The 144,179-nt window shown below is 43.2% G+C and overlaps 1 protein-coding gene across 1 annotated transcript; it reads left to right on the forward strand.

Annotated features, from left to right (window-relative positions):
• Positions 1–7,981: 7,981 nt before the first annotated feature.
• On the forward strand, positions 7,982–81,820 carry TECRL (trans-2,3-enoyl-CoA reductase like). Its single transcript, XM_086612047.1, has 12 exons — positions 7,982–8,215; positions 25,224–25,275; positions 48,720–48,764; positions 51,241–51,344; positions 67,466–67,581; positions 69,803–69,908; positions 71,690–71,762; positions 73,791–73,834; positions 78,073–78,130; positions 79,458–79,543; positions 80,079–80,124; positions 81,693–81,820. Exons 1-12 carry the CDS (start codon positions 7,982–7,984, stop codon positions 81,818–81,820), a joined length of 1,092 nt encoding a protein of 363 aa, XP_086468173.1.
• The last annotated feature ends 62,359 nt before the right edge of the window (positions 81,821–144,179 follow it).

Raw genomic sequence — 144,179 nt, forward strand, 5'->3', positions numbered from 1 at the left:
TTTTTTTTTTTTTAGCTCAAGAATAATTTCAGGCTGAGCCTGAATATTAAAAACATCATATCAAATGGCAACTTTTCTGAAAACTTGAAAGTTTGTGAAAGAAGGAGGTTATGCTGACAGACGTTTCAGAAACCTAATTAATGAAGCCCTGAAATGAAAAAGACTGAGAACAATTTGGCTTCTTGTATGAGAAGAAATAACACATAACGTTTCAAAAGTAATAAAAGACCAATCACCCCAAGAACTTGAGATAAAAAAGAAGGGTTGTAAAACAGGGGTTGGGTTTGGTTTTGTCATTGTAAACATTTTAAATATATCTCTGGATAGAACTGTCTGAAAGACCACGATTATATTTTTTGTGATAATTATCGAGGTTTCAGGATTTTTGTGCATTCTACATTAGCAAACAAAACCTTCTGAAAGTTTTTGTGTTTAAAGAGCTCCTTTAGGAACCTGTACGTGTTCTAGTCAAAGTTATTCTTCTCTCCTACTGGTCAGAAATTATTAGAGAGACCAGATTGTTCTGAACCTCAAAATCTTTTTATCTAAACGAGTAAACCTTTTTAAGCGCGTGCTTGAGTGTGAATGAAAACTGCATATTTGAACAACAATTTGTTTCCCTGAAACTATTCCAAGTGACTCCAGCTTCATCTTGCACGTAATAGTTTTGCACAAAAGAAAGATGCATTTAATCTCAGCTGTAAGGGCATGGATTTGCCAGTTCTGTACTGCTGCCGTTTGTGAAAAATGGCTTTGCCTTACTGTATTTCTTTTAATCGTCCTTACTTAGTGGCTGATCAGCTTCTGATAATGCAGTTACTCCATCTTACCCTGGAAAATTACAATCCATTATCTCATCAGGATACGTTCTAGGAGAGGGATTGTAAAAAATGCTGTGAGTAATACATATACTCTGTTGAAATCAAGTGAGGACATGAAGTAAGCTTACACCACCGCAAAGTACAGGGTATCAGCACCTGATTCGTTAATCTGCTCAGTGGTCTCTCCTTACACTGTGAAGTGGCATGATGATACCATGCAGCCACAACGAAATACGTGGAAACTTTCTGTCTGTCCATGCTTTGAGGACTCTCATCCACCTAGATGCTGCCTTGGTGCTTGCTTTGCTGCTGGGCATGGGTATGGGTGCTGAGATTGACAGGGAGCTCATCACAGTGGCTTTCCTCAAGTAAGCAATGGCACGTTAGAGGGCACAAAGCCTACTGTGAAAAGCTGAAACGAAGCAAGTTTCTAATATTTGTCAACTGAGGTGTCATTTTATTAGCCACAGTTGGTGATGCAGCAAAGGGAAATCACACCATGTTAAGGCTGAGGTATGGAAACACTCGTTGGCATTGAAAGGCAAAGGGTGTTTAAAGAGATGATAAAGAGTGAGTGTAATGCTGTAGGGAAAATTCTGCAGGTAAATGTCAGTGGAATTTTCCGTAAAAGTAGTTCTTGGGCAAGTTTGGGACACATTTCTTTGTTTGCTTTCTAATACTGACTTCTAATCTTTGCCTCAAAGAAACAGCGGGGTACAAAGCGTATTGTCTGTGTAAGGACTTAAACATAAACAGTGTTGATCTCCTTGTCTGACTGCAAAATGTCAAGACTGGCTTGAAAATAATTTCTTGTTTTGGAAAAAAAAAAAAAGGTATCTTTGTTTCTAGACCTTTTGAGGTCAAGTTTTCAGACATTCCTGTATGTTTCGAAGGGCTATACATTTACCTAAGTGAAAAAGAATAACAAAATATACAAGTCAAAAAAAAAAAAAAGACATTTCACATAAAATTTCAGATAGTCATCTACTTCCAAATGCCATGTATTTAGGGGAAAGGACTACCACACGCCTCAAATGATAAGAGTTAATAACATCAGGAATAGCAGAATTTGCACTGATTTAATTTAAACCAGAACTGGAAATGCTCTGCTGCATATCTGCAAATATACTATTTATTGCCAATAACATTCAAAGATTGATCTAGCAGGTCACCCACAAGGATTCCTTTGGGCCTCTTCATCACCAGGAGCATCTCCTCAGGCTTCCTCTCTGCTGCAGCCCAACAGCTGTCTTTCACAATATATCCTGCCTGTCATCGGAGTCGAGCTCTGTGTCACGCTGTGCTTATTTTGGTGGAGAGGTAGGGGTGTGTTTGCAGCAGCAAACTGGGGGTAGAGGTTTCATAGATTTCATAGATTTCATAGATTTCTAGGTTGGAAAAGACCTTAGAGATCATCGAGTCCAACCATCCCTAATCCCCATTAAACCATATCCTCAAGTAGATCATCCACCCTATTCTTAAACACATCCAGGGATGGGGACTCAACCACCTCCCTGGGCAGCCTATTCCAGTGGCTGACAACCCTTTCAGAGAAGAAATGCTTCCAAAGGTTTCCTTTTGTGCTTCTTGCAGATAGAATTACTGTGCCCGTCTGTTGGCTTTGCTGATTTCTCTCACATCTCTTGTGGGTATCTGTGGGGGATAACAGAAGTGCCAGCGTTGGATTTGATTTGCACTGTGAATTTGCTCCTAATTGGCACCACCCACGCCAAAGTTTAAAGTCAACGTTTTCAGTTTTCAAAGCCAGAAGGATGAAGCCAGGCTACTAGAGCTGGCAAAGCTCCATCTCTGTGCTAGTCGGTGGGAAAAATGTCTCCTGCAGGAACAAGGTGGGCACTGCAGAGCTTGCAAGCTATTCCCTGGATTCCTCCTTCTCGCAGCTTCTTGTGGCTCTTGGTGGTGTGATGTTTCCACCGCACAGCTCGCAGGGTCAGCAAGGCTGCCGTGCTTTGCTGAGGAGCCCTGCCAGTACAGCTGAAGGGGAGGCACATGGGTGAACATCACTTCTGCCCTGCCCCTTAGCACTGATGAGGTCTAGTTCTGACCTCAGCATTATTTAAAACAGCTTTAGGATGGCTTTGTGTTACAGAGTGAGCGCAGCCTCCTTCTGTGCCTTTCCGTCCTGTCTGTTATTTATTTGAGATTTATTGATCCCTTATTAAGAGATTCAGTTTCAAGAGAGAAGATTAAAGTACAAAGTAGTTTTAGTAGTAGCAATGCAGAGCTTCTTCTGAGTGACTTTTTAGTGTGCATGCACATGTAGATAGAATGTTTTAAATGGTTTTTGAGGCTGCTAAGGTAGGCAAGTGCAGGCAAAGAAACCCCAGAGGTTCACCCAGGTTTATTTTTTGTGTGTGTGTGTGTGTTTTTGTTTGTTTGTTTGTTTTGTTTTACCATGCAGCCTTTGTAAACAATATTTGGGAATAATGGTACCAAATTTCACATACTATACACTGCAATCTTAGATCTACCTTCTTCATTTGTAACAGCTGGGCTCACATGCTTAAATTTCTCCTACGCTTCAGGAATGCATTCAAGTTGTTACTAAGATGATACGGATAATAGAATCAAACCAAATATTTAAAAGCATTAGCCCTCAAAAATCTGGTAAACCTATTCCTAAAATCTCAGCCAGATGAAGCCATGAGCAAGAGAAACAAATCATTGTTAGTGTTTTTCCAAATGAGTACGTTGTATGAGGTTCTTAAATCTTTTCTTGGACAACTGAGCAAGAAGAGACTGAAAGCACAGCTACGCTCCTGCCTGGCTCTGAAAACATTAAATGCAAGATGGAAATGGGGAGATGTGGAGCAGCACTGATTAGATCAAGCACAGTACCAGACTTATGGGCTGTACAGCTACTAAACAAGGGTGATGAGGCCATGGGACACAGGACATCCATGTGGACGTGTTGGTTCAGCCTTCCTTTAGCAAGGGGATCTCACTGTTTGTCTGCAACACAGTTGAGCACTTGCTCCCAGTGTCTCCTTTCCTGGCAAAATGAAGGGCAGAATCTCCAAAACTGAGACACTGAAGTGGTTATGTGTGACCTTGGGAATCCGCTTTGCTTTAGGCTGCATGACCTGCAGTTCCAAACCCTGCATACTTTGGGCTCTGGAGTCTTGTTTCTTGGGGACATGGTTCAGTTCTCTGGCATCACAAAGCCGGTGGGAAAGGAATAACCCTGCTTCCACGAAGCGTTTGAAGCACGTGTGATAAAAAAGTGATGTGTGAGGGGCTGCTGACAAGCATCTGGACTGGCAGAGGTGACCCTCTGCTGTTGACTTAACAGGCGACATTCTGCAGACTGACAGGAGGTGACTTGTTCTCCAGGGGAGTACAAAACACCACCGAAGATGAAAAGCAACTTCAGAAGCACCTTGGGGCCCCAGCTGAGATCTCGTGACATCTGTTTGTGCCAGGCTGTCTGCAAAATGCACAGGGCAAGAGCCTCACGCAGAGAAGGCACGTGGAAAGGGAAAGGAAAAAAGGAAAAGCAGCGGTTCCCTCACACCTCGCAGGAAATCAGGGTCATAAGCAGAATCTGAATGTGAGGTCTCAGTCCCTGCCCAGTGCTTTGTTACATGTTCTGTCACGACCTGCACGGGTCGGTGCTTGTTTCAAGACCCAGTATTAGAAGGGTGCAAAAAATCCACTGCAGGTGTTGCTTTCATGGTGAAAATATCAGCAGTTCGGTCAACCAGAAATGATGGCCCTGCTGCATGCTTTGGGGGCAGGTGTTCCCTCCCTCCTGGAAAAAGTGCCTTTCGGAAGGATGGCTCAACAAAACGCCTGCCCGTCTGCAGGATGGCTCATGTCAGCCAAGTGCCAAGCGAGGAGAGGAGGTAGAGCCACGGTTGGAGCAGAGTTATGCCCATCCTCGTGGCCTCTCAAAAATACCAGCCCCTTATATGGCAGGAAATTCAGTGCGAGTTAAAGCTGTCAGAGATGATTTAATTCTTGCTGAGTGCTCTCTGACTCCTCGCAGAGTCCCGGAACGAAGCTGAGGTCAGGGATTCAGTGACTGCTGGCTACTAGCCCTGCCACAGCTCCAGGAACAGCAGCTTGTACCCATGTAATGGGGATCAACGCACCTCACCGTAGGACTGGTGGCTTGTCCCCATGTGCTGGGACTCCCCATCTTCAATGTCGGGGGCTGAGATTCATAGATTCATAGATTGCTAGGTTGGAAAAGACCTTAGAGATCATCGAGTCCAACCATCCCTAATCCCCATTAAACCATATCCCTAAGTAGATCATCCACCCTATTCTTAAACACATCCAGGGATGGGGACTCAACCACCTCCCTGGGCAGCCTGTTCCAGTGGCTGACAACCCTTTCAGAGAAGAAATACTTCCTAACATCCAACCTGAATCTCCCCTGACTAAGTTTATACCCATTTCCTCTTGTTCTATCACCCATCACTAATGTAAAGAGCCCTTCCCCTACCTCCCCACCATCCCTTCTCAAGTATTTGTAGGCTGTAATCAGGTCTCCCCTCAGCCTCCTCTTCTCCAGGCTAAACAGCCCCAACTCCCTGAGCCGCTCCTCATAAGTTTTATTTTCCATCCCCTTGACCAGTGCCAGATGAGGCACATATAACTGCATGGAAGGGGATGATGTGCCTTTTGTCCAATGTTTCCCTTCTATGTGCACTTCTACGTAGAATGGGCTGAATTAACTTCACATGGAGTGAGAACACCCAAACCCATTGATGACCTTTCAAGTGCAGCACTTGTCACATTAATGGCAAAATATTCCCTGCTTTTATGCATCTCCCTTTTAGAGCTTAGGTTATCAGTGGTAACTCTATCCCTGATTATTTTTGGTAGAGTAGCTCTCACTCACCTTATATGCAAGTAATATGTTTGCTGTAGACATGGTGCTGCAGTCTAATCCTAGACCCATGATTTAATTCACTGAGGGAAGGGCCAGTCATCTTCATGGAAGCCCTCCTAGTTAATGTCAGCAAAGTATCTGGCTCTGTAAAAATTGTTGTTTATCAAAACATTGAAATTGCATATGATTCGTTTAGATTGAAAAAAATAAAAATGTATTTTTGTAAGCATTTTCCTGGAATTGGTTCAGATACTCAAGGGCTCATTGGTCAGTAATAAAATTCTGATCATTTAAATGTCTGCAGTAAATCAAAAGCTTTTTTTCAGAAGCAGCAGCTCAGATGTTATCATTTTAAATAACGTTATAAATATACCCACAGTAATGACTGCAACACCAGTTCCTTATATACACAGAAATTAGCCATGATGATCAATATTATTCTTCATTGCTTTTGAAATGAAATAAATTTAGAAATCTGCTAATATATGCTATGACAGCTCACTGATTCATAGATTTTGCGGCTAAAAGGGGAAATTATATCAGTTTGTCTCATCTCTTGTACAGCTTTTTATACAGTTTCCTTATAGTAGTCTGTTCACATAAGTGTATTTCACACTTGGAATTTAGGACCTGTACGTTCCGTGGTCTTCACCTGGCTGTTTTTAGCAAGCCCCTTACAGTTACCCAGTAATTTGTCACTCTCCATGTTCTGTCTAGCTTATACCAAATTTTCTGCTTGCTATATTGACTTCATCAAGGTGGTGGTTCCATGCACACCTTTCACCTAGGCTCACAGAGAAGTGTACTTCTTTGATCACAATATAATCTTGTTCCAAGTCTAACTTTTTTTTTCTTTTCTTTAGATGCTGGCTTGTTTTGCATCAACGGCAAGACACTAATTGATTTCAGTAGAGCTAAAATATAATCCTTATTTGTATTAGGTGACCACTATTGTTGTACATCTGCATTCCCACAGGCAGGGCTTTCTACTAACCAAGCCAGTGAAGGCATTGAAAGGCTGCATGACTGGACCAAGAAGTAACAGAGGCTTTTCTCCCAGACCATAGGCACACAAAAGTTTCTCATGTCATATGGGCATAATGGATCTTAGTTATGAATTGGGATTAGCCTCTTCAGTCAGAGCAACTGGCTCAAGAATCGTAAATAAATTAGACTAGCTCTTGGTATTGCAAGTATTTGTCATTGCAGATGTCCAGTCCTGTTACTGCTGAGTTCAGACCTGGCCACGAGTTCAGCCCCTGCTAATTCACTGTTTCCTTCTCCCACGTCTTTTCCATACGTCTGTAAGCAGGACATGTTTCCTGTCTCTACTGGGAAGAGCTGCCTGTGGTGCCCTTCTAACACTGTAATCCTAGGCAGCCCAGGGAAGTTTAGGGAGAATATCAGGATGGAAAAGTGCTGCTAGTTCTATTAAATTCAATAAAAAGTCATACAAGGAAAAATGAAGTTTAAACAAGCCCTTTTAGAGAAGAATTGCTGGTTTAAGTAATCCTTATTTTTACCATTAAGGCTACTTTCGTTTTGCTGCAGACTTGTATTGTGAAAATTGTTAGGAAAGAATAAGAAAATAGTACGATAAAATGATCCAATCCATGAATTAGTGCCTTTATGGCTATAATTTCCTTTATTTCAGTTTAGTTTCCCTAGCAGAGCTGCAAGGAAAGCTCTCCCCCATTAAATACAGAGTCCATAGCACTAACTACAAGCAGGCACAACATCCTCCCTATGTTTGCAAGCAACCCCTACATTTTGCTGAGGAATTCCTGGCATTTTGTTAGTAAATGTTTCTAGAATACATGACATCTGACATAATTTTGTAGATACATACTAAGGGTGCATTTGTACACACACACACATACAACATATATATACACACACCACCTATACACATGTGGACACTTTGAAACATCTGTCTCAGTAGATAACAGTGGAATTCGCTGCATTCATTCCTGATTCCTTTAGGGCTCTGGAATTTTAGGATCTGACGTCTTCTAATAGGGAATCTCTAGATGTGTTGTTTCAAAGGCTGGTTCAAATCAAAAGAATAAAAAAGCAGCAGCAACACCAGCACATCACAGCAGCAGGTTAAATATAGGCACGGATTACAGAGCCATTGTTTTCACGCCTACTAAATAAGACAGTCGTCTTAAAATGGAACACCACTTGACCTTTGGTGTCTCATCAGTCTGTGGTTGTATTTAACTGATGCAGGGAGGAAACATTTTCCTGCTGGAACTGTCCCCTGTTGATATGACGATCACTACTGCTGGGTCACACCATGCACAGGCGGCAGAAACCCAGGGCTTCAGAACACAAGAGGGATTTTGCAGCTCATGGAGGAGCAATGTCCATGTCCCACAATGACACACGCTCGTTTTTCAACTTCTCGCAGCTTGTGCTCTCTGCTGGCCATCTCAAACCAGCGCCGGTGCTCAAACATTCAAAAATCACTTACTTCGAAGTGGAAATTCTTGACGTGCAAAGCAAGAAGCAGATCTGCATTGTGGACAAGGTGAGTGTGTTACTCTGGCACGCCGGGGATGTGCCTGGTTCACACGGTGCCAGCTCAGGGACTCTGTTTTCACTCTGTTGTGGTCTTATTCCGTAATAGAAATACTTTCATTTTTTTTCTCTGGGAGATACTCGGAACTTCTCCTTAGTCACAATCCCTGGCTGTTTTCCCCAGGATTTTTACAAATAATGAAACTCTGTTTTCTTTTGGACTCCTGGCTGCTCTGTGGGCTCAGGATAAGTCCTTAGTCTGTCTCTTGATGCTTAAATTGCAGTTTTTTTCAGAGCGTGATACTTTAATGTCTACTGCAGAATGGATAGTCAGTTCCAACACATTTATAAAGCTTAGCATCTCTGCAATGTCGTGGGTTCTTGTTGGTATCTAAACATACTCAGCTGCGCTTTACTTATCAGATTGGGCAGGAACCTGGCAATTCTGATTTTTTTTTTTTTTTTGAACAAAAGGATCTTAGCTGAAAGAGCTGTGCTGTTTGGTTGTTTTTTTTTTTTTTTAATAATGTGAATCGAAAAATCTAACAAAATTATACAAGTAGGATGAGAGGACTGGATAGGAAGGATGTTTACAACACAGTAAACAACAGCTGAAAAAATGCTTCATAAGTATTTTCATCACAGTTTTTGTGATTCGTTGTCCCTCAGCAGAAGAGCTGGTCTCTTGTGTGTCATGAAAACAGGAATCCTAATCTATTTAGACTACAGGATTTTTCAGTAACATAGTAGACTTTTGAGACTTACTGTTTTCCTAGAAGAAAAAAATAAAAATAAAAAATTCCCTTATCCTCACTGGCAACAGCTGGAACTGGTGGATAAGTTTACTTCAAACATTTAATTTAATGCCTTTGAAATATGTAGGGTGGAATACTACGAGATTTCTAGTGTTCTTGAATGTTTAAAGGGTGTTTTTGCAATTTGTATGCCTGGTTAAAGGTAAATGTGTCCTTTATTTATTCTTAATGGGGCGAAATATTTTTTGAGATTTTTTTAATCCAGCCAAGGGATAAACACATACAAAATAGTCAAGCAAATATGGCAACTATCAATACCAGTTCTAATTATAGTATTTGCATTATTTAATTTACTGAGTGATATTTGTGCAGTTAGCAAAATGTTTATCTAAATACTATACTGAATAAGATTTCGATCACAAAAAAAAAGACTGAGTCCATTTCTTATCCTAAGCTTTCCTATAGTGCCATTTAAAAAAAATATCTTTCAGAAGCAGAATTAGGCCAAGAGCCACGTTTCAGAAATCCTTCCATGATGCATGGAAGAACTGCAGTCTTCTGGGACAATAGGAGACCTGCGTTTTCAAATTTATTCTGAATTTTCACGAGCCCTGAACATCTTTTACACCTTTTCCAAACCATGGACTCTGCCCCTATAGCAGTGGAAAGAGAGTTACAAATGTTTACTGCGAAGTACTCTTTATAGAGAAGTAAAATACACACAGAGGAGCAATAGCAGCTGTGGAATGAAAACATCTGCTCAGGACTCCCTGTTCAATTTACACGGCCGTGGCCAGTAGCATGGACCTTTCTCTTTTTTTTCCCTTTGGCCAGTACCGAGGGATTAGTGCAAATCTAGTGCAAGGCTGAGATTTCCAAGACTGCCAAAGAATTTGGATTTTGAATGCATTCACCTGGCTAAATCCCTTAATTTGCTGTGTTAATCCCTTCCTAAGGCAACCCTGAAAGTACAGAAGTTGAGTTCCTTACTTCCACGAACACTTGTTAGTATTGGCGAACTTCATTTCAGCTGGTTATTAGAGCAAACAAGAGACCAATTTACTGGATTATGCATAATCTTCTGCTTAATTAAATATAACATTGATACAGCCACAACATGACACTTCTAATGCCTGTTTTCTGTTTGTAAGATAATTATGATTAGCTTCATTTCTCAGAGTTGCCTGTAATTATTACTTGTCAGAATTTCTAATAGGAGAGAATAGGAACCATAGGTTTTAAAATTTATGAATTTACACTCTTATAGCATATTGTTAGTAGTTCAGACTATTGTGATTTAGCAAATACATGTGCAATATTTTCAGATTAATAAATCTGAAGCCACAAAGTATATTATAATGGCAGAGAGAAGACCCTTTTCTTTCTCCACGTAACAGAAACTCAGGCAGAGTGATTAGATGATCAACACTAAGTGGTTAAACACCAGTCACTGCTTCCAGAGGGTTAGCTTCTGTGAGACTCTTGCATATGCATATGAATTCTATTCAGACTAGTGGGAGCTCTGTAGAGTCTGCAAAATTATGATACATCTAACTAGTTTTGGTATGTAGAAAGAAAAGGACTTGGGGGTGCTGGTGGATGAGAAGCTCAACGTGAGCCGGCACCGTGCGCTGGCAGCCCAGAAAGCCAACTGTGTCCTGGGCTGCATCCAGAGCAGCGTGGGCAGCAGGTCGAGGGAGGGAATTCTGCCCCTCTACTCTGCTCTCCTGAGACCCCACCTGGAATACTGCGTTCAGCTCTGGGGTCCCCAACACAAGAAGGACATGGAGCTGCTGGAGTGGGGCCAGAGGAGGCCACAAAGATGATCCGAGGGCTGGAGCACCTCTGCTATGGAGACAGGCTAAGAGAGTTGGGGCTGTTCAGCCTGGAGAAGAGAAGGCTCCGGGGTGATCTTATTGCAGCCTTCCAGTACCTAAAGGGGCCACAGGAAAGCTGGAGAGGGGCTTTTTACAAGGGCGTGTAGTGACAGGACAAGGGGCAATGGCTTTAAACTGAAAGAGGGGAGATTTAGATTAGATACAAGAAATTTTTCACTGTGAGTGTGGTGAGGCACTGGAACAGGTTGCCCAGAGAAGTTGTGGCTGCCCCATCCCTGAAAGTGTTCCAGGCCAGGTTGGATGGGGCTTTGGGCAACCTGGTGTAGTGGAGGGTTTCCCTGCCCATGGCAGGGGGGTTGGAACTAGATGATCTTTGAGGTCTCTTCCAACTCTAACCATTCTATGATTCTATGTTTCTATGAAAAGATGTCTTGTGCTCAATGCAGTGCCAGGGATTTAGAAGAGGTGTGTTTGGCTGTGAGATCTCAAGCAATCTGTTGACATCAATAGGCTTTGGATTCAGCAAAAGTAACTGTGAATTATTTCTCCATCTGTAAAATGAAAATAACATTGTTTCCTTTGGCTTTCTTACCCACCTTACACTTTGGGGAAGGATCAGTCACTGATAGGAAGTAAACTGAGTGGTTACTATAAGGTCTTTGTTGTCTTTAAGATTGGCTTAAAGGAGCAGAATAAATACATATTTGCCTAGTTTTTAAGCCTGTAAGATACAGTCATGTTGTACTGCATGGTTTTGCACAGTCAGGAAAGGCAAAAAAAAAAAAAAAAGGTATTGAAATAACATAGAAAAAGAGGAAAATCCTGGACATTTTGTCCCATAATCATCCCCTCCAGGAGCTAGGTCTTGAACAAAAATACCTAGTGTTGCAAAACTTGAAGTAAATTCACAAGAGTCAGCAACACTGGCAGTTCATTTTGCACATGCACACTTTGAACATAAAATTCTTTATAGGAGTATCATTTCTTTTATTTAATATTGTCAACCTGCTCTGAGGACTTTCTCTGCTAAGGATATAAAATTATGCAAGTAGTTTGGTGCACACGAGTGTTTCCTGTGAGTCACTTAAAGAATTTAAAAGAGAAATAATAACAGCGTGAGATCTTTTCCCCCAGATTTGCTTTTGGTACCAAAATTAATTCTGAGTTGAGACGTCATGGAGAAGATGATTCAATTCTTTACATTGAGGGTGGTGAGGCACTGGCACAGGTTGCCCAGAGAAGCTGTGGCTGCCCCATCCCTGGAAGTGTTCAAGGCCAGGTTGGATGAGGCTTTGGGCAACCTGGTGTAGTGGAGGGTGTCCCTGCCCATGGCAGGGGGGTTGGAACTGGATGATCCTTGAGGTCCCTTCCAACCCAAACCATTCTATGATTCTATGAAGTGTCCAGCAAGGAATAAATCTCTTCTTCGGCCAGCATAAAACAGCAGGTGAGCCCAGATGATCCCAAGTCCCTTTTTTCCTCACCATTTATTGATTTCTAGGGATGAAGTTCCTGCCTGTCTGTAAAGAGGAGAGGATGCGTGATTAGTAATTTCTTGTTAGAAATGTTTTCAATGACAAAGAGTCCCAAAATGTCCAAGGATTCTGGCTCCCATGTTACTCCCAAAAAGCTATAGAAAAGAATAGACCATGCAAAATTCACCAAGTTTTAAAAATGAAAGAAAATAATTCCTTTTTGTATTTTTAAATAAATAATCCACATTTTTATCGTCGGCCACAACTTATGAAAAATACATAGCTACTCAAAAACTGTTTTACTTGTACATTATTCCAAAAGCCTGATGTAGGTTAAAGTTATCGATGTGCACTGATTTGATTTATAAATGATGTTAAGGCAACTCATAACTGTTTCTGGCATAGCATTCATTGTATAATATTTTTTTTCCTTCAAATTAACTTGTAGTAAAATGTATTTCCCCACAAACATCGTGCAATGTAATTAATTTTGCATGAGCTGCTTTTAAGGCAGAAAGTGTTACACAATACAGTTTTTACAGAATAAATCACCTTTGGGGAAACCAGCAGAGAAAGTTTTTTTCCCATCAGAAGCCTCAGAGCTCAGTGGTTTTGTGTTACACAATTTTGCAAGTTAAGCTACAAGCAGAGGTGGCAACTCCAGTTTTGCCTGCTCCGCAGCAGCCCTCCTTCCCAGAAAACTTCTTAAGGCCTGCAGAAGAGACCTTGCTTCCCGAAGCTACTTTCCTACTGTTCCTTAAACCAGCCCTCCACACACCCAATGCCCTCTCCCACTGAAATCTCTCTGGAAAACTCAGTTACTGGCAGTTAAATGCTTGTGGTTAACGACATGAACTGTAGGAACATTTAACTATATGTCTGTGAGTGTAGACATGCCTACAGTGCAATGCCTGCAGTGAAAGTCATGTGAACAGTGTTATTTTTCTCAAGTTAGAGGACTCTGAGTGCCTGTCTTTTTGCTACACATTTCTGGCATGCCCAACATAGAATCATAGAATCACAGAATTGTTTGAGTTGGAAGGGACCTCAAGGATCATCTAGTTCCAACCCCCTGCCATGGGCAGGGACACCCTCCACTACACCAGGTTGCCCAAAGCCTCATCCAACCTGGCCTTGAACACTGCCAGGGATGGGGCATCTACAACTTCTTTGGGCAACCTGTGCCAGTGCCTCATCACCCTCACAGTGAAAAATTTCTTCCTTAGATCTAATCTAAATCTGCCCTCTTTAAGTTTAAAGCCATTGCCCCTTGTCCTATCACTACATGTCCTTGTAAAAAGTCCCTCTCCAGCTTTCCTGTAGGCCCCCTTTAGGCACTGGAAGGCTGCAATAAGATCACCTCGGAGCCTTCTCTTCTCCAGGCTGAACAGCCCCAACTCTCTCAGCCTGTCTCCATAGCAGAGGTGCTCCAGCCCTCGGATCATCTCCGTGGCCTCCTCTGGACCCGCTCCAGCAGCTCCATGTCCTTCTTGTGTTGGGGACTCCAGAGCTGAACACAGTATTCCAGGTGGGGTCTCAGGAGAGCAGAGCAGAGGGGCAGAATCCCCTCCCTTGACCTGCTGCCCACGCTGCTTTGGATGCAGCCCAGGACACAGTTGGCTTTCTGGGCTGCCAGCGCACGGTGCCGGCTCATGGTGAGCTTCTCATCAACCAGCACTCCCGAGTCCTTTTCCTCAGGGCTGCTCTCGATCCATTCTCCACCCAGCCTGTACTTGTGCTTGGGATTGCCCCGACTCACATAACACAAGTTGATGCATCAATCCAGTCACTTATACTCACAACTCTTCTTGCTGTTAAATATTACATAGCATATGTGTCACTGCATCTTTTGCAAAAGATCAATGAGGGCTTGTTCTGACTACTTTGAAAGGCTTATCTGTCCCTGAAGGAGTTTACAAGCGTTTTTATTTGCAAAGTACCTGAACCAATAGTGTCCTTGTATCTGCACATTACGGCTTAACAATACAATGGATTTACACTGGCATGGCAGCAAAATCAGACAGATGCAGAAATGGTATCTCCAGTACCAGAAATCTATTACTCTCCCCTGTGGGTTGCACCTCTGCCACAGAAAGTGAGCAGCTGAGAACAGTCATCACCAGCTCTCTTTTGCACAGTCATCTCTAGCAAATAAAAATAACTTCTCACATCACAACTCGGAGGTTGGACATGCTGCATTCATTTTAGGTGAGCAAATGCAATCATTCAAGTAGGCAATGAAACCCTGCAAAGGAACTATTTGCAGTACCAAGACATTGCCTTTTACACCAGACCTTCCTCATTTGCTTCGTTCTAGAGAAGTAAAGTGAAGAAGTCCTTTCCAATGGAAAGAGATTAATATTTTTCATTGCCTTGTATAGTCTTTCTTTCCCCCAACCCAAATCCTGCAATTACAATATTTATCTTCCCAGGGCTCTATATTCTTCCTTGTGGAGAATGAGCAAAACCTGTGCACTTCCACAGCAGCCTCATTTCATGAATAGGATTTTTAAGATACCATCTTTCTCATTCAAGCAATCTATCATTAGAGATCTCCTGCCTCTGACACCAAAGATGCATAAAGGGACTGAATAACCAGCTATGTCAAAGGAGGGGGCTTCCACGGCAAGACCACCCGTGGATGCTGAGTCCCACAAACTAGGGATTCCCACAGCAGTATGGGTGAAGGAACACAGATGCAAAACAAGCTGGAAGGAGGCTCATTGCTGTGGAAGTCCTCTTTTTTAATCCCTTTTGGAAGAAGGATTTCATGGTGTCTTGTGTCTTTTACTGCATGTTTTCACAGTATCCAGCACAACTCCCTGCTGGGAGGTACTGCAAGAAAATACATTACATTTACAAACATGCTATAAAGTCTGTGCATTTTCTTGTCCATAAGAATTGAATCTTATGCCTACCCCTAAGTGCTGGAGGTGATGACAGCAGTATTTTCTTCCTCAGTTATCAGTTACACTTGGTAAAGTAAATAAAGATATTCAAATTCAGTGCATTACACTCATTTCTTCCTGCTCTATCAGAAATTCACATCATTTTAATGTCAATATAGCTACAGATAGTTTCAGATGAAAGGAGGCAACTAGACATATTAATTTCTGCTTGCTCTTTGCTGTCACCATTCTTGTTTCAATATGGCTTTTTAAATAGAATACCTGGAGAAATGGCCTTTGATTTATCTAAAAGAGAGAGATCAGGGAGGGGAGGAGCTGGTAAATTTAGGGCATTTAGCATTTGTAAAGAGATAATTTAAAGAATTACAGAAGCTACTACAGAAGACTGATGCTTCAGCTGATAGCAACTTTCAAAGCTTAGAAGTGTGTTTAAACGACAGGTTTTATACATCTCTTATTTTAGATAGAAAAGTCTAAGCTTGGGGGGAAGAAAGAAAGAGTGAAATATAATAAATGATCCAAAAAAATTACAGCTTGATTCAAAGCTCAGTGAAAACATGAGAATGATCTCTTGAGACACCAGTGGTGCTCCAGCTCCTCACGAGCATAAGCCATTCTGGCCAACAGTAAAAGCCAGCTATGCTACCAGAGCAGGGAATATTGCCAAAAGTGTATCTGTAGAGGCAGGTTCCCAGCCAGTGTGAAAACGTCCTCTTTCCCAACAAAGTTATGACATTTTACCCCAGCTGCACGTTTGCCTTATTGCATCAAATATAATTCACAGATTATTGCAAATTATGAATGTAGTGGAGCAAGATAAGACCATAGGGAGCCATAGGTGTTTTATTAGTCTAATAGTTAATCAGCACAACCCATGATGGAAATTTGGGTGTATAATGGCATCTCATATAGGCATTATTATAGCATTAAAATACTCCTGCCCATGATTTATTGGTCCATCAGAACACGCTTCAGGTTCTTTCTGAAATCAGACCTGTGATTCTTCACAAAATACCTGAGCCATGAAGTAATGGATCTATAAATATCTAGCAGTATATATTAATGCTATCATTATAGCATATCTGCCTACGTTTAAACAATTTTGGATTTTAAAAAGTCCTTATAATGCAAGCTTTCCTTTTTAAAATATATGCACCTTTTGTGTTATAGAGAACAAATTGTGGCAGTCAGAAAATCCCTACCCAAAGTACAGCAAAGCATCTCTTCATTGCACTTGGTACTGCAAAACGTACTTAGAGGTCTGACTGACCCGATGATGCCTAACGGTTCTCACACATCACCCTCGTTTCCCGTTCCTTTCTGCTTCTCAGCTTCATACTTCCCCTCATGGATCACAGCGGGTCTGCTGGCTGAAGACAGAGGTCTTTCCCCGCCTGCTCTCCCCAACACAACTTTGGACCTACTGGCCACATTTAAGTACTTAAAATCATAGAATCATAGAATGGTTTGGGTTGGAAGGGACCTCAAAGATCATCTAGTTCCAACCCCCCTGCCATGGGCAGGGAAACCCTCCACTACACCAGGTTGCCCAAAGCCTCATCCAACCTGGCCTTCAACACTTCCAGGGATGGGGCATCTACAGCTTCTCTGGGCAACCTGTGACAGTGCCTCACCCTCTAAGTGAAAAATTTATTCTTTATATCCAATGTAAATCTCCCCTCTTTCAGTTTAAAGCCATTGCCCCTTGTCCTGTCACTACACGCCCTTGTAAAAAGCCCCTCTCCAGCTTTCCTGTAGCCCCTTTAGGTACTGGAAGGCTGCAATAAGATCCCCCGGAGCCTTCTCTTCTCCAGGCTGAACAGCCCCAACTCTCTCAGCCTGTCTCCAGAGCAGAGGTGCTCCAGCCCTCGGAGCATCTTTGTGGCCTCCTCTGGCCCCGCTCCAGCAGCTCCATGTCCTTCTTGTGCTGGGGACTCCAGAGCTGAACACAGTATTCCAGGTGGGGTCTCAGGAGAGCAGAGCAGAGGGGCAGAATCCCCTCCCTTGACCTGCTGCCCACGCTGCTTTGGATGCAGCCCAGGACACGGTTGGCTTTCTGGGCTGCCAGCGCACATCACTGGCTCATGTTGAGCTTCTCATCCACCAGCACTCCCAAGTCCTTTTCCTCAGGGCTGCTCTCAATCCATTCTCCGCCCAGCCTGTACTTGTGCTTGGGATTGCCCCGACCCACGTGCAGAACCTTGCACTTGGCCTTGTTGAATTTCATGAGGTTCCCACAGGCCCACCTCTCCAGCCTGTCAAGGTCCCTCTGGATGGCATCCCTTCCCTCCAGCGTGTCCACAACACCACACAGCTTGGTGTCATCTGCAAACTTGCTGAGGGCGCACTTGATCCCACTGTCCATGTCTCCAACAAGGATGTTAAATAGCACCGGCCCCAGTATTGACCCCTGTGGAACACCACTCGTCACCGACCTCCACTTGGACATTGAACCGTTGACCACAACTCTTTGAGTGAGACCATCCAGCCAATGATCACATCTGAAAGAGGGAAAAAAAAGGCTCAACAGATTACTTAGTTCCTGCATGTCTGATGGAAGCTGGTGGCTGGGTAGCACAGCGTTTTGGAGCTGGGAGCACGGGCAGCGTGCAGCCCTCACTCCTGCTGTAAGCCCGTAGCCAGCTCTCAGCTCAACATGCATGTTCTGACTGGGCAACTGGCAGCAAAACAGCCTCAGTTTCTTGCCCAGTGGAAACGTCACAGGAGACAGGGAAGGGATGTGGGCAGCTGGAACAGGCTTTAGTGTCCTTTATTAGTAGAAAAGTAAGACTTTATTAGCCCTGCTATTCGTAGAACCACTTGTTTTGCCAACACGTGCTCTCCTGTGAATTTTCTTTTGATTTGATCAAAAGTCTTGCTTTTTGTTTTCATGCAGCCCCCCAAATAGTTTGCGACCATCCTCTCCCGAGTATGGGTTGAGTTTCTTGGGTGCACGGCTTGATTTCAAATGTTAGCAGCCTGCATAGGTATGAAAAAGCAAACATAAACCTCTACAGCCATTTGATAGAACAGAGAAGACAAATTCAGAGAGATTTCACAACTAAGCTATACTCTTAATCTGTGCTAAGACTGGCAAACAAAATCCAAGCAAGGCCCTAAACCTCACTCTTTTCCTGGGAAGAATTGGTCAAAATTACAATTTATTCATTTATTTATTAATTAATTAAAGTGAATACCTCAAATACTGTTTTCTTTCCAAATTACAGTGAAAAAAAAACAAGTCTTGAATTTTTGATGGGGCAGAATTTGGGAAAGATTGTATTACAAAGTAGTTTTGGAATATTTCAATTTGTTAGGGCACAATAAATATTTCATTTCAAGTGCAATTTATTTTACAATTTAATAGTGCATATATTCGAATATAATTTCCTATTGGGTTATTTTCCATGACACGAGAGCCATGTTTTATATTAGTTTACACTATCATGATTGATGTGTCATAAAATAATGCAAAAGTAATGAAAGTTCCAAACAGATGAGAAATAGAAAGAAATGAAATAACACAACAAAATGAATTTTCAGCATGTTCCTGAAGCAGGATTTAAAAAAAAACCCAAACCAACACATTTTCTATTTCATTTTTTAAATTTGAAGTCAAGACAAATTTACACATCCAGAGTTTTGCCAGAACAATTCCATTTCCCTGGTAGAAAAGTGTTGGGACAGAGGCTTCCTGACTGGTTCTGCTGTTAAGCTCTCAGGGTGAATAGAGCAGCCTTTACTCAGTTCTCCTTAACAAAAGTCACAAGGCACGCAGGCGTACCACTTCTGGACAGATTTGCTCAGAAATAGGTGAACTTGGTGAATTCTGTAAACTGAGGGATGTCCTGACGCCTGCTGTCTGCTAATGGATCGCATTCTCTTTGCTTCCACCCTCGTCTTTAGCAGAGGAGTAAAAGCTCTCTCTGGTGTCTGACACTTTCTCAGAAAGTTTCTTGCAAAGGGAGAGGATTTTCTTAGTGTAAGTACCCAGCTAACAGTCCAAATTCATAGATTCATAGATTCATAGATTTCTAGGTTGGAAAAGACCTCAGAGATCATCGAGTCCAACCGTCCCTAATCCCCATTAAACCATATCCCTAAGTACATCATCCACCCTATTCTTAAACACATCCAGGGATGGGGACTCAACCACCTCCCTGGGCAGCCTATTCCAGTGGCTGACAACCCTTTCAGAGAAGAAATACTTCCTAACATCCAACCTGAATCTCCCCTGACTAAGCTTATACCCATTTCCTCTTGTTCTATCACCCATCGCTAATGTAAAGAGCCCTTCCCCCACCTCCCCACCATCCCTTCTCAAGTATTTGTAGGCTGTAATCAGGTCTCCCCTCAGCCTCCTCTTCTGCAGGCTAAACAGCCCCAACTCCCTCAGCTGCTCCCCATAAGTTTTATTTTCCAGCCCCTTGACCAGTTTAGTCAAGTTAGCAGAGTTTAGCAGAGGAGTAAAAGTCAAGTTTAGCAGAGGAGTAAAAGATCTCTCTGGTGTCTGACACTTTCTCAGAAAGTTTCTTGCAAAGGGAGAGGATTTTCTTAGTGTAAGTACCCAGCTAACAGTCCAAAACCACTACAACAGCTTTAGAGACAAACTTGACTAGTGTAAATCAACATGACTGCACCCAGTAAGCATGTGGTTATGTGTATTCTTAGATAATTTGACCCATAGTCACCGGAAATATTAGCCAGTTGGATTATGTCATATGCCAAAGTTCATGTGACCACATACTAACGTAGGAGATTGCTAAGCAATACAGCCTTCTACTCACATATACTGGAACTGACTGGAGCTAAAAGCCTAGTTCTGAATATCTCCAGTTTCTGGAAAGACTGGCTTGAAATCAGAGCTAGCTGTTTAGCAGGCAGTTTACTGCGCAGTAAAATGTTAAATTCCATATAAAGCCTTTGTGTAGCTGCTGACAAGACTTGTCTATATGTAGTTACTTCTATGTCATTTCCATGGTGAGCTCATCTATTTATATCTCCCTGGACATGGCCAGCGCTCTGGGTCACCAGGATAACAAGAGAGCAGTGCAGAACACACTGAGGGAGGTTACGGTAAAACAGTACCCAATTTTTAATACTGTCTTGGAAAATTAACAATAAGAAAAAGTAATCTGATGTGGAAGCCAAATTCACAAAACACAGAGATCAATCAGGTGTTTTCCTGATCAACTTTCTGTGAAGTGCTGCTCATTTTTAATAACACAGCATGGTCCCAAAGCAAGGACAGGGTGCAAAAGCAACAACGGTGAAGTATTTGTGGAGTGCTGGATTTGGAAATTACCTGGCTTTCCCATTAGCTGGTTATCTGTTTTGGGGTCAGATCATCAGCTGCAATAAGCTGATGTCACCCTTTGGAACAAATTCACCTCGGCTGAAGATGAGGCCCTCTGTGGTTAATGAGCAGCTGGAGTGGCAGAATTTCTGAATTTCTGCAATTATGGAAAATGACTGCCTGTTGGAAAGTAGGTGACTCAGGAGTGCAGTGGTAGTGACATGTCGCAACGAGAAAAAAAATATTCAAAGGGAAATGCTGAACAAAAGATCACTTCTTTGCTAGAATTGTATTATTCAAATTCTTATTGATATTCTGCTAACCTCTAACCCCTAAAATAATTCTTCAGTGCGAGAACTGTGTGATGCAATTACATACAGATCACCAGATTTGTTATAATTCCTTGACTTCTAAATGTGAAAGAGGTATGAAAGTGGATAACTATCTGATTAGCTTGCACTCACAAAAGGCAGTATTAAGTTCCCATAATTTCTTCCACTTAGGCCTCTTCCTTGAGTCATGGCCTAAGTTACTAATATGGCATTTTAAATCTTAAAAAGAAAAGCGATGCTTTGTGCATTGCTGCATAAAGGAAGGATAGAACTGGAATGGATGACCCAGAAGGTCCTTTCATTCTTGAATTCCTAAAAAATGAAAAGTTGCCTCGAATGGAAAAGTAAAAGTGTTTTTGCTATGAAGGCATGTAAAAAACAGGATTTGAGGCTTTTAAATCGTCCTTTTCTGAATGAAAAGTGTAACAAATGCAACGCACATCTATAAAATCTGCACTTCTTCATCATACTATTTTGTGAAGAAAAAGTAGTCTTGAACCTTACATATGACAGCAGCTTACTAGAAAGTTGGCTATATTTAAAATCTGGTGTTAGACTACGAGTTAAGAAGTTGGAGGGAAAACTGGCTTGACCATCAGACATAGAAGATATGTGTCAAGTAAGAAGTGTTTTTACAACGAAATCCATCTTGTTTTAAATAAATTAAGGGTGGTCTTTCACTCTGTTTTCCCCTTGCGTATTTGAAAAGTGCTGAAATTGAGGAAAAAGAAGGCTGTAACGCTTTCAGAAATAATTCAAAAGAATAAAAGGAGAGTAAGACTAATAATTACAGTGAAATGTTCCAGGGTGTTTTATTCAGTTAGCACAAAGGGTAATAAGAGCAGATGCTGTTCCCGTCCTTACAATTCTTTAGCTTGTATTGATGTACAATGAAAAGAACAAAAGATAATTAATGGTCTACGAAGAGGACACTCTTAGTAGTAAGCTGATGTCTCAGCATCTGTCTTCACACTGATCAATATTAGAATCTATAACTTCACCGCTTGTTTTATGGGGTCTTTAAAAAAAAGGACACAGAATTATCAAGATCATAAAAAAATGTATTTCATTCTTTTGTGGTTATAGCCTCATTATTCTGCCTGGAAAAGGACACTGTGATTCCTCTATGTCATAGCCCATTTGGAAGAGGAAGGTATTTCTGTTATTTTTCAACTTGCCATCTGTGTAGTTTGTCTCAAGTGGAAGGGTCCATCCTGAAGCCAACTGTCCCATAAAACAAACATCTTCCTTTCCTCCTGGCTGGATGTGTGTGCTCCAGGCCTTCCCCGGGCACACGCAGCCCGTGTCGTACAGAGCACGGTCCCTCAGCTGCACCTGCGTGGCTCAGGCACCAGCTTCAGACGTAGGGGAGGTGGTGTGGGATGGTTCACATCACACCATGCGCCTACGCTCGCTGGTTCTTCTGCTGCAGCAGATCCTGGCAGGCACTTTGTAACTTTCAAACACCTAAGGCACATGAATGGTTCTATAGGTAGACCTAAAACACAAGCTTAGACAAGCTTAGACTAATTTTTTGATAGATAAAGTTGGATGATATGAATCCTGTGGCAGGCGTAGCAGGATTTGGAGGGGAGAAAGCCTCAGATTGAAAAATGGGAGAGGAATGTAAAGGCGGAGTTGCTAAGAAGAGCCAGACTAGAAATTTTGCACTGATGGAAAGCAGCGCTGCCCTGAAGTCGACACACGCTCAGGAGTGCAGGAGGTAGCGACCGTGGGCTCTGTTTGGAGCCAGCACTGCTCTGTGAGCGTGCTCAGCTTAACAGTTTTTCAGCTTCCCTGGACTTAACCAGACGACCAGCTCTCCAGAGCATGGGTTGGCCCTGGCTACTCTTCCCCAGAACCCAGTGTGGTGAGATGCTGACCTCCTGTAGGGATGCGGGCCCTGAAGTAATGTGGCTTATACTGTGTTTAGAAAGCCAGATGATCCTCCATCAGTTGGGAAAGACAATGATGACAATGCCAGCTCTGAAAACCTGCACAGCTGCCCTGTGCTAGGACACACGACAGATTTGGTCTGCAGTCTTGTGTGCTGTGAGGTCATTGCCAGCTAACAGCGCTGGCATCTGTATCTGATGGATTCTGGGCTCCAGACATCACAGGTGTGAGATTATAAAGTGTGAGAAAGCAGTTTAAGGTTTTTTTTTTTTTAAATTTGAAAACATAACCCCCTCCTCCACCTCCTATATTCAACTCCACAGCAGTTGTACACATTACAAGAAAAGGCACAGGTAGACAATGGGAGATGGGTTGTTCTACTGGATGTTGCGTAGAATGACTTCAGTGCAAGGAATACAGATAAGATGTTTTCTTTCCTTTTTGAATTGAGAAAGATACGATGGCTTCTTTTATTCTTCCCTGCAGCTGGGAAGCAAAGGGACTCAACTGGCTTCAGGAACTCCAAGGACAATGTCTCTCTCCTAGCCCAATACTCTTCAGCATGGTTTGGGTACGACATAGACCTTGGTGATGTCGAGGATGGGGAAGGGTATGTCCTCAGTTTCAAGGAGTCCAGCCCTGGATTTGGGTGGAATTGGCATTGCTTAGCAGGTGCATCAGAGAGACAAGTCAGGGTTTAAGTAGAGGTTCACTTAGAGCAGTTTCTGCAAATAAGGACTTTTGCAGTGCCCAGTAAAACTCTCTGTAACTGTGGAAAAGGAAGCGTTCTCATCTAAACCCAAAGAAAGACAGGAAAAATCTCAGCTTTACTTACCATTTAGCTCAGGCATCATTTTAGAGCTTTGGAGCATTGAAATCTCTATTGAGTTCTCTGCCTGTTCATATTATTACTCGAGACAAGTTGGCTTACTCCTAAGCACTAATGGCACATGTATATTTGCATGGGATGTCAAACTGTGTAAGAGCAAAACTTTTCTTTTTGTACTGATTTGTTGCTTTTGAGTCAGCAATTTTATTTTCTCACATGAGAATTTCTCCAGACTCAGTCTTTTCAGCAAAGTAACCTATGTTAAGGTGCCAAATGATCTCTACCAGCAGAATTTCTTATGTTCTTCTCTATTTTTTATGCATGGTTATTGTCACAGTTCACTAATATCACTAATAAGTGAAATAGATAGATAAATATCACTGATTACATCTGGAAGAAACGGGGCTAAAATGGTGCCAAGATCCAAGCAAGGCTCAGTAAGTTGATTAATGGTTAAGCTTACGAGTTCTAACTAATGCGATGAAAGAGGAATTGGATTGTCCAGGAAACCTTATAGAAATCTTTAGGTGGGGAGAAACAAACAAGCTTCTGCAGAGCAGAACTGGTGAGTTCCTGGGTAACTGCCAAGGAGGCTATGCCAGGAAACTGCCACATTCTGGTTAGATTGAGATGGGGTGAACCAGGTGATGAGTGCCCAGACAGGGAAAATGGTGCCATGGCTGTTTCTCTATCTCAGCCCAAAGAAATTCTGCTGCTCCTCAAGATTTTGCTATATGTCGCCACCCCTTCATACTGGTAGTAGTCTATGGTGCACAGGTGCCTCCAGTCTTCAGGTGAGGTGGTTTTCTGCAGGGAAACTGCAGGGATGAGGTCTCTCCCTAGAGCCAAAGCAGATCCCCGTGGTTAAGACACCGTTCAATTTGCTTCCCATCTCTGTACTTAAATGCACAATATAGACTATTAAATCAGTGTCAACTGCAAAGTTATGGTCTGGTTAAGATCAGATCCTTGCCTCTTGCCATCTCGATCTCAAACTCAACTTACTAACTTCCTGGAGTGTCCCATTACCTTTCCTTGTAAATGCAAGGTACTTCTAAGTCTTTCGCTCTAGTAAATTCTGTGTTTCTCAGATACTTAGTACAAAGTGAAGTATTAAGAAATCATTATATTATGAAAGTATTAAGAAATCAATATACATAATAAAATAGAGCCAGAAAGGCCTCCAGACTGCCATCTAACACTGTGACACCTGAATCTCTCCAGTGCACATGAACAACTGCACGCAGAAGTGATCTCATTTCGGGCAGAAAGGACAGAACCTGCCACCTTTGCCACTGGCCCCTCAGGAAAACCCTTCCACGTCTCTAAGGGCCAGGCCCCAGCATGCTTGAATCTAACTTTAAAGCCAACCCTTTCAAGTTGCCCCACTTGCTCGATCTTGGGGGTGGTTATTGCCCAAGCAGGGCTAGCAGCTTTCCCTCTTGACTCTCGGGATTTCACCCTTCCATTGGCCAAGCAGAGGTGGCCCAGGTAACGCGTAAATCAAAGGTGGACAATCCTTAATAATGTATCGACATGTGAGAGAAAATTGGCTCATTTGTTTCATTATTGCCTAAGGAACTTGCAGACAAATTAAATAATCTCTTCATTAGAGGAGAGGAAAAAGGGATCCCAGAGTGAAGAAGGCAGAAAAATTAATCTGCATGCATTTTTCTTTTCTTTTCCAGGTACCTCCATCATCCACCCTTCTTGACGTGAAACACAAATTTCACAAAGCATGTGAGTACTACGGCTATCAGGCTGGAGGCATGGTTAGAGGCCTTTCAGCTTGGAGAAACTGTCAAATTTATTTTTCATGACATCTTGCACGAAAGCTGAGACTGGCTTGACAGCTCCAGTGCTTAATAAGAGCAGTGTTTGGACTGAGGTTCTACTGTAGCTATCACAGATGTGAGAGGCTGGAAGGAGAGGACTGCATAATTTATCACTGCCAGCCCACGAGGGGCAATGCTTTTCTATCCTCTTTTGAACATTGCACAATGTTCATTCAGGACCACAGCTGCATTTGCCCTCCCAGCGTTATATTAGAGAAGCTTCAATAACATTAGACTGCTTCAAGCTGGCCATAAACAGACCATGTAGAGCAAATAACTACTGTAGCGGGGAACTTGAGCACAGAGTGAATAAATTACTTATCTGGGATGGAGCAGGCAATCTGATGGACTTCTCAACTGACCTAGCCATGTCCAGTTCCTTAATGGTCAGGGCAACCTCCCTTTCTCCTAGTACTGCTTTTTTGGTTGTTTTTCATATTCACGAGGAGGGGAGAAAATAGTGGGGGAGAGGGTAATTTTTGCACGTACAGACTGCAGATATGGACCTGGTACATGAAAAGAGATGAGAGCAATCATACTTGAAAATCCTTGTTTTCTTCCAGCCAGGGAATAGAGCAGTTTTGCTGGCTGCTTCCTTTCTGCCTCCTCCTAGCCACATGCCTCCAGCTCTTACTAGAGGGAGGTGGTTGGAAAGGTGGGAGGAAGAGCAATGGAAGCCGCCAAGAGCCAAAGTTTGATGGCATTTACTGTTATTCACTGAATTGCTGGTCAGGATTTTGGGGAGTGGGGCCAAATGTAGCTGAAACCTACAGGATGTATATGTGTGTATAGCATGCCTTGACTCCTGAAACACTAAAATACTGCTGCATCTTTAGTGCAATCTTACAGTTTGTAAAGATCCTAACTGCACCATCCTTGCTCCCAGAGTGAGAAATGTTTCTCTCACTCCTGCCTGTGGGAAGCAAAGTGCTACTTGTGATGAGGACTGGTAACCGTGAGTGTCACGCACGTTTGAGATGCACAGGTCTGTGCAAGGTCTATTACCTTGAACTGGACTTCTAAGAACTGCAAAGGTGTTGAGCAGAAAAAGATGCAACAAGAATTGAAGGTCGGAAGCGAAGGCCAGAGAAACTCAAATTAGGGGGGAGGTATTTGATTCCAACAGGCAGGATGGTTTTCTGTTGGAGTAAACAGCCTTTAGCTGAATACACCCTTTTTTGTAAAAATGATGACAGCCCATAGAATCATAGAATCATAGAATGGTTAGGGCTGGAAGGGACCTTCAAAGGTCATCTAGTCCAACCCCCCTGCAAGGAACAGGGATATCTCCAACTAGATCAGGTTGGACGAGGCCCTGAGCAACCTGATCTAGTTGGAGATATCCCTGTTCCTTGCAGGGGGTTTGGACTAGATGACCTTTGAAGGTCCCTTCCAGCCCTAACCATTCTATGATTCTATGATTCTATGATTCTATGATTCTATGGGCTGTCACCATTTTTACAAAAAAGGGTGTATTCAGCTAAAGGCTAGGTGCCTTTTGCAAAAAAAAAAAAAGAAAAAAAACTTTAGTCAGATATTGAGTTCAGAGTAGCGTAAGTAGAAGAAATATTATGCTTCTCCTCTGTCTTTAGAATTTTATGAAACACTAAAGCTGAAGGTTTCTGTGGTTGCACAAAGCTTCAGTTGATGAAGCAAAAGGCTGCTGACCTGACTGCTCCAAAACTACCTGTTTTCGCTCCCTGTAAGTGCTTGCAAAATGCAAAAAGGTAAAAGTTCAAAAATCCCACCACTGAATATGAAAAGACTGAGTGAATAGCTTTAATATTTCAATAAGAGTAGATCCTCCCATCAGTTTGTGAAACGTAGTGCATTTCTGCCTAGACTCTCTTAAATCAATTGAAACTGGATTTATACTGATGCAGCTTAAATCAGTGGCAGATCACTGGCACAGAGGTTTATGCCAATTTAACTGAAACAAGGTTTTTAACAGATTTGGGCTAAAATGGTACAAGTCTGTGTATAAGCCATTTTAATGGCACCTGTTTTCATATATAGAGGTACCTTACTCCTCAAATACTCCCAGTGATGTAAGGAGAGCTGAGAAGACACTACACAATACAGCAAAGCACGATATGAATCTGGAACTGAAACTCTGATACAGTGTTTTACAGCACATGGAAGTGCTGGCATGTGCCCTCAATGTTTTTTCAGTTTTCAATTTTTTAGTTCAATTCCCACCATTCCCAGGAGCGCACCGTGTCACTGCCCTGTGTCCTTTCTTCCCATTCCAGCTCATGACTTTGATCTCTCTTTTTCCAGTTCAGCCTTGATGCTTTTGTCTCATGAGGATCCCCCCTCGTCCTCCTTTCCCACTTGCAAAGAACAAGCCTTCCCTTTTTTTTTTTCCTCTTCATACACTTTGCAGGATGACAGCTTACAGAATGCAGTTCTTTTAGGCAAGAGCTGAGAAGGGGCTGAAGCTGATCTGTGGATGCCTTTGGCTAGCATGCTATTTCATACTAGCTCATGCATTCCTTTCTGTCATTTAGTGTGTGCCAGACTCACGTGTTCCCCTCCAATCTCTTGCTAAAACACACTCCTACGCACACCCCCTTACAGTCTCACTGGCTTCGTACATTCTCCTTTGATAACCCATGTAATTAAGCTTTCTCCTCAGCTAGTATCTTGTCAGCCCTTCAGCAAGAAGAAGCCCTGTGCAGCAATTTCACAAGCATCATCTCTGTCACTGATCAGTTTTCGCTGCCGGAGTCAAGAAAGGAGGAAAAAGACTGAATTATGAATTGCAGCACAGGAAGCTGTTAATCATTAAAAGAGAAGAAATGGGATGCAAGTGACACAGAACATGTTACTGCTCAGTAGTGTCCAAGTCAGTCAAACGTTAGCTTGGATCTGTGTTTATATGAAAGGCAGAATAGGGACTTTGAAGTCCAGGAACAATTACTGAAATACTCCTCAGCCCTTACTTCAGCAAAAGTGTCTCTGTTGAAACAACCCCGGCCAAGCCCAGCCCTGTGCCTTCTGTGGCACTGAGCTCAGGGGGGCAATCCCAGTTTCAGCACTGGAGATTCAGGGATCTATCAGCTCTTAGTGACGAAGAACCATTTAAGACAAACTGCCATTTCCATGGGAACTCAAAGGCTTTCTCCAAACTGAAGACTGCTGTTTTGAACCAGCCCCTGGTCGCTGCAGCCACTGCCCCTGCCAGGGACCGGTGGCACCAACCAGGGTCAGCACAGAACAGCAGTTTCCCTGTTGCAGCCTTCCAGCCACCAGCTCCGCAGGGGCTTTCCGTAACAGATGGTAGATCCAGGCTGTCACGCTTAATAGCAAACATCACACCTGCCCACCATGAATCTGTCTAATCCTTTTTAAACCTACTTACAGTTCTGACCTCAGCGAAATCCTCTGAGAAGGAGTTCCACAACGCAAGTGTGCTGTGGACAAAAGTACATCTTCCGTAGTGGCGTCATACAAATGTCTACACTTCTACTGCTTGGCATTTTCTGCCTGAAATTGAGTGGCAGCTGAGTGCCTGGGTGTTACTGGCCATCACACTGTATTATCTAAGTCAAAGAAGCCTCAATCAAATCGGTGCTGTGCACTAGGTGACTTTACTACCATTTTCCTCATTCCTTTGGCTAGGTGGCAGAAGTGAAACCAAGCCAAAACCTAAGTGTATAAGAAGGAAGCCTTTTGTCCCATTTTCTCGGTGGCTTATACTGAGTTAGGTACCTGGTGTCTTCTTTATCTATAAATACTATATTTTCAACGGGGAAAGAAATACCTTGTAGGCTAAACTTCACAGGCTCTTGTCCTTGGCCATAACTCTTCACCTTTAATTTATTTTTATCTTTGCAAAATGTACTGGGCTGGTGGGGGAGGACACCTACAGATAGAAAATGAAAAGCTGTAATAATAATGCTAATTCAAGTATCACATAGCTAAAATAAAATACCTCTAGAAGAGGTAATATAGTGGAGTCATTGATCATGAAATATTTTCAAGGTTACTGCACAAAAGTTGCTGGAAAATCTCTTGAAAGAAGAGGAAGAACAGAAAGGAGAGGGGGAAATAAGATCTCAACAATACTGTTAACAAACTTATGAACGCAACCTTCCGCACAGGAGGTAGAACAGCTAGGGCTACTCTTTGAAGTCAGAGGATTGACCTTAGGGAAGCCAGAAATTGCCCTCTAGGTGGAAGGAGCAGGCAGAGAAGGAAGGGCAGATGGGAGGAAGCCTGGCGATGGGTGGAAGGAAAAAGGGAAGTTGAAGAGAGACCTGAAAACATCATGTGCAGAATATCACAGTCTGCAGAGGGAGATGAGGTGCTCAAGGAATATGGAACATTACAAGCTACCAGCTGTCTCAATAAAATATACACTCCTAATCCTTCAACTCCAAAATTGCAGGCCCCCCATCTAAGATAACAGATGTTACATAGGGTATTTAAAATAAGTAATGTCAATAAAAGTAAATCATTAGGAAACAAATTGTCAGTAGATGGCACTCAAGAATAAATAGCATCATTTCTGGACACTTAAACTTTAGAAGTCTGCTATACCATCTTCAGCTGCTTCTTACAGGCATTTCTATAGCCATCTTGAGAGCTGTGTTCCCTGGAAAACCACTGAGATGTTTTCTGTTGCTTTTCTCTAGAGAGAGGACAGGGAGAAAGAGTGCAATTCCTTCTTCATGGTGGATCCCAGTCTGTCTTTTCGCCTCCTTCTTACAGGCTGTAAGGCAGTGTGTTAGAATGCATTCATCTGCCAGCTTTCACCTACTGCTTTCATCCTGCATGTTCCCCAGAAGCCACAGCAGGACAGGCAGCCTCTTAGATGTCATCGCCCTCCAGACCATCTGGTCAGAGGGTAGCCCGTCTGGCTCACTCTGCACAAAAGCAAGATCAGAGGCTCCTGTGCAGGCCCTTCCAACATGCCATTTCACCAAGTCTGTCAAACACTCCCATGGACTTCCAAGTACTTTGGGTAAGATCTTTGCTGCCTAATGCAAGGAGATAGCGTACCAAGCAGAAGTACCATATCACACAGTTCTTTTCCAGCTGCACAGGAGGCCTCTGCATATTCTCCTTCCTTCTCTTCTCAAAATGACCTGTGACTGCCTCCAGCCCACTTCTCCCTCAAGTCACCCGTCAGCAGTGCTGAGCTCAGTCAGTGCCGAGCAGCTGGAAGGAGAGCAGCATTTCAAAACCAGCAGGTTATTGTTCACCCAAAACCCTGAAGCAGACCTTCAAAACACAGAACAGTGAAAGCCAAGCTGGCCTGGTGAAGGGCAAAGAGCAAGGAGAAGAATTGCTCATTGCTTAGAAATCACAAGGCAAGCCACGTGAGAGGAGCTTAAGGCACATGAGGTACTAAAACTAACCCTTTAGCAGAGGAGGTTCTCTTTCTTTTCCCCTTTCCAAAAAGTCTACTAACGCTTTTCACACTCTGAATCTGCAACTTTCCTGGTTTTAACGACATCTGAGAGCTAGTAGCATGATTCCAAGAGCAAGGGCTTAAGGAATAACTCCATATTTTGCTGTGTCTGTGCTAAAACGCAAGAGCTGGATGCAGAGCTGTTGCTGGAAAGGTTGACTGTTCGTACTGTATCATGTAATTCCCTTCCAGAGGCTGGCTGAGATGTTAAACTGCAAGGCTCAGAGAGGTGAGAAAGGATGCTGTGGGGATTAGTCATTAAGAGCAGCACCAGGGAGAACGGTGACTGCTAAGCCAGCGCCTCGTCTACCAGCTCTGTATAATCAGGACTGTCTGATAACACAGTCTTGCTGAGAACCTGCAGTTCCTCTGATTTCTCCACACTATTATAGCTGGATTCTCAGGTTGAAGAAAGTTAATGAAATCTGTCAATTTTGATGCCTGGAGAGACTCATGTGCCCAATGAATACACCTGCTGGGGACTCAGAGAAGCTGAATTATGCTATTTATGGCTCTCCCAAGCTGATTTCATAGTCTTGGCCTGTCAATCAACCAGGAGCCCTTCATGTGTCTCACAAACTGAAGAGACCCAAATAAGTTATATCTAGGGCATAGAGCCTTCCAGAGAGATCTTTCTCCTGCTCTATATTAGGAGATAAGGCTTTGAAAAAGCCAATGCTTTGGAAAGAGGATGACAACCTGATCCTGCCATGAGTTGCCCTGAGCTGGAGGCACTCCCTGAGCAGAAAGGCAGCTGCAAAGTCTACGTCTTTCAACAAATCTTAAACTCCTTCTTCCTCGATTTAATCCTAAGCAGTTGATGCTAGCCCAGAGTCACAGCTCGAATCCACACACGAACGAGGTTCCGAAGGAACAGGCGGTATCCCGCTGCACAGGATGTCTGGCCGCAGAGCTCACGGGCCCAGCCTTGTGTCCCCGGCCCAGACTCGCAGAGCGCGTTGGGTTGGCATCACATCCAGCTGTTGTCTTCAGTGATTTTTCCCCTCTCCGCACTCATAACGACTCAATTGGAAATCAACAATGAAGGGGAACCACTAGGGATGGGCAGCTATTGCAAACGGGCACTAAGAAGTGCAGGGATTTCATCTGGGTAAACTGCTCCTTCATCTGTGTTGACTTTGTAAATGAAAATGACTAGATTAGGAGGAAACAGACTGGGTGGAGAATGGATCAAGAGCAGCCCTGAGGAGAAGGACTTGGGAGTACTGGTGGACGAGAAGCTCAATATGAGCCGGCAATGTGCTCTTGCGGCCCAGAAGGCCAACCGCATCCTGGGCTGCATCAAGAGGAGTGTGGCCAGCAGGTCGAGAGAGGTGATTCTCCCCCTCTACTCTGCCCTCGTGAGACCTCACTTGGAGTATTGCGTCCAGTTCTGGAGTCCCCAACATAAGAAGGACATGGACCAGCTGGAGAGGGTCCAGAGGAGGGCCACGAAGATGATAAGAGGGCTGGAGCACCTTTCCTATGAGGACAGGCTGAAAGAGTTGGGGCTGTTCAGCCTGGAGAAGAGGAGGCTCCGGGGTGACCTTATAGCGGTCTTCCAGTACCTCAAGGGGGCCTACAAGAAAGATGGGGAGAGGCTGTTCAAGAGGGCCAGTTGTGATAGGACAAGGGGTAATGGTTTTAAAATAGAGGGAGGTAGATTCAGGTTGGATATTAGGAAAAAATTTTTTACCATGAGAGTTGTAGAACACTGGAACAGGTTGCCCAGAGAGGTGGTGGATGCTCCATCCCTGGAGACGTTCAAGGCCAGGTTGGATGAGGCCCTGAGCAACCTGATCTAGTTGGAGATATCCCTGTTCCTTGCAGGCGGGTTGGACTAGATGACCTTTGAAGGTCCCTTCCAGCCCTAACCATTCTATGATTCTATGATTCTATGAAACACGATGGTATTTATTTCATCTTATAGAATATTGTTCCTTTGTCTTAGTCACACAGCAGATAGCAATAGAAGACTCGTTTACGATGAATTTCAGCATCCCACAAATGACACAACGTCAAACTCTTTTTACTTCTCTACGCCTGTCAACACAACTCAGAATACTAGAAGCTCCTTGAATTTCTTGTTACTGCCACACTTGTGTATACTTAAAATTTTCATTGTTTGTTTTGCGAGTCTAAGCACAAAGTAAGCAACAGCTCCTGCCACAACCAGTCGCTACCATCTTCCTCCCCAGCTCACAATAAGAGATCTAATCCCTGAGTAAATTGCTTCCTGCCTCTGCAGCACACGCATGTCAGAACAGAGACATAAATTCTTGCCTTGGGATGTTGCTTCAGCCCCAAGGCCAGGAGGCTTCATTCCTGATCTGCGCAGGAAGAACCACAGAATCATGGAATGGTTTGGGTTGGAAGGGACCTCAAAGATCATCTAGTTCCAACCCCCCTGCCATGGGCAGGGAAACCCTCCACTACACCAGCCTCATCCAACCTGGCCTTGAACACTTCCAGGGATGGGGCAGCCACAGCTTCTCTGGGCAACCTGTTCCACTGCCTCACCACCCTCAATGTAAAAAAATTTCTTCCTTATAACCATCAGGAGGATGACCTCCTCTCAACTTGTTTGTGGCATATCTGTGCAAATCTCTCTGTACAAAATACAAGAGTTGGTCTGCTCGTACAGATTTGCATAACTTGAACTTATGGCTTAGCTGTCAAAATAATTGAAGCACACCTGTGAAAGCAGGAAATACTTTCACTTCTTTTGTAATAGCAGTCAGGAAATTAGAATGGCATCATTGATCTAACACAGTTAAAAGAAAGAAGCAGCCAAACTGAGTTAGCCTCATGATTAGCCACATGATTACAAGGGTGTGTAGTGACAGGACAAGGGACAATGGCTTTAAACTGAAAGAGGGCAGATTTAGATTAGATATAAGGAAGAAATTTTACACTCAGAGGGTGGTGAGGCACTGGCACAGGTTGCCCAGAGAAGCTGTGGCTGCCCCATCCCTGGAAGTGTTCAAGGCCAGGTTGGATGAGGCTTTGGGCAACCTGGTGTAGTGGAGGGTGTCCCTGCCCATGGCAGGGGGTTTGGAACTAGATGATCTTTGAGGTCCCTTCCAACCCAAACCATTCTATGATTCTATGATTCTATGATTCTATGATTCTATGATTTTCGTCTTCAAAGTAACTAAAAATTTACCTTAGACCCTAAAATCTCTCTCCCCCCACACACACACATTCTATGTTGAAATTACAGAAAACCAATTCTGGTCAATTTTCAAAAGGGACAAACAATGCATGGAGCTACAATCGCAGTTGTGTAGCCATCGGGTAGCCCTCCAGAAGGTGATGTGCACTTCACAGACACTATTTTGCATCCTGAGCTGTGGTCATAACCCTCCCATTCTAGCCCTGAGTCGTGTCTCTTGTTGACACTGCTAAAGCCCAGATACTTGCATTTGGACACTTCTAGCTGGAGTGCTGACATCTGACTTCTTGTTCTCAACTACTGGACTTAATGAGAGCAAACGCCAGACCAGGCACCTGCAGTTCACTTTTGCTGAGCATCTGAATCTCCTCATAAGTTGTGGAGAAAGAAATATCAAATCAGTCTGAAAAGCACTTGATCAGATATCCCTGGAGTTTTGCTCTCTGAAAGTGGGTACAAAGAATATTTTCATTAAGCACTGAACTAGGGTTGAGGTTTGGCTTACCCAGCTGGTTTAGAAGCAGTGCACTTAGTAACATAGGACCTCAAGCAAGAGTTTTGGGGTCAGATTTTTAAAGCATTTCTACAGACAACAATAAAAGCCAGAGGGCCAACTGGGATATCTGAAGTCTCCTGATTCACGCTGCAATGAATATGGTGTTTTAGACTTAGGTCTTTAAGACTTGATTCAAAATCAGTGGGAGTCACGCTATTGACTGGGTGAGTTGCTGCTAGATGCTTTCTCCTTTTTGAGGATCATTTTCTCCTCTGTAAAGTAAGAATAATTAACCTACCTTTCATCCACCTAGGTTTTTTTGTCTGTTTTGGCTGTGATCCTGTAAGAAACACTTGGGACAAAGAACGACTTAAATATATGCCTAACGACCTATTGAACTGGAGGTATCTAAAACACAAAAGCCAGGCTATCCATTAAATGCTCATAGAAAATTAAATGCTTCAGAAAAACCAGCAATATTTAAACCAGCAAAAGAAAAAGTGAAGATCAACTCAAAAACTTTAATGGAAACTCACATTATTTCTCTTTTTTGGCAGCTGCTGCATCTGATGTTATTGCATTTCATTAGCAGGATTACAGATATCATTTCAGATGAGTAATGTAATAAAAGGCAGCGAATCTATTGAGATGTAGCTCGAAGCAGAACTGGCCTTCTCTGCTTTCTGGGATATTGTTCCCAGCTGAGATTTACAGGGCTCTAACAATGCATCACAAATGACACCCTATGTAAACAAGCGGAGAACAAATGTGAGATGTTATTTAAATGCCTCATTAAGAAAAGGGAATTTCATAGCTAGATTCTTTGCTTTTCTTGCCTTTGCAGGAGATTTAATTGACAGATCTAGATGAGAAACAACAACAGTTGTTTATCAGAATTGCCTATTATTATTTACAATGTGTTTTATATTAGTGCCTGTGGCTCAACTGAGAAAAGGCCAGCACAAGACCCTATAGAAATAATCCAAGCCCTAGAGAATATCTAGTTCCAGGTAAAATGAAGAATGAAAGCCTACTCTACTGGTAATAGAAGATGCCAAAGTAGTTTTGGTTTTTAAACAGCTGCTACATTAATTTAAACTTGCGTGTCTGAAGAATAGATAGACTTGCAGCTTTAACTTGGTGCTCACCACCAGATTCATGTGTGCTTAATGTTCATTCAAGGAGTCATCCAATGATAGGACACGGGGAAATGGATATAAGCTGGAACACAGGAGGCTCTGCTTAAACATGAGGAAGAACTTCTTCCCAGTAAGGGGAACAGAACACTGGAACAGGCTGCCCAGAGAGGCTGTGGAGTCTCCTTCTCTGGAGATGTTCCAAACCCGCCTGGACGTGTTCTTGTGTGATCTGATCTAGGAGGTCCTGCTCCAGCAGGGGGATTGGACTAGATGATCCTTTGAGGTCCCTTCCAATCCCTGACATTCTGGGATTCTCTGATTCTGTGAGTTCCAGATACTACAAGCCACTGTGGGCCTTCATGACTGTGAAAAGAATCTCACATCCATTAATAAGACACATGTCTGTTGATTATGGCAGGGTCAAGATCACTTCAGGCCTTCAAATGTGCTATGCATCTACATCAGGTTTTTCATAGGAGTCCCTGTGCTTTTGGACACCAGAGTTGGGCAGATGGCTTTACAGAAAGACCCAACAGTTTATCTTACCAAGGAGCTGCATGGAATAGGTCTGCATGAAATGTCCCACGGACTTCTTGTGAAACAAAGCCAACAGACACTGGGTAACAGAGGAGGAAGTGAACTTCCCATGTCAGAATGAGAGCAATCTACTTCCTTCTTGGAAAACTCTGGGAAAGCACGAGAGTAAAAATGACAAGGCCCATGGTGTCGCCTCCACTAGACAGGTTAGAGACGAGGCAGCAGCTTCAGCTGCTGAGTTCAGACTTTCCCCCATGTCTTCTCTGCCTCATGGCTTAGCTGGCTGTGCTTCCACAGCCCACGGCTTCCACAGGGAAGGTGTGACAAAACAAGTAGCTGCAATTCTGGGGTAGGGTCAGGGAAGCAGACAAGAGCAAGGGAGGCTGTTCAGACCTGAATGTGAAGGATGTCACCCGAAAATGGTGACTTGTTTCGCATTTGTTTATGTGTGGGCTCTTTCTCTCTCTCATATGTTTGTAGCTGTTTATTTTCCTGTTTGGGAATGGGGGGAAGGAACCCTAAGAACAACCAAAGTCAGAAGTCTTTCAAACAGAACTTGGTATTTGCCATTGTTTCAAGTTAATGAAAGCAATGCGTCAAAGACAAGAAGCTGAACAAATGATTCACAATAAAAAATACGTAGTAGAGGAGCGTTCTGCCTCTTTCTAAATTGTCCCCAAATTGCAATGATATTGAATATATTTGCTGTTGGAAATGATTCACCACTGAAATAATCGGTGTGCGAGTTATACTGGATCTGCAGCTCGTTCACAAGCTGTGCTAATGTAAAATGTGGGCTGCCCTTGCCCACTGGCTGGCTCCCATTGCTACTAACGGATGTTAGGTGCCTTCATGCATCTCCCTCTGAATTCCAGTCTTGCATTTAGTTATTTCCAGTTATTTCCAACCACGCTCTACCAACTGACATTAAACTGAAACTAATTTATATCCCTATCAATTAGTCTTCAAGTTTTCAATGAAGGATCCCATCACTTCATCTCATATCTGGGGAAACAGAGGCACAGGCACCTGTGGATCCCTCAAAAAACTCTGGAAAGAGAAGCCCGTCTCTGAGGCTATGTGATGTTTCACCTACTACCTTCCTTTTTAAATTACTTTCCTCTATTTTGAATGTTTGAAAACAAGCAAACACATACACAAATAGATGGGGCCTCTGAAAGTGTGCAAAGCGTAGCGTCTAACTAAGAGTGGGTGGGGACTTCTCTGGAACATGCTCATCTTTAGGAGAGTAATCGAGTTTTTCTTGGAGATAACCCCAGTATCCATTAGGTAAGAATGGTGGTGGTTGTATTCCCACGTAGAAAGTTGAAAAGGCACTGTTTAGCTTGACCATTTCCAAGGACTGCCTTAACTTACACTGACTGTGTGGCAGCACCTTTGCCGAAGGAACATTTCTGATCCCTAAAAAATGACACTGTTCTTGAGGTTTTGAAGATCCCTCATAGACTTTCCATTCCAAACTGAGCAGCTGTGTGAGTCCAAACGCTCTGGGTTCCGTACTGGCTAGATGCCTTGGTATGAGGCAAGCTTTGAACGTGGCAAAGTGTAGCCCCATTTATGTACGATCCGGGCAAGATTTATCACATAAAGTACAGGCATTTGAGCCCAGGGTAAAGGTGGATGTTTCTGTGCACACTTTGCTCCATTTTGATTTTAGATAAACTTCTAAATTGTTTAGCATCCACCTTGGAAAGTCTTAACTTTTCCTTCACCTCTTTTGTCGTTGCTGTTGCGATGACATCTATTGGATGTGAGTTTAAGACTGCAATCGAGACACTAGGCTGTTTTCAACACACACTTACATTTGGACTTGTTTTTTTGGGTAATATGGCTCATCCTTTTGATTTCCCACCAAAATGAATCTAGGCGGTACCATGTTTTCCAACCAAGATTTCCAGCTCAGAAAGCTAAGTCATGCCTAACATCAGTTAACGAGACTGGATTTTCTCCTTAAGGCAGGCAAACTTAACTTCAGAGTCTGCCAACCAGAAGCTACCAAAACTTTACACAAAGAAAAAGTTCATAGTCTAAATCATTCCATAAATGTTGTTAGAAAGAGAATCTGGAAGGAGAAAAAGTAAAAAGAGAACTGTACATGGAAAATCAGAGGCTGGAAAAGAACCAGTAAGCCAGTCACTGAACACAAGACTAGAGGTCTTTCTCCAACCTCACTTTCTCCATAAACAACTCTGAATTCTGAAACAAAAGCTGTGTTTCTACAGCACCAAAAATATTAAAAAAAAAAAAAATCAGCTATTTCTGTCTGCAAATAAGAAAGCCAGCTCCAAAAATTGGTACCAAATGGCACAGAAATAGAACAAACAGAAGGTTATGCCAGTGATTTGTTTGCTTTCAACAACGTATGTTGCTCTGGTTTAAATACATACGAATGGGAAGGCAATTTTATTTTTTTTATATTCTGCCATTACAACGCAGGTTCAGAGTTCACAAACAGTCTAGATGAGTTGTGGCTATAGCATTTACAGAGGAAACTCAGTAGCAGTGTTCAAAGGCCATTAAGTGTTTGCTGTGCAGATTGGGATGAAATGTCATCCCTCAAGCATGAGAATGAACATACTCTCCAAGCAATATCACCATAATCAAGCCCCTTAGGGGCTGTGTCTGTATAACTGTGGAAAAGCAGTTTGCTGATCAGTTTTAAGCACATTACACTTCTTTCTACATGGCTGCCTCATGGTTGATGTGCAGACAGCCTGCCTGGACTCTTTTCCTGCTGGGAGTGCTTGGGACGATGGGTCCTGTGCTCTCCATCTGGGCTAGAGCATCACTCACAGCGTGCACAGGAGGCAACCTGGAATGAACCACGTTTGCTGTTTACCTTCACAACATCTATATTCGCTAGAAAGGTACTATAGCCCTGTTTCACAGCAGGGAAACTACTGTGTGCAGAGGGAAAGCGATTTGTCCTCTGTTGTGGAGCTGAGATGGGAAGAACAGTTTCCCAAGCCTCCAGGCAGTGCTTCTGAGGCATTGAAGCCTCTGCTCAACCTAATTAAGGCAGTGGGATGGGGGAATTAAACCAGCCCAAATGAACTTCTCCCAGGAAGAACATAGAAACATGACTGAGCCGCTGGCTCACGTGCTAGTGTTTGATCTGCTGCCAAAGCAGGGCAGATAGAATCATAGAATCATAGAATGGTTAGGGCTGGAAGGGACCTTCAAAGGTCATCTAGTCCAACCCCCCTGCAAGGAACAGGGATATCTCCAACTAGATCAGGTTGCTCAGGGCCTCGTCCAACCTGGCCTTGAACGTCTCCAGGGATGGAGCATCCACCACCTCTCTGGGCAACCTGTTCCAGTGTTCTACAACTCTCATGGTAAAAAATTTTTTCCTAATATCCAACCTGAATCTACCTCCCTCTATTTTAAAATCATTACCCCTTGTCCTATCACAACAGGCCCTCCTGAACAGCCTCTCCCCATCTTTCTTGTAGGCCCCCTTGAGGTACTGGAAGACCGCTATAAGGTCACCCCGGAGCCTCCTCTGTGCACAAGATCTGTGCAGCCTTTTCCTCACCGCTCATGGAGAAACAACGATTTAGCCCTCTTATTAGTAGGGATTAATTTTCAGCGTGGTGAATTTACCAATGAATTTATGAGAAGTTAAATTTGCACTAAGGAAGAAAGCATGTCAGTTCAAACGTGTTCAGCTAATTGTTGATGGCATTGGTGTGGCCATTAGATACACAAAACCGTGTTGCTATTAGGGGTTAGTGAGGGAATGCATCCTGATTAGATTAGGGACTGGAGAGAGTGCTATCCCCTGGACAGTCAAATATTGAAATAAAATTACACTTCATTAGCATATTTTATTAGCTAATTGACTAAGGAATGTTTTTAAAGAAACATAGCTAGAGCCTGGGTTAGGACTCCCCTCTGCCCAGTACATCTGAGGTGGAGGCACAAATGAGTTTTTGAGCCATCTTTGCTCTACCAGCTATGATTGCTGGACCACCAGGTACTTGCTGATACTGGAAGGTAAATCAGCAGAGCCCCAAGCCTGCTGTAACGTGTGCCGGCACCCTACCACATTCCAACAGCATGCAAGCAGTGTGGGGTAACACAGCGACCTCGCCAGCTCTCTCCTCTCTGCCCTCCATGCAGCTCTGTGGAGAGCTGCTACCTAAATGTGCCCAGCAGTCGTGCTGGTTGTGGCAGTATCCAAATTAGAGCTTTCTGGACCGAGGAGGCCATGACCTGTGCTAGCAGCATCCTGAAACGCAGCGTATCTGGGACCCTGCAAGGCACAGCACTGCGTGTCCTCTCAGAATCCAGCACAGGCTGAACATGAACAAAGGTTTTGAAAGAAACACCGTATTAGAAAAGGCCTTTGTATCTTATTGCTTATGTTTTCTGAGTCCAAGAGGATGGTCAGGCACCTCTGTTTAAATGCTCAGTTTGTGGAACCGCTGGCCAGATGAGCTACTGCCACACCAGTAAAGGATTTGAGTAGTGAAGGATTCAGATAGACAGCAACTGATTTCATAAACCACCAAGCATTAACTACCTTTTTAAAAAATCCAGTGTTACAATATGGACAGGCAGATAGAGAAGGAAGGATATTTTTAGTCCCTGAACACATATTCAGTTTGGCAAATGTATGTTCCTTAACGTGCAGCTCCTCACGTTTGGGTCACGCTTTGTATGGAAGCTTCACTGACACAGTTTATATTTAGGAAGAAAATCCTGCTCGAGTTCTCACATCCCCCTGATTCCTTGACAACTATCTTTGTTACCCTTTCTGAACTTGTAGAGACAGGGGAATCAAACACAAAGAAATACAGATCCTCAGCTGGCATAAATGATTAATCTCTTTTAATCGGGGTTGGCATTTCGGAGCCAGAACACAACTATTTGCAAGTACAAAGTGACCACTGCGCCCTTTGAGCACGTGGACCACAGGACACAGCTCTCCCTGGGGGTCCCTGGTCAGAAGACTCCTCGGAGCCATCAGGCAGAGTTTGGTTTTGCTGACCAACCTGCCCACCTCCACTGCCACCAATGTGTTGGGCACCTCCTCACCTCCTCCTGCTGATTGAGGGCAGTCCCTTATGGGAACGCTGCTTCCAGCTCCAGCCTTGCCAGACTATCTGTTTTCTTGTTTCTCTGTATTCTGCTTGGTGGTTGTTATTAATGAAATGAAAGGTGAGCATCATTCCTTTTCCCTTCCCTTGCCCACGCACATTAATTTAAATGCAAATCCACACAGAAAGATCAAAATTAATTTTGCTTTCTGCAGCGGGCTACGTGGAAAATTGAAATGCACAGGGCTGGCTTTTATTCTTCCTTTTCTCCTTTTTTTTTTTTTTAGGAAGTGGAAAGGAGAAATGATGCAGCAAAAATATTAAAATACACATCTAAATGTTGCATACTTGCTTTTAGTTTGTGATGGTTTTTGCTTGGCTAAATTTCCACAGTTGCTTTCAGTGTCAAGCTGTTTCAGAAGGAAAATTGAAAGCTTAATCTGCTAGTGACATAAATTGACCTCTAAATGACAAATAATATTCTGTTTACCACTAATAACAATCGATCTTCATTAAGAAAAACTATGCTGACTCTTAAGAAATTTGTCCATTATTGCCTGATCAGAATATAAGTAAAGTCTGGGATTTTTTTTTCCAGGAAAAAAAAAGGTGGAGGAGAGAGGAGTGTTCTGTTTCTCAATGAGTTCATTATATATATTTTTTGTATAAAAAATTATATAAATTTTTTCAATGAAAGTGCAGTCAGGTGAATTTGCGACCCAAGGTGCAGTGTAGAGCTCCACGGGCTGGAATTCCACATCTGGGCACAGTCACAGCAGATTAACTGATCCCAGGAACCAACATATGGACAGGGCTACCCTGTTTGCCAGATCCTGGGCAAGAAAATCAACATTCTGACAGTTTTTAAGGGGAATGGCTGGAGGCATTGTATGCAATATAGTACTCTTTGCTATGGAGACGTTAGGTATGCACTGAAAAAACCTTCTGGATTAGGCTCTGTGGGGCTTCAGTGGAGGTGCCAGGGTGACAATTACTTGACTTTACGTAGGAAAAGTGGATGCTCACAGATTTTAAGCATTTAAGGCTGATGGGAACAATCAAATGGACAGCTGAAAAGGAAGCATGTAGCCAGGCACTTCATCAGGCTGAGGCTTACTTGCTTAGTAGTCTGTGTGAAGAGCGTGTCGGTTCTGCCCCTTGGCCAGACCCTGTCCTTAGCACTGTTGGTCTTTGCCAATGTCTGGAGACATCAATTCAGGCAGCTCACTGCTTGCTCTCCCTATGCAAGCAGCATGGTTGCAGCCAGATGCATCCATGCATTACAAAACCCAGAAGAAAGAAATGGATGCTTATGACCAAATACCTCCTTTTTCATATTCCACATCATTAAGAAAGTGGTTATTTGTGTCCCCATAGCAACTAGAGGTCAAGGTGTCTTTGTAAAACACATGGCCCGAGATCTTCCCTGGAAAGCTTACAAATTAAATAAATCAGAGAAAATGCTCAGAGAAAACAAGCTAACAAAGAAAAGGGATTTATCCCTGGGTATGGGGCCATTGAAAATCACATCCATTTCAGTACCCTGCTGAGATTTTACTGAACAGGACACACTGGATCTGCTCTTTCCATTCACTTCCCATAAGAACATGGATCTAGCTCAAGATCTTGCTCCCACTCTTTAAATATTCCGATACACCATATCAAAGGTCTTTCTACACAAAAAACATAGCCTAGCTGAATGATCCTGAATCCAGCAAGTGCCTTCTCAAGGCCAGCCCTGTGCCAAAAAGACTTAGCAAGAGGTGGCAGCAGCGTACAGTTGGTAGCCCAGCCCCTATGAGCCCAGCTGAACCCAGTTGATTGTGCTGGCATTTAGTGGGTCAAAGCAGCAAAATATCTTTTGATCAGTGGCCAAAGAGGGCCTTTTGAGTGGGGCCATGTGAAGAGGCCCTGGGGCCTTGCTTGCCCCAGGCTTGCTGCTGAGAGCTGCAATTCTTCAAGGCTGGTTGTTCAGATTGCAGTACTCGGCCTCTGTCAGTTATTACAGTGAAGGTAAATATAATAAGCAATGTCTTCAGATGCTTTCTCCCTTGGTCTTGTGGCCCAGCTTAGTTTTACTGTGTTTTCTTTGGTGTGCTTTGCTTACTGCCATCATGCTCAGGAATCACTCGAGTGCAATGTTAGCACAGTAAATCCCACAGCCTTTTCTTCCAAATAAACACAGAAAGCAACAGCTTCAAGTCATTTCAGCATCCCACCTTCCTGCTGTCAGCTCACTGAAGCAAGGGTATGCAAACTTCAGTCCAGCAAAGGCTGCTGTTGTTGGCACGGTGATATCTGTGTCTATCCCTGATTTCTCAGAAGTGTCCCTGAGAACGCTCAAACACACCTGCTGCAACCAAGAGAAACAACTCTTGGAGCTGGAGTCCCCAACACAAGAAGGACATGGAGCTGCTGGAGCGGGGCCAGAGGAGGCCACAAAGATGATCCGAGGGCTGGAGCACCTCTGCTATGGAGACAGGCTGAGAGAGTCGGGGCTGTTCAGCCTGGAGAAGAGAAGGCTCCGGGGTGATCTTATTGCAGCCTTCCAGTACCTAAAGGGGCTACAGGAAAGCTGGAGAGGGACTTTTTACAAGGGCGTGTAGTGATAGAACAAGGGACAATGGCTTTAAACTGAAAGAGGGGAGATTAGATTAGATATAAGGAAGAAATTTTTCACTGTGAGTGTGGTGAGGCACTGGCACAGGTTGCCCAGAGACGCTGTGGCTGCCCCATCCCTGGAAGTGTTCAAGGCCAGGTTGGATGAGACTTTGGGCAACCTGATGTAGTGGAGGGTGTCCCTGTCCATAGCAGGGGGGTTGGAACTAGCTGATCTTTGAGGTCCCTTCCAACCCCAACCATTCTATGATTTTACGATTCTATAACTCTTACAACCATTGCTGTTTAAGGTCACGGACATGGAACAAGTGTATTTGTTCAGCATTTACTTGTTCAGGAAAGACCTGGGCAAGTTTTCAGGCAATCTGCATGTTGGTGTGTCTGTCTGTCTCTATATATTATGCACAAAACCATCAGCCCCACACACACTAATATGTGAATATTTCCTAGCAATCTCTTCTTGTTGCTGTATAGATATCAAGACTACCATCTGGTTGAGGTGGTGGAACGCATTTCTTCAGCCGTGCTCAGTTCACCTGAGCCAGTGCTGTTACATTTCTCAGCTGGCGTGTAACATTTTGTGATTGTATAAAGGATGTTGATGCCGCAGTGGTCCCCAGAATTTCTTGCATTTCTGCAAATTTAAACGACGTGCTGCTGTTGATTGATTATAGTAATTTTGTTGTTCATATCATCCTATTCATATCACAGCAGGTATTGCTTGTAATTATTAAGGCTATTTGTTATTAGAGATGCATGGGTGGTGAAATACAATGAGAAGCAAACAATTTAACTGATAATAAAATTAGCTGATCATGGAAAGTCAATCTGCTAATTATCTCCAAACCGTGTCCATCAGCCTTGATTTGCATTTCTTAGACCCCTCGCTCCCCAGAGGAATAGCTTTTGCAGGGCTCCATTCTAAGGAACACACCAAATTTCCCAGCAAGAGAAGACTTCATCATGTTACACTTCTGCTCTCATACAGGTTTCCACAACTTCATAAATACTTTGTGACAAATAGACATTTGATTGGGTAATTTACTACAGAGCAGGCAGCCCACTAAAGAATTTTTATGGAACGTTCTTTATGAAACTTAATAAAAATTAGACTGAGCCCTTCGATTTCATAACTGTTGGAAAGTACCTAGTACTTCGATCTCTCAGTTGTTAAATTTTCAAAACCTCTTGTGATATTTAAGTGGTGGAGCACACATTAAGGTCAATTTGAATCATGCAGATAGAGAGAACCTTTGGATGCTTTTAAAACTGCATGTAGGCTATTGAAACTGTCCTCGGTTCCTGTGATTGTCAGCTGATTTATTTACTGAAATTCTAGTACCAATGCAGTGAAAAAACAAACTGTGTGAGCAGTGGAACCAGCAGAACTTGGTTTTCTGTGCATCTTTGCATAGTGGTACTGGCAGCTGGGTATGGTGCTGAGGCTGTCATTTCAGCAAACATTTGTAATGAACTGTGTAATAGAACTACATCTGCTTTTTATACCCAAAATTAATAGGTGGTTTAATAGTTGACCATGGTCAAATTCAAGGTGGCTGTCGGTTTTTATATATTCTGTCAGTTTGCTTATATTTTAATTTCTTTTTTAAATACTGGCATGTACAACAAATAACCCACCCCAAATTAAATATTTCTCCTTAAAACAGATTATTAAAAGTAAACATCGAGTCACTTTTCAAGAAAATACCATGCTGTGTCAAAAAATTTTGATGTTTTAGAAGTAATAGCATTAAGAGATTTTAACAATTTTTAAATAAATGTATGGATTTTTTCCACAAAGTTGGAACAGATTCCTGACAGAGAAGATGGAATAAGGCAAAAGGCTTAAGACTCATCATGAATTGCTTATACTTCCAGACTAAAGGAAGCCTGTACACATGGAAGGAACATTGTCTGAATTATAACAGAGTGAATCATAGAATTGTAGAACAGTTTGGGTTGGAAGGGACGTTCAAAGATCATCTAGTCCGGCCGTGCTGACATAAGCAGGGACATCTTTCACTAGGTCAGGTTGCTCAGTGAAGAAAAATGATGTTGATGTCACTTAAAATCAAGGAGTTTGTGAAAAACTTTCAGCTGAAGCATGGATAAAGCTTTCAAGTGCCTATGTGCATGCAGTTGTGGGGAGACTGTACTACAGACTGAGACAAACATCCTTCAAGAGAAGGATAAGTCAGGAGGGTAGAAATAATCAAATAGGAGAAGGAAAATCAGGAAGATGTTTCAATAGCTGTCCAAACACACTGCAAAGAAAGGAGCCAAAGCTGTTCTACACAAATGCTAGAAATCTAAGAAATGTGATGGAGGAACAACAATACTGGCTAAATATCAGAGGATACAACATCGGCTAAATAGTCCTGGGGTTTGAACCATGATGGCTGTTCTTATTTTCTGGTCAGTCTATATCTGTTTTTTCAAGTCAAAACCTTTCTGGGATATAAGTGAGCTGAAATGCTATTTTTACAGCTTTGTTCCAAGCGTGAAATGCATAGTCAAAACCATAACCCTGCATAAGGGAGCTGAACAGCTCTGCTGATCACAAGGACTACACAGGGACTGTGACTCACCGAGTACCACGTGGCTAAGCTCTGATGCACCATCACAATGTCAGAAAGTAAATAATAATAATATATGCCTGATCTTAGATGCTACAGGAGTTACACGATAACCTTCAGTCACCCATGCTCTTGGATTGCCATTAATCTCTGCAAGAGGCACCAACGGAAAGTGTAAGAATAAACTGGGAAGTAAACCCTACTGAAAAAAAACAAAACCAAAACCAAACAACAATCCTGGAAAAGAGAAACCCTCCAGCCAGACCTCTGAGACCTCTGGAGAAGTGAAGTGGGGTCCCTCTTCTCTCCAGAAAGCAACGCTGGTTTTTGCAGGACCCTGGCGCAGTTAAGGCTTGGTAAAAGCCTTGCTCAAGTCTGCTGCCAGTAAAGATTGAAATTGGGCAACTTTCATGTTCAGATTAAACCCAACACTCTTTCAAATAGCGACGTGTTTTGAATTTGTCCCATACCCCATTTGCATAGCATTTCCACTTGACATTAGCTAGCGGCCCCCCATCAACAGTAAAAGGTGGGAAGGAATATCCCAACAGCTAATTCCAGGTCCCTCCAGCAAAATACACCCCAAGGATGGTGTGGAAACCAGAGAGACACAGTGGTGTGATAACAAGGACACTGCAGACAAGCAGCAGCAAAAGCACATTTCCATCTGTCTGAGTCGTTGAGTGTGTTTGAACGTAACGGTGTACTGAGGCTAAAGGACTGGAAATGTGGGATGACGTGCTTAAATGCACAACCTCTGCTTGCCCTTGTGAAGATTATGAGCCATATCTAAAAGCACATTGCCACAGGATCAGGTAAATTGGCTTTTATTGAAACATACTGTAATATGAGGTGGGGGGACTGGGGGGAAGATTCCAATTTAACACAAGTACATTGCATTTCAGGCTCCCAAATAACTATTGATATCTGCTGTCCTGGAGCAAATCATATCTTCCTTGACAAGTCAGACAGCTGCTCTTTCTCTATCTTCCTTTTGCTATCTTTAATAGCCATGGATTGTTGTGGTACCTTGAAAAAAAATATTTGTGATTTACTTGATGGATGTCTCACCTCCTGCTATTAGCCCTGGTTCATGGGTTCATCTAATAGCTGTTCTTGCCTACAAAACTCAGACCAAGTGCTTTTGAAATGAGAGTGTGCTGGGTGCCACTGCACAGTGGGTGCAGTGCACACTGTGTACAGTTCCCCTTCCCCTCCAGCTGGCAGCTGCTGGGGTCAACAAGCTCTCCTGATCATCCTGAAATACAGTTATGGTAGAAGCAACCTCTGGAGCTCATCTGGTCCAGGCTCCTGCTCAGAGCAGGGTCAACTTTCAAGTCCTATAAGATTGCTCAGGGTCTTCCTCAGCTGAGGCCTGACTGTCTCCAGGGAAGTAGATCCCACAGCTTCTCGGGACAAACGTTCCCACATTTGATCACGGTCACTGTGAAGAATTTGGTTTTTTAATTTGTTTAAGGTACAGGAATATTGGTATCTTAAATACGAGAATACTAACAATTGTAAGACAGGTCAAAAGAAAACCATGGCTATATTTGACCAATTTCACCCAGACTTTGAATTGAAGAGACAAAGCAAATCTCTTTCAGGCTATCAACTGTCCTAAGGTGTGTCAAAGGAAATAAAGACAAATGCAGTAGAAATGGCTGGGGGTGGTGATAGTGCAGCTGTTCCCCCCCTTTCCCCTGTCAGACTGTGCTGCCCAAATCTCAGCCAACACCATGGGCTGTGTAAGGTCTCCCCAGGCTGCTCATGGTCAGCCCTAAAACGTGCCAGGTTAGCCCTAAAACCAGATGCCTCTGCTTGTTGTGTCTCTATTTGCCTGATTAATCCATGATTAAGAACTAGTGCTAGCTGCACATCCCTAATCAGGTTTTATATTCCTAAATGGGAAAAAACAACCTCTTTGAGCCACACTGTAGAACAAGCATCGTTTTGGAGGGAGGGGCAAGACTGACACATTTAGTGTGGAGTTTTGGCAAATATAGTAATAAACAGGGTCTGCTTTATACTTCCCAGTGGTGCGCGCACGCACCCATTTTTCACGCACTGATGGAGCATTCAGCACTGAGACTGGCCCTTCCAACACTCAGCTGGGGAGAAGGGATTTCTGCTCTCATGTGTGCATTGTGTGCTCCTCCTAGCTCTCTTGTATTCTCCTTGCATAGCTGAGACTGAAAGAGAGGATTTTTTTTTTTTTTTTAATCTCACATTTGTAGCTATCAGCTAAAAAGAATACTAACAGAAAGAGAAATTCAGATCCTCCACCGTGAAATTAACAGCCATGCTTTGTGATTTGAACAGGTCCCCAGTGGTACCCTTCCCGTGTTGGCCTGCAACTGGAACGCAGTAAGTATTCATATGGTTGAACACAGCCACCTCACATATTACTAATCCTCTGGCAAGTTTTCCTCCTAACAGTATTGCTCTCTATGGTGTTACTGTGTGAATTGTCAGCACTTTTTCATTAATTGATACAAATGAATAACTTGTTAGGTTTCTCATTAACAAAGGGATCCAATAGTTTTCATAACCACTGAGTAAAAATGTTGCAGAACACAGTATGTGATCAAATAACAAAGACAAGGCAGTTTTAAAACCACTCACTCACTGCATTATAGAATCATAGAATCATAGAATCATAGAATGGTTAGGGCCGGAAGGGACCTTCAAAGGTCATCTAGTCCAACCCCCCTGCAAGGAACAGGGATATCTCCAACTAGATCAGGTTGCTCAGGGCCTCGTCCAACCTGGCCTTGAACATCTCCAGGGATGGAGCATCCACCACCTCTCTGGGCAACCTGTCCCAGTGTTCTACAACTCTCATGGTAAAAAATTTTTTCCTAATATCCAACCTGAATCTACCTCCCTCTATTTTAAAACCATTACCCCTTGTCCTATCACAACTGGCCCTCCTGAATAGCCTCTCCCCATCTTTCCTGTAGGCCCCCTTGAGGTACTGGAAGACCGCTATAAGGTCACCCCGGAGCCTCCTCTTCTATTTAATACTTGCTCACAGCCTCATCAGAGGATGCAAATGGCTGCAGGAGGCAGCCTCTTTTTTGTGCCAGTACACCAGTTCTTGGCAGACATGGCAGTGGGAGACGAAGCTGCCACAGGTGTGTGGCATTTGGTCTGTGGACACATAGCATTGCAGACCCCGAGAAAATGAGGGCTCAGCACCTGGTGGAATTTAGCACCCTTGTTGACTTAAACAGTGAACAAACATATATCGAAATGGAGGCACGATATGTAAAGTGGAAAAGAGAAAAGAAGTGTTGCAGCCATGGCAACAACCCACACCAGGGGTTATTGGGCTTTCCTAATATCCAGCTCACTGCCTCCACTGAAAAAAAAGAGAACAAGATTTTGCCATTTTATGTCTCTGCTTGAACACTCTCCTTATGAACTAAGGACTGGAAGCAGATCATAGAATCATAGAATGGTTTGAGTTGGAAGGGACCTCAAAGATCATCCAGTTCCAAACCCCCTGCCATGGGCAGGGACACCCTCCACTACACCAGGTTGCCCAAAGCCTCATCCAACCTGGCCTTGAACACTGCCAGGGATGGGGCATCTACAGCTTCTCTGGGCAACCTGTTCCAGTGCCTCACCACCCTCGGAGTGAAAAATTTCTTCCTTATATCCAATCTAAATCTGCCCTCTTTCAGTTTAAAGCCATTGCCCTGTGTCCTATCACTACATGCCCTTGGAAAAAGTTCCTCCCCAGCTTTCCTGTAGGCCCCTTTAAGTACTGGAAGGCTGCAATAAGATCACCCTGGAGCCTTCTCTTCTCTAGGCTGAACAGCCCCAACTCTCTCAGCCTGTCTTCATAGCAGAGGTGCTCCAGCCCTCGGATCATCTTCGTGGCCTCCTCTGGACCTGCTCCAGCAGCTCCATGTCCTTCTTGTGCTGGGGACTCCAGAGCTGAACACAGTATTCCAGGTGGGGTCTCAGGAGAGCAGAGCAGAGGGGCAGAATCCCCTCCCTCGCCCTGCTGCCCACGCTGCTTTGGATGCAGCCCAGGACACGGTTGGCTTTCTGGGCTGCCAGCACACATTGTCAGCTCATGTTGAGCTTCTCACCCACCAGCACTCCCAAGTCCTTTTCCTCAGCGCTGCTCTCAATCCATTCTCTGTCCAGCCTGTACTTGTGCTTCGGATTGCCCCAACCCATGTGCAGGACCTTGCACTTGGCCTTGTTGAACTTCATGAGGTTCTCACAGGCCCACCTCTCCAGCCTGTCAAGGTCCCTCTGGATGGCATGATGCTTCAGAGTACTGTGAAAAGTAATGTGCTACTGAGATACACTTGGTCTGCCTCGGTCAGAATCTTACAAAGACATCCTGGACTGTGGACCTCTGCCCAAGAAGTTGTGTTCATCATGATAGTGTCACCTATTGTAAAACAGCCTAAGAGCACAAACGCTTCAGCAAAAGATACCAGTGAGGGAGACACTGCATAGCATCGACTTCCCCATTAGTCTTGCAAGACAGCACAAAAAGTGCTCTATGAAATTGCCTGTGTGATTGCACGGCATGTCTCTAATGGTCTAGATTAACAGAGATAGCATCGTAACTATCGCTACGCATTGCCGCCCAGTGTCATGTCAGCCGAATGCTGTCGTTAAAACCAGAATAGAATCACTCTCAGAAAAATGCTCTAAGTTGCTAACCCAGAGAATAAGTACCGAGACACCAAAATAAATCAGAATACAAGTTGGGCCTGCACCTTGACCGTTAGCAGGGCAGCCTACACGTTATGCTGAGCTTCTGAGAGGATGCCTGTTCTTCATACCATCTCCTCTTACCTTTTTGTCATTACAGATGGGCCCTATTTGAAGGATTCCACCAACATTCAAAGCCTTGCTGTCTCCTCCATCATTACACTGTACTTTACAGACCTGGGTCAGCAGGTCGGTTGGACCACAGTAAGTGTGTCCTTGCAACAATCAACATGATATATCTTAACGTACAACGTGTTTTAGCATCAAATTACTGCAACCTCCTCAGCCTGTCCTTCCCTGTGTCAAATGGTTACTTTATCAGCACTCAAAATAGAATTAATTAGCGAGCCAAGTTATCAATGTGCTAACTCTGACATCCAATTAAGATTAGGAAGTGGACATAACAATATTGCCTGAGGGAAAAAAAATCAATTTTTAAAACCAGTTTTAGCCTATCTAGGATTTATATGCCTGTGTAGGACCTGTAGCCAAATACATTCATTTGCTGCAAGGCGCCTCAGCTTTGAAATTGGAAGGATATTAAAGAGAAAAAAACAGATTTCTGGCAATCCTGTGACTAATGCAGGAAAATTATTGCATGAGAATGTCTTACTTTTTGTTCACCCAAAGAACAGTTCTGAGAGAGTGCTGAGGCCAAAGATTCCAGGCAGCAGATGCCCAGCCAGGCTCAGGAGTCACAAAACTTTTGAATCGCTTTGTAAAACAAAGCCATGAGCAACAAAATCTGTATTATGCTGTAGGTAGAACCATGACCTGTTTTTACGTCTGTCTTAGTCTGACATCAGTCATTTTCCTGTAAGCAGCTGTTGGAAGGTCAGGGTGGTGGGAAAAAGACAACACGTTCCACCCAAATGGGGTTGTGGGGAACTCTAACCTTGCGGGCTCAGCTGTAAAAGGAAGAAGTGAACGATTCAATTCTTCGAAAGCCCAAAGACAGAAGACAGCAGAAGGGTTTGAAAGGACAGTGGAGGAATGGGAGATGAAGGGACATTTCCAATGTCCTGCAGAAGCGTAGGTGACCGAGCTGAAAGTAGTATCACTACTAGACTGACGTAGCTTTTGCTGTAGTTTGCATGTACTGCATTAACTGGAGTAACACACAACTGACATCTCTGTATTGAGTAACAAGATTCTCAATTTCTGCTGTGAAAAACATGAGTAAGGCAGGACTACAGCTTCTGCAAGCCATAAAAGCTATGATGAGACTATTCATAGCAATGGAATACAAACCACCAATTAATTGCAATTCCTTTAATAAAACAAGTGAGTTTTTACTAACTGGCATTGTGGCTGTAGGCCAAATTCTTAGATTCTTACCTCAGGCAGCCCACAGGTTCCACCCTTCTCACGTGGGGTGACCACAAGACCCACTGACAAGCCACTGTCCTTCCTTGCCTGTGCCTATATGGATGGTGCTTGTGACTGTTGGGTCTTTAAGCAGCTTGCAGACGATAGCACCAGCTCCTCTCTCTGGTAGGTCATTATGGGCTAGGAAGCATTGCTACAGGACACTTAGAATGGACACGCTATTTCACAGCTCCTTATCTGTTAAACAGTACACTGAAGGTGGATGTTGCTGCCAGAACTGACCTTGACTTTCAGAAGAGTCAGCTTCTGATTCAGCACCGTGAGGTCACATATCCATCTCACCTGCTCAAGCTCACGTGCATTTCTCCCTCTCCAGGGAGGCAGATAGCCCTTAGCACCACAAACCCTGGCCAGTTTTAGCCCCTATGAACAAGAACATGACCTATATCTATCCTTCCCAGTTCTAACAACAGGACCCAAACTCCCTGATGGTGACAAGTAGTTTACTCCAGTGGAGTTAGAGCAGTTCACACTGTGTGACCTACCCATTTCAGCAGAAGTCTGCGAGTTTACGAGGCTGAGGCTTTACCCCACTGATTCCAATACTGATTGATGTCCTACTGAGGCCATGCTGAATAATGCTACTCGGAGTCCTATTTTCCCCCTACCCATCCCACCACCTCTCAGCTGTGGAATTCCCTTGCAAAGCGAAATTGTGAGCTGTGCAGTCTCCTGTTTGCTTCAGCTAAGTAATCTGCAAGGACCTTATTTATTCTCTCCTTTCCTGGTGGTTTATGTAGCCTAAGACAGCAACATAACTAAAGCTTAATATCCCATTATAAATAGTGCAGTTATGACTAGGCATTGATACTGCAGGCAGCGGCGTTTTTTTTTATGATTTAATCTGTGTGTGCAGAAAGTTGACTCCATGAGTTTTTGAATATTCATCTTATCCCATCCTGTTCCATATTGTAAATTGGCTGCATTCTCAGTGGGAGAAATCTTCCTAGCCACGTCATTTTAAACAGTAAGGAGATTTTTATATTATAGCTAGTCGACAGCAATAGAGAAAAAGTTCAGAGAAGATTGTATTCTAATAGCAATTAAGAATGCATTTGTACACAGGATGTATAGTTTTACTGCCATTTTTACTGCGCGTAGAGCTCCGGTTCTCCCAGCCCCCTTGATGCTCAGATTTATGCACAAGTGGGGAATGCTTCTGATTTAAAGGGTTGACATTTAAACAAACAAGGCACAGAATAAAAATCTTCTTATCTCCTCAGCAAAATGATAGCTGAGATATAAAGGGCCACATTCAGGTCCGAACTCCAAAAAGAGACACGGAAGCACATGGAGACGTGTTGGTGCTCCACAGGTTGATGCACTGGGTATGAAACTGTCTAGGGGGAAACCAAGCAGAGGCGGGTCTTCTGGGGCTTTGTCATCTCATTGGAGATGACGCTTGAGATGCCCACTTGAGGATCAAGAACACTAAGACTCCCAATGCTATGGATTTACACCAAAACAATGACTTGTGTTTTTCCAAAGAGGAAAGTGGAATCCACTTCCACCTCCTGGGAGCAGTACCCTCTCTAGGCATGTTGTAAAATGAAAAATGATGCTGTTGCCCGTTCCAAAAAAAAAAACCAGTTTGGGTTTTTAAGTCTAAGAGCATATTTCTGAATCGAGAAACCTCAGCTTCCCTTCTGCAGCATGCACAGTCTCTGATTTACAGTCCTTGTCATACACCACCTTGGTGGCTCAAGAGTTTGCCGTTTCCTGTTGTCTACTTGGTCATTCTGTCAGAGGCTGCCACTTTGTAGGACGGATGTTTCCTTTGCATCCTCAGCCTTCTTAAAACATGGTTGCACAGTGACCAAAATATTTTTGGTATTTCGTGCTATGAAAGGCCACACACCCCTTGGGCTCAGGTTCCACCACAGCTCTGAGACTGGTTGACCAGATTTCAACAAGTTATAGAGGCTGGGTTTCTCTCAGGGAGAAGGGAGGACAAACTGAGGTGAGGCATTTGTAGTTCTCATCCACTAGAACAATTATTCATCAATCTCTTTTGAGAATCATAGAATGGTTAGAGTTGGAAGGGACCTTAAAGATCAACTAGTTTCAAAACCCCTGCCATGGGCAGAGACACCTTCCACCAGACTAGATTGCTCAAAGCCTCATTCAACCTGACCTTGAACACTTCCAGGGATGGGGCAGCCACAACTTCTCTGGGCAACCTGTGCCAGTGCCTCACCACCCTCAGAGGGAAGAATTTCTTCCTTAGATCTAATCTAAATCTGTCCTCTTTCAGTTTAAATCCATTGCCCCTTGTCCTGTCACTACACGTCCTTGTCAAAAGCCCCTCTCCAGCTTTCCTTTAGGCCCCCTTTAAGTACTGGAAGGCTGCAATAAGATCACCCCAGAGCCTTCTCTTCTCCAGGCTGAACAGCCCCAACTCTCTCAGCCTGTCTTCATAGCAGAGGTGCTCCAGCCCTTGGATCATCTTTGTGGCCCTCCTCTGGGCCCACTCCAGCAGCTCCATGTCCTTCTTGTGCTGGGGACCCCAGAGCTGAGTGCAGTATTCCAGGTGGGGTCTCAGGAGAGCAGAGCAGAGGGGCAGAATCCCCTCCCTCGCCCTGCTGCCCACGCTGCTTTGGATGCAGCCCAGGACACGGTTGGCTTTCTGGGCTGCCAGCGCACGGTGCCGGCTCATGTTGAGCTTCTCATCCACCAGCACTCCCAAGCCCTTTTCCTCAGAGCTGCTCTCAATCCATTTTTCGCTCAGCCTGTACTTGTGCTTGAAATTACTCCGACCCCTGTGCAAGACCTTGCACTTGGCCTTGTTGAACTTCATGAAGTTCATGCAGGCCCACCTCTGAAGCCTGTCAAGGTCCCTCTGGATGGCATCCCTTCCCTCCAGCGTGTCAACTACACCACACAGCTTGGTGTCATCTGCAAACTTGCTGAGGGTGCACTCGATCCCACTGTCCATGTTGCCGACAAAGATGTTAAACAGTGCTGGACCAATACTGATCCGTGAGGAATGGTACTTGTCATTGGTCTCCACTTGGACGTGGAGCGTTGACCACAACTCTTTGAGTGCGACCATCCAGCCAATTCCTTATATCCACCAAGTGGTCCATCCATCAAATCCATGTCTCTCCAATTTAGAGACAAGGACGTCGTGTGGGACGGTGTCAAATGCTTTGCACAAGTCCAGGTAGATGACATTAGTTGCTCCTCCCTTATCCACCAGCACTGCAACCTCATCGTAGAAGACCACCAGATTTGTCAGGTACGATTTGCCCTTAGCGAAGGCATGTTGGCTGTCACCAATCACTTCCTTATTTTCCATGTGCCTTAACATAGTTTCCAGGAGCATCTGCTCCATGATCTTGCCGGGCACAGAGGTGAGACTGACTGGCCTGTAGTTCCCTGAGTCTCCCTTTTTTACCTTTTTAAAAATAGGAGTTCTGTTTCCCCTTTTCCAGTCAGTGGGAACTTCACCAGACTGCTGTGACTTCTCAAATATGATGGATAATGGCTTAGCAACTTCACCCGTCAGTTCCCTCAGGATGTGCGGATGTCTGACTTTCTCTTTGTTGGGATGAACTGCTCCTGAGCTTGCAGGAGGTGATCCTTGAATATTAACCAGGTTTCTGGGGCCTCTCTTCCCTCCGTGGTACTCTACCAAGGAGATGCCTGAAGAGGACAAAGTTGGGCCCCCAATGAAGCTGACTTACTGGCTGGAGCGGCTGGAATTCCTTTGTGCTGCTCTTCAGGTGATCACATGCTGACCTGTGATCCTTCTCCAGGCTCTGGGCATCTATTGCTGGCATTGGCATCAAATCGGTAGGAGTGGGAATGGATTGAGGTTCCTCTCCCCTGGCAACTTTAGTTTAAAGCCCTCTTCACTGGCATGGTAAGTCTATGACTGAAGATGGCCTTCCCCTTCTCTGACAGATGGACCCCATCAGCCCCCAGTAGACCAGGTTTCTCAAAGCGAGTACCAAGGTCTAAGTAGCTGAACCTGCAGCTGTGGCACCAGTCCTGTTACCATTTGTTGATTTGCCAGATTCAACTGGTAGTCCCTCGGTGACATCCCTGGTAAGCAGCACATCTCTCTAGAGAGTGCATCAGGTCTGCACATGAGTGCCTCCACACCTCTCAGAAGAGAGTTGCCTACTAGTATCACCCGTCAGCTTTTCTTAGTCGTTCTGGTTGTTATACCGGGAGCAGACTGGGCTCTCTTACTCAGCTCCAGCACCTCTCCTGATGTGATGGGTCTTTCCTCGCCAGTCTGCAAAGTGGTGAAGTGGTTCTGCAAGGGAACCTCAGGCTTCTGGGCAAGCCTCTTCTTCCTGTTGGCCCTTGCCGTTTCGAGCTTCCATTCTTCTGCATTATGGGTGCCCCTCCCTTCTGCGTGTGCTGGCTGTTTGGCTGTGGGCTGCAGGTCCACTGCAGCTCAGCCACCTGCTGCAGGAGGTCTTCCACCTGGGCACACCTTTTGCAGGCAGGTCTGCTGCCTCTCCCTGCCCCAGGAGAAGGGTCCAGGCACTTCCTGCAGTCTGGGGTCTGTGCTGCAGCCTCTCCCTTCAGCAGCTCTGTCTGGGTGGAGGCATCCGCCACCAGTGGAGTAGATTCATAGATTCATAGATTCATAGATTCATAGATTTCTAGGTTGGAAAAGACCTTAGAGATCATCGAGTCCAACCATCCCTAATCCCCATTAAACCATATCCTCAAGTAGATCATCCACCCTATTCTTAAACACATCCAGGGATGGGGACTCAACCACCTCCCTGGGCAGCCTATTCCAGTGGCTGACAACCCTTTCAGAGAAGAAATACTTCTAACATCCAACCTGAATCTCCCCTGACTAAGCTTATGCCCATTTCCTCTTGTTGTATCACCCATCACTAATGTAAAGAGCCCTTCCCCCACCTCCCCACCATCTTTTCTCAAGTATTTATAGGCCGTAATCAGGTCTCCCCTCAGCCTCCTCTTCTCCAGGCTAAACAGCCCCAACTCCCTCAGCCTCTCTTCATAAGTTTTATTTTCCAGCCCCTTGACCAGATGGTGCAGACCCCACTGCAGCCCTTGTTCCCAGATGAGTGCCCACCGTTCTGCCCTGAGGGTCAGGTAGGACGAGTGCCCTTGACAAGATTTATCAACTCCTTTACCTTGCCTGGAGGGGACAGTTGAGGTTTGCTGCCTGATGCTGCAGAGATGCTAACGGGAGCTGAGTTTACAGATCTTTTCTATATGCCTCCTGCAAAGATTGCACCCCCAGGGGTGTTGGAAATTCCCACCGCTGGAGCAATGGGTTTTATTTTTAATCTCTATCCAATTTCGGGCCTAAATGTGTTTGACAGAGACCTCTTTTTACATACTGCAATGCGGCACGTGACTTTTTGAAAGATGGCTGGCATTTTAACACTCAGAACGCATACCACTGCTGTAGTCAAAAGGAAAAAGAAAACAATTCTTCCTGCTTAAATTCAAACTTCTGTTAAAGCTTTCCTCATTTGAGCAGTGATTGCAATTTCTGATTTATCAGCTTCTGTTGTCTAGCTGCTACCCGGGCAAGCTACCAGAGGATCAAAATAGAACTGAGAAAACAGTATAGAACTGTGAAAAACATATTTTACCTCCGAGTCTGTGAATTTCATAAGAATAACCCTGAAATAGAGTACTTCAATAAAATTTTTTTTGGTAACTGTGATTTAAAATTACGGATTGCTTAAATACTTTGACTCCTGAGAGTCTTAAAATACTGAGGCTGGCAGCTGAGCTGCTCGCTTTGCTTAGATTATATTTCCTTAGGTTGTATGTTTTTTTGCTTTTTGTTTGTATAGTTCCCCTCATCCCTCCATACCCTCCCTGCATGACTGATTCCACGCAGCTCTGCGGTACAAACAAATAATCGCACGGAGAAAACCGTTGATTCTATCTGATCTGAGTTACCACTTCCACAGACTTCTGCTGATGTACAACGGAGCTGGCTGAAAAATGGAACTGCATTTAATAGGTTTAAGATTATGTTACACATCATTTTTTTTCTGGAACAATTTCAAATTTTCCAATGAAAAAAAGATTCTGCTAGATTTAGACATGGAGAGACTAATAGCTATTTAAACCCGAGAACATCTTTGAAATCTGAGAATCCACGTTGTCACTAATCGGTCTGTTCCCTGCCATCTGGCAAGGAAAATTATCAGCGAGTTAGACATTGTGAAAAATGAAAAAGAAGCCAGGAGATCTATGTCTGAAGCTTTGTGGTGGTGCATAGCAGGTGTATAGAGTGGGGAAGTGCGTGCTGTACTGAATAATGAGGTGTGCCTGCTCTTCGGGAGGAAGGCAGCGTGTTGGTCAGTGTGGTTCTCTTCTCTTACTTGTACAATGCACATCCTGTGAGTCTGGGTGGGTGGTGAGTAGGGGAGGAGCAGTTTGCTCTGACTGTGGCTAGCAGAGCTCATTCTGATGGTCCTGTAAGTGTGGAACAACACCACGAGGTCTGTGGGATGAGTGTGATATGAAGCAATTTATGAATATTGACAGGTTTGAAAAAGAGGCAGCCAAACTGCTGCAGATTCATTTTCTCCACCTCCTCTATACTGAGGTCAGCTTTGGGCTTCCTATGGGGAACAATTTAAGATGTTTTCCCTAATTTGGGAACAGGAGAAGAGGCTTCGATAAAGGTTGATGACCTCTCAATGGGAGGTAGAAGTACAGACAATTATAATAGAAAAAAAAAGGACACGATTTGAGGAATTTGAGGGAGTGGAAGGACTGGGAGTCCCTGCAAACTAGTGGGCCACTGTGAAGAAGATAAATGTAGGAAAACTAATAGGATCATTGCTTAGGAAGGAATTTGAGATCAAGGTAAGAGAGAGAGATGAGGATCTGTAGGATATATCAGGGGAGAATGTCACTGAATGTATTTCTCAGCAGATACATTATCAGAGCTTGCCCATTTTGTGGCCAGTTCAAACACAGTTATGGGACAGGACCCTAAAAATTGAATAACACTTTCAGAGAATTGTGGGTACTTGGAAAACTTGGCAGCAGTGCCAAATAAACAGAATGTGTGATTCTGTGTAAATCTGTGGGTGGCTTAAGAACAACTACAACATAGTGCCAATGAGAGAGAAATCCCCAAACAGTTTTTCATTGCTAAACCTCTTGGGTCAATAGATAATTTGATCATGGAAGATGATCTCCAGGAAGAAAAAGAAGTCACTATTTCCTCTACTGCACCTTTTCCAAGTACAATTATCCGTAAGGCAAAGCACCTCCCTTTTACAGCTAATGGCTTGTACTTGGCAGAGGTTTCTCCTTGAGCACACAGTGAGTGTTGCTCTACCTTGGCACAGCTGGCCAAGCCTTGAGCTGATCCCAGTCAAACGCTATGAACTTTCAAAACATCATAACCTTTCACAAAGGCAAACCACACGCACAAGATGGGTCTTATTTTTCATTTAATTAAGTCCAATAATTTTCAACCTGCAGGGTTATCAGGAGAGAACAGCTTGCATTTGCCTCATTTCTTGCCACGGTTTTATATTGTTTGTGCCACGTACACTTTTGGCTCTTTGGTACTGCCCAGTGGCAGCATGAAGTCAACTGATAAGGGAAGAGGAGACCTCTGAAACTGCCCAGCTGGCTGATTGGGATTCCTCAGATGCTGCTTCTAAAAAGGCAAACAGTGTTACAATAATTTCTCTTGGTCTCAGCAACAAATGCCACAAGCTCGCGATGAACCGTGCCAGCGTGTCAATTTTTCAGGCGCCAAAGGGAGTTTGGGAGCTGCTAGGAAAATTAATTCTGAGGAGTTTTAGTTGCTGTTGAGCACAGCACAGGCTGAAGAACCTATGCATAAGTGCTTATAGTAATACCCTTGAGTTTGTACCACTTGGAGTGCAAAAAGAAAGTAGAGGGAATTCAGTAAGCATAAATGGAGCAAGCTCTTTCTTTTAGACATGACTTTATGCTTAAACCCTTCCTGCTGCTTAAGGAACAAAGAGCTACTTGATGTGTGGTGCTGATAAGCTAGACCCTTTCCTGTCTGCATTCAGAGTAACTAGGGAGCTTGGTGATTCGTCAATCTAAGCAAATTTGAGGAGTTTTAGTCCCTCTAGAAAGCGTAAGCCTGGCAAAACTATTTTGGATGGGGAATGTTTGCCAAACTGATACTGAGCATAAGGATAGCACAAAGAGGAGAGAGAACCAGAGAGTGAACCAGTGTTGGGAGAGTGAACCAGAGAGCGAACCAGCGTTTGAGAGGATCAGGCGCCCCTTTGTCAGTCTTTGGCCACCTTGTCTGGTGACCTTGACAAGTCACTGAATTTCATTGCGCCTCCGTTTCCAGATCTGTGGCAAGAAAATAACAGTATTTTCCTCTTTGCAAAGTGCTTTGAGGCTTCTAGATGAAAAGCACTGTGGAAGAGCTAGTTGAGCCGGGTGTTAAAAACCAGTTTCATTTAGATATCTACACAGCAGACGATGAATATACATTTTAAAATGATACACATTATACAGCAGGTTTCGAAATGCTGTCAAAGCCCTGTAAAGATCTGGCAGCAAATCTGAGCTCACATTGGTGTTTGTTTACAAACAGACCTTGAGTGCTTCGCTGGATATGTATAAGTACAGACATATATAAAATGGATACACGTGTGCGTACAAGAAGAGTGATTCTTAATTTGCAGTAACTTTCTAGTACAGAATCATAGGATCACAGAATGGTTTGGGTTGGAAGCAACCTCAAAGATCATCTAGTTCCAACCCCCCTGCCATGGGCAGGGACACCCTCCACTACACCAGGTTGCCCAAAGCCTCATCCAACCTGGCCTTGAACACTTCCAGGGATGGGGCAGCCACAACTTCTCTGGGCAACCTGTGCCAGTGCCTCACCACCCTCACAGTGAAAAACTTCTTCCTTAGATCTAATCTCAACCTGGCCTCTTTCCGTTTAAAGCCATTGCCCCTTGTCCTATCACTACACACCCTTGTAAAAAGCCCCTCTCCAGCTTTCCTGTAGTCCCTTTAGGTACTGGAAGGCTGCAATAAGATCACCCCGGAGCCTTCTCTTCTCCAGGCTGAACAGCCCCAACTCTCTCAGCCTGTCTCCAGAGCAGAGGTGCTCCAGCCCTCGGATCATCTTTGTGGCCTCCTCTGGCCCCGCTCCAGCAGCTCCATGTCCTTCTTGTGCTGGAGACTCCAGAGCTGAACACAGTATTCCAGGTGGGGTTTCAGGAGAGCAGAGCAGAGGGGCAGAATCCCCTCCCTCGCCCTGCTGCCCACGCTGCTCTGGATGCAGCCCAGGACACGGTTGGCTTTCTGGGCTGCCAGCGCACGGTGCCGGCTCATGGTGAGCTTCATGTTGAGCTGGTTTGAGTAAGGAGCATGCAAAGGCTTGTACTTTCAGGGAAGAACCTCGACCAGAGTATGAAACGGTCTGATGCCAAACCAGTGGTTTCAGACGGCTCAGTCTTAGGAGAAGAGACAGGAGGAAGCTGAGATTTCACCCCCCTCTTCCCCCAGAGGGAACACAGGCCTGGCTCAGGGACAAACTGCATCCGTTGCTGTTCACTCCCCAGCTCTTGAAGCTGGCCTGAGTCAGCTGCAATAAAATCCTACAGCAAATCCATCCCTCTCTCTCTGGTATTTGCAGTAGATATTGAGCTGCAGCCTGAAATGCTCTTAGACACCGAGTCACTGCAAAATCTGCCCAGACAAGGGGAGTTTCAGGTGCCCCAACGTGCTCTGTTTAAGTTTTGTAGAATGGATTAGCCAGTTCCATGAGAACTGGAACAAAAATCACTGAATATTCAAGCAGCCCTTAAGAATTGTACTGATGCAAAATTGTCACCGCTGCAGATTTTTGCAAACATGAAAACACAAAAATTTTAAAAAAGGTGAAGATTTAGAGATACTGCTAAAATTATGCCGTTATCCTCCCCAGGTAACTATATGACCTTTAATGAGGTAGCAAAGCATATGAAGTAGAAATTAGTCCAGAAATTAATGATGTTTCTTAATGATCATTAGCTCCAGAGTACTTAGGGCTGGGATTGTAAAAGGAGTCGAAGGCAGTTAGATGCTAAGTTTAATGTGATTTGGGGATTTGGGGGAGCTCCACTGCCTGTCTCTCTTGGGTGTCTCAGAAAGCCCAACTGCACTCTGTACAGTCTCTCTGTCTGATATCAGTAGATCCTCCTCTTTGTGTGGTACATGCTGTCTCAGTCTGACCCTGGCTCAGACCTGCAACTAGTGCCTTTGTCTCACGTTTATCAGAGAAATTAAGCTCTGCCCATCAGATAATTTATATATCGCAGCTGCTTTTCCATCAAAGTTACCCAGGACATGCCTGAGCTATTTCATGTCTCTTGCTGTGCTTCAGAGAGCACAGGCAATGACCCAACGTCATTGTCCCAGCTGCAGGTATTATCCTCACACCACACCCTCCGCTTGAACCCAGACATCCCGTTGGCAGTGGAAGAGAAAACATCACGACCAGCACCGACCAACTGGGAAGCTGCCCCTACATGGCATGGAAAGAGCTGCAGGAAGGGATGAGTATGGAAAAGGCTGTATGGCCTTTCCTCAGCTCTGCTCTGCAGCTTGTCATAAATGAGATAATGCAAGACGGTGCCAAAAGGCAACACGATACCAGATAGGGTGTGTTGTGTGGCATTACAGAAAGGGCATGTCGTAAACATTACGGGGAGGAATTAGCTGATCTCCTCATGTGAAGATTGCTAATCTGTGGGCTGCTTGTTTACAGAGATTCTGTTGGACATTTTTCAGACTCCCTCCACTCCACCTCCTCTGTTTATAGGTTCTTTTTGTCCTTTTCTGCATTTTTCCAACCAGTACGCACGGTACTACTAACTCACATCAAAACCTTTCCATTCCCTACAGTAGACCTGTTGGGATGGTGTCAGGCACTATGTGAGCTGCCCCTACCAGCCAGAAAATTCACCTCACATTCCCTCAAATAACCTTAAAGAGCTCTTTTCACCCCTGCTGCGTTCATATATCCCTAAACATACCCTCTGCCTCATAAGGTCTGGGATTATAATTCCTGACCTGGATGTTAGTTGAGCAAGGTGTTACTGGCACGATCATCCGAGTAGAGATAAAAGTAGCAGGTACCATCTGGCTCATGCAAGATGAGATGCCTTGCTGGTTTGCGAATTAGCTATCCTGTGTTGTTTTCCCATTTGTCTCATCATCTCTTGAATGATGGAGGCTCCTACCTCTGGCTCCCTTCTGACACATTTCAGATCTCCGTTTTGTTGTTTAGGTAGTTGATGTTTCCAGTTTAGCTATTACTGAACCAGGTCCCCAAGGACCTCATCATCGAGACAGTTAGAGAAGCTTTTGTTTAACACTCTGTATGGAGCTCATGCCTGGGAGAGGTTGGATTCAAGAACAGAACTTTCTCTATGCCACTGAGAATAAGAGTATATAATGCCAGACATTATATATAGAGTATATAATGCCAGACACTGGAGAGGAGAAGAGGAATGTAAGAAAACAGGACACTGTGCAAGATACGAAATAGAATGTACAGATATAGAAAAAAGAGGAAATCAGTTTTCTTTCTGCAGGGAATTAATGATGCACTCAACAGTTAAATTCTGTTGAGCTATGCACGTTGTAATAGAGATGTAATACTCCACCAGGAAAAGATCTTTGTGTTTACTATGGACCACCACATTTGGCTACACCGAATACATCAAAGTGATCTAGGCAGGCCCACAAGATGGGAAAGAAAAAGTAATTTTCTTCTAAATATTTGATGTTTTTTACATTTCTACAGAAGAAAAATGCTTTGTGTTTTAAATTATCACTTTTTTGTTTTTTTTTTTTTTACAAAATGGTATTTCTTTTGTCCAGAAGCCACAACCTAGAATGTTATTAATTTCAGGAGTTTGTTTAAAATTTGATTATTATTTTTGCAGGATATGTCAGCAGGAACTAGTATCTTAGTAATTTCGTATTTTTTTTTCAGCATCTGTAAAAATGATAGGTTGTACAGATCCTTAACACAACTAATAACTCCCCAAGCCCAGCAATTAGCCATAGGATGAGTATGAAGATACTAGGTAGGCTTCATTGCATATATTACTTAAAAATCAGTAGTAAAAGAATGGTGTTTGCCTTTGATTGCCAATGGTTAGCTCTGATTGTAATTTTGTGTTAATTTAGGACTACTTTCCCTTCCACCTGCTTGAACTCATGGGATTTTTAGCAGACTTTTTCTGCCTGCCTTTCTGGAACTCACTTTTCATTTCTGAGGAATTTAAAATCAGTGGGCCAGAGAAGAAGGGCAGAGGTTGCAGCATGGGAGATGCAATGGAGGGAAACAGACTGAAACTCACCCAAAATGTAAAAAAAAAACCAAACCCAAAACACTAAAGCAAATTGAATCTCACCCTCTAAAACAAAATGCTGCTGATCTTGACAATGTTCCAGCAGTGTGACGCCGTTATGACAAAGGCAAATATAGTCCTGCCTGCCAGACAGTACCTGCTTTAATGAAAAGTCTCACAGCTGACCCTGGACCGCCTGCCTCCGCATGGGCGATTAATGCCTTGTGTTGGATGTGATTGCTACACAAATAAGATGGGACCTTGTCATAGAATCACAGAATGGTTTGGGTTGGAAGGGACCTCAAAGATCATCTAGTTCCAACCCCCCTGCCATGGCCAGGGACACCCTCCACTACACCAGGTTGCCCAAAGCCTCATCCAACCTGGCCTTGAACACTTCCAGGGATGGGGCATCTACAACTTCTCTGGGCAACCTGGTCCAGTGCCTCACCACCCTCAGAGTGAAAATTTTTTTTCTTATATCCAATCTAAATCTTCCCTCTTTCAGTTTAAAGCCATTGCTCCTTGTCCTATCACTACACGCCCTTGTCAAAAGTCCCTCTCCAGCTTTCCTGTAGGCCCCCTCTAAGTACTGGAAGGCTGTCCCCAGCCTGTAAGGCAGCCTGGGCATGCTGATGCTGCTCACCTCCACAGACCCCAACTCGAGAGCTGCTGTTGGTGTTCCCAGCTGCTTCTCTGGATTGCTCTGATGGGAGGCTCTGCAGTTTTGTGCTGCAACTCACGGCTGCGGGAAAAGCTACGCTGAAGAAAACCACTCATTCCAAGCTCTACACTGACCTGCCCAGACCATATTATCTGCACCTCTGTCTCCTGTACCACCATTGTCTGTATTTAGTGTATTAGATTTTAATAGTGGAGGCCATCTCTTACAGTGTTTGCCAAGTGCCTGACACAGTGGGCTTACAGCTAGGAACGGACCCATACAACTGCTATTAGGACGAAAACTCTAATAAGCCCTTGGCCATGGTGTGTTGCATAACAATGCAGGCTCTTAGACGCTCCTTGATTAAATGTTTTCATACACACACACACAACTGCTCTTGGGATCATGCAGAGTCGAAATGGAGCACAGAAATCATGGTGTCACGTGGAACAAAGAAGAATTTGACATTTCCCTGGTGGAGAACACTTAAGTCTGTCACTTTTAAAGACAGTCCTGCTGTGAAAGACTGAAATTTCAAGAAGTTTCTCCCTCTAATAGGGGAAAAGAAATGGTACTGGGGGTCCCAAACAAAGGAAACCTAATTGTGGAATATTTCTGCAGGAAAACGTTTCTGTTTCAAAGCTCTTCTGAAGACCAATTAGAAGAGCAGCCCACTGGGGGTCAGACTGCCTGCCAAATACTACCTTTGAGAAAGGTAGTCTAAATTCAGTGTTGCTTTATCCATTACAATTCTATAGCAGTGCAAATAGCCATCTTAAAGTCAAATGGCCCATTAATCATGAAATCTTTATCCCTTAAGCAATACTATGCACGTGAGTTATGGTTTGCCAGTTGCTGGCCCTTGTAAACATGTAGGACCACACACCACTTCCATTTTATCCTGAAATTCATTCCAGTGGCGACAGATGATCAAATCCAGACCTCACATCACTCTGACCATGTTTTACTTCCTCCAGCTGTTTGTAGCTCAAGAGTGTGCCCTGACAAAAGTAAAATTGAGGGTGGCTCATGGCAGTGCTACAAATCTGCCTTCTCTTCCTGCCCCCATATCTTCTCTAGGATCTCTGTGCCTAGTAGGGGTGACAGTGGGGAAATGAAATTATTTCTGTTTTACAGGGTAACTTAACTTGTCTAGTCTGTCCATCACAGGCTGATGTCTGCCCAGGGAGGAGTCCCACTCGGTCACTGAACCAAGGCGCAAAGCACCACACACCAGGCAGGCAGGTCCTGCTCTTCCACCCACCACCAAATACCAAGCAATGATCCCTCCCTTCCAGATGACTCTGCTAGCAACCAGGATTCAAAGCTGTGTTTGTTTCTGTCGTGCTTGGTTGCCTTTTAACTGGTGCATCACTTAATTGCAAAAACACACTGGCAGAAAACAAGCTGCCTTCAGCTTTCGGGCCTTGATTTTCAGTGTTATTTAGATTCCAAATAGGCATCTGATGGCACAGCCAAAAGTATAAAGAGGAGATGACTGTAATTTTGACCACCTTCCATGAAGTCTTCCTGACTGGGTTAATGTTCTGCACAGAAACCTCTCTCTTGTTTCCTAGACGGATTTTACTCCTTTGCTAAAGAGACAGCAGAAAAGATAACACATCACTGAAGTCCTCAAAATGAAGCCAGAATAACATTTGAAGGATCATAGAATCATAGAATGGTTAGGGCTGGAAGGGACCTTCAAAGTTCATCTAGTCCAACCCCCCTGCAAGGAACAGGGATATCTCCAACTAGATCAGGTTGCTCAGGGCCTCGTCCAACCTGGCCTTGAACGTCTCCAGGGATGGAGCATCCACCACCAATGAATGGTGGTGAATTCATTGGTGGATGAATGGGTGTTGTGGATAGGAGTATTCTTTTTCTCATGTCTTTATTGGTAGAATTTCCTACTCTGATGCAGCTATTTTCTTTTTCATTTCTAGCTTTTTCTAACAGAATACACCGGGCCTCTTCTAATATATCTGCTCTTTTACATTCGCCTCTCAACTATTTATGATCAAGTGGAAAGTATGAAGAACTTCCGCCACCCTGTAGTTCAGTGAGTGATGCTTGCATCAACTATTTTCCTGGAGGACAGGGAGCCAGAGGGATGGAGATTGCATCTCCAGGGCTGGGGAGGTTACAGGGGGTGTGAAGCTCCATGCATGGTCTCAGAGTCAGTGGGAGGTTCAGATTGTTCTTATTGATTGTGGTTTGACATTTTAGCAGCACTCATAAGCCTGACCGAAAATGGGATCCCAGTTGCAATGGTCACTGGGTCTGGTCACAACGGGAGATGTAGTATTTTCCCCAAATAGTCTGTACTCTGGACACACAGCCTGAACAGAAGGTGAAATAATAAACACAGTGAGCATTAACCCAAAGTCACGCTTGACAGAGAAGAGGGCAAGACCTCAGGTGTCGCACTCCCAGTCTCTGCACAGTGCATTGCCCCTCACAAGATGAGTAGCATCAGCATCCAGCACAGAGGATAACTGCCCCCATGCCAGCTCTCACCTAGGCACAACAAGGAGGAATTTCGAGAGGTCTGCGTGTCATGAGTCAGGTCAAGAACAAGGGAGAATCTCAAAAGAAGCACCATAGGAATTCAGAACTGGTAGTCTGATTTTTGAAACTAACCTCTTGAAACTGTAATTGTTCCTTCCCCAGGGCCATACACAACATATTCGAATTCTAAAAGACTTCTAAGAAATAAAACACTTAAATGACAAATAAAAATTAGGGTTCAGCTACTGTTACAGAACAGTGAAGAGCACAGGTTGTATCCAGCCGTACAGAAACAAGGCAGAGGAGTGTTGATTGTCCTCATTCTGGGGAATTAGTGCCTGGCAGAGAGGTGGAACACGATCAAGGGAAGCCAGTCGGCTGCATAAGTTGGAGCAGTGGAAGTGGGAGGGCACACAGGGATCTAGGAGCCTCAAGGAACTGTACAGCTTTCCCACAGCATTTTTTTCCCCACTTTGATTGCAGAATCAAGGGAGCTGGTGTATAGCAGAGAAACACAGTGAGTAATAATACCATTTACAGAACAGAGACTTGGAGAGACGTTAAGGGAGTTAGTGGAGCTGGGAATGAGAACACAGAATAGTTGAACTCAAATCCAGAGCTGCAAAACACTTGCCTTCCTTCTCCTGCTTGTACACTTAAAAGGAGAGAGTTTCTGGTAGCACAGAAGAGCCAGCAATACTTTTAAATTCTTTTAAGTGAGCAAGGGGTGTGCAGAATCCTTCCAGTGACCGCTCCTTAACAGGTTCAGCTGAGATCCCCATCCTAAGACAAATTAATTTTAAAATTCCCAGCAAAGCTGGAAGTTTGCTCCAGACGTTGGATAAGTCGTTAATTGTTTGAAATTTTCTTAGCTCAAATCTCCCTGGTTTAATTACTTTGAAATTGTTTAATCTTTTGACTCTGGCTACCAAGCAAGACGCATAATAAAAGTATTTGAGATTTCACATGCCGAAACCCACTTTTCATTTATGTCTTATAATGAGTTTGCAGTGAGATGGGCTCTGGTAATACGGTAAATGTAACCAAGATAAAATGCCACCAGGAATCACTCTTGACATTTCTTTCTGAAACTCAATCTCTACGAGCTGCAATTCATTCTCGGAAGCAAATCAGCAACGCCTGTTATTGTTTCATAATATTCCTCAAAAGAGAATCAGTATAATAATTTCTACAACAATTACCTCGTTTCTTTGTAACAGGCAACAAAAAAGCCATCAGCATGGATTAATTTTGCAACAAAATCTCATTTTGCGTCCACAAGGGAAATGAAACATCAACTACCTCCATGCAGCTACTTGAGTTGGCAAAGGACAAGGAAACCATTCAGAAGATATTCAGAATGTTTTAAAATGTCAGACCCATCCTACAGGAGCATTACGGTGGTCTTAAAACGTTGGAGACATCTTTGGGAAAAGCACAGCAGACACTTGCTTGCATACACAGCTGTCCTGTTTTAATGTCTTGGCAGGGCCATGCACCACATTCGGAGCTCAAGGAGCTCTTTTTAATTCAAGGCTAGTAAAAATAAGTTGCTTCCCTGTAAAATGAAAGCAACTTTGTCTAACGCTGAAAACGATTCCATTAATCTTTGGTTCCAGATGCTTCAATTAAGACAATATCTTAAATCCCACGATTTCAGTGTGACTCTGCAGTTTTAGAATATTAGTCGTTATTCCTTTTGTGACATTAAACTGCAAAGTAACAAAAAGCAATCATTCACATACCTTAATTTCTTTTTTTTTTTCTTCCAGCTTGGCCTGCTTCTGCCATTGTTTACACTACATCAGACATCTTCTGGAGACGTTGTTTGTTCACAAGTTTTCGGGAGGGCACACTCCTCTGAAAAATATGATAAAGGTGATAATATGTTTATCATTTTGTGTAAGAGAGAATATCCTCATATCAAAGTAGTCCTTGGAAGAAGACAGGAAAATAAAAAATTATTTATCTTCTAGCTCCAGGAACTACGATTAGTCAAAATACAAATATCGGAAGAATTTCAGGGCCATGTCCCCCAAGGACATGAACTGAAATCAATGTTCATCTTACTTCCTCCATGTCAATGTCCACTTTGACTCATCCACCCAAGGGGCTGATTGTCATGTCCAGGTTATTTTTCAGCCTGAATGCAATTTTATTATGAGATATGTTGCTGCAACTTCTAGCAATGCTGGTGGAAACCACACTCCACTTTTTCAGTGCAATATAAATATAAAGCAAGAGACAGGCCTTGCATTAGGAAGCCAACATCAAATGACAAGCAGAAAAAAACATATATTCTCCTTCTATAGGTGGAGGCCTCAGGAAGGAAGATACTGAACTGGCCTAAAGTCTTCTGTCTCCCAAAGCCTACTGAATTTCAACTGTGTGTCATTACTCATAGGCTCTTCTTTCTTTAATTTCACATACTCAATCTCAGTCATTTTGTATCACCTCACCCCCCATCTCACTCAGTGTGATTTGAAGACCCTCCCTTTACAAGTTTTGCAATATATTTAAGATTTTAGTGAAGGAGATAACACATGACCACAATAGGGGGCTTGACTCGATTTCAGTCAGAAAGGAGGTAATGAGATGCACAGCTAGAGATGTTGTTTTACCATTCACAGCGGTTTGAGTTTTGTTAATTTATTTTTTTTTTTAAAAAAGGAATATTAGCTAAACGGCTTTGGAATCAGAGTGCCATTTCCAAAGTGATTCATACATGTAGGAGTCCAAGACCCACAGTAACTGCTGTTCCCTTGTGTCTGTGGTACATGTACCACAGCAGCATCACATAAAAAGATTAAAAAGACAAAGCTTGACTTGCAGCCCTGCTTATGGGATGGAGCTGTAGCCAGTCCCAGCACACCGCTCTTCCTGAGATGCTACTGAGCATGCGACCCTTAACTTAGACACGTAGAAAAGCTTTATCCAGTTTCCAGAGTGGTTTCAGTTGTTTGGCTCATGGGTTTTGTTTTCTCCTTGTCCAAAGGATGGGAGCAATGACCTCTACACAGGGCAAGGACATGGTCACACTGTCTCCACCTGGGCTTTCCCAAGCCCATGGCTTCAGCCACCAAGCAAAGGCAGCTGGGGTGTTGCTTTACAACAAGAGGATGGAGTGGGGCTCAATCCATGGGGGTAGTGCAGTGTGTAGCTCAAACACCTTTATAGGAACTGTGTGCCTTTATTGCCAGAGTTAATCCAGGCCTATTTAGTTTTACTCTTTATTGTCTTGGCTGGTTTAGTGTTCTGTTTGGCTAGCTCTACCTTGCTTGGAAATGCTGAGTTTAAGGTATAGTAACAGCTCAGCTGTGTTAACCAGCCCTAGACTTTTAATAGCACAACTCAGACAAACGTGCCGTTCAGCAGTAGGATCAAATAAGGAGAAAACAAATAAGTCCTACAACAGGTATAAACCACCTTCAACACAATCAAAAAAGTCTGCACTGTGCGTCCTTTTATTTTTAATTTTTTTTTTTAGTGGCTTCATAGCACCTTAAAAAGATCTATATTCTGTGATTCAAGAAGCCACTGCAAAGTCTTTCAATGGTCATCTAGGTTTTGCACTTACCAGCATTTATATTTATAAAGTTATGGTTTGTACTTGCTTATCACCCTCTCTAACAAAAAAAAGTATCTTTTGTCCGTTCCAGGGCTGTGCCTTTTACTGGGGATTCACCTCCTGGATTGCATACTACATCAACCATCCACGATACACGCCACCATGTATGTATAAGTAGAACACAAAACTGACCTTGGCTTTAAAAACTTTTTGGTATGCAACCTTAAGTCCTCCAAAAATCAATAGATGGCCCCCACATGAGATCTAATGAGATCTAACTCATCTAGCCAGAGATCAGCCTTTACTCCCTGCCAGAAGGAAGATTGCTGCACGGGAGGCACTCCTGCTGTGTGGATGTATGTTCCTGTTCAGCAATGGTCAATCACTGTCCAGTTTTACAAACTGGAAATACTGGGCAATTGGAAAACCCATGAGAATTGATATATTTTGCTCATCTTCACAACATTTATTTTAAGAATGCAAGAGAGAACTAGAGCTGGCTGCATTTTCTTGGAGGAAATACTTATTTGCTAAATTTTCATGAAAAAAAAAGATTTATTTTTTGTGCGTGTGAGAAACCAGTAAAAGTCAATCAGATACTGCTGAAAATAACGAAAAAAAAATCTGATATTTTTGCTTCCAGATTTCATTCATCATTTTATTCCCTCTCATAATGTTTTATTGTTACACTGCTGTTTCTTCATGATTTTTTTTCTTGTTTACTTTCTGAACTTTTGCTTCTTTTGAGCTATTTTACTTTCCTTGCTACATCTTAGCCTTTCTTCTCCTCTGCATCATACACTTAGCTATGAGATTTGGGAATAAAGGGTTTGCTTTGCCGTTTTTATTTACACTCAGTTAAATTACTGATTTTTTTCAATCAAAAATTTCTCCTACCTGGCACTTGCTTTCTTTCCAAAATAACCCAAAAGTTCTGTTTCAAAATGATGTGATTCAGTGAAAGACAGTGGAATTTGGTGTGGCTTTAAAAGCAATGCTGCAAACAATGTCGAAACCTCCCTAGACACAGTTTTTAGCAGTCTGGACCATCAAATCAGCAGGTGCAGCTTCTTTAGAGAGGAACCCATTTGTTGAAAACACAGCTTTCCAACAGAGAAAGCATTCAGAAGTACTTCTAATTGCTTGCCACTGCCTTAAAATGACAACTATAGGTACATGGGTCTAACGCTGGAGATCACCAGTCCTCTGGCATCGTTAGGTGGATCAGTAAAACAGTGATGGTTTATTCTGGATGCAGGAGCAGGTGACATCCACAGCCATATCCAGGGATGGCTGGTTCGGGGACAGGTAAGGAAAAGCAAGCAGGTAGTTGCAGAATGCTGTGCAGGAGTGGTAAATGACACCAGGCTGACAAAGAGCCCATGAAGAACACCTGCTTAGCAGCTGCATATTCATGTGTTGACATGTGCTGGTTGTTCTGAGGAGGAATTTTAGCACGTGTCCTTGGCACCACGGAAGAGTTGTGTGCCAGCCAGAGAAAAAGGGTTCTTAAAAGTAAAGACTCAATGAGACTTGGTCAGGGAAGTGAGGTACATACACGTGGTTTGTGTCCCTCAGACACAACTGAGGTTTACTTGAGAACTGTAAACCTTTGGAGATGAACATGATACAGTTGGTCTGGGGACAACAGCAAAAGGAGCAGGCAGGCAAAGGGCAGGTAAAAATTGCAAAGGTTAAATACATTTCTTGCATGGTGAGACTGTGAAGCAGACAGTGGCTGGACAATAAAGCCTGACTACTAGGAAAAAATGAAAAATTAGTGGATAGGTTATGTCTTGGGTGCTCTGCCCATGGAAATAGAAGGGCCTATGGATAAGGCTGTGAGTCCCAGCCTGCTTCTACCACTGACCTTCATTTCATCCCTCCCCTTGCCTTTCCAAGGAATTCAACGCCACCAGTTGCTTTGACAAAGCCTTTGGATATATGAAGATGACCAATACTGGAAAGAGTTAGGTGAAAAACTGCCTTGAGATCAGTGGTGGAGAGACTGGCATTTCTAGAGTGCTGTTACCATTTGCATTGTCTTCATATTGTCTGAGATAATACGCATTTTTTCTGCAGAAGCTGACAAGAAAGAAGTATTTCTGTTCCTCAGCGCTAGATTAATTTCACACATATCAAACCATGTGCGTACCGTAAAATGCAATTTATAATTTCATTCTATTTTCTAGCATTTGGCCACAGACAAGTTTCTTTCGCTGCCCTTGCTTTTCTGGTACGTACACAAGTAAAGTTTTATTAATGATGGTGGAATAGGAGTAACTCATGATTTAGCAAAATGCAGTAATGCTGCTATGTGTTTTTGTATATATATATATATATATATGTCCACGACCACAGCCCTGTGTCCTTTGACTGGATTTAGTGAGAATCTATTAAGATTTCTAGGCCAAGATGTCTCCTAGTACTATTTACCTACACAGAGTTCAATGTGAAGTACTGTATCCAAGAGCCATGAGAACATCATTAGCATGATTACTACTCATAATTGTGCGAAACCACTAATATTTAGACAGATTGGAACTCACCATTTTTCGTACACTGAAGAATTACAGCCTGAGCAGACTTTGCAATAGCACCCTGAATAAAGTAACCTCAACAGCTACGAAAAACAACAAAAACAATCCCTGCCAAAAGGGAGTTAAGCCAAGGGAAAGCGCAGATGATGAAGGATGGCTCAGACTACTGAACCTGATGTTCAAATGAACATAACCATGTAGTGAGATGGAGGCTCAGTAGGAAATTCTCACATGGAAACCTGTGTTCTTTTCCATCCTCCATGAGCATTGCACTTGGAATTACTGAATGTTGACTTACCCAAGAAAGTATGGGTCAGTAGCCAAAACAGTCAGCCTCTTTGAAAATCAGATACAGATCCCTTGCCAGAAATATAACAGGAAGATGAGACAATACTGTGTCTAGGCTCCTTCACCCAAACACTGTTCAGAGAAGCATTCAAACAACTCCTTAATATTGGAATGCTTTCATAAATCAGGACTCTTAAAGATCACAGTTTTGGCATCATTTTTCTCTGGGGCTGGCCATGAAGTTCTCAGCTTTTCCTGCCCTAATAAGGCATAGCAGAACCAAGCAAAATATCATATGAAGAAGTTCACGTGCTCAATGAGGTTCTACAGCTGAAAGAAACCATCCTGTACTGCAGAGACAGGAGGTTGTGGCAGCAGTAGGCAGTGGTGCTCCCACAGCCTTACTGTCTGTGTCCTTCTCAGGCTCAGGGGTTACTTGAAACCAAACAAACCACTTGCCTGAATATTCAGTGCTACCAGTAGTAAAACTCGTCCTCGTTGAAATCTCTACATAGAAAGAGCCTCCTTTTCTAATGAAACACCCTTCCTCGCCTCAAGGCAACACGCCCTGCTATAGCTGGTATGGAAAATTCTACCATCCAGCAAAGAGATGAGTCCTGTTGGAGGTACCTGCTATAAAATGTGGCCATCCCCTTCAGATCTGCATCAGCACCTGGTCTGTGGCCCGAATTCTTGCAGCTCTTTTGAGAACTTCCTACCCACGGAAACTCAAAACCTTTCCCTTTCAGTCCTTCTTCTGGCAAGTTCCCAGACAACGAATTTAAAACAGTAACATACAAAATAAAATAATTTGAAGCTGTTTTCACAGGTTTCTAAAACATACGAATAAAATAATTGGAATATTTCTCTTCTTTTCCCCTCTTTTAAGACTTTTTGTTATTACATACCCTGATGTCAGTGTATACATCTGCAGCTGCTGTAAACAACAGCACTGAGTCATCCGAAAAGTGTCAGCAGGCCCTCCTGAAAGATCCTGAAATTACTCTAAGCTTTGCAGGGACATTTTTCTCAGGGGGTACACATGGAATATAAAGACAGAAACCAGCATGTAGACTTCCATATTTTATAATTGTAAATAAGCTTTTTTTCTCCTGTTCCTCATACTTTATATCTGAGACACTAAGGACTAGCTCACATTTAGCAGTACTTCTCGACAGAGAGCATTAGCAGTCACATTTCTAAAGGGACATATGAGCTAATTACAGCAGAATGCAGCTGCAGAGTCAAAGGTAAGCCAAAAAAAAAAATCCCTGCAGAAATGCCCTTTGCTTGTTTTACTGAGAATTGATTATAGAATTAGCATGTGTTAACTATAGCGTATGAATCTCTCTTGCTCCACAACAGTATGGGCATTGCACACGCCAGTATGCACAGTGTTTCACAAAAACACTTTTAATTTTGACACTTTTTCCTTTAAGACAATAGTAATCAGAAAAAATCATAATGGGAAGTACGTAAATTAAAATGACTTCTATTGCTATGGCTAGAATTATAGCTTCTTATGTGATATTTTATAATAGAATTTCCTTTTCTGGCTATTTAGTGTTTTACATCTGGTGTTGATGATAGATGACAGACAGTTAGTTGTAATTAAAAAGCATAAAAGGACTGCAGGATTTGACCCATGAATACATATCTCTGCAGAATAACAGCTTTGCTAATAGAACTGATTTAAACTTTCCTCACAAAGCCCACAGAAATCTCTCTGCCAAAAAGGGGAAAATTCTTCAGCAATGTTATCTACGATGTTATTTCAGATAATGGCACATTTAAATATAAAATGAAGTTACATATTCCTTTCAATTAGTTTTAATAGAAGTTTGTTATGGATCGTTTTCAGAATTGGCTTAAAAAAATTACAAGAATATTTCTTTTTTTCTGTATTAATTTTGTGACTTTACACTTTTAACATCTCCAGGTTTTAGTACTCTTCCTTTTTATTTTAATTTCTTATTTTTTTCCAGCCTTGCAAAATTTAGAATGACAAATGACATAACAAAATACAACATTTTAACACTGTATTTTTTCAACCTAAGAGGAGAAATCAGTCTTCAAACCCCAAAATGAATAAAAAAGTTTAACTCAGTCCGAGGTTGAAATGTATACAGCATTTTAGTTTTATTCATAAAGCAGGAGAAAAATGAAAAACATAAAATCAGATTGTTGTACTGACAGGCTTTCTTTTTCAGGAACTGAAATTGGTTTTCCCACCAGTTCCCACTTTAAATATAGGTAGTAATTGGTTTTGATTCTGCAGTACTTGTAATTGATGAAGTTCTGCAAGCCACAAGCAAATGTGAAATCACCTTGTGCTACACGTTGTATAACCAAGTGGGGAGACATTGTACTTCTTCCAAAGATTTAAACCATCTAAATATTAAAGATCAAGTTTGAGAGGTTGGTTAGGGCTGGAAACAGCATAACCAGAGAGCGGCAGAACCAGGAATAATGCTGGCTCCCTTCGTTCATCAATTCCCAACTACTCTCCATGACACCAGTCCGCCCTTCAGAGAAGAGCTGCCTTTGTATTCACCCTGTTTTTCCTTCCTTTATGACTTATCCAGAGAACTGGCCACTGTGGTCTGTAACTGGTGTAACAAAGGTGTTACACTGAATACTTTGGAAGTGTGTGTAGGAAGAGGGTAGGCACGTTAACTCAAGGCATCTTTACAAAACTAGCCGTCAACTTTTCACCTGCTTCTCTGCAGCCTGGATTAAATCCAAACCCTGACAACAATGTTCAGTTCAAAAAAGTATCTTAATTTCCTAGACCCCAGGGAGCCTCTCTGACCTCCCCAGACCAAATCATGTTGCACATGCTGGGCATGAGAACCACCCTGAAGGCCTGCCTGCACTGAGCTGAAGTGTGGGATTTCATCCCAGGCTGTGCCCACAGTGCTCACTGGACACTAGTGACACTAGATAAAGGTCACATTCATCATCATTTGGCCGCATCTGGAATATTGTGTGCAGTTCTGGGCCCCTCAGGTCAAGAAGGACAAGGAACTGCTGGAGAGAGTCCAGCACAGGGCCACAAAGCTGATGAAGGGAGTGGAGCATCTCCCTTCTGAGGAAAGGCTGAGGGAGCTGGGTCTCTTTAGCTTGGAGAAGAGGAGACTGAGGGGGGACCTCATTAATGTTTATAAATATGGAAAGGGTGACTGGCATGAGGATGGAGCCAGGCTCTTCTCAGTGGCACCCAATGATAGGACAAGGGGAAATGGATCTAAGCTGGAACACAGGAGGCTCCGCTTAAACATGAGGAAGAACTTCTTCCCATTAAGGGTACCAGAACACTGGAACAGGCTGCCCAGAGAGGCTGTGGAGTCTCCTTCTCTGGAGATGTTCCAAACCCGCCTGGACACGTTCTTGTGTGATCTGATCTAGGTGGTCCTGCTCCGGCAGGGGGATTGGACTAGATGATCCTTTGAGGTCCCTTCCAATCCCTGACATTCTGGGATTCTGTGATCACAGAATGTACTTCCCATGGCAGAGTCATTTCGGAGCACGTATTTTCTGGATATGGAGACTAAGTTGTGATGGGGGGGTTCTGGTTACGCACTGCAATGCAGTTACCGCAGCGTTTTAGGCACACAACAGAAAATATGTTTTTAATGTCTTGCAGATGTGTGAAGCTGGAAATCACTTTATCAACGTAGCTTTAGCTCACCAAAACCATTCAGGTCTGTCTTTGTTTCCTGTTTGTCTATTTAAGACTGAACTATGCTTAACCTATCCATCTTCTGCTGGTATACAGTAATTTACGTGTCTACATCCATAGAATAAAGAAAAATGAAGTAGGTACATTGCCATCAGTATAACATCTTCAAAATAAATGCAGTGACAAGGAAACATTAGCAACACTGTTGTTCTTCCAAAGCTTATAGCAAATTTATCTTAATTAGACACAACTGCAATTTAAATATGGATTTAAGCATGGGAGTTCTCTAAAGCATCCTGTTGACTGACAAGGGAGGATTCCATTTTAAATAAGTTTCAAAAACTTTTAAACTCGGTTGCAGAGCTTTAAGATATGTGCAGCTCATGCAAAGATACACACACACACACATCAACAAAGACACAAAGGCAGACTCGTGAATATCTGCACAGGGATCAATGTATATGTATGTTCTTGAAAGCCTGCTCCAAGAATGGGTTTTCACGATCTTTTGTACCATGAGAATAGAAGTTATACTATATATACTAGAAAGAAAAACGTATTTTCAGATAGTAATAGTGGAATTTCCTACTATAACAGCCTATTCAAGAAAATGCTTCACCACAGTATGATCAACTTCACACTCTGAAGTCAGTCTGTGTTCTGGGAAGCTTTTGATGTGCTGTGGTTAGGCAGGTGCTTATGTCCTTTGTTGCAAGGGGCGTAACTCACTTTAAAAGCGGCAAGAGCCAAATGATTCATCTATGTTCTCAGTGCTTACAAGTATTAAAGACAGCTTTGTTCCCAGAACTTAAAAACGAAGTGTTGCACACGTGGCATTTTGTGTGAGCGTTACCAGTGGCTGTAGAGAGTCATCCTCTTAGCTCTGGAGTTGTTCTCCTGTTCCATCCTGGCATGAAGGGTGAAAACGCAACAGGGGACAGGTTCACCCTCCTGAGTTGGGCTGAAGAAGATACAGCTGCATCCTTTATAAGCCAGGAGAGCGCCCTTAGCCCTCGCCTGCTGCCTGGTCCACATTGAACTCCTTGCCTCTCTCTTCTGCTGAACAAAGGTGGTGTACTGTGGACAAGCCAGACCTTCCTGTAAAAGGTGATACATGGCTCACTAAGCAGCATTCTCACTAGGGTAAATACAGCTTTTGCTGTCTCAAAACCTTTCACTGAAACTTTTCTAACAAGTTGTGCTCTGGGAACATTAGCCAAGGGGGTGGCTGTTGCATAGGCAAGTTGTGATAAGGCTCAGTTCCCCTCTCTGTATTGAAACCCGTTTTGTCTGTTTTTTTGTTGTTGATTTTTTTTTTCTTTTTTTCCTTCTTATTTCCTTTCTTAAAGGAAGTAAAGCCTGTTTTCCAAGTCCAACCTACAACCCCTTCACGTGGCTTTTCCTGCTGGTATCCTGTCCCAACTATACGTACGAGGTACATGAGTTTCTTCTGCTTATATGCAACGGGTAGGTGGTTACTGCGTTTCAGCCTTTGCCTGCAGAAAATCTTCAACACCTCCATGCAGTTACCTCTGCACAGCAATCATTGTGTTTTGCATGTCAGAGTCTCCTTGCTCCCACAAATGTTTCTCCACCAGATCCTTCTCTTCCATCAATATCATGACTCTTGTACATATTCCCCTCCACTACAGACTCCCCAGTGATCCAAGGATTTACCACCCATCTCTTCATCTCATCCAGCACACTGTGGGGAGTTCCTTTCTGGTTATTTTTCCTCCCATTTCCAGTACAAGTATCACACTCTTCTTCCAGAGACAGCTTTTGAAATCACAGAATCCCAGAATGTCAGGGATTGGAAGGGACCTCAAAAGATCATCCAGTCCAATCCCCCTGCCAGAGCAGGACCACCTAGATCAGATCACAGGACCACCTAGATCAGATGACAAAAAATCTTGCCCTTTTGCTTTACAGAAAGTATACAATTAACATATTCTTTTTCTCTGCAACAGGTTGGGTCTTGGATTAGTTTCACAGTGATGACACAAACCCTGCCAGGTAAGTTTGAAACAGAATGAAGACAGGCTCTAAATTATTGTTTGCAGAAGTGAATTCTGGAAATCTAAAATTTGCCAAAAAATTTACAGCACATGAAATATTGCCATCAAATCTCCTTTGTGACATGACTGCGGAAACCTTCAAAGCGCTGCCCTCGGAACGCTGCGGAGAGTGCAGACACTACAGCAGCATCTTCTTTTGATCAAAACTAGCTCTCAGCTTTTTGGGAAATATTCTTGTTTCTTCTGTTTCCACAGGGAAAACAGACTTTGAAATTTAGAAAAAAAAAAAAAAAAAGTCAGTATTCTTCACTTACAGTCAATCATTTTTGATATAGGAAAATTCCTTTGCATTGTAAACCTGGAATAATGTTTCTAATAGAGGGAGGAAAACAGATGTATTTAGTATTTCAAAAGAAGAAAGACATCCACGTTCCTGGTAGCATTTCCCTGTTTGCTTGTATCAGGCAGCCAGCTCGTAACAGCAGCCTGCTTAGTAGCATTTGCAGCACTTGTTCAGTACTTTCCTGTGTCCTTAGAGACCTAAATACCCCTACAAATACGGTCCCTGGGACCGAGCTCTCCAAAACATTCACTTTTAAATTATTTTTCCATTCCGAAATAGAAACCTATAAAAGCTACTTGCAAAAAGTAGCCCCACATGGTTTACAAATGAAAAAAAGAAAGGACTTTCAAAAGTGGATTGAACTGCCTCATGCACAAATTCAACTTTTAATTTTGTTTGAAAAGATGGAACATTTTTGTGCTTTAGGCTCTGGTATGGAAATGACCTGAAAGTTTGGGGACATTGTGAGGCTGTGCTTACAAGGGCAGGGAGCAGCAACATGTGCAGCACACTCATCCTTGCTGTAATTGTCCCAAACATAACTTGACCAGATGCCGAATGAGTGTTTCAGATCCACCAGCTCATTTTAAGGAAGAAAGGATAACAAGTTTGCAAAAAGCATCTGTAAAAGCATTCCCCATTGGGTGTCACTGAACCCGAAGGGAGATGTACCTGAGAAACCAGTTACTGGATCCTGCCAATCACAGCAGGGACCTGAGCATCTGTGGTCGTTAGGTGTTGTCAGATCTCACTGCCAGGCAGCTACATCTATTCATGCACCTACTGCCTACTTGGTCCAGGGCCGAGCTCTCCCTCGAAGCAACAGGAACAGCTCCCTGTTATGGTTGGGAGCCAGAGGTAAAAACAAAAAAAGTGGTTTAGGCCAAAAGCAAAGCAGAGAAATAGCTGAGAGAGGCCACAGGTAATTCTGTGTTGAGATGGCACTATGCCCCAGGAAGCCCTGTGATTTATGGTGAAGTCACAGGTGATCTAGGACGTGACTAATAGGTGTGACCAGCATCTGCGTGAGTTCTGATGTGGAGGCTGAGCCTCAGGCTATAACATAGCAGCAACTGCAAGGCCGAGAGCAAGAGCAGAGTTAACTTGTCTCAGCCCACAGAAGAGACTGCAGACTTTTCCATAAACCCTCTCGTATTCACAGAAACAGATAATGAAACAAGACACATGATCTTTTTTTTTTTTTTTCTCTTTTTCCTTGGTAGTTGGCATTTTTGCTTTCCTGATGGTCATCCAGATGTCCCTCTGGGCTCAAAAGAAACACAAGCTGTACCTGAAGAGATTTTATCCAGAGGTGCGGAGAAAAGCAGCTATGATTCCCATCATCTTCTAAGCTCCTCACAACAGCTGGAGCCTAAGTGTACAGTTCAAGAGCTAACTCCCAGTAAACGAGCCATTTCATTCAGTAACCAGAGTGGATCAGAGGAAGAACTACTGGATATCTTTTTCAGAAAATTAACAGTTCAAGATGAAGAGCTTTTAATTAAGTGAAAAAAAAAAAGTAGCTCTTGAATTCTTGGTTCCTCCTAAAAGATATGATTTAATTAGATTTTCTGTAATGGAGCTAATTGGGAAGGGACAAGAAAATTGCTTATATTGAATGTTAGGCTAGATATTTAGCTGGTGTAAATGGGCACAGATGCTGTTAAAATTAACGAATACAGCTCATCTGCATGCATTCAGGTCTGGTGATTTTAAGGTTCAGAGTTAGATGTTGACAAGAGTCTTTGATTTTTCTGTCAGAAGATGTTTCACAGGCTTATTTTTGTTAAACTGCACAGAAACAGCACGTTCTGCCTCAGCTACTCTAAAGCATCACACCAAAGAATGACTGCTATGCTGTTAACACAGTTTCGCGTCGCTTTACAAGGTCTTTGTGTATTTATTTATTTATTTTTAATTGAATCTTACAGCAAACTGTTCCAATATCAATTGGCTTAAACTGATCACTGCAGAGAGGTCTGGCTTTCTTTTATTTTCAGGTAGGCACATCAGCCCCACAATCCCAGGAGGGGGCTGTTTGTGAGGTGCTTCCCATCTTGCTACTAATTTGCAGTACGACCTTGGGTACATCATTTAAGTCCATCCCCATTTCTCACATCGATCAGGTCTGGAACGAGCAGAAGACTTTCTGGACTAACGAGCGTGTTAAGATCGCCTCGTTCGGTGCCTGGCTGCATCCAGACACCATTCCCCTCACTTTGACCAAGCCCTGTGAAATCCTTGGGCACGAGGTGAGCCAGAGTACAGCTCGTTATCAAAAAGGAAAAGGATGCTGCCGAATGCATTTCAGTCCATATCTGAACTGCTTCAGATGGACACTGCTGAAAGGCTTCAGCTCCCCTTCGATTCGGTCAGTCTCCATCTGCTACTTTGCTTTCCAGGACATCATTTTTTAAAGGATGCTCTGGGCTCCTTATTAAAGTCCTGACAACTCTATTTAGCTCCATTTGCAAATCAGTGGCACCCACGTCATGCAGAAGTGGAATTTTAGTTACGGAGAGCAAAAGAACCAGAACTGCTTCAGCAAGCGTTAAGATGTGGAGAGTTGGGGCATGAAGTCCAGTTTTGGTTCTATTTCTGACGCGCATTTATCAATGTCTTTTTGCTGCCTTAGGCGGGTGAAAAAGCTTGCCTACAGAACTTTAATCATCAGAGAAACACCTAAGCACACAAGCAAGGCAGGCAGTTTGTCTCCTAAAGGTGCTGTTATCTTTGCGCCAGCTCAACTGTTCTAACAAAGTTAATTTGCCCAGTAAATTGGGTTCGTATCCCTCTCCTAATGTCTAACTCACTGTAACTCAATTTCGTCTTGGTAATGTAAATAAATCACTTTCCCTATTTTTTAACGTGTAACCTGTGAACTCCTAGAATTTTTTATTCCTCTCAATGGAAAACCCGAGTCACAGTGAACATCTAGTTCTCTGACCCAGACTGCTAATAAAGATCTATTTTTGAAAAATTATTTTCTGTACTCTTTAGTCACTTAAACCTAACAACAAGAGTTTTGAAACCCATTTTTTTCCAGCCAGTGTTAAATGTGTGAGTCCAGTCAGCCTGGAGAAGAGGAGGCTCCGGGGTGACCTTATAGCGGTCTTCCAGTACCTCAAGGGGGCCTACAAGAAAGATGGGGAGAGGCTGTTCAGGAGGGCCAGTTGTGATAGGACAAGGGGTAATGGTTTTAAAATAGAGGGAGGTAGATTCAGGTTGGATATTAGGAAAAAATTTTTTACCATGAGAGTTGTAGAACACTGGAACAGGTTGCCCAGAGAGGTGGTGGATGCTCCATCCCTGGAGACGTTCAAGGCCAGGTTGGACGAGGCCCTGAGCAACCTGATCTAGTTGGAGATATCCCTGTTCCTTGCAGGGGGGTTGGACTAGATGACTTTTGAAGGTCCCTTCCAGCCCTAACCATTCTATTCTAAGACTGTTATCTATTTTTCAAATCCAGCTACTGGGATTCTTTTCATTTCGTGTTTATTAAAAGCCTCATTTTAGCAACCCCCAAGTTTAAAAGAGTTTAGGTGGGAGGGCAACTTGCCAAAGTTACTTACTTATCTGCTAATCTTTTTATTACAATGGCTGCAGCTCTACGTCTGTTCAAGGCATGTTTCCAGAGAGATTCCAATTGCTAGGAGCACGGTTCCTATTGAACAGTTGGCTTAGGCAAAGGAGGTACTCCAGGAATTGTTGACTTCCCTGCCTATTAGTTGGTCATTCAGTACATGAGGTGGAGGAGAGAAGGGTTTTGGCTCCTGTAGTCAACGATGCAAGTTTTAAAACGGAGGAAAGAGCAAACGCTGGGTAAGAACAAACGAAGATCCGTCACAGAAGACTGTCTCAGATAAACATGGCAGATATTTTGAGATTCACCAACAGGGTGTTGATCAGCTAAAATTGTTATTAATGGCTTCACAAATAGCAATAAATCCAACTTTTTGCACCATCCCAGATCTTTCTGTATTACTTTGCCCTCTCTGATTTTCAGGGAAAAAAGTTCCATGGGATTAGAACAGGTAACTTCACTTCCCGGCACAGGCGGCATGTTTTACTTTAAAACAAAAAGTATATAAAAATGATCAGTCCTTGTTTTGATAAATGTTTTGGAGGCCTTCCTTTTGAAAAAAAAAAAAACAACCCACAACAGAAAAAAGTCAAGCAAGCAAAAAAACCAAGGCAAAAAGTAAGTATCACTATGTAGGAAGTTGTGATTAACGGTGATTTTAGCCACAAGTGCCTTGCACCATTTGAACCAAAACACGTGTCTCCACACAAACATTTTCATGACAAAGTTAGTCACGACTGTGCTGGTTACCTGGGGGAAAAAAATGACTTATTGAGCTCTAAATGTACCGATATTTCTTGTATTAGGGGCAAATGGGGAAGGAAGTGGTTAACATCTTTGACGGCAACACGGACAGTGGGATCAACTGCACCCTCCGCAAGTCTGCAGATGACACCAAGCTGTGTGGTGTTGTGGACACGCTGGAGGGAAGGGATGCCATCCAGAAGGACCTTGACAGGCTGGAGAGGTGGGCCTGTGAGAACCTCATGAAGTTCAACAAGGCCAAGTGCAAGGTCCTGCACGTGGGTCGGGGCAATCCCAAGCACAAGTACAGGCTGGGCAGAGAATGGATTGAGAGCAGCCCTGAGGAAAAGGACTTGGGAGTGCTGGTGGATGAGAAGCTCAACATGAGCCGGCACTGTGTGCTGGCAGCCCAGAAAGCCAGCTGTGCCCTGGGCTGCATCCAGAGCAGCGTGGGCAGCAGGGCGAGGGAGGGGATTCTGCCCCTCTGCTCTGCTCTCCTGAGACCCCACCTGGAATACTGTGTTCAGCTCTGGAGTCCCCAACAGAAGAAGGACATGGAGCTGCTGGAGCGGGTCCAGAGGAGGCCATGAAGATGATTGGAAGGCTGAGGCACCTCTGCTATGGAGACAGGCTGAGAGAGTTGGGGCTGTTCAGCCTGGAGAAGAGAAGGCTCCAGGGTGATCTTACTGCAGCCTTCCAGTACTTAAAGGAGGCCTACAGGAAAGCTGGAGAGGGGCTTCTTACAAGGACGTGTAGTGATAGGACAAGGGGCAATGGCTTTAAACTGAAAGAGGGCAGATTTAGATTAGATATAAGGAAGAAATTTTTCACTGCGAGGGTGGTGAGGCAGTGGAACAGGTTGCTCAGAGAAGCTGTAGATGTCTCATCCCTGGAAGTGTTCAAGGCCAGGTTGGATGAGGCTTTGGACAACCTGGTGTAGTGGAGGGTGTCCCTGCCCATGGCAGGGGGATTGGAACTAGACGATCTTTGAGGTCTCTTTCAACCCAAACCATCCTATGATTCTATGATTCTAAGATTCTAAAACAAATCAGATGAAGTACTAATGGGTTCTTACTGACCTGCCCAACAAGGACTGTGGGATCCTCACTGCTCAGCCTGTAGTTTCAAAGCACATCTCAAAATGATTGCTTCCTGGTCCATCTGGAGACACTGCTCAGCATCCCAGTCCCTCTGCTCACCCTTCAGCTTGCCACTGGGTTTCTGTTGTGATCATCCAGATGGGTGAGTGTCATCTTTCCCAAAGTACTTCCAAGACTTTCAAATTCAGGAGCCTAAAGTTGACCCTTCAGATGTGCAGCTCTGCATTTTTATGGGCTGCCCTTGCCATGAAATGCCAACCTGGAAAAGAGCAGGCACCAGCTCAGGCTTCCTGGTGGCGCAGGGAGGCGTTGTGATGGGGAACCAAAGTGGCAGATGCTCCTGTACACAACTTGGCAGCCTATATTTGGATTCCCAGTTTGAAAAAGTCCTTAAGACCCAGCCATATGTTTGTCTTATAAGGCGGTTACTACATCTTTGCTGCTGACAGGACTGAAAATGATCTCAGTAGTTTCATCTTTCCATAGGGAAAATACAGCTTGAAAGGACACTGAAAGCAGAAGTGAATAAAGGCAGATGGTCAACCTTTTTTAAAGATGCTATTATCATCAAAATATCTTGTACTTTCCATTGTTTTGTGTAAAGAAAGTGACTCTAAATTGGCTTTTATCACACTGGGAACTGAGATAAAGCAGCCTGATATCAAAGTAGTTCTCTGAAAGAGAGCCTGCAGTGATAGCTAAATATAATACAATAAAAATCACTGAATGTGAAGACTTCTAAAGCACACTATAAGAGGAAGAAGGCTGTAGGAAAGCAAGAGACTATTTATATATTTATAATTTTAACAAGTGCTGTTGAACTAAAAATTAATTCAAACCATAAAGAGTTTTCCAGCAAGCTAATATTTTCCACACGATGCTTTATTTGCTTCCCTTTCCTGTGTTTTCCTAGGCACAAGTTTTGTCTTCAAGCAACATTCCCTGTCATCAACACTCACAAAAGCTTTTAGAGAAACGCCCTGCATGCCTGTTTCAGTGTTCCACAGATAAACATTAATGAAGTGTTGTGCTGCCATTGCACACAGATTAGTATCTACACAAATAATATTTCATTACGAGAAGCCTAGTTTATCCTAGGTGAGTGTATAAAGGCTGCTGGATAGCTACGACGAAAGGCAATTTTCACATCACACATGTTTAGCATCACAGAAGAATGTTTATTTTTGTGGTCTCTGCACATCTCCCTTCTGAGGAAAGGCTGAGGGAGCTGGGTCTCTTTAGCTTGGAGAAGAGGAGGCTGAGGGGGGACCTCATTCATGTTTATAAATATGGAAAGGGTGACTGGCATGAGGATGGAGCCAGGCTCTTCGCAGTGGCACCCAATGATAGGACAAGGGGAAATGGGTCTAAGCTGGAACATAGGAGATTCCGCTTAAACACGAGGAAGAACTTCTTCCCAGTAAGGGGAACAGAACACTGGAACAGGCTGCCCAGAGAGGCTGTGGAGTCTCCTTCTCTGGAGATGTTCCAAACCCGCCTGGATGCGTTCTTGTGTGATCTGATCTAGGTGGTCCTGCTCCGGCAGGGGGATTGGACTAGATGCTCCTTTGAGGTCCCTTCCAATCCCTGACATTCTGGGATTCTGTGATCTCCAGCTCTATGTGACTCAAACGTACAACTCTCTCTGCAGGTATCAGAACCAAGAGCTGAGCTGTCGCGGGCCTTTATCATGGTCCCAGTGTTTGGGTATTTATTTGTTTGGCACCCCAGAGACTGGCCCTCACCCAGCTCTGCCCTGTGAGGACATCTGAGAAAACACTTCCTTGTCCATCTTGTCCAACTGGACAAGCAGTTGTCCAGGTGAGGAGCATCAGTCACTGCATGACCGAAATAATCCACACTGAATTTCCTTGCAATGTAATAGTTAATCTCAAACCTCTTTACCAACGGAAAAGACAAGTTAATGAGTCCTGAAATACATATGCTTAGATTAAAAAAAATCTACCATATATTAACACCTCCACAATACGCAGGCTTCTAATGTATACCTGCTTTTATCTAACTTCTAAAGCCTTTGAAGACTGAGGAATCAAGTAAGAGGAAATCATTTATAGCTACAAGATATATGGTAAGTGTATTCAATAATAATAATGATTTTCTTATTTATAAAAGCAAACTTCACATCTTTTGTCAAAGAAATCTAATTGTTAGCTATCTTCCTCCTAATACACAGTATTATTCCTGTGAAAAAGTAATATAGCTCTACCAGTGATCCCTTTTATTGTTCTGAGTACCAGGCTATACTCAATAAGGAAAGCTTCTGTTTTAAAATTACAGGTTTCACTATTTGGGGGCTCTTTTAAGGCACGACAGGACAGGCTCTGAAGAAAATAGACCACATTAAACATTCTTTTCCTTTTATTCATACTGAAAAGTTGATGACTTCTCAATCAACTGGTGAAACACTGTGGCACTAAGTTACAAAACAAACAAGTGTTTTAGAAGGTGTCCCTCTCTACAAGGCAAGAACAGGAAAAAAAAGATACTTTTATTTTTTCAACTAATAATAGGAGGCCATTTCCCAGGTTCAACAGCATCCTTGCAGAAGGAAACATTGATTAGAGAACTGGAAGGACCTGAATGTGGTCACAGTGTGCTTTTAGGGATTAGCAGCCACGTCTTTTTGGAAAGAAATGTCACTCTTTCTGACAACTGAGCTTGACAGAAATGGATTGAAGATGACACATGTCCAATATTGTATCTAATAAAAAACAAAGTACCTATTCTCAAACCAAAAGGGAATATTTGTCACATACACAAACACTGTATTCTTCCACTCTCCGGTTTACATCATCTCTTTGCAGAAGGTGCTTTGAATTTGGACTTGTACACCTTCCATTCTCACTCTTAATTATTTACCTAGAACTCTGCTATATGCAGCGATGCCACAGCAAAGCCAGCTGTTGATTTCAAAACACTAAGGATGAAGAATCTATTTGTACCCTGGTAACCAGTTTCAGCCTCTCTGCTCCACACATGCATGATTATTTTGCTGCCATTTTTAGACACCCTGCCAACAGCCATGTGAAGCACGATGCCATATTCAGAGACTTGCCCAGCATCCCAGTTGCAGAGCACAGAGCTAAATCTCGAGGCGGTGAATTGCAATCCTCTGAGCCCTAACTTCAGAACGACTCTCCTTGCTTCCTTTGCTCCTAACCTCTGCAGGGTTGAAGCTATTCAGGGACTTCTCTCTGCAAAAATACAGCTGTAATTCTTCGAGGTTTGCAGCAATATCTTACTATTAGACCATAAATCTGTAGCAATGGAAGCTGCAACACTCTCACATACATGTTTGATATATTTTCTTACTCAGAGGGCCCTAGAAGGCAAAAGGAAGATGGATATTGTGCTTATGTGGATACAGGGTCAAAGTGAACAGGGCTGTAGTAATCTAAGAGCTGGCGCCTACTCAGGGGCTCCCATCCCAGGAGAGAGCAGGGCAATAAAGATTCAGTGCAATCTAATAAAGGCAATGCTGATCTGGATTATGGATCTGAAATTAAATGAACAGGTAGTCTATTTTCATCACACACAAATATTTGCTGGAACCTGCACCTCTTAACGTTTTTGCACTTGGTTTGGAAATAGCAATTTTGCAATTGTTCTCACTCACACACCATAAGCACATAACAGAGCAATGCAAGTTACACTGGGAATTACTGCGTGCCCTGTTATTACATATGTTATTTGTCTTCATTTTTTCTCAGGACAATGAAGTGCTTTTCCTACCAGAGAAGTAGCAGCAGATTTTCCTGCCCTTATGAACTGCAGTATGAAATCCTTGGGGCAGGCACAAGGCTTTGACCGAGTGTGTCAAAGCGCGTGAGCTTCACAGAGGGAGTTCAGGAGTCATTTGCAGACAGGACATAACAGTTTCCATGGATTGCCTTGCTCCAGTGCTGATGAGCCTGAGCCCACGATGGTCCAAAGCCCATCTCAGCCACTGCTTCTCCCTCTCAGAGTGCCTTTGCCCACGGGCCACAGCCCTGGCTGGCAGTTGTCCTCTTTGAACTGCTCAAGAGCTGAAGTGTCACAAGCCAGCCACAGCTGTGCTGCAGCTGTGCAAGGTCAGGATGCTGAAGCCAGATGCAAGATGAGCTTAGCCATCTAAACAAGCAACCCACCAAGCAGTTTTTCATCCTTGAGCAAGTCATTGATGCTCGCTTCTTGTCCCTTAGGCAGCTCTTGTGGTCCTTCCCAGCCCATGCTTCGCTAAGGCCCAACATCTGATTCGCTCTCAGTGGCAGAAGACTGCCCAGACCAGCAGAAGTGAGCATGGCAGACGTTGCCATCAAACACTCAGAAAAATGACTATTTTTATTCACTAGCAAACAGCTTATACAAGAGCACTAAATCTGGGCACGTGCAATAGGCAATATGGGGCAATCTTGCCTATTGCAGTTCTGGGGCCTCAGGACTGCAGATGCATGTATCACCCAAAAGGAACATCTAAGCAAGCAAAAGAAAATATGTCATGTAATCACATTGTCGAGTTGTAATTCATAGAATCATAGAATCATAGAATCATAGAATGGTTAGGGCTGGAAGGGACCTTCAAAGGTCATCTAGTCCAACCCCCCTGCAAGGAACAGGGATATCTCCAACTAGATCAGGTTGCTCAGGGCCTCGTCCAACCTGGCCTTGAACGTCTCCAGGGATGGAGCATCCACCACCTCTCTGGGCAACCTGTTCCAGTGTTCTACAACTCTCATGGTAAAAAATTTTTTCCTAATATCCAATCTGAATCTACCTCCCTCTATTTTAAAACCATTACCCCTTGTCCTATCACAACTGGCCCTCCTGAATAGCCTCTCCCCATCTTTCCTGTAGGGCCCCTTGAGTGAATAACTCATAATTATATGTGAATAACACGTTATAAAATATGTTGACAAGATCCCCACTTCTCCAGCAGCCCTTCAAGCAGCCACTTTTCAGATATCACTGAGCAAGCAGAAGTACAACCCAACCCTTCAGCACCCACAAATGTACAGCTGACATACACAATCAATAGGTAGTTACAAAAAGAGAAAAACCACAGGAGTTTTCTTACTGGAGATAAGGAGTAGGGGGAGAAACTTTGTTTCCCCCCCCACCTTCAGCAGAGAAAATAAAATTGATTCATTGGTTACAGTGGAAGGAGATGAGCATCTCCAGCAGAAATTAAGGGCACAAACAAGGTCACGATACATAAAAATTTCAAGCAGCAGCAGACAGGACTGGCTAAACTGACTGCTATTTTAACTGCAATTGTCGATAAAACAGTCACATTAAGAGGCAGGCTGAAGGATGGTCAAAAGGTTAAGCCGGGCAAGCTGGGAGAGGAAACATAAAAAATGTCCTCTGCCACAACAACTGTCTGCAGACAGGGCTTCTCCTGCTGCTGTCCTGGTGGGGAGAAGGATGTAAAACTCAGGGCAAGCAGGGGTCCTGATGCCTTGATCTCAGGCAAGCCCCGTAGGACTTGCCAGTTGAAGCCACTGAAGGTTAGTGACACCAAAAACCATGCCTGGCATTTCTGTTACTTCTAGAGCTTCTAATGAATTTCCCTGCAATATTTTCTCTCCATCTTAATTTTCTTCATCCTCACAGGATATGCTGTATGCCTTTATGTTGCAGCAAAATATTCTACAGCTGCAAGAAAAGAAAGCCATATGTTCTTTGAAAGTAAAGTGTCTTAGCTAGGATTTTTTTTTGGTTTAGGGTGGGGTTTTTTCCCCCCTTTTTTCTAATTAATACAACTAATCTATCAGCTTGCTTGTGTTTCATACACAGCTGAAATACTAAGCGTTTCAGCATAAGCTAGGAGGGAAAAAGTTCAATCAATCACAAATCACTGGTTATTTCCCTTCCAATTTTTGGTTTACAGAAAATGTTGAATATTTATGTTTATATCAGGAACCAAAATGTACTACACTTCCCACTGGGAATCCCCCTTTCCAAATCTCTTTTTAAGGAACGAGTTGCTTATAGTGCTTCTTTCCCTCAAACCAAGGGAATTGCTCATTACTGTAAATTACAAGTGCAAGGGAGAGCATTCCCTTGTTTCCGGAGAAAGAACCAGCTGGGCTGAACACTGCAAACTGGAGAAGGGAGTGTTTGATTTCCCGGGCTGAAACATCCTCTGACCACCCTGTACGTGGGAGTCTGACGTAGCCTGAACGGCGAGTGAACCAAACGTGATGCTTCAGACCACTGAGAAGTCAAAAGCAGCAGCAGAAAGCTTCAGCATGCTGCCAAGGGGGAATCGAATGCAGCTGGAAAGCTCTGACCTTTTCTTTTACAAATGTCACAGGAGGTAAGAGTATGAGGAGGAAAAAGACTGTACCATAACTGAGATTTATTGTACACCCAAATTTTTGCTCTGAAAACGGGCTACCCTTATACTTCAAATGGGAGCGTAGAGATGGAGCCAGTGTCCAGGTTGTTCCATCCATGGGATGGATGTGGGAGAGAAACAGGCTGCCTCTCTCCTTGCTCCCAGCTGATGCGATGGAGTTTGCCACTAGCACGGGCTAGTCCAGGGCCAGGAGGAAGCAGAGTCTGATGGAGCAGAGGGTCTCTGAGACCCACTGGCTCCCAGGGATAAGCCAGCGGTGTGATGGGTCACACATTTCCCCACGCCTCGACTGGGGCTCCAGCCCCAAGAGGCTTCTCGTAGCATCACCAGCCTGCATGGCTCCAAAGCAACCTCAGGACAAGAAGGACCAAAGTCACCACCAGAGACAGCAAAGCGTTCCTTTCCTGGGCTCTTGGCAAGCCGTATCGCTCCGAGCGAGCCAACATCCTTGAAGTTCATGTTCCCCTGCCCTCAATGGTGCCACAGTGCACTCCTCCCAAACAAAAGCTGCCCACAGTTGCAGATGGCCATTGTAATCTCCCTGAGTGACATAAATAAAATAGATGGATGCAAGCAGACTAATGATCTACTCTAGGATGTTTGGTTATGATGCATTGAAAAGAACAGCTGGTTGTCAGCAACATATTTACCAGGAATTTAAAAGACAACAACAGCCATATAATCCAGAGGATTTAATGACAGAGTGGAATGAATGCTGAATAAATGCTCCTTTTGATGAACTCACAAACATTTGGGGGATGCAACAGTGATTTATATTCTTCCGGGAAAAATAAACAAATTAAGGATTTCATGGCCTTGTGGAGACCAGATTTTATAAATCTGAATTTCTGTGTACTTCCAGATTAACCTTTTATCTCTTGGTATTAGAGGGAAACAAACCATGGAATTTTCAACTTCCAAGAAGCTCCAGATTTTTGGTCTGCAGTTCGCTTGTTATTCTACCCTCCCGAAATCAAGGGAGAAAAATTTGTTGCACGCTCAAAATGTATTGTGGAACAGAATTTTGAACCTCGTCTGTAGTGAAACCATGAAATGACCGTACTAAAATTTTACTGTTGTGGACGTCAAAAAAGTTTGAGTAAAAAGTTCAGTTTTCATAGTGTCAGTGTTTCCTCGTAACATGGTAGAAGCACTGCAACTCACAGTGCAGAGTACGACAGTCGCATTTAAAGATGACTTCTCATCCAAACTGACACAAATAGACAGTACTATTGATGGGTAACATCAGACTATTTAAAAAAAAAAAAAAGTGCTCTGTCTGAATTCAGCTGTTGGATATCTTCCTACAGAATTTTCAGATGTCAACAAAAGAGCATTTTCCAACAAAAATCATCCCAGAAAATGGCTTTGGCCAGCTCCAAGGAACGTGCCAATAACTGAAGGTACAAAGTGCACGAGTCTCCGGCTCTACCTGCTCTCTATTATGGGACCTCTTATCTCTACCAAAAGAAGCGTGGGCAGGAGGTAGAGGGAGGTGATTCCGCCCCTCTGCTCTGCTCTCCTGAGACCCCACCTGGAATACTGTGTTCAGCTCTGGAGTCTCCAAGACAAGAAGGACATGATGCTGCTGGAGAGGGGCCAGAGGAGGCCACAAAGATGATTCGAGGGCTGGAGCACCTCTGCTATGGAGACAGGCTGAGAGAGTTGGGGCTATTCAGCCTGGAGAAGAGAAGGCTCCGGGGTGATCTTATTGCAGCCTTCCAGTACTTAAAGGGGGCTACAGGAAAGCTGGAGAGGGGCTTTTTCCAAGGGCATGTAGTGACAGGACAAGGGGCAATGGATTTAAACTGAAAGAGGGGAGATTTAGACTGGATATAAGGAGAAATTTTTCACTCAGAGGGTGGTGAGGCACTGGAACAGGTTGCCCAGAGAAGTTGTAGATGCCCCATCCCTGGCAGTGTTCAAGGCCAGGTTGGATGAGGCTTTGGGCAACCTGGTGTAGTGGAGGGTGTCCCTGCCCATGGCAGGGGGTTGGAACTAGATGATCTTTGAGGTCCCTTCCAACCCAAACCATTCTATGATTCTATGATTCTATGACTTCTGCAGCCCTCAGTACCCGACATTTAACACTGAAAGCAGGGTTAAAACTCTTCCCCTGCCCATGGTACTCAGCTATGTGAAAAGGCCATTCTTTCAGCCTTGGCAAAAAGTTCATGAACTCAGCAGGTGAACAGGGTTGCAAGTTCACCAGGGTGCCTGTTTGTCTTTCTGTTGGCTGCTGGAGGAAGCAATGATCCGTATTTCCTACCATGGGCTCCATTTCCCCACACAGCTCACAGCCTCCTCCTGTTTCCCATACTCAGACCTGTTGTTGCTTATTAATTGCTCCATTAGCACCTGAAGCAAAGATCAAGACGTCGTAAGCAAAAATGAAAAGGAAAACAATCCCTACTCTCGTCTAAGCATGAGGGAAGGTAACAAATGCACCAAGGTATGAGGGAGATAAGTCTTGAGTTATAGAAGATGATGTGGAAAAAAAAAATCCTAGATTTTCATTACCAAACTCATTTGAGATAAACTAGAAGAACAATAATTTCTTGGAGGGGAAATGATCTTGGTACAGTTAAGTCAGTGCTGCCAAAAGCAAAAGATAAGAATGACCTTTGCTTTTAATGTATTTGTCTTCCCATATCCACTCATAGGCAGTGATCCCAGCCTATTAGCACCATTGGTCTAACACTAAAAGTCAATTTGATTTAACCATACTTGCTGGCACTGCAAACTGCCTGACTATCACTCAATTAGAAAAGAGACATTAGCTCAGGTGTTGCCTAGAATCTAGTTGCTCCCTCACCTTTTAATGCACCCAGGATTCTGCTTTAATTCAATGTTCTGTAATCACCTGGGTTTAAATCAATCCAGGGTTGTCAAAAGCATATGGGATCAAATGAAAATGTGAAATTTAAAATACAAATAACCATTGAAGGTAGATTTTAACTGCTACCGCTGTATCATTACGGCAAAGTTGATGTCATTTACAGCACCATTAAAGCAAGTGTTATTAAGAGAAAATGAGGCATTTGTCAATGAGTGTTTTTAGTGTCATTGAAGGTCTCAGAATTAACACACTTGCAATATTTTGACTAAAACAAGCTCATTCGATGGCTCTTTCTAGCACATTAGCATCTCATTAGACTTTGAAGATGTTTCAGACCTTCCTTCCCTAACTAGTAAAGGAAGAAATCAAATTCCAGTAAGAATGATGCAAAACTGTGGAAGTGTATTATTTGCTGTTGCACGTACACTTTGAGATAAAACTACTCAGAACAGAAAGATCAGCCTTCTTGCCAGAAAGTATAAAACTTAATTTCCCTGGTCCCGAAAGGAAATACGAACCAAATTCTGATATCCCCAGCCATTACTGAAGAATTTTTGATTATATTAATTACCCATTACCTTTTATAGGGCTATTTCTTCAGCGAGAATGCACCCACTGAGATTAGAGGTCTGTCTCCAGCATCATAAAGTTAAAACAAGCTGCTAGTGAGTAGCACAGATGGGCACATGTTTATTGTGAGAGCATTTTTTGAATATTCAATCAACGGAGGAAACTTCTGAAAAATCAATCTGAGTTTTTTGCAGAGTCCTTAAAAAATGTGTTCCCCTGTCCCTTCTCCTCGAAACACCTATAGTGTCTTGTATATACGGGTATCTCAGTACAGAAACACACATGGGAAACCTCACCTACTGCACACGATGCCAAGAAGGACAGACTGATTTCCCCCTGCACAGACAGACATCGGGATTTCGCTCCCAAATACTGGTGCATCACAGGCACCCTTCCTGGGCCCTCCTGTTTTCTCCTCTACCGCCTCCCAGCCCAAATCCTTGCATTTCCCACCCTTTCAAATACAATTCTTCTGGACAGAGCTGCCTCAAAAAGATGGCATTTCTGCAGTACACTGCAGGGCAACCTTCTTATCACAGAAAAGCAGGTTTAAAAATTAATGTCTAGCTCTGGCTGCTTACCTGTTGGTGTTCCTAATAAAAGCCCATGTTACATCCAGGCTACCTCCCCACTTAACCTTGCAAATGGAAATGCAACGATGTCAGGGAAAGGCTCGTGAGTACGTGAAAGGTTTGGGGCACAGCTGTGGGCAGCACAAGGCTGCGGCCACGCTGCATCACATGAAACGCTCATCCGAGCTGGTATCTTGTCTTCAAAAGCATCCAGACAGGACAATAAAGGAGGAACACAACGATAAAGCAATTGCATATTCCTCAGGACTGTGACTCAGCAGGTGTATCCCAAAGAGCTAAAGGCAAAATATTTCTGGGGCAGAAAACACAACAACAGCAGCACGTATGCCCAGGTAAGTACACCCTGCTTAAAAGATTTGCATCATGCAGGCTGCAGTTGACATACATCTGTCAAACTGTGGATTTATTTGGAGTCTTAGACCAGTGGTAACCAAGATACACACACCAAGCCATTGCATACACTCATTAGAATGCAAACCCCTCCTTCTACTATGCTGAAATGTGTGAAGAAGAAGTACAGGTTTCTTTCCCAAATGCTCTGCCCTCATCCTAAGTTATATTTACAGATCCTAAGCAGCTCAGGCCAAGCAGACGGGGCTGGCATCCTCCTTTACTGAAGTCCACGTGATGAGATACAGCAAGGCAAGCTGGAGAGTGCCTTCCAGCTGGATCACAGACAGGGTGAGATAAAAGAAAAATGCATTAAGACTCAGGTAATAAGAAAAAAATGCTTTAAGTCATAAAAGACAGCAATATAAACACAATTGTACCGAAATGCACGTTGAGCAGGCTCCACCTTGCTGCAGAGAGTGCCATCCCTTTCGGCTGAAGAAGGTATGGTTCTGTGGCTTATTACTCAATTATAAAGTTAATCAAAGAACTAATTGAGCTTGGTCAGCTTGGTCTTTTGAGCCTTTTCTTATGGATTAACTTCTATGAGAGCTAACAGAGGACATGAGGAAGGCTGTAAAGGGCAAGGAGATGATAAGCCTAGTATGTGAGAGGAATTATAGTCATATGGCATATTTGTGAAGACAAAATTGAATTCTAGGAAGGAATATGACAGAGCCGTGTAACTTTTAAAGCCCTATAACCCACATGGCATTAGAAATCTTTCTGGTGGTGTTTTGCCATCTCTACTGTTCATTTCTCTAACTGTGCTTCTAGCTTTTCTAGCAACAAACCAGTGCCCAACGGGAATAAGACATTGTATCTGCCTGTAACTGAAACTAGAGACTTACCTCTTTTCTTAGAACGAAATGATCTCAAGGAGAAAACAGAGGTATCCATGTGATATTAAAAATCTGCATACATAATAGCATTTACATGAAGAAAAAACATGACAGAAAGAGCCCAGCAACAATAAAGGTTGTGCAGAAGAAGAGTGATTTATTAAAGATGCCATCAAAAGTGAACTTGCATTATTGGATGTGGGCTTCAAAATTAAGGCATACAATTAAGTTATATGGAAAACAAGAATGAGTTACAGCTCCTGACACTTTCATGTTATTTTTTCTCTGACACTAATATGAAGAAAAAAAAATGTTCTATACTTCAGAGCAATTAGAATATTTTGTCTTTTAAAATTGTTTTGGAGAGCACACATTCTACAAATGTCTTAGCCCATTCTTGGTGATGATGAGCAAGCCAAACAGAATTTCATGCTTTCTAAAATGTAAATATAAGGAGACATTCTTCTCTCTTTATGATGGCCATCCTATTCCACACTTGCTTTCCTTCTGAACAATATTCTAAACAATATTCTAAACAATATTCTAAACAATATTCTCTTGATGAAAAGGAAAGTGCTCATGGGAACTCCCATCACGTAGTTACAGAGGAAGAAGTGATCTTATTTAATGCATAGCAGCCAGGATTCAAAGGGAAAACATCAAAACTAAAGGTGCTCCCTGGCTATAAGATTTTTGCTCGTCTCTGGTATGAGACAAGAGCTACTGCCTGAAAGAGCTACTGTAAAATTCAGAGTCAGGTATTTGGGTACACACATTCACTTCTGAAGGCTGATGCAAAATAGGCCACTTCCCTGACCCTGATTTCCTCCTCGCAGGAGAGAAGAGTATCTCTTCCCACATAAGACCATCTGCGGAGATCTTAACTGAAGTTCAGGGGACAATTCTTGCCAGTTGTGTGCAAAAATAACCCAACAGGGCATAGGTGCAGGATGATCAAAGAAACAATGAGTTTGTCTCTCGAGAATGAACTATGGGTGTTTGTCTTAGCTTAGCAAAGTGGAGGCTGAGAGAAATCTGGTTGAGCTCTATAAATACATCAGGGTAAGCACCAGGGAGCCAGAAGAGCAATTTAAGCTAAAGAACAATGTTGGCATGAGAACGGATGAGCATTAATTGGCGTGAATAAATTTTGGCTGGAAAGCTAAGGGTGATTTCTAGCTATTCGAGGAGTGATTTCCTGGAAAAGCCATCCAGTGGGGGTAGAAAAGGCAAAAATGAAAAAAAAAAGCAACAAAAAGCAAACATCAAGGAGATTTAAGGTAGAAGCTGATGCGTGCCTGACTGGGATGAGACAGCATGGCCGTCTGTGATACCAGCAGACGGAATTTAAGTGAGGCTCCGGGGTGACCTTATAGCGGTCTTCCAGTACCTCAAGGGGGCTTACAAGAAAGATGGGGAGAGGCTGTTCAGGAGGGCCAGTTGTGATAGGACAAGGGGTAATGGTTTTAAAATAGAGGGAGGTAGATTCAGGTTGGATATTAGGAAAACATTTTTTACCATGAGAGTGGTAGAACACTGGAACAGGTTGCCCAGAGAGGTGGTGGATGCTCCATCCCTGGAGACGTTCAAGGCCAGGTTGGACGAGGCCCTGAGCAACCTGATCTAGTTGGAGATATCCCTGTTCGTTGCAGGGGGGTTGGACTAGATGACCTTTGAAGGTCCCTTCCAGCCCTAACGATTCTATGATTCTATGATTCTATGATCCTTTCCTGCCCTACTTTTCCACGTTCATTTTCTTGGTGGGATTACTATTTACAGAAACTACTCTGCTTTGCAGTCTGGGATGTTATTGATGCTTTCAAAGAAATGTAAAGACGTCCTAGGACTGCAGGTGCTTGCCTTGGTGATACAAAGCCTCTGGATTTTGGACCAAATCACGTGCTCCATCACACTATGAAAGTACTCCTACCACAACCTATATGATACACTTAAAGTTAAATCTCTGCACGGTACAAACCAGTGGTCCTAAGATGCCAACGTCGTGAACAGAAATATACAGCAGAAGGCACAGCCCTTTATTCTTTAATTAACTCATAGAATTCTTCAGCCATATCGTACATCAAGCTTGGCCATAAAAATGGCAATTTTATAGTGCATAAAAAAAGAATAAAATGATTCACGGAGATTGAAGATCCATTTACAGCAAATGTATATGCCTTTCTGAGTTCAAGAGATTCCAAACAGATGCGTTACTGTGACCCATAAAACTACTTTGATAACTTATTTACTGTAACTTTGGGTGACATTGTCACAGATTAATGGTTTTGTAAAATGCATAGGTGCATTAGGTCATCGTATCGTTCTTGAAGGGATTTTTTTTGGTCAGACGTGTGATGCTGGTGTGTAGCGAATGGCCATTGCAATTACTTGATGTCCATTATTTTGTTTACATATTGTTAGGATATAAAATGAGTGGATGGAACACCAGAATAATCTGGGCAATTTAAGGCAAACCTGATTAGAATATTTCTTGTCTAAACTTTTTACCCTGAAAACTTGAAAGACAAAATTTAAATGTAATGTAAATGTGACTAGTTTAAAAAAAAAAATATAAAACTTAAAATGAAGATGGGAATAAGAACTTAAATGCTGTAATCTCTGAAGAGAACCAGCGATCAAATTCTAATATCCTCATATTGTGCCAGATAATGAAACATTAAGCTGGAGATAATAAGATTCCTTTCCACTGGATAGTCTTCAGCATAGTTAAATCTATGAATGAACAGCTGAAGTGTTTTATATAAGCAAAAGGTTATATGTCAAGGATTCTGAGGGGTGAAAAAAAAAAAAAAAAATCCCAGCCCATTTACTACAAACTAGATAGAGCTCACATCGCTCATTCTCTTTTAAAATTGTGCCATAACTAAATGTCTTTTAAGAAAGACAGCTTCACCACTGCGCACTGCTGAGGACCGGGATGCAGTGGACACTTTTTGCCTAGCTTCCCTAAGGAAACAAAGGCCAGGCAATTGTGCTGTATATATACATACATCTATGCTTTCATCCTCCTCAGTAAATGCAAAGATTTCCATCAAATTCGACAAAAAGGCAGAGATCTTCAAGACAGTCAATTCCTAAAAGCTTTCACAGAACTGGGAAAGCTAACAAAAAGAGAGATAGCAGCAGCCTCTGACTGAAGGAACAGATGGGGACGAGTTACCTGCATCAACCTCCAAGAAGCCAACACTGGCACAAAAAGTCATAGGAAACCAAGCTAAATTCATCCCAGCACTGATGGAGCTGCCAGCTCTTTAACACGCCAGTGAGGTGCAGTAACACTGGCAAAATAATTACTGCCCTGACTCTCTATGGTACTGGATTTCTGTGGTCATTCACATGAGGAGTTTTATATTTAGAGCTGCAAGGAGGAGATGTGTCCACTGTGCCCGTCATGGAGTAGAAAGAAAGAATGAGCTTTATACTGTAAAGAGAAGTGCAGAATAGAAATAGTTCAGCTGGGATTTTACAATATCCTGTGGGACTGAGACAAGCACAGCCCAGTGAAACACAGCTCCCGCCTCCTTGAACTTCACGTGGAAATCCAAGACAATAATCTCAGCAAAAACGATAAAACCCAACACGGGAATTACATGCACAGCCTTTGTGGATCAGCTCAAATGTCCACGGAGTGAAATTCTACCTCTGAGCCTGACAGGAAGAGCCCCTTGAACAAGAGCATAGAGGAGGACACAGGCAGAGCAGCCATTCCTCTGGGACCTCTTCCCATCTTCTTGCCAGGCAGAGACTTGCATCCAACAGGCTCCAAGCAGCCCGCTGGGTGTAACAGCTACCAACGGGCCTCTCTCCTGTCCACGTCTTTAATGCCTTTTCTCCCTGATCCTTCTTTTTCACGGATGTTTGCTCACTGTTACAAAACCAGAACAGATGTTTTGCCAATTTCCAAAATGCCTTTGAAACAATAAATTATCAGTGCTGCAACACTGTGCTGTACAAGGAAGGAGAAAACAAGGGTCTTTCACACTATTTTTCCAAGTGCATTAAATTGCTGACGCAATGAGCTGAGCAGTGTTTCCTCATGGAACAGTTTTTGAATAGGTGTTCTCTTTTACATGTGTATGAATGCCTATGCTCCTTAACTATCACAAACATTCACAGAACATCTGCTTCATCCCAAGTTACAAAATAGAATCATAGAATCACAGAATGGTTAGAGTTGGAAGGGACCTCAAAGATCATCCAGTTCCAACCCCCCTGCCATGGGCAGGGACACCCTCCACTACACCAGGTTGCCCAAAGCCTCATCCAACCTGGCCTTGAACACTTCCAGGGATGGGGCAGCCACAACTTCTCTGGGCAACCTGTTCCAGTGCCTCACCACCCTCAATGTAAAAAATTTCTTCCTTAGAGCTAATCGAAATCTGCCCTCTTCCAGTCCATGCTGATCTCCTCATAGTACCCAAGGAGTGGAGTCCTGGAGAGGGAGAGATGCTCCTGCTGTGCCAGGGGAGCGGAGTTGGCTCTGAGACAGCAGGCCCCACGCTGCAGGCTTTTTGAGGCACATTCTAAGCAGCATCTCTGTTTCTTTAGATTAAACGACTTCTCATTTTGAAACCTGTTAGGAGGCTAACTCAAAGAGCTATGGTGTTTGGCTCATGATCCAGTATCACCCACTGCTTACCATGAAAATAACAACCAAGCCCTTTGTAGAAAATGAGAGGGAGAAGTCTGGGACGGAGCAAAAAATAAACTGACCATCTAAAGTTGTAACCACACATGGAAAGGCAAAATAATATTTTCCAAGCTTGTTTTCAGGGAAAGTTAATAGAGCTCTAATGAATATTAATTTATATCCGTATAGATTGCTAAATTCTGTGCTTTTGCTGACATGGTGAGCAATCAGTATTTAAATGTCTAGTGTTTCTTTTGATTTGCCACAATTAATGTTTCATGGCATGTATGTGAGTTTATAAATTAAAAAATTTAATTAGGAGTTGTCGTTCCTGGATTTTTTGTAAAGACTGAATGGCAAACAGAGCCATAAAGCCATGTCACACTCAGAATCGGGATGCTGATGTAAATATGGGTAGATGATGCTAACGACTCTGAGTTATTTCTTTTTAATCTTCTCATATTTTGTATGGAAACATGATTTTAAATAAAAATGCTCAGTATACAAATTAGATGGATGTTATTACTAAGCACATTAATAATTTTTTTTTCTCCAAATGTCCACTTTGCAAATATAATTATTTTTAATCATACTGATTCCATCTAATTAGAGATTTGGTTTCCTTTTTATACTCAAATTCAAGGCCTTTGTATTTAAAAGCATGTTATTTTTTACAGATTATTTCCTGCCATTTTACCTCAAAAGCACCTAATAAAATTTCAGTAAACGTGATTAAATAACACAGAAAAGTTGCCGTGGTATTTTTCTTCCTTTCAGCATCATAAAATAGCTGGTTTATTGTAAGTTTGCAGCTTCACGAGGGTGTGAGCGTGTAATTAATCTGATTCCTTAATGTCTGTATCAAAAATAAATTTTCTTGCAGTTCAGTGACTGATGGTATGCCAGTGAGTGTTTCATTCTGGCAGAAGATAAGGACAGGGCCTGTATGGCATTCAAATACCACCTGTAGCTTATTTTGAAGTCTCACAAAGGACTTAGTAGACCTTGTGGTCACCTCAAAAGGAAGCAAGAATTCTATCCCATGCTTAAAAAAATCCCAAATCCTCAAACCACGGGAGATTTTGCGGACTGCTTTTCCCCTGGCAGTTTGCAGCAGAAAAAGCAGCACAACACGTTGTGTTATCAACCACCATCTGGCAAAATTTCTTTGTCTGAGCTTTTCACCTGCTTTATGAGGAACAACAATTAAACTCCACACCAAAGACTGTTCAGCCTCACGACCAGATCCAGTCATTTTCAGTACTGCCCCTCCGTCAGTGTGGATAATTAGTAGGGACTTTGAGACATTAAGCAACAAATTCTGTAATTGGAAGATATTTCATGTGCAGATTAGGAAGCAACCATCTGCCACCTTCTTTGTGCATTACTGTGGTTTATTATAGAAAAAGAAGAAACACCCTAACGTATCTGCTGTTTTGCAAAGACCAAACATGCTCCCAAGAGAACCTAGCTTTGCCTTTGCTGGGAAGGTAGTTCAGCTACAAGTGTAAATTCACGTTCTCTGTGCACATTTTCTGCAGCAATTTGGCTAATGTGTTAAGGAATAGTACTTCTGTGAGATTCTGCTTAACAAAGTTTAGCAGAAGTAAAAAAAAAAAAAGCAAAAAAAAGGAAAAAACTCTGCCTTTTACGTTAATTCAGCAATCCAGGAATAGCGTGTTGTTTGTGATATGATGTTCCTGATGTGGGCACCCCAAGCTCTTAGAGCAGTGTTAGTTCAGTGCTGCCACACTCCATGTCTGACCTTATATGTTACAATAGCTCGGTGAGTTAACTCCCAAACTGCATTCCAGTGATGCCTCCCCATCCAGCTTGCATGATCTCCATCTGTTTTTAGAAAATAAAAATCCACCTAGCTCCTATTGTCCCTGACACTGATGTCAGTTAAATGACCAAGTCTGATCTCCATAATTTGTCTACAAAAGGGATCATGCAAAAATGCAGATGAAGGAAAGAGATTAAGTGATGGGATTTTAAACTGAAAGAGGGCAGATTTAGATTAGATACAAAGAAGAAATTTTTCACTCAGAGGGTGGTGAGGTGCTGGAACAGGTTGCCCAGAGAAGTTGTGGCTGCCCCATCCCTGGAAGTGTTCAAGGCCAGGTTGGATGAGGCTTTGGGCAACCTGGTGTAGTGGAGGGTGTCCCTGCCCATGGCAGGGGGGTTGGAACTAGATGATCTTTGAGGTCCTTTCCAACCCAAACCATTCTATGATTCTATGACTGGCCAGTGGCTGGGCTATTAAACTGAGCCCTCCTGCAGGAGAGAAGACACTGGCCAGTGCCACCCCAGAACACGTGTTGCTATGATTTGGGGAATGTCTGCGTGCCTCTGCCAGGTGACCGATGCCATCTCCATCTCATGTGCCTGCACCCAAGTCCCATAATCTCAGTGCTCTGTGTCTCACACCCAAAGAGGAGTCCCGACTCTGCCTCGAAGGTGGGTAGCAAGCCTGTTCCAAGAGAAGACATTTCACTGTCTTTGGTCCTCTTTCAAATTAACAGGCTTCTGTTAACTTTGTAAGTGACCTGGAAACACTGTACGCTGCCAAGACACCGGAGCTTATCCGTGCTTTACAGCCACCCTGGACCTACATCTCGCCCTACTTCCTGCTGCAAACAGAGTAAGAAGTCTCCAAAGGAGTTTTCCAAGAAAGCAGCCACTTAACTCAAACTGAAGTTTGCCCTCATGAATTCTTAGTGCTTTATTAGTTCCCATGAACTGCTTAAGTGAATAATTAACAACACCCGCTACAAACTCCGAATCTACCCAAGCCTGGTGGGCAGGGAGGGAGGATGAGCCAGAGAACAGGCACAGGTCAAATCTAGCCCTTTCACATTCCTTCCTGTTCCCTGTAATTTAACTATGCCTTTTAGTGTGTGTCTCTAATCTAGTTTATTGTAATTCAGGTCAAATTCAAGAGAAGTTCCACAGTAAAACTGAACCTTATTTATATTACTTCTCTAAGGCAGTGGTTGGTTAGAATAACTTCATTCCCATGCACTCCCTAAAGGTTTTTCAAGCAAAACATGTTTTACATATGCTGGCTAAATATATGGAGAGGAAAAGAAACCACTTCACATTCAATCCAAATTACTGTAAAATTTGGATTTTACAAAATGAGAGATTTTACAAAATTCTCATTTCCCCAAAAATGAGAATTCTGTTCTTCGTTCTCACTTTACAAGGAGACTTCAACAGTAATTTTTTTTTAAAAAAAGAAAAGGTAATGCCCACAAACTTTCTCTAAGTGTGTCACGTTCTGTTTCCTGAATGTTTAATAACACTTTCGAGCTCGCAGACTTATTAAACAAGACAAGGACATTGAATTTCTCCTGTGTCTCTAGCATTGTCGATGCCAGAAAAGTTTAAGTGGTTTTTATGTTGGCTGACTGAGCTGGTTATAACTGTCTGTGCTCCCAGCACCGAAAGACCGAGTGCGTACAGGAGAGTTGCAAAAACATAATCTGATACTTTATGTGTTAGATGCCCAAGGTCAAGGGTGCAAATCCCTTAGTCTGAGTGGTGCATCACTGGAAAATTAATGGGGCCGTTAAATGTTAAGAGGAGCTTTAGTCACGTTATTGTGCTCGGCACCGGGGCACGGGGCTGAGATGCTACGGAGGGCAAAGCGGATGATCTAACGTGCCCTCCTGTCCTTAAAATTTATGAAAACGAATAAAGCCTGAACTTAAACTCTCATTTTGGTGTAAAAGTGCCTTCTCCAGTTTGAAGCAAGCTGCGTGGAAATATTGCTAAACTTATCTGAAATAAGAAGGCCCCAATTTCAGCTCTGCAACGTTTTAACCATATCTTACTGAGATAAACGTAAGAAATTTCTCGCACAGGCAAACGAGTTAAATCTTTCCTTCAAAGAGGAGCCCCTCGCTGTTCAGGGTGTCTTCAGCAGGGATCCACCCCAGCTGTATGAAATCCTGTTTAGCCAGCTGAGCATTTTGGCAGATGGGCTAGGGGGCTCCCCACCACAGCCTTATGAGTTGTCACAGCCTGCTGTCCCCCCCTGGGGCTTTGCCACCACCCTCCTGCTTCCCACGGGATGATGACAAGTGGTGACTCTTGCTACAAGGACATTATCTCTGGCAGAGGTGGGAGGATCAGCATCTCCAGCTGCTCCACCACGAGCCTGTGAGACCCTGCGGACTGGAGGGGACAGTTCCAGTTCTGATGGCAGAGTTGATGGTACAAGTGCCTTCCTCTTGCTGCCAACCCCCACTCCTCCATCCAGAAGGCATTACTTTTAACTTAGACTGTTTCTATGACACTTTTTGTAGAATAACCCTGCAAGGAGCTCACCTGCTTCACCTGAACGGCAACAATCTGCCATGGGTACATAGCTGGTATTCCAAATGTACTTAATTTTAAAAGACAGCAGTAAAATTAATAACGTGTACATTGTACAAATGTGCACTCACCCTCCAGTCAGGTTTCTTTCTGTGTTCCCATCCAGCTTTCCATCTATCCCTTGCTTTTCCGTGGAGAGGGCTGTGTCTACCCCAGTACACGTGTACTCAACAGAGTGTATTGCAAAGCCTGCTGAAGCTCTGAATATGCTTATACTACATGCAGCGCCCTGCAGGGACAGTCCACTTCGTAGAATCATAGAATCACAGAATGGTTTAGGTTGTAAGGGACCTCAAAGATCATCCAGTTCCAACCCCCCTGCCATGGGCAGGGACACCCTCCACTACACCAGGTTGCCCAAAGCCTCATCCAACCTGGCCTTGAACACTTCCAGGGATGGGGCAGCCACAACTTCTCTGGGCAACCTGTGCCAGTGCCTCACCACCCTCAGAGTGAAAAATTTCTTCCTTAGATCTAATCTAAATCTGCCCTCTTTCAGTTTAAAGCCATTGCCCCTTGTCCTATCACTACATGCCCTTGGAAAAAGTCCCTCTCCAGCTTTCCTGTAGGCCCCCTTTAGGTACTGGAAGGCTGCAATAAGATCACCCCTCTTCTCCTTTTCTTCTCACTATCAGTTCACAAGGAGAGGGGAAAAACCCCAGCCTCCACAGATCTCAGCTTCTGCTGCCGTTTTGCAAGTAGAGTCCCCTTTAAGAAAAAAAAAGGTCAGCCAGGAGAGGAAACCAGACTGTCATTTCTGAGGTAAGACAACGAAGAATCTGTCACGGCCATTATTCAACTAATCAGGGATAACGTCGACGACCTCATTCTGTCAGAAAATATGTACGACAATGACCTCTTCCTTTATCAGGAGCAATGGGATACGACAGCCCAGCCGTGATTTCGGTGGGGATAAGAAAGCATCCCCTCGCCGCCCCCCGAACAGTGATGCATGCCTGCAGCTCTTTCTAATGGCTCTCATTTCTCACGTCTGGCATATTTCCATTCTGACATTAGCATTTTATTTGAATATCCTTGTAATAATTTACAGGCATACCTCGCTAACGAGAATTAATTGCCGATGGTGGGATATGGTGTTAATTTGGAGAGTGCTGGCAGCCCCGTGCGCTTGGGAAGGGACAGATGGGGAGTGTGGCTGGGAAACCTGCACGCGGGGCAATCGAACCGCCCCGTCGTACAAACTTCTCAGATAATTGGTAGTGGCTTAAAGCTTTATTATCCTAGTTCAGAGACCATGACCTGCGTTTCCAAAGTGATTAATAAATTTTAAGCCATTTTAATAAATTTGCAAGGACCACTGTGGTTTTACAGAGTTACGTTCTGCAGAAAGCCAGGCTGAAGATCAATACCAAATAATCTCTGCATTGACCCTGTAATTCCTGACTGAGCACTAACAGTTGCTTTAGAGAGATGTCACAGGAAGAGATGGATCATTCACCCCAGCTTGAGGTTAGTTGTTCTTTCCCTGTTAAATGTTTCCACTTTATTTATAGACTCATTTTGACCAGCTTCATTTGCCAGCCAATTATTTTCATGATGCTTTTTTTCCAGAGTTCTCTAGTATTAAAAATCCCTGCTGCACTTCCCCCTAGCTTTGAAGGCTTTTCGTGGTTCCTGTTTGTGAGAAGCTGAGTGGCAAAGACATAAAGGGAAATCAATGAAGCCCAGAATTTGGGAAAATGAACTCCAAATCACCTTTTTTTAAAAAAAAAAATAAATTTATCTTTAGTGGACAGGAAAAGAACTGGAAGGCTGAGAAGCCAGAGGCATGTGCAAAGAATCCCGTCAGAGTTTTTAAATTGAATTCCTTAATGTCATTCTCATTAAAAAGTTCTTCCTGCCAAATGCTGTTTGCTTACGCCTTCGAACTGTCTACATTAATGATGAATAACTTCTGCAAGGTATTTATGTGTTGCCTTGTCACTGCCACAGACAGCAACTGTAGAAAGTGTGAAAAAATGAAAGAGAGAAAACTTGGGGAGTGAATTCGCAAATTGAGCCTCTGTGCTCACTGCAAATGACCATGTGATATCACGGGGAAAATGCTTTCAGCACGTGGATCAGGAAAGCATCCCTGTGGGCTTATTATAATGGTTTGGCAAAGGTAGGTTTTTGCAGAAGTCGTCAACTACATTCTGCTGACTACTTCCCTTGCAATGCTCAACTCCTTTCCTGAGGAACCATTTTCTGAGATGCTCAACATCATCTAGTCAGTGGGATCTGTAGTGTGCATTCCTGGATGCATAAGCTTGTGTTGACTGTGCTAAAGAAGAAATTCAAATCACACCACGCAATCTGACTTGCCCCGTACAAGTTGATTGTCTCCATTGCTATTTTTCCCTCTACCAATTCCATCATTTTCTTTTTTTTTTTTTCTTCTTTTTTTCCCAGAAAAGGCTGAGCAGTTTCTTGCAGACCACAGGAACAGATAATGCAGACTAATCAGTCCAAACAGGTTCCTGTGGGACCCATCAGATGTGTGACCATTTTGTTGCTGACTCTCTGTTTACTAATGCTTTTGGGTAACTATCAGTAAACACATTTGCAATTGGTTCAATAAAAGAGAGATGTGAGATGAATGTCAGCATTTTGCAGAAGTCTACAGACATGCTGGCATCAGGTACAACCACATTCAAGCTCACTGTCAAGGTCAGACTCACACTTCATCCCAAGGCTAAAAGTTCATTTCAGCGCCAAATCCAAAGTTCTCTGAAGTAGGAGAGCCAAGGTCACACTGAGCTGGATGTGACCAAGCAAGGAATAGCTCAGCTCACTGTACCTTGAACTACAACCCTGCTCAAACCAACAGTGTGAACAGCAGTGTAAACCATGGGACTTCACGTGCTCATGGCCACTTCCACACCTGCAGCCACCCAGGCAGCCAGATGCACCTCTCTAGTGTGCTCCTGCCTTCCCCTAGCTCCCTCCTCCCTCCAGCCCCTTCCACCCAAACTTCCAGCACCTCAACAAAGGCAGCATGCAAGCATTCCATGTCCTTCACCCAACACAAGAAGGACACGGAGCTGCTGGAGTGGGGCCAGAGGAGGGCCACGAAGATGATCCGAGGGCTGGAGCACCTCTGCTATGGAGACAGGCTGAGAGAGTTGGGGCTGTTCAGCCTGGAGAAGAGAAAGCTCCAGGGTGATCTTATTGCAGCCTTCCAGTACCTAAAGGGGCTACAGGAAAGCTGGAGAGGGACTTTTTACAAGGGCGTGTAGTGATAGGACAAGGGGCAATGGATTTAAACTGAAAGAGGGGAGATTTAGATTAGATCTAAGGAAGCAATTTTTCACTGCGAGGGTGGTGAGGCACTGGCACAGGTTGCCCAGAGAAGTTGTAGATATCCCATCCCTGGAAGTGTTCAAGGCCAGGTTGGATGAGGCTTTGGGCAACCTGGTGTAGTGGAGGGTGTCCCTGCCCATGGCAGGGGGGTTGGAACTAGATGATCTTTGAGGTCCCTTCCAACCCAAACCATTCTATGATTCTATGTTTTCTTTTTGTTTGTGTTTCTAAGAGGCCTTACAAGACCACAAACACTCACAAACATCTACTGATCGGTTCAAACCTTGACTGTCCCCAAAAAGCCCGTCCAGAGAGGATAAACTGTAAGTCACTTGTGAAGCGAAAGATGCAGGTTCGATCTTACCCACTTGCACTCTGGCTGTACTTTATATGAAATGTCTACTGGATAAGCTACACAAATTCAAGCACTGCTTGGAAGGCCACGTACAAACTGGAAAAAACAAAGCCACAGAAGATGCCAAAATCAGTTTTTTCACACCAATTATAAAGATCCACGCCAACATGCCGTAACAACAGGTTGCCAATTACTCACATTTAAACACTGAGCAGGAACTGAGGATATATCTTTTCCAAGGCTAGAGGTAAACAACAAAAAAAGAATGGTGATTACACAGACTGTATGTGTTGCTGGCACAGTCTGAGCAGTACATTAGATAGGTAATGTGTGTATTGATGGCAGTCCCTGCTGACCTGAAAAATCTGTGAATCAATCAAACAAATGTCTGGACAGTGCTTCTTTGGTTGTCACACCATGCGTGCAAATTCAGTGCAATTTCTGGAAATTTGGCTTGGCTAAGAAGAGACAGAAAGCACCAGGTTTGGAGAGATGCACGTATAGACTCTCCTGCCTGTGTACATGCTGACCCCACGCAACGCAGATTCCCCGATTTGGGCAGCATGAGACTGATCTGGAACTGGCAGCAGCAGAGCTGTGTCCTGCATAGACAGATTTTCCAACTCCACGGCTGTATTGCACTAGCTGAGTGACATGCTTTTCAGGATGAAAAGCAACACAAGAAGGACATGGAGCTGCTGGAGCAGGGCCAGAGGAGGCCACGAAGATGATCCGAGGGCTGGAGCACCTCTGCTATGGAGACAGGCTGAGAGAGTTGGGGCTGTTCAGCCTGGAGAAGAGAAGGCTCCGGGGTGATCTTATTGCAGCCTTCCAGTGCCTAAAGGGGCTACAGGAAAGCTGGAGAGGGACTTTTTCCAAGGGCATGTAGTGACAGGACAAGGGTCAATGGCTTTAAACTGAAAGAGGGCAGATTTAGATTAGATATAAGGAAGAAATTTTTCACTGCGAGGGTGGTGAGGCACTGGCACAGGTTGCCCAGGGAAGCTGTGGCTGCCCCATCCCTGGCAGTGTTCAAGGCCAGGTTGGATGAGGCTTTGGGCAACCTGGTGTAGTGGAGGGTGTCCCTGCCCATGGCAGGGGGGTTGGAACTAGCTGATCTTTGAGGTCCCTTACAACCTAAACCATTCTGTGATTCTATGATTCTACGAAGTGGACTGTCCCTGCAGGGCGCTGCATGGAGTATAGGCATATTCAGAGCTTCAGCAGGCTTTGCAATACGCTCTGTTGAGTACACGTGTACTGGGGGAGACACAGCCCTCTCCATGGAAAAGCAAGGGATAGATGGAAAGCTGGATGGGAACACAGAAAGAAACCTGACTGGAGGGTGAGTGCACATTTGTACAATATACATGTTATTAATTTTACTGCTGTCTTTTAAAATTAAGTACATTTGGAATACCAGCTATGTACCACCACAAGCTCTGTGGAGTAAATTCTGAAGATATGAATTAAAAATGCAGTTAATATTTCCACGGGTTAGAGCTGGATTTTACTTGCTATACAGATTCCCAAGGAGACTCGTTTGAGAGAACTAATGAAACATTAACGCCTGCAAAAAGATTTTTAAGAGTGGTACTTTAGGAACTATTTGGCTTTGATGAAAGGTTTGACTGCCTGATAACCCCAGAGCCTGCAGTTATAGTACAATATTTATAAATGGAAGAGACATTTACAGCCTCATAAAAGCTTCTGTTTATTGTTATCAAATTGCAGCGTTGCACTGAAACATTAATATGTAGCTTAACCTGTTTTTTGTAGCTTTGTTATGAGAACAGATTAAGTAGCTGAGCAGGCATAATGGAGAGCAAACCAGCAAATGCCAAGTGACAGGGATAACGCATGACAGTGAAAGAGGACAGCCCAAACACTGCTACCAAACCTGGAGCCTGCCTTTGGCTCTTGAGATATGCAGCTCGAGAGCACGGGCGGATTGCAACTCCAGCGCAATGCTTCCCGTGAACAAGAAATTGCTTTACACTCCCTGAACCCTCCGAGGCTCTAGGAAACAGCACGGATCACAAATCTCACTAAACCGTGTCTGCTCAGAGTACTGGGGAGTAACTCGGCCGATATGTTCCCCTGGACATCCTCTTGCTTAGCAGATGTACATCCATTTGTCCCTTGGCCCCAGCACTGATTCGTTCTGGCACCCTGCTTTGCTTCTGCTTCACCTTCCGGCATGTAAAACTACAGGGACTAAATAAACCTACAAGAAACAGCATCTTATTCTGAGCAGGCTCACAGCTGGATCCCGAAATGGGCAGGCTTTGGTGTGGGGGCTTGGTGATGAGCTGTCCTGGATGTCTTTGAAAATTGCCAATGCTCAGCCAAGTTTTGGTTAGGAAACGAGTGCCTCAGAAATGCAGCAACCAACACAGCAGGACAATGAAAGGAGCATGTGGCTGTGAAAACTTTTGTTTCCCCTGTTTCACCTGATTAAGTAGCACATTGGACATGGAACAGCAGCCTCTGATGCTCTGTACAGCTGCTGGTGAATCAGAAATAGCGTGATACTTTATTTTCCTCTCTGATGGAGGCATACCCACGGCAGTCTCTGAACAAATGTATTTCAATCTGAAACATTATGAGTTCATAAAGGATTGCAGAACTGACATTGATGCTTTTATTGTCAAATCAGCTCAGCGTATAACCTCTCTCCTTCAAGGAAAATCTTGAGCAAATAGACCTTGCAATGTGACGTGAAGGTTAATGAGTGTAGTCCTTGTACGGCTAAAACTGGCAGAAAAAATGCTACAGTGGCTGCTTCTTCCTTTTGAGATCCCCAAGGTGGCTTGTGGAAGCTGCACTTCTTTGTCCTGCCTGTGGCCCAAGCTCCTACTATGAACTACATCTTCCCTAAAGCACCACTGCTACGTTGGTGGCAGGCTGTGCTGTACAGTTTAGTTAAAATATATTTTAGCACAGTGTCTCTCTGGAAATACGAGTACTTCAGGAGACTCTATCCAGATGAGATGGAAAGGGCTGGAAATACAGGCTACCAGAAGAATGCACCCCTTGACCTCTTGTTGAATTAGCTTGGAATGATGCTCTATAGATCCCTACAATTTGAAATATTGAAAGTGACCTGAAACAGGCTTTTCAGCTTTTTCACTGGAAATAAAATGCCTTTAGCAATCTAGCAGGAATAATACTTTCTGCTTATATATCTTTTGGATATCAATTTCCTGGCCATCTCTATGAATTCCTAATGAATTCCTAAGAAACCAGTCTTCCTAAATCCCGTAACTATTTTGGAAAGCCTCGTTTTGTTTATTTTTCCCACCCACTGAGAACGAAAATCTGGTGTTCCACATTCCAATCACCTTTTTTGCTACAACCTGTCAGGCAAAGCACCAGTGAGACACTATAAAGTCCTCAAAGTCTTTTCAGCAACTATATCTCGAGGTCTTTAATATAGATGGTGGACATGCTGGGGGAGGGCTTTATGTTCCATGTTCAACATTCTGGATGACAAGCAGCAGCAGGTCCTACAGACCAGAGGTGCAGAAGTGCTCCTTGTGGGTATATATGTAAAGAGCTGAGCAAGGCAATCGTAGAAAATTGTATGCCTCAAAGTCTTCCCCAGGCTAATGGCAAGAAAATAATGAACTAGGGAAGTCATTAAAAAAATAAGAACTCAGTTAAAATATTCACTTTTCTTTATGGAAGGACAGAGGTCCTAGGAACACCGTGAATACATATGAATATATAAACCTAACTTCTGAGCTGCCTATTCTAATGTGGGTTAAACTTAGGTAAAAGAGGAGGTTTTAATCACTGTCTTCATTTACACTAGAGAAGCCAGCAATCTTCAAGTCATGTGCATGCACAAGTACAACTAGACTCAGTCAGGAGTCTCCAGGAGCACCTCCACCACCTCACACCACTGGGTCCCACTACGGACGTGGATGATCAGAACGAGTTCTCAGATTTATAGGACAACAGGAAATAAGGCCAGCAGAAACTCCCAGTAATTGTCTATCCATCTTCCTTCCCATCCATCTTACAATCCTCCTTAACTACAAAATCTCATCCATGTCTTCATATTTAAGGCTTAGTATCTTTTCTTCCCTTCCTTAGGAACCTACAGACTTAATACGAGCCATTTTTTTAAAAAAAGGGAAAAGATTCTCCTGGCAATGGTAATGCAGACACATAAATCTTAATTGCTTTTTCAATTCATGCATTGCATCCTTTTAGACTTGCTCCCTGCTGAAACCAGCACGATAGCTGCAAATTTAAAATTGGTTCTTAATTTGAAGACCTTTGAGTTTTGATACTTTAGACTTGCATTTTCAAACTTCGTGACATTTATACTAAGGCACCAGGGTTATTTGAATTTATTTTTCTTTATCAGTAAAAGAGCCTTCAATATATTATGCCATGATTAATCTGAACAAAAGTCCTTGAAACAAAAGAACAGCAAGGAGAACGCTTCTAACTCTTAAGTTTTAGTATTAAGCATTTTTTTTTTTTTGTAATGGAAATATCCTACCTTTTCTACAGCTTATTTGAGAATTTTAGGAAGATGGAGATGAAGCTCTTAATGTCCTTATCCATTTAAAAGCTTCTCTGATTATCTCAAACCTCGAAAGGCTAGGTTCCTAGTGGTCAAAACATCATAAAGCAAACGTTTCACTGATGTCACGCTGCCACTCCATTTCAATGCTGATACGACGCTTTGCTCAAAACAGATTATGATGAAGACCAAACACGTAAAACTTTATTTCTAGCTGAAAGTAGAGTTTCCATGTAGCATAGGCCATGACCCAAATGTGCACACAGTGCCCAGAAATGCCTTCTTCCAGTTCTGACTGTTAATTTGATGCCTGCTTACTTGTGTGCACCAAACTGCTGTCATAGAATCATCTGGTTGGAAGAGACTCTCAAGATCATCGAGTCCAACCATTCACCTTGCATTGTCAGGGTCCCTAAACCATGTTCCTCAACACCAAATCCACATGTTTTTTAAACACCTCCAGGGATGGAGACTCCACCACCTCCCTGGGCAGCCTGTTCCAATACATGTCATGGGCGTAGATACGTTTGCCAGCTGTATTGGCTCTAGTTACATCCTGCAGTTTTCTTCCCTTGGCAGCTCTGGGGATGCTTTCCCCGCTGGAAAACAGTTGTCTCCCCAGCTCAGATGACCCATCCTTGCAGAACACAGAAACCATCCCTGCTCTGGCACTCACGGCTGAGGAAACCGCAGCCCTCGGCGCTTGCCCCTGCCTGGGAAGGGGCTCCACAGGCAGTGGGAAGATCACAGTCTTATCCTGGGAGACAGCAGCAGGGACACAAAAGTGTCACATCAGGCAGGTAGCTCCATGACTGTGCTCATTTCAACCACAATTGCTACCTCCAGCCTCGTGTGCTGACCTCAGCAAGTACACACAGCACAGGAGAAAGCTTTGCCAGCAGCAGGGTGAGCTGAGGCCATTCCTGGGCCTTGGAGACAAAGAATAGAGAGAAAATAGGATCCACCCCACAAATTCCTCCAGCAGAAGCTGACAAACAATTACTGCAATTTACAGCTGCCAGCCCCAAACATAATTAATGCGCAGTCGCAGCCAGATGACCATCTTAAGGGAGAACGTGGTCTACTTAGCTCACTTACTCATAGCAAAAAGGACTTTATTTTTAGGGATCACTGATAATGGCAGACAGTTTCTTGGGGGCCATCAGAACTTCAGCAGATGTGGGAGCAGATGGCAGGACAATAATGCTTTTTTGGATGATTGACTACTACCTTTTGCCAAATGCCAGTGGTAATAAAGATATCTTGCCCATCTTCAATCAAGTGACAGAGAATTTTCGTCCCAAGAGGTGACAGGCGTTGAATTTTCCTTCTCTTTGTGTGTTTGTAAGCACCAAGAAGTACCCATGAACTGTACTCAACAACACTTTTGCCTTCCATCTAAGAAATCGTACTTCTCTATATATTTTGAAAAGGTAATACAAATATTTAATCAGTTTTGTCATGTCTTGACTCTGTTGAAAGCAGGATGACATATATACCAAAGCGAGGGAGTAAAATCTGTCCGGCAGAAGGGAAAATTTACGGCTGCAATTTTGCAGAGGGGTCCCTATGATGCAGTAAACTGCAAGAATGAAGCATGAAGAGTTTATTAAAGCCATAAGAATCCTGAGATGAGATTACAGCCTTTATACTCTGCCATGCTTCAGATTTGATAACGCATGTCTCCCACCCACCCCCTCCCCCTGCCAGCTCTCCTGGAAAGGCGGAGAGAGGGAAAAAACCCCACAGTAGATTGATTTTGATTTCACATGTAGCATCCTCATTAATTTTCAAGGCATCAGCTCGCGCAGATCAAAGTGGCAGAAGATGCTGACATCAGCTTTCATATCTGAGAGCTTATCACTCCCTGATGATAAAATTGCAGGATTATCAAGTAGTGCATCTGCAAGTCTATAGCTACTGTAAAAAGCATTGTGACATATAAATGCACAATGTGACACCATTACTGTATCATCTTTACTGGAACACTTAGCAAAACATTTTCAGTGTCACCAAATGACAGTCATGCCTTTGATTTTATTTCTCAGTTTTGTAGCCTTGGAAATGATAATCTGGGGGGGGGGGGGGGGGGGGGGGGTAGTACTTTTTTTTTTTTTTTCCTTTGTCCTGGCTGCCCTCAGCTCTGACATGACCATCTGCAATGGAAAAGGTGCCATGAAAGATCTGGACCAGCATGGCCAAGTAATCCTTCATCTTTTTCACACCTGCTGATGGAGTGTCATTGTGACAGTAAATGATCCCTTAATAACACCATTAGAAATGCTTATTTTATCTTTTTTTTTTTTTTTAACGCTTGTTTTGCTCCTATGCAGAACCTCAGGAGTAAGAGATATATGATTCCCTGGACTTTACACAAGATATGCCCTTTTGTTTGCTTGTTTTCTTAGCAGAGGAGATAAGCCAAGGAAAACATTATATCTTTCTTTAGTCTTCCTCTTTAATGCAGAGGACTGATACAGTCCTACGAGCTCTTAAGTCATTAAATAAATGGGAAAACAATTTCCCAATAACCACGGGGCATAACATCCTTGGTACTTGGTTTTTGATAGCAGAGAGAGGAGTTGCAAATTCTCTGTTATGCAGGGATAACATTTGCCTTTGAAGCCATTGTTTTTCCCTGTTCCATGTCCTACCATTCAACAACGCAGGCTTAGGGATGAGTTCACAACAGGAATACAGGGGAAGAGTTATCTAAAGACGCTTGGAAATTTAGCTAGACATTTCATTAACAGCCTGGTTGGTTGCACTGCTCTGAGTGAGTTTTAGAGAAAACAAACCTGTAACATTTCTCCCCATTTTGGGAATCATACAGGAGGGAAGAGCCATCCTTTCTTGATAATTGTGGTACTGTCGAAATATACCTCACCCAAAGTCAAAATGTGTTTACGGATTACAAAGATTGTAAAAACAAGGATAGAAAGCACACTAGTAAGACACCTCATACAGGTTTGCTTCTTACCAACCACTGGGGTGGGGAGGGAGGGGAAAGGCTATGTTCTTGTTTACCACCAACTCACATCAATCCAGAAAACTTCAGTCAGAAACACTGCATGAATTCTAAACTTCAAAATGCAATGCTAACATCGAGCTGTTCTGAAGCTGTCAATACATAGTCCTCACCCTCAGAAAGTTGTGTGTGAGCACTCCCAGTGAATTTTATTTTTATGGCTCTAGCCTTGGTCATGCCAGTCCTTACAGCCTACCAACTCAGACCTAGTGCACATCTGCCTACTACAGCTGCTTCTGCACAGCTGTATCATGTTCAGGCTGGAGAAGAGAAGGCTCCGCGGTGATCTTATTGCAGCCTTCCAGTACTTAAAGGGGCTACAGGAAAGCTGGAGAGGGACTTTTTACAAGGGTGTGTAGTGATAGGACAAGGGGCAATGGCTTTAAACTGAAAGAGGGCAGATTTAGATTAGATTTAAGGAAGAAATTCTTTACATTGAGGGTGGTGAGGTACTGGAACAGGTTGCCCAGAGAAGTTGTGGATGCCCCATCCCTGGAGGTGTTCAAGGCCAGGTTGGATGAGGCTTTGGGCAACCTGATGTAGTGGAGGGTGTCCCCGCCCATGGCAGAGAGCTTGGAACTAGCTGATCTTTGAGGTCCCTTCCAACCCAAACCATTCTGTGATTCTATGATTCTATGTAAAGCACTGCATCTTCACTCCATCTCAGTGTTTTTCTGGTTATCTTTGATCTGAGACAATGCAAAAGAGTTACTAGTACTGGTTAAGATGTGGATCACTTGTCTCATAGTGAGAAAATAAAGACATTTGATTACGTTTCTCCAAGACAAAAGTGTAATTCACTAAGGCAAGAGGCTTGCAGTAGAAGCAAACTGGAATTGAGTCATGACCTCAGGGACAGGGCAAACTTCACCTGCAAATGAAGGCCATGTGCCACTCCAAACAATACAGCGTAGGATAAATTACGGACCAGAAACAATAAAATCACAATCAGCATCACAGCAGTTCATCCTGATATTAAAATGACCTGTTACTTCACAGGTAAGTCTTATCAAGGTCACTGTACAGAAGCTACTTGTGTTGCTGATAGGAGCATGTCTGTGAACCTTTGAGCTGACTTTAGGCTGCAGAAGACACTCAAAGAGCGCACGCATCCAAAAAGTGCATGCATCCAGATGCCCTGGATGTTAGCCCAGACTGAATTCCATAGCTATTGGCTACACTGCCTAAACTTGCTTTGAATGACCTCATTCACCATATCTACCCCAGGTCATTTAGATGAATGACAAAACCAAGCCCTTTCCAAGGAAAGGGACTAACCTTAGCAATAAGAAACAAACAGAAAGCCCGGCTGGCTGATTAATGGGAATATGTCCTGGTTTTGGCTGGGATGGAGTAAGGTTTTCTTTTTAGCAGCTAGAAGAGCTCTCTGTTTTGGATGTAGTCTGGGATTTGTTGCAAAAAGAATGTTGATACTGATGTTTGTAGTTGGCACTGAGACAGCCAGGACTTTTCATCTCCCTGTGTTTTTGCCAATGTGCCGGAGCACAATGGTCTGGGGGGGAGCATGGCCGGGACAAAGGGTCCACAACTGCCCTTAGGATTTGATCTTAGACTTAAGACTGAGGGCTGCATTGGCCAATGAAGTATTCCATATCATGCAGCATCATGGCCAGTATACAGATGAGGGTTAACCAGAAAGAAGGGCTTTTGCCCTTCTGAGGACTCTAGCTCTCGGAGTGCTCTCTCTCTTGCTCTCTTTTCCAGCCTCTCACTCATCCGGGATTACAATGTCAGGACTTATCTGTTTTGGGATCATTAGTCTGGGATGGGATGGGTCTTGGTCAAGGGGTGGTGAGCAATTATACTGTACATCACTTGTTTGTTTATATTATTATCATTATACATCTATATTCATATATTAGTAGTAGTGGTATTAAATTGTTCTTATCTCAACCCACGGGTCTCTCCCTTTTCCCCTTTAATTCTCTTCCCCATCCCCTGGGGGAGGAGGAGGGTGAATGAGTAGCTGTGGGGCTTTTAGTTGCCGACTGGGCTAAACCATGAGAGAAGAGCAGTTTGATTTGTGATTAGAAATAATAACATGCCATCCAGAGAAAAAAAAAAAACAAACCACAAACCAACACAAAACCAACAAATAACAAAACCAACCAGCAATGAGTGCTGTGTCAGGATAACCTGAAAGGGAATTGGATAAAATGCCTTTTGGGAAAGCCATCGGCCACCTCCTTTATATATAGTGTGAGGTCACGATCACTGAAACACTGCATAATGCATACCTCTTTTCTTTAAATGTAAAGAACCTGAGATACAAGACCAACACGATGACTACTTAAACACATTCTAGACAGAACTCAGACTGAAGATATAATGAAGAAACACCACCCAGCAGAAGTAATAATACATCCTGTCAGTACTTGTAACAGTCCAAAAGCAATTTATCGACTAGAACTGGGAAGAAAATATGTCCGTTCAGTGGGATCTTCTGACATTTCGAAATGTATTTGTATTGTAAAATAGCACGAGAGTTAAGATTTCTTGTGAAACTTAACAATTGGGAAATACCAAAAGGCTGTGCTTCGAGACTGTTGAATCTTTTTGTTTAAAAAGAGAAGAGAATGTTTTAAATCAACGTTGAAGCAGTGTAAAAGAAAATAAGAAGCATTTTAGAATAAAATTAATGTTATAATACAAAAGTCTCAATGGAATTAAATGAAATAGCATGAAAAACAAATATTTTAACTCGTTTAGACAAGCAATTCAGCATGACTTAAACAGCGTGGCAAGCTGTTTGCTTCGACCTATTCCCATTGAAAATGTCACATGGATGCGACGTAAAACGTAAACGCGACGATGAAATTTCTACTTTGCTGAAACTGCACTATTCCAGTGGAAAAACCTCATTTTGCCACATTTTTCTTTGCTCTTATTTCTACACACAGAATATGGAGACTGCTGCAAATAAAGGCTCCACTACCCTGTTCATGGGTAAGCAAAGTGGCTATGGTAGCAAGAGCCTCCTTTTTTTTGCAACTCTTATCTGAGCAGTGGAAGCTAGTAGATGTTGAGGTCTTTTGAAAACGATGCCCCCTTTAGCTGAAAATATAAATATTTGTCAAGAAATCTTCAGATCCTGCCTGGGAAATGTCTCTGGTTGAATTTTCAGAGCTACAGCATGTTTGATGGCACCAGATGCAACTCTGGTGTGTTGATGGGGACTTAGTAGCAGCCATCCTAGTAAACCTCACTAAAAGTCCGTATCGGATTGTGACCTTCCCAAATTCAAAATATAACATCATTAAGCACAACACAGCCTACCGTAATGTTCTTTTACAACGTTCTACTTCCTTTTCCTACTTGTCAACTCAGATGAGGCTTTCTACAGATATCCAATGACACTTCTCTGATCAAGTATCTCACCGATGTCCTCAGACCACTTTTTCCTGCAGAGCTTCTGGCCACTTTAACACACAAAGTGAGAGCATCCTCTCATTTGGCAAAAGGATTTCTTTGTCAGCTAGGGCAAGTGAGGAAGTGCTAAGCTGAATGAAAAGAAGAGCTGCCACCGAGGACACCACTTGCAATTTGAAAACCTAGATCATCCCAAGTCTCTTCTATCCATCAAAAGTTTATTATTTAACCTGCAAAATGGTATGTGATTAAAAGGTCAAGCTTTTAAAGGAGTGCACATTTTAATGCTATCAATAGTGAACCTGTTGAGTTAATGCCCATATTAGGTCACCAAGTCAAGTATTCTGGCCTATTAATATTTATAGCCAAGCAACTGAGTGAAGATATTTGGCACCTGCAACTGAGTGAAGATATTTGGCACCTATGCAGTGCACTACTTGAGTGTACACCCTCCACATAGGAGATGGCAAATAGCATGCCTTTCAATTTACAAAAGACAAAAACCAAGGCACAGGGGGGACTTGCTGCCACAGGCTTGCCCAAGATGACTCCGAATCTCATGATGCTGGGAACTTGACTCAGCAATCCTGGGAGCTGACCCTTCCAAGATGCAAGCTCTTAGTCAACACGCAGCCCTGACCTGAACGGCAGACAGGAGCTTCCACATCTCCAGGCATGTTTTATAGAGAAGAGATAGGAGAGAGGGGATGCTACAGTTCATGGTGCTACCATGGGCTGACTCCAGCAGAGCAAAGGGCAGTCAAGAGAACAGATAAACTTGATTAGCAATACTGATAGCTATTTGCAGATTTTTTTTTTCACTGAATTTTCACCCACAAAAGTGGCATCTTCTTAAAGACACTAATAACATCTGAATTTTCAGTTCTTGTAAAGAGTTTTTTGCTATGTGAACAGTAAATAAGGTTCATTCTGACAGTTGTGAAAGTGACCTTAAACTAAAAACATCAAACTCCACGTTGCCACTTTTGTGGCCTATGGGTAGTTACCTATTCCTATTCTTTCTGTCCTCCTCTCCTGTTGGGTTTATTTTTATAAGATCTTTCAGGTTTAAAATAGGGTTAATGACTAAAGAACCTTCCTACTTTTTACCCTGTGTGAGATTTTTCAATATAAGATGTCTGGTGACCTTAATTACTCTTGACAGGATTTGTTATGCTTATCTGTTGAAATAATTCAGTTGCATTGTTTTAGGTGTTCTGTCTCAGTACCATCCCTTGTAATTACTTCTGAAATCATAAATCTCTTGTAACCTGACTTTTGTTTTCATTTTGTTGCCTGTTTGAAAGCCATTCAAACTGAAATGATCTCATCAGCCTTTGAAAATTGAGAAAGAAAACGCTGTTAAATGTGTATTTCATCCTCTTCTTGATCAAAAACATGTATTTCTGAAAAGGTTCCATATTTTTAGCTTTTTGCTTTGCAGAAGTGTCTTGTGAGCACCTATGTTCTGGTACAATACTAGAACTGCACCCAATTCATACAGATTTCCAAATCATACTTCTTATAATACAGCCCTAAAATAGTTTCCTTGGGATCTAGTGCAAATAAACTACATCACAGTTGAAAACTGTGAACAAGATGATACAGTGGCTTCAGTCACACACAAAGAATTACTCAATCCCATCAAGAAGTGTGTGGAGATGTAATGCAGAGTCACTCTGTTCCAGCTGATCTCTCCTCCAGCCCTTCTTAATTCAGCAGCCACGTGGTTCTGCAGCCTTTGCTTGCACCAGCTCCCTACTCCCTCTGGGCTGATGCCACAGGACGGGGAAATCAAAACGACAGCTTGATTCCCATCTGCTGCAGAGACCCACCTTTACTCCTTGCATCCATCATCTCTTGTGCTGAATCCTGAAACAGTGCTCCATGAAGGACAGTAAGGGATGTGATAAGTGATAAGACAAGGGGCAATGGATTTAAACTGAAAGAGGGCAGATTTAGATTAGATCTAAGGAAGAAATTTTTCACTCTGAGGGTGGTGAGGCACTGGAACAGGTTGCCCAGAGAAGTTGTAGCTGCCCCATCCCTGGAAGTGTTCAAGGCCAGGTTGGATGAGGCTTTGGGCAAGCTGGTGTAGTGGAGGGTGTCCCTGCCCATGGCAGGGGGCTTGGAACTAGATGATCTTTAAGGTCCCTTCCAACCCAAACCATTCTATGATTCTATGTGTCACATCCCTGGCCAGTCCATACATAAAACAATACAAATGATGTCATATATCAACACACATCAAAAAGTCAGATCAAATTTGAAATGAAAACTGTTCAAGTTCCCCATTTTTCTTGGCCTAGAACTGCATATAAGCCTGTTTTGAAGATTGTTGGAACATGAGCTGGAACCAAACGAAGTCCACCTGAGATGCAGCTGCCCTGACTCCTGAAGCAGCACAACACACGGACATGTAAATGAGCCTGCCCATACTCCGGACCCAAACCTAGCCAGCACAGTTTGTACTGTATTTGCAGTTGAGTGTTACATTATGAAATCAAAATAAAGAAAAAATGCCATTGGCTGCCTTTGATAATTTGGTCTTTATTTTTTTTTTTCTATTTTAATGTATCGCTTTGTGGCATCTGACCTCTCCACAGATCCCAGAAGACACTGCCAGGAAATGACACCTTCAGAGCCCGTGTAGTGGGACCGACAACAATGAATTTTTCTACACGAGAAGGGCTATCATGTGACCACTGATGAGGACTCTCTTTGGACATACGTAGTGGAAAGGGGGAAGGATTACCCTCATGCTGACCTGACGCCAATCAGTGCAGCAAACAGATCAGCAAGTGACAGCTCAGAGCTGCTCCACCTCCTCTTTTCATTTCTGTTTGCATTTATAGCCCCTAAAATTTAATAGGAAAACAAATCAGTGACAATGGAAATCAGTTTGAGAAATGATTTTCTTAACCACTTCTGATAAAAATCTTAAAACTACCAATTCAAAGGTAATGAGCATCACTCTTAGCAGGAAGAATTCAAGCCTTGAAGCCAATAGATTTGCTTATAAGAGGAACTATTAATACGTTCACAGCTTTCAAAATAATCTCAGAAAGGAAGCATACCTAGGAGAAGACATCTACTGTAATTATCTTTTGTCTGTAATGAGTGTGCCATCATCTCTGGCAGACAAAAAAATAATCTTTTTAAGACAACACAAAAAAAAGACCTGCAGTAGATGTGGAATATGCCATTTGGGTAAACGTGCTGTTAAACAAAAACATTTCAGCTCCCGTGGAGAACATGGCTCAGCTGAAGGCACTGAAATCACACACTGTAAGAGCAAAGAGACTAAGAATACCCAGCCTGCTTCAACCATTGTAGGCTGCCACAAAAACCATGGTACTGGAAATCAAAGCAAAGTCAGAAGGGTGCTATGTGGCACATGGTAATTAAACATAGAATCATAGAATCACGGAATGGTTTGGGTTGGAAGGGACCTCAAAGATCATCCAGTTCCAACCCCCCTGCCATGGGCAGGGACACCCTCCACTACACCAGGTTGCCCAAAGCCTCATCCAACCTGGCCTTGAACACTGCCATGTAAGACTCCTCTTTCCGTTCCTACACACAGAATGTCATGCTCAAAACACACCAATGGTAGCCAGGAAGCTTTTCTCCTGCTGATGTTCTGTGTGGATTTGTTACTGGTGCCTCTCTCCCATGTGCCAGACAGCAAGTAACACTTGCTTAACTGTCCTACACCACCATTGGAGGGATAAGTGACTCAAATGTTTGGGAGACACACAGTTATTCCAGCAAATATAGCCATCTGGAAAGGTACAAAAAGGTGTTTGTGATGTTGAAAGTGCCTGTTCTTATCCAGTGTTATCTACCATTATAAATATTAATCAATACAAATATTGTCTGTCTTGGTTAGCACACCCGATATCTCTCTGCTCATTTTCTCATTTCTGAAAAATTTGGAGAAAAGTTTTCACTATTATAATCATTGATCCTTAGCCTTTCCCATCAGATATTTGCTGCTCCCCCCTCCCCGTGGTTGATTATCTATAAAGTACTGGGCATCGCTACTGACAGACTGCGTGACTATCGTGTTTTAAATAGGAAACGACGATGAAGACACTTTACAAGGTGCTGTTGGGAGCTGCTTTTTGATATACTGAAGAGAAAACTTGGCTCCATACTCAGCTTTGTTGTTGATCTGCCCTATAATACTGATCATAGCATCTTTGTTTCTTTTTTTCATAGCTTATGCCCTTCAGAATGCAGTATGTCTCTTCACAAGTTGCTGCAGTGCTTCAACGACTAGATCTCCCAATTTTAAAGAAAAACAGTAAGGAGCATCCTTTCTTCCCAGATGAAGCTTTTACTGCAAGTGCTGAGCAGGAATGATGAACAACATGCCTTCAGCCAGTCATTGCAAAAAAAAAAAAACAAACCCAAAACCCTCAAAGTTTCACCTATTAAGTCTTAGCTAAAAGTATCTTTAAAATATGTTTTACATCGGAACAGTAAAAATGAAGAAATTTATAGCTATCAATTATGTGTCCTAGGTAGGTGTGCTGGTTTTGGCTGGGATAGAGTTAATTTTCTTCAGAGTAGCTAGTATGGGGCTGTGTTTTGGATTTGTGCTGAGAATGATGTTGATAACACAGGGATGTTTTAGTTGTTGCCAGGCGGTACTTACATTAAGCCAAGGACTTTTTCTGCTTCTCCCATCACCCCACCAGCGAGCAGGCTGGGGCTGCAAAAGAAGTTGGGAGGAGACACAGCTGGGATGGCTGACCACAGCTGACCAAATGGATATTTCATGCCATATGACATCCTGCTCAGCATATAAATCTGGGGGAAGAAGGAGGAACATTTGGAGTGATGGCATTTGTCTTCCCAAGTAACACATGATGGAGCTCTGCTTTCCTGGAGATGGCTGAACACGTGCCTACCGATGGGAAGTAGAGGATGAATTCCTTATTGTGCTTTGCTTGCATGCACAGCTTTTGATTTACCTATTAAACTGTTTTTATCTCAACCCATGAGTTTTCTCACTTTTACCTTTCCAATTCTCTTCCCTATCCCACCAGGTGGAAGTGAGCGAGCTGCTCTGTGGTGCTTACTTGCTGGCTGGGGTTAAACCATGACAGCTGGGAAGGAAAGCAAGCAAAAGGAACAAAAAAGACAATGACTTTATTCCTGGAAGTAATGTTGATCCATCTGATAAAAATCAAAAGAGAAGAACTTGAGATATACTTCAAAGAGTAATTGATGACCAGATTAATCTATTAATTCTATCATGCTGTTTTATATCTTCCTGCGTTAAGCTTTTATTCTCACTAGCTCTCATTTTGCAAAATTATCTTCTAATCAAGTGAAGAATTACCTCATTGGTTACTAAGACATGAGATGCCACATGACAGACAGACCACAGCACACACTGAAGTATTTCTGCAGCCTGTGCATTCTTTGAATGGCCAGAGCCCACAAGAGGCCAGTATGTGCAAACTCTGGAGAAACCTGAAATACATGGCTATAACATTTCAAATTTGCACCAGGATACCTCACTGACAACATATCCAGCCTGATTTGCAAACATATTTGGGACACGCAAGTTGAGCTCCATTGGGATTCCTGGAAAACGGGGCTTTTAAAGAAGCCTGTCCTTGGGGAACTGTGCTTGACAGTGCTAATGATACGTCTTCAGTTATGTGGCACACTTCTCCCACCTCCCTGGCTGCTGCTAGGAGATGAACACTTTCAAGAATCAGGCCACATTAATCCCCAAAGAGTGAAGTTTAAAAACATTTTGTAGACACAATATAGAAGGAAAAAAGTAATATTTAAGAATAGAAGCCAGAATACATTGTGCTATTCGAACCCATGGCATTGATTTGCCATAAATGTCGCTCAAAGCAACCAGCTCTGGAAGTTCAGTTTCCCACCTAATCAAGGATTAGAGTCACCTCTTTCTCTTTTGGCTGTTGGATAACTTTTTAGCTACCAAGACCTGATTTGGAGTACAAAAGTAGGGTTTAAATAGACAGCACATGAGTTCTAACATTCATTAGAGTCATCACAGTTGTTATTTCTTCTCTATCACAAATGGAAACCTATGCCATGGATCTCATTAGTATCATGCTATTGACCATCTTTCCCTGCCTATGGTAATTAATAGCACCATCTCCTTGCTTTATTACTCTGCAAGTTCAGATGACATTCTTCAAAAAGTGACTGTGTATCTGTATTATAGTTTGTATCATCCAGAATCACTCCCTCCCAAAACTCTTCCAAAGGGTGATGCTCTCAGCCAGCCATTGTGACATCCACCGATCAGTTACACGCTCAGGATTGAGGCTCGTTCCTCACGAACTGGCTGGAAATTTTCATAGATTTCATAGATTTCTAGGTTGGAAAAGACCTTAGAGATCATCCAGTCCAACCGTCCCTAATCCCCATTAAACCATATCCCTAAGTAGATCATCCACCCTATTCTTAAACACATCCAGGGATGGGGACTCAACCACCTCCCTGGGCAGCCTATTCCAGTGGCTGACAACCCTTTCAGAGAAGAAAAACTTTCTAACATCCAACCTGAATCTCCCCTGACTAAGCTTATGCCCATTTCCTCTTGTTCTATCACCCAACGCTAATGTAAAGAGCCCTTCCCCTACCTCCCCACCATCTTTTCTCAAGTATTTGTAGGCCGTAATCAGGTCTCCCCTCAGCCTCCTCTTCTCCAGGCTAAACAGCCCCAACTCCCTCAGCCGCTCCTCATAAGTTTTATTTTCCAGCCCCTTGACCAGTTTAGTCGCCCTTCTTTGGACTCGCTCCAGGAGCTCAATATCTCTCTTAAAGCGAGGGGCCCAAAACTGGACACAATATTCCAGGTGCGGCCTCACCAGTGCCGAGTACAGGGGCAGGATCACTTCCCTGCTCCTGCTGGTCACACTATTCTTGATACACGCCAGTATCCCATTGGCCTTTTTGGCCACCTGGGCACACTGCTGGCTCATATCAAGCCGGTAGTCAACCAACACCCCCAGGTCCTTCTCCGCCAGGCAGCTCTCCAGCCACTCTTCCCCGAGCCTATAGCGATGCTTGGGGTTTTTATACCCCAAGTGAAGGACTCTGCACTTGGCCTTATTAAAGCTCATGCCATTGGCCTCAGCCCAACGATCCAGTCTGTTCAAATCCCTCTGAAGAGCCTCCCTACCCTCGAGCAGATCGACACAGCCTCCCAGCTTGGTGTCGTCCGCAAATTTACTGAGGGTACATTCAATCCCCTCATCCAGGTCATTGATAAAGATGTTAAACAGAACCAGACCCAGCACTGAGCCCTGGGGAACCCCACTGGTGACCGGCCTCCAGCCGGATTTAGCCCCATTGACCACCACTCTTTGGGCCCGGCCATCCAGCCAGTTTTTAACCCAAAGGAGGGTGTGCCTATCCAGGCCAGCAGTTACCAGTTTCTCCACCAGAACACTATGAGAAACTGTATCAAAGGCTTTACTGAGGTCTAGGAAAACTACATCCACAGCCCTTCCCTCGTCAACCAGGCGGGTCAATGCTTGCTTTCAGTTAATGCTTTCAGTGGGGATTGCAGCTGGTAAAACCGAAGGCCCCATGGGACACAAAGTGAAGCTTTTTCTCAGGCTGTATACAGACAGAAAATCACATATGTAACTCAAATCAGTGAAAAAAAAGCATTAAAGGACAGCCTTCAGCTTTTGTTAGATGAAAGGTGTTAACAAAAACTGCTGAGGATGAAACATCTTCACTCAGAAGTGATGCAGACAAAATCTTATACTGGAATTTGAATACCAAATATATTTGAATATCAAATCCCCTCAGCTGCTGGGGATGTGCAGGAGTACCAAACACATTTCCAAAAGATGTGTTTTGAGTATTGGTGGTGATGTTTGCTTTTTTTTTTTTTAAAAAAAACAAAACACAAATCAACGTTTCTGGAGTGCATTGTTATTTGGACAGACAAACACCTCAAAAACTAATAAGTAAAAGTGGGTTTAAAATAAAGATATTTGACACTTTGAGCGCTTATGAGTGAGGACATTATCTCTGGAGGCAATCTCCTCTCCAAGGTTTATTACTTTTCAAAATAAATCAAGTTTGCTTAATCTATAGTTAGCATCTGCACTCCAGGCATTTTTTTTTTCCCTAAATAAAGATAAAATGCCACACACAACAAACTAATGGGTTAGAAATAGCTTTCACATTAATCACCCAAATACCAAAATGGTGCAAATCCATTTATCTTGACTGTGATACTTTCAGAAGAAGGATAGATAAGTAAACAGCCACAAAATATGGAGGTGCTTAGCTCGAGTAGAATAAACTCCAGTGTTGGTGAAAAGGAAAATATGAAAGAGGCCATTAAACACATGCTCACACAAACTTATTTACATTTAAAGAACAAGAGGACTGTTTGCTGTAACTAAACGTAGGAGAATTAAAAGTGGGGATTACCAATTAGAATCTATATACTAGCAATAAGTGCTCTTAGAAATACTGCAATGCTGAATGTGCCAAAGCTATCAGTCCATTTTATTTTTTCAAGCACTGCCATTTCTAAGAACGCTGATCAGAATTTTTAGTATACAGCATAGTTCACTGATTTCTTATGAGGACAAAGCAGACTGAATTTCTCCCTGAATTAAACACCCAGTAACAGGCAGCACATAGTAAGCAGCCTCCCTTCCAAACGCTGCTCGCTCCCTCTTTGGATTGACCTAAACATAGAATCATAGAATCACAGAATGGTTTGGGTTGGAAGGGACCTCAAAGATCATCTAGTTCCAACCCCCCTCCACTACACCAGGTTGCCCAAAACCCCATCCAACCCGGCCTTGACTCCTTGCACAGGAGTCCAAGTTTTATCATCATTTGCATGGGTTGAGCATAACCTGTATCAGCAACTACAATGAAACAGCAATAACCTGTCAAGAAATATAGGTTCTGCACATCTGCAGAAGCAGCCAGGCCTGATGGTTGCAGGCTGGTGTCCAAAAATTTGGGTTCCCTTTCTTCTCTGTCCACCTTCTCCAGCAATATCTAACCCCCTTGTTCCATGGATCTCCTTAATGTCCTTAACATCACGGAACACTTCCAGGGTAAAAATTAAATTTGTTCCTTTGAAATCAAACTACCTGCAGACTCATTCAGTCCTACTAAGCTCCACCCAGCTCCTGGCACAGGTGGGGCCAACTCTGAGTTTTAGGTATTGCCACCAACAGACTGATGAGGAAATTGGTGCCCTTGTCAAAAGGAGCCAACCCCGTTGAGCATCAGCAGCAGGAGTGAGACTGGGTAAATGACACACAGGTACCTTCCTGGTTATGACTGAAATTGTGGGATCTGCCAGTGCTTCTTGGGCAGGTAGAAAACATGGTGGGCTCTGCTCAGGAAGGTCTGGAGAAAACTGTGTACCCTTTACACAGTCCACACCTGACTTACCTCCTGCAAGCCTAACGCACTGAAAGCTGCCTTCTAAACAATTACTCTGTGGTTCTGTACATCCTCTGCCCCCTGAAGCCTAACCAAAAAGCATGAATAACAGTGGAAGGTGCTGCCAAAGGCAAAGCTGTGGTGCACTGAGCCCAGACTGGGGCTTGTGGGGCAGCACAGTGACAGGACAGGGCAAGCACAAGGTATACCCAGAGATCAGCCAAGCCTGCAGACCAGCTCAGGCTTGCACCAGGCTCCCTGAGCCTTGCTCAGCAATAAACTGCAAGACTCCCTCCCCTCAGTTCATAAGGAAATATTCTAAGTGGAGTCACCTTGTTAAATAAATGGGGTCTCCTGTTCTCACAGGGAGGAGAGGAAAAAAAAAAGAGCATCAGGTGCTGGCTCCTTTTTGCATGAATGCAGCCACGTGTATCTTCCATTAGCACAAAAGAGCTTTATATGCATATACACACCGAGAAGATCCTCTGCCCCCATGTATCTATTGAAAGGAGAATAAAAGCACTGAATGAATGGCAGCCCTAAATACAGTGGTTAATAGAGTATTGCATATAACTGACAAGAAAGATAATATGCCTGCAGCCAAAGAAACACATTTTTATTCTCAGTAGGTAAAAGCAAGAGGATGTAGTGTTTCTTACAAATTCCTATTTACACATTTCATAAAACCTTGATTCCCTGTAGTCCTGTCCATGAAAACACTTCAAATTCATTTCTGCTTGTAACCCAATTCACTTGTTATTGACAGCAGGCTTCAGTCTCTGCAAAACAGCAAAACTGAGAATATTCCAGGGTATTTCTCCTGCAGACACAGGAAATCTCATCCATTAAGATCTCCTGGATGACAGTCTCCACCATGACACAGGTGCATATGAAGATGATGATGCAGGTCAAGGAGAAACACTGCAGTAAGACTGTTAGGAACAGCAGGAATTGCATGAAAGAGAGTCAAGGTGCTTTGCCAAGAAATTTCAGTTTAGCATCTTTCAGGAATATAATGCCACCACAGCAGCAACTCAGGGCCTCAGCAGAGGTTATATAGTGCTGCAGGCTAGGAGGTTCCTTGACCCCAAAGATCTTGTAATTTAAAGAGATAAAACTACACAATGCTTGGCAGGGGGTAGTTAGGCAAGAGAGGAAGCCAGTTGCTTATGGTTATTTGACATTTAAGCTCAAGCTGCAAGGTGTCCTGAGTGCAGGCTTAGAAACCAGCATTGTCTGCAAAATAGTAGATATTTGCTCCTGCTACCAACAGACTTCCTGAGTAGTCCAGCCACGACCCCATGTTGGAGACAATCTTCATAAAAAATAAGACTAGCTGTGTGTATCTAATTTAGTACCATAAATTGCTCTCAAATCCATGAGAATCATTGTCTCAGTTTTTTTTTACTCGCCTCTTTTGGTGTCTCTGAACACCTATATACCTTTCAGCATGGGCTGAGGGACCATACTATCTCCTTTCTTAATCACTTTATAAAACTTTGTCCTGTATGATTTTGCCAGGATAAAAGTCTTCTCTAAGGCTTATAAGTGATAAGCTTTCAAATTTCTCCAGGTCCTTTTCTGTGACCTCATATTTCTTCTCCTTACCTCTGATCTCCATTTATTTGCTCACAAACCAACTCATGACAACATTTGTCAAAGAATTTAATGCTCTAGTTAGCAAGGAAGAAGCTTGTTATCTAACATTTATTATAAATACTCAGTGGGCAATGGACTATACAGATATTTGACTAAGAGATAAATTGCAGCAAATAATTTTAGGGTTTTTTTTTTTATCCACTAGGAGTAGTCAATGTGAATTGAATGAAACAGAATGATTTTCGTGGCGACAGCTGTAGCAAAAAGGCTCCTATAAAAGATATGTCTGCACATAAAAAATAGTTAATAGAAAGTGCTGCCTGTAGACAGAAGGGAACATATAGTATTGTATAAAGCTCTTGTTATGCCAGGAAAATGACTGCTGGTCAGCAGCCATATGAACGCAGACCTAGGGTCATCTGAAACATTTCAAGTGGTGGAGGAAGGAAAACTAACCTAGGCAGCTTACAGGGTTGTACAGAGTGCCTACGGAGATTTGACCTCTAATTCATACTGAAATCAAGATGTTAGGCTACCAAAATACTTTGGAAAAATCATTATTAGGTATGTATCCGCTTCTCAAAGGACCCATATAGACTGTGATGCCTGGCCCTCGAGTAGGTCTATAGCGCTCCTAAATCCATTAAGGACTCCTGAACGTCTCAGAGAATTTCTAAATTGCCATTTTCATAACACATTTCCTAGAGGAAGCTCTGAGTCAAAACAGCTTCTACTGGAAGCGCCAAAAGAACAACATTACTATGATGCATGGAGCATTAGCCGCACTGGAAAAAGAAACAAAGTAATGGAATCGCACTGTAATGATTTTCGAAACTATTAACTTTGTTAATGAGTCATTAAAAATTTACTCCCTGCACTGATTCAGTGAGAGAACACAGTCATTCATTAAAACCTCATCCAAAAGGTTTTAATCCAGCTGCCTCCTGTAATGTATGGACAATACATGTGTTTAGTGTTAAATTACAAAAGTTTGGAACGTGGAGAAAAATCTTTTTGGAAGGAATAATGTAAAAGTTTCCTCAAAGTACTTTCTACAGTTTTATTGCAGATGTGTAACAGAAGTTAAAAAACCACCACGACCACTAACAACAGAAGAGGTAGACTCATGTCAATGGGACTATGACATACATTGGATACTCAGCTATTTATCATTATTAAACACCTCTGCTCTGCTGCTAATCTTACATTTAATGTCAAATAATTAAACATGAGTCCTCAGAACAGGAGGAATGTATTAAAGGACAGTATTATTTAATTTTCCAGGAACAGCAGTCCAATTTTCAAGGGCTTGGTTTTTAAGGAGTAGGCAAAGGACAGTAAGTTGGCAGTCCTGCCAGCATCTATGATTTCATTACAAATGCAGTGACATTTCATGCTCAAGTTGTGGCTCCTGAAGCCCTCTGTAACATGAAGGAAATTCTCAGCTTTTCTTTTATTCATAAGTGACTCGCCTTTCAGCTGGCAGTGAACAGCTTGAAAATGTAAACCCCAAAGAAATACCCAGGAGAAATACACATGCACATATCCTGGAGTCTCAAGATTTTAAGGCAATCTCATGATTTATGGAATCGTTGCTCACCATTTCTCTACTTTGGCAAGTAGTGAACTGTTCTGAAGTAATCTATGAATAGGAATACACAATTACAGTATCAACACCAGGCACTATTGTATTTGAAATTAGAACATTTTCCTTTGAAATGCAGGGAACTAACACGCAACGGTACTTACTGTAAGAAAAACTGCTAGGGAATAAAATTAGGCACTTCTCAAGAGCACACCAGAGGGAAGGCAGCCAAGCTTCAGGGTTACTGTCCTCCATCATGCTGCCAGTTCTGTTTTGCTACAGTCTAGGACTCTAGATCAAAAGTCCTTCCCAAGATAGAAACAGGAGCATCTGCTGGAGTCGTCTAGTCAGACAAGTCAAATAAGATAATTTGGAAGAAGAAGGAAATTGAGAGACTTTCCAAGTCAAGGAATGGTAAAGACAAAGAAAATCTGTAAGTCATACTTTGTTTTACTGTTTCAGCACAAGCGAGTGGATGACATGCAGGACTACAGGAACACCCTTCCCAGCATCAGTCTGGACTCTCAGTCACAAAAACCTCACTGCCCTCCACCACTCTGGTGGGCTTTTAAACTGGTTCTCTCGGGATCCTCTGTAAACAAAAGCGCAGTTTCCAATGAAACTTCTGGGAGTAGGATAGCAAAAGAAATATCTTTAGCTTTGGTAAAAGCAGCAAGCATGAGACGAGACAGTTTTATGTATTAGTTTCAATAAAACAGTTGTCGATCTGAAGAGAAGCTGATAAACATACAAGCACTTTCCACAATATTCAATGTGAATTCTCCTGTGGGCCCCAGAAATTCTTCCAACATTATTGATAATGATTTTACGCATTTTCCAGTTAAAAAAATCCTACTAGAACAATACAAACATTCAGAAAAACGTAGAGGGAAATATTACATACAAAAGGAGGTTGCACAAATCTCATGCAACGGTAGGTAGCTTTAAATGAAAGTAGTATTCCGGTCACCTGAAGGTCAAGCTATGCAGCTGAGCTGCTTAAATCATCCTGACAAATGGATAAACCATAATTAATTACCCATCTCATAACTCAGGCCAAAGATGAAGAAAATAATAAGAAAATAATAAACCTTGCTGAAGACCTTCCCAGTCAGAGCAGAGATGAGGTTGATGAAAAAATGCCCTCCCCTTGCCTGTTATTTATAATGGCCTAAAAATGTTTACAGCCGGAGGGTAAGGCACAAGCACTCCAGCTGCCATCATCTTCTTGGGTGAAGATGGGGGAAGACTTCTGAATGGTTCAGTATGTGTTCAGGTGATCAGGTGCAGTCATCATGGGTTTATGAAAGGCAAGTCCTGCTTGACTAACCTGATCTCCTTCTATGACAAAATGACCTGCTTATTGGACAAGGGAAAGGCTGTGGATGAGGGAAGGGATGCCATCCAGAGGGACCTTGACAGGCTGGAGAGGTGGGCCTGTGTGAACCTCATGAAGTTCAACAAGGTCAAGCGCAAGGTCCTGCACATGGGTAGGGGCAATCTCTAGTATCAAGACAGGCTAGGGGATGAAGGAATTGAGAACAGCACTGAGGAGAAGGAATTGGGGGTACTGATGGATGAAAAGCTAGACATGAGCCAGCAATGTGCACTTACAGCCCAGAAAGTCAACCGTATCCAGAAACTGGCTGCTCATGGCTTGGACAGGCATATGCTTCGCTGGGTGGAAAACTGGCTAGATGGTTGGGCCTAAAGAGTTGTGGTGAATGAAGTTAAATCCAGTTGGTGGCTGGTCACAAGTGGTGTTCCCCAGGGCTCAGTACTGGGGCCAGTTCTGTTTGGTATCTTTATCAGTGATCTGGACAAGGGCATTGAACGTGCCCTCAGTAAGTTTGCAGATGACATCAAGTTGGGTGGCAGTGGTGATCTACTTGAGAGTAGAAAGGGTCTACAGAGGGATCTGGACAGGCCGGGTAGATGGGCTGAGGCCAGCTGTATGAGGTTGAACAAGGTCAAGTGCTGGGTCCTGCACTTGGCAACACCCCATGAAACGCTACCGGCTCGGGGCAGTGTGGCTGGAAAGCTGCCCAGCAGGAAATGAACTGGAGGTGTCAGTTGACAGCCGGCTGAATATGAGCCAGCAATGTGCCCAGGTGGCCAAGAAGGCCAATAGCATCCTGGCTTGCATCAGAAACAGTGTGGCCAGCAGGACTAGGGCAGTGATTGTCCCCCTGTACTCGGCACTGGTGAGGCTGCACTGTTCAGTTTTGGGCCTCTCATGACAAGAAAGACATTGAGGTGCTGCAGTATGTCCAAAGAAGAGCAATGAAGCTGGTGAAGGGTCTAGAACACAAGTCTTATAAGGAGCAGCTGAGGGAACTGGGGTTGTTTAGTCTGGAGAAAAGGAGGCTGAGGGGAGACCTTATCACTCTCTACAACTACCTGAAGGGAGGTTGTAGAGAGGTTGATGTCAGTCTCTTTTCCCAGATAAGAAGCAGTAGGACAAGAGGAAATTGCTTCAAGTTGCGCCAGGGTAAGTTTAGACTGGATATTAGGAAAAATTTCTTCACTGGAAGGGTTATCAAGCACTGGAACAGGCTGTCCAGGGAAGTGGTTGAGTCACCGTCCCTGGAGGTATTTAAAAGATGTGTAGATGTGGCACATAGGGACACAGTTTAGTAGTGGACTTGGCAGTGTTAGATTTACGGTTGGACTTGACCATCTTAAGGGTCTTTTGGCAACCTCAGTGATTCTATGATTCTACGTCATGGGCCAGAGCATATGACTGTTGTGCCCCTGATCTTCAAAATGCATTTACCTTTGTTAAATAGCAGCAAAACAGAAGAAAACCAACAGCTTCATGAGTTTCGCTACAGTTTTTGCCTGCCATGACAAGCAGTAGCTGTGCCAGCTCCCTTTCCCAGTACTACTTCTTGCTGCTACAAGAGCTTGCAAACAAAAGGCCACAAAAGCAAACGTCAGCCTTTAATTCTAATTACAACTTTAGAAAGTCAGGGCCATTAACTGAGTATCCATGCTGGTGTAAGGTAGTGAGAGACTATTGGATATGGCCCAAAACTGAGTTGAGACACAGATAAAATTCTAAGGTCTGCTAACAACAGTGCCAGCATGGGATGAGACAATCTCTTAACTGTGCTTGTACAGCACCTAGCACAATGAACCCCTATCAGCAGGGACTAAATATATTTAGTGCTTTTATAGGGACCTTTGAAGGCAGCAACCCACATACTCCTGTTTTATTTTCTTTGCTCGTTTCTAGGAGTAGTTTATTGGGAGCAGTAGGACAAGGTTTTGAAGTCTCTCCATGATAACTTCCACCCATTGCTCATCAAAGTCAAGAGGACTTTCTCCCGGGAGATGCACACGTTTTCCAACGTACCAGCAATCTCCCAGCTGCTGAGCTGTTTTGTGGAGATCTCTCACGATAAACAGACACAAATGTATAAGCACATCCAAGAAGACACTTCTCCAAACCAGCAAAATATCATTGGAAACATGGCAGCAACTGTGTTCATAAAGAGCAGTTAAACGCCATCATCTTTAAACTGAAAGAGGGCAGATTTAGGTTAGATATAAAAAAGAAATTCTTTACATTGAGGATGGTGAGGCACTGGAACAGGTTGCCCAGAGAAGCTGTGGATGCCCCATCCCTGGAGGTGTTCAAGGCCAGGTTGGATGAGGCTTTGGGCAACCTGGTGTAGTGGAGGATTTCCCTGCCCATGGCAGGGGATTGGAACTAGATCATCTTTGAGGTCCCTTCCAACTCTAACCATTCTATGATTCTATGATCTTTAGTCACCGCATTTTCCAACACATTTTATTTTCATTTGTTGTGTTTTCAACTCTTTTGTGTTTTTCTCATTGCCAGTGCATGAGCTACTCTTGCCAATGACGAGTGGGCCGATCCTGGAAGATGCTCAGGGCAGCCACTGAGGTGCTGGGTGCCTCTAGTTTCCATCGACGTTGCATGGGAACCAAGCAGGCTGAGCATGATGTAGGATGAGGCCTGAAAAGCATTTTGAAAATAGATGTTTCTCCTCTGGCATCCAGCAGGGACAACATGCAATTGGCTAGCACACTGATAACTATTTTTCCATTACTCTCAGAGCCGTTTCATCCTTCTTTATTTTCCTCTAATTGCCTTGCCAGTATTCCCTAATCTGATCAGAGTGGAGCAGATTTTAAAAATTTATCTTTTCCCTTCTACACACACTGTTAATTGCTGACAAGCCTTAAGCAGTTTTGCTATGCGAAAACGGCTTCTTGCTCTGGACCATTTCAAAATGTGAGAAACATAATGTTTCCCAATTATTGTGTTCTGAATCCTGTGCACACGAAGGATAATCACAAGATTAAAGTATCCTACCAGAAACCAAGGTACTAGTGTCTTCCTCAGGGCTGTGCTTGCAACTCCACGGGTAATCAGAAAGTATCTCTTAACTTCTCCCCCATCTCCATGGGTCAACCAAGCAAAAATAAAATATATTTTTTTCCTCTATCTTTGTCTCATCTACTTATCTTAGCACATCTTGTGGAACAGAAACGTCTTGCAGTGTGTGCACAAACAATACAACATCACACAATATACCAGATCCTAGCTTGGCTGGTAGCATCTAGCTGCTACAGTAGTATAAAGAATTATTGGCCATATCCAACTGGCATTTGAAAACTGGTCTTGCAGGAATTCTGCTGAAACCCCCTACTGCTTCTGCATCAGAATTAGTTAGCTCATCATCAGATATATTCCTCTTGAATTTTTCATCCCAAACTACAATACATAGTAATTTCTTACTGCTTTCTGCTATGAAGGCTGCTACATTAGTCTCGGCATAAACAGAACAAATGAGCTTCAGTCCATGACCCAAAAAACATACTCCAGATGGACTCCCATTTTAAACATGAGAAATGGACATCCACTAAGGTCAAAACGACAACTACAAAGTCACACGGGAAGTGGAAGCAGAGTGGTTGCTTTGGTCTGAGCTGCAAAACGTCATCTTTTTGCAGAAAAATTCTTCCTTCCCGTCCCACCACACGACACTGTGGTTTTGTTTTAGCACAGTTTCAACCTTGGAAAATGGTACTCGTTCACATTTCCATAAACTATCTCAAGATATGACTTCTAAACAATCGGAATATTTTCTCTTTGAAATTTTCACCTTTATTTCTGCGCTTTTAAGCAAAAGGGCAACGCGGGAACAAATTATTTGCAGATTCGTGCTGCATTCAGTGGAAAGTTACAGTTAACGAAAACCAGCATTTTTTCATCAGATAAACTATTCAACCAAAGCACTGTGCACATATGTGCTGTGAACGCTTTAATTTGCTGCTTCTTTATTGGGTTTTGGAAGGAGTTATTGAGTTTCCTTATTGACTTTTAGTGAGTGAAACAGTGGTTTTCGTTGGGAACTTGACTGAGCTAATTGATAAGCTCTCGGTAATAAACAATAGCAGTGGCAAAAAGGTAAATGAAATGCAATCAATGCGAGTCAGAGCAAAAAAATGCCTTCAGAAATTTGTGAAACAGTATCATTAAAGCCAAGTGTTGCTGCAGAAACACTTGAAAGCAGTCAGAGTAATGAGTGCTACTGGAAAATGTAATGACTGCACACTGAGTAATTAACATGTTACATGAATTACTGATACATCTAAGGACACATGTTTATTTTAACTTGCTGGGCAAGATCAAGTGAAATCAAGTATTCTATAATTTACTCGGTGTGGAGTTTTTGTTTCCCACAGCTCGGTTATAACTTCAAAATGAAGATGCTGTTGCAGACATATACTCTGCATGCACAGTTAAATCAGTAGGGTTCAACATAAAAACGGTATCAAGGACCACAAGGCGCCTGATCTCTCACTGCAAACTATTAAAACCTATTGACCCATTGTTCAAACAGCTTATGAATGGCATCATCCAGTGCAAGTCACTGCATTTCATTGGTCTAATGCCTTCTGAGTCACGCCTGATGCAATCTTAGTCCATTCACTCAATAAGCAGAAAAAAGCGCCACGGTTTAAGGGCAAAATAGTCACTTCACTCAGATAATACAGGTAAAATGCAGCTGTTCAACCAACTAAAAGAGAGCAGTTGCTTCCCTCCCTTCTCAATACACATATACTTTTAGATATTATTAATGGCTGTTATGAAATCTGCTGCAGGTGACAGTTCAAAACCTTAATCCATAAGGTCGAGGAGAGGCTAATGCAGTTAGTGTGGAGCATGTTGGGCAGAGAGAGAGTTTATCCCTTTCACGCTGTTGGATAACAAGGTTTAATTGTGTGAAAGATGTAGGCAAAGGCTTGGAAAAAAAAAACCTAGAAAAACATTTTTCACTGAAAACGGTTTCTTTTTTATAGAAAGTTGAACACTGACAATTGTCAAGTGCCACTGACGCTTAACTGGAAACACCACTGTGGCTCCTCATGGGTATTTCTGTGCCAAAGTCTCCCTCCCTCCATGTCAGAAGCTCCTGAGTGGACTACATTTCCCATGAGATGCTGAAAACTTCCCCCTCCCTGAGCTGCTGTGGTCTCAGAGCCTTCATGAGGCATGGTCCAGAGGGGATGCTCTGTCTCTGGGAGGGAGGAGAGGCTCACTGCCACCCTCCACAAGAGTTACAGCAAACTATCAGGAAAAAAACATGCTTTACATCTTACCAAATCTCTGTCCCTTTGCAACAAGGCTTGCCTTGGACCCAAACTCACATTTTTTTCCCCTTTCCAGATTTTCAGCTTTGCTGCTGCTTCCGTTTCCCTGAGCTCAACTAAAGACTCAAATGGATGTCTCTCCTGAAACTTTGAACGCGTTTCAGGTCCACCTTAAACGTGACTGCAAAAGGAGATGGCAGATGAACACAATGTGCTTGACAGAAAGACCCTCTGCCCATCCCATTAATTGTACTAAGCAAGGCAACGGGAAGCTCCTCCTCTGAAGTCTGCTAGCCTACTTGTTTGTACGGAAACCACTCTTAATTTATCAAGTCAGATTACAAAATAAGAAGAAAACACATGCAAGAATGCCTGGCAGTCTAGTTCCTGAGCACAGCACACAATGACCTCCTCACACTTCCCATGGAGAATGACAGCCAGTGGACCGTAGAATATGCTGAAACCACCACACAGATCCTTATGGGCCAGGAAATTGAGACAAGGTGCTTTGGAAGGGAAAATTCCTCTTAACACCTGTCAGGCATCTGGCTAGGTCAGGTCCTCATGTTTAGCACGTGGTTTGAAACAAGAGAGGCTGGAAATGGAAAAAGTGGAAAAAGGAGCTACCCTTGCTTGCTAACACGAAGATGCAGAGGAAATAAAAAAGGATACAAAAGACAAGGGTTGAGATAGGACTTGGCATTAAAAGTGCCCTAGTGGGCTAGCAAACACATTCCTTTGAGCCTTTTTCCTTTCATTTAAAGAACAAAAGTCTAGGCTCTTCAGTCAAAAGTGATGAACGCCCTTGGTCTGGCTCTTACTCGCAGCCTGTGCTATTATACACCTGCAAGGTTCTGGTAGAGCACAGCTTCCTGGCAGGGAATGAAAGATGGCTCCCTTTGCCCATATTCCAGAGGCAGCTGGAATCACAGCTCTCATCTCATGGGGAGAAGAGGCATTTCAGCCTTGCCAAGACCAGTCAATGACAAGTCACCCTGATCCCAAACGTTGTCTCTGTCCAGCCATACGTACGTAACCCAGGCTCCTGATCTACACAAGCTCCCAAGCATCATACTTATTCCCTTCCCTAGGGAAAAAAGTACATAGGAAACTGGTGCTTTACCCCATAGCCTCTGTGGAGCTCAGCATGACCCAACCCTCCACAGAGTAGTTGCTCAACGAGTCCCTGGGGCAGCAGTACCTGGGATTAAGGAACAGGTAGATGTTTTGTTTTCACAAACAACGAAGGCTTTACCCATAGATGAAGCAGGATTGGGCATTACTATAGGCAAAGTTGGCTATTAAAGCAGCTGTTCAGCTACTTGTATCCTAGGTGAGACTTTCAGGTTTTTGAATACTCTTAATACTCTTGGGGCTGTTCAGCCTGGAGAAGAGAAGGCTCCGGGGGGATCTTATTGCAGCCTTCCAGTACCTAAAGGGGGCCTACAGGAAAGCTGGAGAGGGACTTTTTACAAGGGCGTGTAGTGACAGGACAAGGGGCAATGGCTTTAAACTGAAAGAGGGGGGATTTAGATTAGATATAAGGAAGAAACTCTTCCCTCTGAGGGTGGTGAGGCAGTGGAACAGGTTTCCCAGAGAAGTTGTGGATGCCCCGTCCCTGGAAGTGTTCAAGGCCAGGTTGGATGAGACTTTGGGCAACCTGGTGTAGTGGAGGGTGTCCCTGCCCATGGCAGGGGGGTTGGAACTGGATGATATTTGAGGTCCCTTCCAACCCGAACCATTCTATGATTCTATGATTAATGCAATTTGTCAACTTGCAGGGAGAACGAGACTCAGACAACTGTAACTATGGCAATAAGATCATTATTGGTGCGGACGATGTAGCCTTTCACAATGCTTCAGCAGCCTTCACGCATGATGCTAATTAGACAAGTTCTTTGTGATTCCTTCAGACTTCCATAGTGCTGAACGCAAAGACTCCGCCTCCAATGAACAAGATCCATTTAAAATTACGTGACATAACTATTGTTGTAAAGTATGCTAAACAAATTTGGCCGTTGTTTTCACAGGCTGCATATCCTTTTCTATTTCAGCACCATCTTTAAGGACTTACAGTTAAGGAAGGCTGAGACGCATACCTATGTTGTAACGGGTCAGAGCATCCTCTGCGAGCTTACTCTGTGCCTACTTCTTTATGATGCTAGTGGAATAGACAATTCCCCAAAAGTGCTAAGCCATTCAGAAATCTGGTCCCTTTGAGCACAGAGCTCTTTAAACAATCATCCCTGGAGGGGGTGCTATAGATGTCTGAAAACCAGGCACACAAAGTGATTAACTGGATGGGTATTTGTCAACCCCATGGTCATATCTGCTCATTTGATTTTGCAAAGATTGGGCACTCATTCAATTTTCCTACCATGAATTACTTCAATGATATTCTTTTGACTACTCCTTAGTGTGAAATAAAAAGCATGTGCAAACATCTCTGAGGGCTTACAGCTAATATCAGCTAGCTGTTTTCCAGCAGAACTGTTTCCATTAGGAACAGCTAATGGCCAGAATTGAAAGGCCTCTTGGGACCGTGTCCCTTTTGATGAAGCATGATCACTTTTTTTTTCCCTGCCTGGCTGGCTTATCTTACCAGATCCTCAGTAGCCCTCCTGTGAGCTACTGGAATCTCCAGTTCTCAGCTACCAATACATGGAGGACTTTCAAGGACCACAGATCCTAGCTGTGAAGCTATTCATCCAATTCACCTGAAGGTCATGAGAAAGCTAGTGTCTCAACCTCCTTGGTTTCTCATAAGCTAGTCATGGCCCCAGACCCAGCAGTGATGTTCTCCAACCACTCTTCTATTTTCTATGTCACCAAGGTTTTCTGCAAGCTCTGCTCGGTGCCCAATTCTTTATTTCCTCCAAAGCTTTACGAATAAAATAATACAGCGGTGAAAGAGAGGGAGGTCTCATTTACCTGTGAAGCACTCGACTCTTACAGTCCTTTTTGCACATCAGCTACCTCCCACAGTTTTAGTCAACCATCACTCATCTTTTTAATTCAGGCTCAAGCTGTTATGCTACCTTGCTCTGCGCTGTTAAGCTACAACCATGAGCTGGGTAAAGCTTTTTTCTCAAAATAACCCGAGACTACTATGATCAAAGCTTACAAAACGCTTCGATGCTAATCATTGGATGAAAGATACCTTAGGAACAGAAATATCATACAATAAATCAGAAACAACCTTTTAAAAATGTTAGTTTGTTTGTTTTTTTAAAAAGGATTTCTCCTGAGTCCCTACAGAGGGAACTCATACAAGGGCAAGACACCTTGGGTGGGGCGAGGTGAGGCACCACTCCATGGAAAAGATGACAGCAGTGTAATGACAGCTTAAAAAGTTATGAACAGAAGAGACAAACTCAAAATCCAATATAAGCCAACATCTTGTTTGTAAAGCCACTGCCATCACTGTAAAATTCTTCTGAAAGAAGAGGACGGAAATTCAACAGGAAACATTTTTGAGCGAAAGTGGACGAGGAGGATGAAGTTGGTGTGACTGAGTTATGGAAGAGAAATCCAGCTCTCATCAGGCTTGACCATATCACTGTGCCATCAAAGCCAGTGGAATTACTGTGCTGGAGTCAGGAGTAAAAAGCCAGAGGAACTTGCAAACATCCTATAATTCTGTTATTAAAAAACCCTGTATTTACTGTAAATCTCCTTGAAACAGCTTCATTATGTGCCTTGCACTGCCAGTTTCAACAGTTCTTCTTATTTACTGTCATCTACATTCCCCTTTTAAAGCAGATTATTACTCTTACTGATCAACTCTTCTTA

The sequence above is a fragment of the Tauraco erythrolophus genome, chromosome 5 (genome assembly GCF_009769465.1).
Source record: "Tauraco erythrolophus isolate bTauEry1 chromosome 5, bTauEry1.pri, whole genome shotgun sequence".
In the NCBI taxonomy this organism is placed as follows: Eukaryota; Metazoa; Chordata; class Aves; order Musophagiformes; family Musophagidae; genus Tauraco; species Tauraco erythrolophus.

Bases quoted from the DNA above. Each gene is read 5' to 3' on its own strand.
- TECRL (XM_086612047.1), top strand. From the start codon at position 7,982: ATGCACAGGCGGCAGAAACCCAGGGCTTCAGAACACAAGAGGGATTTT. The intron at 25,276-48,719 runs GTGAGTACTACG...TGATTTGAACAG, and splicing joins ACACAAATTTCACAAAGCAT to GTCCCCAGTGGTACCCTTCC. The intron at 80,125-81,692 runs GTAAGTTTGAAA...TTTCCTTGGTAG, and splicing joins GATGACACAAACCCTGCCAG to TTGGCATTTTTGCTTTCCTG.